The 144,179-nt window shown below is 34.7% G+C and overlaps 1 long non-coding RNA gene across 1 annotated transcript; it reads left to right on the plus strand.

Annotated features, from left to right (window-relative positions):
- The first annotated feature begins 22,939 nt into the window (after nucleotides 1–22,939).
- Nucleotides 22,940–110,104, plus strand: LOC124362690. Its single transcript, XR_006922492.1, has 3 exons — nucleotides 22,940–23,113; nucleotides 81,715–81,757; nucleotides 110,000–110,104. It is a non-coding gene; the product is annotated as an uncharacterized LOC124362690 (long non-coding RNA).
- The last annotated feature ends 34,075 nt before the right edge of the window (nucleotides 110,105–144,179 follow it).

Below are 144,179 nucleotides of genomic sequence, written 5' to 3' on the forward strand. Positions count from 1 at the left end.
GTGATGTTTTTGAAAATAATAAGTCTGGACAATCATAATAATGTGACACAAACTTATTCAATAGCTTTGAAATTTGAACAAAAAGAGCATAAACAATAATAAAAATGATACCAATAACTGTAACGCCGGAAAACATTAAATTTGGGCAATCCTCAGAAAATGGCAGTACATTCATAATTTATAAGTTGGAGAAAAATTACATAAACATACATTTATTCTCTCAGAAATTGAGGTCTTTCAAAATATCAACTTTGGTCCACCCTCTTGTTGATGTAATGCATTCAGCCTTTAGTGTTTATAGTAAAGGAAGAGAGTGGAGCAAGATTAATTACATTAAATTATGCAACTTGGCCATGAATCCTAAACCAACATTGCAGATGTAGACCAAGTAAGCTCAGTGACTTCCTTCTTGAATTACACAACACGTCTGGTGAAAGGACAGGGCAGGACCAACTTGCTTTACATTTTAAGAGTTAAGATCCAGCTGCTGTGGTGGCTATCTTGATTGTAATCCCATAACAACGATGTTAAACCTAAAACACTGTTACACACTTATTGTTAATTGCAGAATTATGGGAGATGTCTCATTTTAAAGATATAATTACCACTATCCAAATATTTTTAACTTTTTGGGTTATTCAGAAACAAAATATCAAACATCATGTTATCGTTTTATTAGGTACTAAAAGAGTATGAACTTTACAAACCATTAAAAGCATTTTTATTTCTATAAATCTTATCTAAATAACATTTCCCCCATAACTGTGCAATCAGAAATAAGAGCGTAAGAGTATTTGAGGTTTAACATTGTTCTTATGGGATAAAACTCAAGGTCGGTTTGCTTTGGCTGATGGTTTAAGTTACTGACCTTTCCCTGCAATGAATTTGAACTTACAGCAAATTTCAAAATAGAACGGTACCCTTTTACAATATATGGGCATAATGATGGTACCTTTTACCTCTAGTGCACTAATATAACAATGTACAAATAGGAAACTCCATAGAAAGGAACTATACTGCAATTGTTTAACATTTTGGTTCTAGTTCCCTCCAGTTCCATAGAAGGCTCTTCCTGCTACATTTTACTTATGGGTATGGTATAGAAGACTTCTCTCATTAATAACATTTAAATTAGATAAGTATTACAGAAATGCAATTCTACCCCGGGTTTAAAAAATCTTAGATTTTAATCCAACACATAGCTCTTAATCTAATATGCTCGTAAGTGACGCAATCACTGTAGTTAGTTAAATATGTCCAATATGATGCATTGCGTATATGATTAAATATTTTATGCCATTTCTAGATGAATGTATAATTCTGGCATATAATTTTAGTGTGTAAAAACTAGGAAATAAATAAAGTGATGTTAGAATTTAATGAGTACCAACCAACCAATATTCTGTCGCCAAACGACTAATTCTTGATGTCAGAAGTGGTGGTCATGTTCTTCCATCAATTATTATTCTGCCCGTTTTTAAGGAACTGACAGTGTCCAAAAAGGAGACCGAAATAAGGCGGAGCGGTAACTAGAACGAGTCAGCTGTTACACAAAAACTGCGATGTTTGATATTCTAGAGGCGTCGCGTCGCGTCGTCGGGGTCGGTCGCCGGAACTGTGGCGGGACCGGTTGTCGGCCTGGACACTGTACTGAACTCCAAGTAAAAAATATAGGATCCGAACCATACAATGAAGATGACAGCCACAGTTTACAGCCTGTGCGTACAGTCGTGACGCCTACTCCAGAGAGATGGCGGGGGCACGTTTGCATCTCGTCGTATACAGTTCGATTGTACGTCATGATCTGATGCTTCAAACTTTGGAGACAGTTGTGGCTATCATCTAAATTTCCGGTTCATAACGCATCTAAATATTGCTTACACAATTAAAATCGGAATACTTCTGCCTCACTGTGAACAAGATCCATCTTCAGTCAGCAATTACTTTTTTGTAGTTTACGTTTTTCGACGAGTTGCGAACCAGAAATGATGATGATAATAATAATAAATATTTTATTGCGTAAACAAGGTACAAAATTGTATTGATATTGTCAGTTTTTTATGTTAACTAAAATTTACCATTCATTCACGACAATTGGACTCATTCATACATACAATAGTTTCCATTCTTAATCCCGTTCATTCGAATTTGTCCACTCTAGCCGCAGGTCCACTCAGCCAAATCAGCGGTCTCCCAATCATGTGTTAAAAACTCGTCTATTTTAAAATGCTGCACGGATTAATGCTGATTCATGATAGTCCTGAAACTGGCCGTGTAAGCCTAAAAGCCTAAGAATTAAGAATGTGTTAGCACGGGCCGTATGTAAGAAGGGCTCCAATGGCTCAAACCCCTCCTTTGAAAGTTTGAAAACCAAACATTCAAATCGCACCCAATTGTTTTGTAAGCTAGAACACTTATGAGGACACAGCTCAACAATTTCCTGGGAGAAGATTCTTGAGCCCCTGTTTTCCGAGGGTATTTTTAGCTCAAAAAGCACCCAGTGTATCAGCCCCCCAAAATAATTGTTTATGTACGACACTGTCTCTTAGACCAACTACTGAGCACAGTTCCAAGTATACTGTATTCACGCCATATATTAAGAGATGATGAAGTCGCTCTACATTTGTTTGTTTCAGAGATAAAGTGTTGATTAATGCGATGCGAAGTAAGTAAGTAAGAGAAAGAGTCTAGAATGCGGCTTCCTGGCATAAATATCGCTGACAATGGCGCAGACCGGGCCGCGTGGTTGTTATCTCTAACAGGCCCTACACGTACACAATGGCACTGCTACCCGCCGAAATAATCACCAGCTTTGTCAGATCTTTCAGGTGGAAACCCTTCACGAATATCGTTTATATTTACTTTCAGCGGTTAAAGGATTCTGAATAAAACATTACGACTCCTTGATTCAGTGCAGACATTCTCGTTAAAATAATAGTTCCTACGAGTATATAATGGCTGTGATATAATATTTGTTAGATACTGCTTCAGTAATGAAATATAGTTATCTATTCTGCTTCGGTTATAAGACTTCTGTTCGACTCTGCTTCAGTAATGTGATAGCTGTCCGATTCGGCTTCATTACTCTAAATTTAAGCGATATAAGGTCGATTCTGCTTCAGTGACACGATACCAATTCGACTCTGCTTCAGTAATACGGTATATAACCGAATTGAACTTCAGCAATACGGTATCTGCTCGATTCCGTTTCAGTGATGCGATATCTATTCGACTCTGCTTCATTACAATAAGCGATATATGGTCGACTTTGTTTTGTTTCTTTCAATTAATGGCCCGTATACTATTAACTTTATAAATAGAGAAAACATTAGTTATAAACTTGTAAAATCTAGAAAACGCTGAACGAACAAGTTAAAAGTCTGCTATGGTTACAACAGACCCAAAATAACATTGATCTACAAACAGATTGAAAGGAAAACAGTATTTCGGACATTTTGCATCGTTATATGTTACAAAAGTTATAGCACTACGTGTTGCTTGTGCATCATTTATTGGCTGCTGTGCATTGCTATCGCTTGGATTCATTCTCTCCAGTCTGGAATACATGCTGTTGGTGTATCAGTCAGGTATCACGTGAACTTTTAGTGACAGTCCATTAAGGCACATTTCAGTTTTTGTGATGTATTAGTGGGTTTACTCATGAAGAAGAGGGGAGATTGTAATCCTCGAAACGTAGTGTTACACAATTTGTAACTATGGCAAATATCCTCTCTTCTCATCATTACATTGTCAATACAATATTTTAAAAAAGGGCTTTGGTTTGATGTAGGTAGTAAATCTGTGGTAGCATATATCCCGGCAAACTATATTCCTCTTCACAAAATTCTTTGAAAAAAAAAAAAAAAAAAAAAAAAAAAAATACTTTGAAGGTGAAAATAAATTTTCAGAGCCGAGCAAGTGGTTTGGGCAGGTAGAAAATACACGGAGGCAGTTCAGACACAAGGCGCGGCATGTGGCAGTATCTCGGCATTAACTTGTCACCTGCTGAGCTGGACATTATAGCGGCTTAGGCAAAATATACTCGCATCCCCTAAGTAAAGATAGGGTTATTGCAGTTTCTTAAATCTATACTACAGACCTTTACAGTCTAAATTTCACAAGCCTAAATATACTTTTATAAAAATCGTGTATGTCGTTTAATCGATATCATTATTGAAAATAAAATTTACGAATAAGTAAATTTGATGTAGTTTGATACATCGTGACTACTAAAAGGGCTTGCGTATCTTGATTTTTAATTTTGCAGGCTGTTCTGAACTGCTTGTTGTTTGTAGTGGTAAGTTAATTAACTCTATCGTAGTATAAAGAGTGTCTCATATTTCGAAATTTTGTTCATGACATAAATATGAAGTGGAACATTTCTGTTCGAAAATAAATGGATTTCAGTTTGTATTTCTGTATGTGTTTTATTGAAATTTGTTTTCATTTTAAATAAGGTTTTACGCTACATGAATTGTGACTCTCCTTGCGTATATAACATTTTGGACAAGAATAATATTATGTTATGCTTAGTTTCTAAATAGTGAGTTTTCTCAATACAAGATTTTATAGAGAACGTGTTACGTTTTTTCTAATGCATTTAAATACAAACAAAGTTAATCACTTAACCAATGATCCCAAACTTCCAAAATCTGAATAGGACTGGCTGCATCATTTCCTATTTTCTAAATTATCGTATTGCTGTATCGGAATACCAGTGGCATGAAATATTTTTCAAATGTTGGTAATGAAATCCAATAGGAGTATTTTGGTATTTGGATCAATAATTAGGATGTGCTTTGGTCTAAGCATAATACTTTGTTCAGTAGTACTTATGTACTCTTGTGTTGTAAAACATTTAGCTTATTCTACTTTACAAAACAGTAATAGGCTACAATAATTTGAATGCAAGTATTATTGGACAAAACATATGTATACACCAAAACGTATCCTAATTCGCCACCCGTTACGGAACACTCTGTACTTTGTACACTCTGTACTTTGTACTCCGTTCTAGTACACTCTGTACTGTACTATAGCTTTAAAGGGGACATAATAATCCAATCCTGAATGTTAAATTCATCCACATTCAAAAATATGTTTAAATTAATATGCATTTTTTCAGTTTTTAATGTAATCATTGTGAAATTGTGATTGAGGTATTTCAAGATACTTACATATTCAAGAAGGTGAGCAGTTTCAGTTTTGAAAAGTGAATATTTCACGAGTGCTGCACACGAACAACAATAACTCGGTTGAATAACATTTGTCACCACCTTTCACGATCGATCGTCACTTGTCAATTTGTTTTCGCCCGAGAACAAAAATTATTTGTTGTCACGTCTCCCCCCTCCCCCTCCCCCCAGATCTAAATGAGTGAGCAGAGCACGCTTCACGCATGCACATTGAAATGTAACGGTATGCCATTACAATTACGGTAACATTGTCGCAGTAGAGGAATGCCCCCTCGGGACAGGGGCCGATTTCATCATCCCCTCTCCCTCCCCCTGCATCCCTTAACCCTCTCTGTGCATCCGCTTCAGTCGGAGGGCCCGGCATGAAGACATCTTCATAGTGACTTTCTATAGTAGCTACGCAGTATAAATATAGGCGCTTGCGTAATCACTCGTTACATCATCCTTTATTTACAACACGAGCTGTCATATCCTGGCTGCCTAGGTCGAACTCATTCTTACGAGTACTCGTATATATTGAAATATTGTAGTGTTTTCATTCAGGATCGAAGATGTCTTGTTTTAGTGTGAGTTTTCACTTTTTAAACCTTTAGTACACTGTACCATGTAAGTACGAGAATAAAGTATAAGTTTTGGGATTTCCCAGTACCGGTGAATTTTAGAAACACCAAGAAGGTTGAAATAATCGGATACAATGGAGTATCAAAGAAGTCGACAGGATATAACAACCAATCCAACAAAGTACTATAGGTTATCCCGTTAGTTGTGTCACACAGTAGCGTAGCCAGAAATTTCGTTCGGGGGGGGGGGTCCGAAAATTTGGGTCCGAAACCGGGGGATCCGGGGGACGTTTTGTGTGTTATTTGCCAATGAGTTCACTAAAAAAAAAATTTTTTTGGTAAAAGGTAAATACCAAAAATATGGAGCTTTAGTAACTACGCCTTATAGAAAGTGGAAAGATGTAATAGGCAAATTCAACTCTCTAGTACCACAAATTTTCTTGTATAACTACAGAAAATGTACGAAGTTCAATTCTGGCCGAATAGAAGGCACCAAAGTGATGTTGGATTCACTGGATAAGAAATAAAAAGAACAAAACAGAGCTTCACTCAAGCGTATAATTGACACAACTATATTCTGTGAAGAAAATGAAATACCCCTTGGGGGACTTGGGCCACTGACGGCCGAAAACCTTTTAGAAAAGGAGGGAAATTTTCGAGCGTTGCTCGGGTACAGATCAAACTAACGGTCGGAAACCTTACCTCAATCAGAAAGGAAAAGAACAAAACAGAGCATCACTCAAGCGTATAATTGACACAACTATATTCTCTGAAGAAAATGAAATACCCCTTCGGGGACATTGGGTCACTGACGGCCTAAAACTCTTTAGAAAAGGAGGGCAATTTTCGAGTGTTGCTGGTACAGATCAAACTAACAGTCGGGAAATGCACCGGAAAAAACTCTACTGATTAGAAGTTCGGCTACTTTGGATTTCACTGATTGAGGTATTTATGAATGAGTTATAATGACGATTTTTTGTATCACTACACTGTAGACGAGTATATAATTATCGGAAAAGAATAAAAAAATCACTTTCGGTCAAAAATAAAATACACCTGAAAAACTCTAATAATTAGAACTTCAACTACTTCGGACTTCAGTTATTGAGGTAAACGTAGTATTTTTGATTGAGTTAGGACGACGATATTTGTTATCATTAAACTGTACTCGACTACCTATATAATTAACGAGAAAAAAATCACTTTCGGTCGGTAAATACCGAAGGAAAGCTCTCTACAGATTCAAGTGTTGACGATTTTGGATTTCACTGGTTGAGTGGTTGAGGTAAAGTGGTACTTATAATTATGTTAGGACATTGATTTTAGGTATTAATTCAACGCCGTCTAATAAATATATAATTATCAAGATAAAAACAAAAATAATCACTTCCAATCGGAATATACTAAGGAAAATGAAATATTACCTCAGTCAGTGAAATCCAAAGTAGTCGAAACTTCTTATCAGTATTTCTCCCGGTTTTTCGGTGTATTATCCGACCGGAAGTGATTTGTTCAATTTTTCTTCGATAATTATACGGAGGGCTGCTATTTATATTTCTGGCCTTGGCAACACTGATTGCTGCTAGGCACCAGCTGATGTTTCCAGTGCAGACCTTCACATTGTTTAAACATAACCTCAACGAAAACATTTTGTCATTTTATTGTTGTTAGTGTTAGTGATAGCACATTGAAAAAGTGATCTTAGGAGAAAAATGGAATTAACTCGTGAACATTTTCGTGCAATAATTTTTCACAACTTTCGACGTGGCCTGACACGACAACAGTGCTTAGATGAACTTTAATTCCTTATATGGTAATGAAGCACCTTCTTACAGCACCATTAAAAAACTTGGTATAACGAATTCAAATCGTGGCCAACAATCAGTCAAGGACGAATCCCGTGAAGGTCTCGTTCCAACAACGGTTGTTGTGCCAGAAAACGTCGATGCTGTGCATGACCTGATAAAACATGATCGTCATGTAACATATCGCGAGATTGAGGTTTCTTTAGGCATTAGTATGACAAGCATCAATAAGATCTTGCATGAACATTTGCATGTGAAAAAGGTTTGTTCACGTTGGATACCGCATAACTGACAAACACACAAAAGGATGCTCGTGTTGATTGGTGCAAGAAAATATTGCAGAAATTCGCTCAAGGTGCATCAAAAGCAGTTTATAATATCTGCACAGGTGACGAATCATGGATATACTTATATGATCCTGAAACAAAACAGCAATCTACCGTATGGGTCTTTCAAGAAGAGCCAAATCCAACCAAAGTTGTTCGTGGAAGAAGAAGTATCAAAGCAAATGGTTGCCTGTTTCTTCGGCATAACCGGTCATGTGGCGACTGTGGCATTAGAGCAACGTAAGACGGTTAATTCGGAATGGTACACCACTATTTGTTTGCCAGAATTCATTGAAAAACTTCGGGAAAAGTCAAAGAAAAGACGCATCATTCTGCATCACGACAATGCGAGCTGCCACCGATCGGCTGAAACAATGGAGTTTTTTGACAAGGCAAAACATTGAATTGATAGGTCATCCGCCGTACAGCCCTGATTTGGCACCTAATGATTTCTTTTTATTTCCGAACATCAAGAAAAAACTACGTGGACAACGGTTTTCTACATCTGAAGAAGCAGTTTCTGTATTCAAAACCCATGTTTTAGAAGTACCTAAATCGGAGTGGAAAAAGTGATTTGAAAATTGGTTCCAACACATGGTAAAGTGTATTGATCTTCATGGGAGAATATTTTGAAAAACAATAAAATAGATTTTGTCTTTAAATGCTTGTGTTTTCATTCTTAGGCCACAAATATAAATAGCAGCCCTTGTACATGTATTAGTCGACGTTGAATTAATACCTAAAATAAAAGTCCTAACATAATTATAAGTACCACTTTTACCTCAACCACTCAACCAGTGAAATCCAAAAATCGTCAAAACTTGAATCTGTAGAGAGCTTTTCTTTGGTATTTACCGACCGGAAGTGATTTATTTCTCGATAATTATATATATACATTGTACAGTTTAATGATAACAAAAAGTTGTCGTCCTAAATCAGTCGATAACACCACATTTACCTCAATCACTGAAGTTCAAATTAGTTGAAAAATCAGTAGAGTTTTTCAAGTATATTTTCCGACCGAAAGTGATTGTTTATAATTTTTTCGATAATCATATACTCGTCTACAGTTTAATGACACCTAAAATCAACGTCGTAACTTAACTCTAAGCAGTCATTTTACGTCCTCAAGATGAATTTGAACGAAATGGTCGCTAATTTAAACTGTTTGCCGTGTTACGGTTCAGGTTACTTTGCGACGTCACGTGACCCGCTCCCTATAGAATTACCGTGATTACACTACACTATCCGAAAGGCCAAGCCCAAAAGTATTGTTTGATACGTTATGATTTTTAAACGAAAGGACAGTCATATTTTTAACAACGGTCACTTTAATTAATTAAATCAATCAATTTAATGTTTGTAGACAAGATTAATGGTAACTATCCTTTTTTCTCCTGCTCCATGCTTTATTTTTTATGTCTTAAAATTTCGGGGGGGGGGTCCGGACCCCCTGGACCCCCCCCCCTTCGCTACGCCACTGGTGTCACATGATGAAATAAAATATGAGTGTACTCAGATTGTTTACAAATTTGTTTATTCTGCATTTTGTTTCTCGTTCGCATCATCCCTAAGACCAATGTAAAAGTCTGGAATCTTATTTTTACCTTTTTACTGCAAAATAAGTAGTTTTCCTTAGACCAAGAGGAACATGTGTAAAACGTTTCAAGTCTGTAGGACCTTTCTATAAAAATTTTTCGCACGGACTGACAGACACGACGCATTTTTAAGAAGTTCCCGTCCGGATACTGGACAAATTACAAGAATGAAAAACAACTCTTCTTTAGTATTAACCTTTTTAAAATATAACAATTTAGTGTAATGATGTAACAGGAGGTATTTGTACAGGTATATTGTATGACGTACTTTTAAGAAGTACCTGTAGGATACTGGACAAATTACAAGAATGAAAAACAACTCTTCTGTAGTATTAACCTTCTTAAAATATAACAATTTTGTGTAATAATGTAACAAGAGGTATTTGTACAGGTATATTGTATGACGTACTTTTAAGAAGTACCTGTCGGATAATGGACAAATTACAAGAATGAAAAAACAACTCTTCTTTAGTATTAACCTTCTTAAAATATAAAAGTATTTGTTTTAATGTATGTAGGTGTATACTTACGTTTTGATCTTCATTGATACAGGTTCTATTTAATCGTTTATTGATGATTTACTATAACGTTCAAAATTTAAATAGGCCAAATTTTAAATATGTACTTAAGAAACTCTTACCGGGTGCCTTAGAAACATGAATTGATGATATATATACATGTTTTATATAACAGCCTACCTGTAATACGATGGTGAATAGTATGTCTTCCCCTAAGCCTGTAGTGGAAGATGGCGTCTTATGGCCTCATTGTTATGCAAGTCTGACAGCAGATTAAGCTAAAGTTTCCCCATTATTTAGAGGTTCAGCGTTATATTATTAAACAAGCACCCTCTTGTGAGCTCCGCCGCACCAGTACTAGAGCCGTAGGGCTTCAGTCCAGCAGATAGTAGATCGAGTATTTTAAACGGTTCAGTTAAAAACTAGTGATCTCGCTTTAGCTGGATATCCGTGCCGTCTTTCCCTGTCGGAATGTACAACTAGAGACGTCAGAGGTGTCACCATACGTGGGTATAGAGGGGGACGTTATCAGTCAGTGCAAAGTACAGTGCCGTATTCAGAAGAGGCCCTCCCCAAACCGCCTCAGAAAAAATATAAAATCTAGTAAGTTAGTATAAAATAAGTTTACACCAATTAGCTTTTAATATTTCAATTTAAAGTAATTGAAATTAAAACAAAAATAAGTTGTTTGGAAATGATACATTTTCTTTAGTTACTAATCAGTGACGTAAATAAGGCTTGACTATTGGGGGGATAGACCACAGACCTGATTGAGGATGACACCACACATGGAGGGGTTAGAGGGTATGGAATACCCGAAAATCGGAGGGCTCGGGTAGTAAATATTGAGAAATTATATTTTAGCGTTTTCAGAGCATCAGAGCAAAATTATTTATTAAAGTTTTCTATCTTTGCCGTAAATATTTGTTGATATTCCTAAAATATAACTGTTATATTTCGTTAATTATACAAATAAACTACGAATAATTACTTAATTTGAATAAATTAGATTGGCCCAATTGAAAGTAAAATATTTGACTTCTGTATTTAATATACAGTAAGTTGGATTGCTGTTATACGAAAATTGGTTTGTTTTTAGATTTCGGGCGGGGGAAATTCTCTCTCCCCCAAAGTTAGGTTAGTAAGTTACTTTTACCTAACTCCGACTGTTTCAAAAGCGCAGGCGTCGTATTGTAACATTTTAAAGGATAGCCATAATCTAAACAATACTTTAATTTAGTATTGAGATAAGAATACAGTCTAAAAAGTGACATATTAAAGTTATACTTAGACTCGAAAATGTAATTATTACGTTACAATTTCCTTTATTTGCATTATCAACATGTTTAAAAATACCATAAAAGTCTAGAAAATAACATTAGAACCGATATTAATCAATTCGCTATTGTTTGCTTGATCAATTTATCTTGCTATCTTATTTTTTAACATTAATTTTTATTTTTGCTAGAACTCGATTTGGAGATATTTTCAGAGAGGACCTCTTAAAAATAAATGTGACAAATAATTTCATATTATAAATTGCAACTTAGTAGATAGATAAAGGGTGTCAATTAAGTCTGAAACCGGCCTCCAAACAATCGAACTATTACAGATAAGAACAGATTAATAAAATTGAGTTTATAAATATTAAATTTTAAAAATCCACATTTTTATGCAACTTTCTGGGTTTTCATCACATCCTTCAGAGGAAGTCTTGAAAATCTTACATGGAAACATAGGTCGAGATGTACATCAAATTAAAGGGCTTTGTTAATAGAATCCGGTAACCAGTGATGAAAAGGTTTATCTTAGCCAAAATGGCGGCAGATAGATAACTCAGTTGTTAATTTAACTCCAATCCTGGGTACTGCAGTGAATCAGACCGATACATAGTGGTTCGGATCCACGTTAAAATTAAGTTCTATAGTCACAGCTATTAGTTATTATTTCTAAGCTTAAAAAGATAACAATAAGACTACATTAGCATAAAGAGAAGTTCTCTTGCACGAACTTGGTATAAATGGTAAAATTATAATATAAACCTGATTTGTATTTTATTTGATAATGATACGAGTTGTGAGAACATCCTTAAGACGAAACACATGTAAATAGAACCTGCTACCGTGTTCTTGTAATGCAACTTGAGCTTCTGCTCATTAGCATCTAGGATCTAATTGTTACAGTTTGATTAGCAAAGCAGCGACATTCCCCTAGGTAATAAGGTGATGGGAACTGCATTATGTTCAACGCAGCGCTGCGGCATTACAGCGCCACAGTAATGTATTCCTTTAGCTTTGGGATACTACAAGATAAAATGGCAATTTCTTCATCTCTATATTTTAAACAATAAAGAATTTTATTTAAGATTGTGAAATCTTATGGTCAATTTTAAAATTATCGTGTACATCATTTCTTAGTTTTATTCTAAGAAAAACGTTATGACAAATGTACGACACAAATAATAAATAAATCTCAATAACAATAATAATTAATTAATAAAAAATTCTGTAATAATAATAAAACAATTTTATAAAATTATAAAGTGTTGTTAAATTAATACTGAACATCATTGCTACTACCTTTTAAAAAGCAGAAACCGAATTGTTTTTAAATGTCTTAAACTTGAGAACTATCATTCCCCGTAGTCGATTGCAAAACCCTTTCCCCTGAATTTAGAGGAGCAAGAGTGGGGAATATGAAAATGAGTTTGAGTGCTATATTTATGTGTATAGATATATGGTGATCAATAAAGTATAGTAGGGGTTAGTTTAAAAAATCGGTACCAATTCGAACCCGATGCGTAAAAGCAATATAACGTCGATCACAAAATCATGTAAATAATTGTACACCGTCAAATTTGGTAAGCCTATAATTTATATTAACTCAAATTACAGTTACTAATTAAATTGTATCCAAACGTTTATACAATGAGTAAATTTTATTTTTACAAATATGGGTTGAGCGCAGCGAAGATAATAAACTGACCTATAGAGTTTAGCATGAAGCTTCATTTCTATATGAAGACGTCGAGGCCACCAAGCTTATGAACTGAACGGAAATCTACCTAAATTCTTGTGACAGCTGAGCCCAAAGTAATGTTTTTGGTCGTCTTGTAATAGCGGTGAGTTGGACAAGTTATAACGATAAAACTCAAAATGAAGTCATTGTCTAATAATAAAGATTATGTACGAGATTATCTGTATTTTTGGGATTTCGCCATTCCGAGGGATTTCGCTGAACGTTAGCAAAGCCTATAACTTAGGGTGATATCTCGAAGATGATTTGACCTTTTAACTTTAAATATATATTTTTTATGTCCATAACTAAGATCTCTGACAAAAATCCTTCTCTATCTGTACGTATCGGCCTATGTGTATGTTCTTCGCTCAAATGACCTGTGGATTTCAAATTTTGTATCACACATCATTTCTACATAGACAATAATGAGTTAAATGAACGTGTATGGGATTTGACTGAGCGTCATTGAAGTCTATCACTCATTTCTGTCTGCCGGAGGGGTATGGGGGGGGGGGGCTGTGACAACTTCTTTTCTGTCTGAATGTGTGTTTGTCCGCAGATATCTTATGAATGAAATGAGTTTGAAATGTTGCATTCAACTTGAGCGAAGTCTGTTACGCGACACGTGCTGTTAAGTACCCATATCTTAAACTAGGTCTAGAGAAAATGTATTGATTGTAAATACATTCGATTTTGAAATCCTATTATATCCATTTGCAAACCTTTGGAATAAACAAGTAATTTTTATGAACATATTTCTAATAAGTATGTACATATTAAAGCTGTCGCAAAACACACAAGACCAAATATAGTTCCAGATATTTTCATTGGCACATGCTCTGCAGGAGACTAGGATATATAAATGTTAAATATATTTTTGTGTGTGTTAAAAACGCATTTTAATAGCTTTATAATAATAGGCAATAATGTACTAATATTACTAGCAGGAAGTTTGTTGGCATACTTTATCTTACTCACTGCATCTACTAAAATCTCCCAAGTTGAAATTGAGCCTCTAGAGAATTTAAATAAAATAAATTATTTTGTGTTATTGTATAAATCTGCATTACGTATGTAAGTTTATTAGGTTCAGGTAGCAATTAATAAAACTGTCAGCATAACTTCGCCGAACATAAACCAGAACCCAAAAGAACCTTCTTTCAAAAGTGTAATACATGTATGTATCTCCAAAACGCCCAAAGAAGTACAAAACATGGTACAAAAATTGATCGTATAAATGTCTCGACTAAGTCTGTTGGCCAATGTGATACGCCATTTCATTTTAATATGACGGACGTTTAAACTTAAATACAATTCACAACTTCTTTGTTTATAGAAGGAAAAAATAAAGGATATTTTAGAATCCTTATAACAATTTCAAAGCTTCATTTTTTTAAACAAGTTTCCAAGGCAATGAACATGTCAAAGTCAAAGCCAAAAATCTTCAACAAATTGTAATTTTGAAATTGACTTATTTTCAAACTACACATTTTTGAACGAAATAACCTATCATTACGGGAGTATCTTGATGAAAGAAGATGTGATTATGAAACTGATGTAAATATCGTAACGTCTGTAAAAGGAGATTTTTTCACAGTCTTGACTTTCCGTGTAGAAACAGTTGACAAAGGTCTACAAGAGACCTAACTTTTTAGACTTTAAAATAGATGAACTAAACAACAGGTTAAGTAACCTGAAAATAACGTTAAAACATTTGCCAAACTCTTTGTGACTGTTAAAGATTAACAATACAAAATCATTTTAAAATTTAGATTTCAATAATAAAATTGTAGTAATATTACAAAAAACATCAATAAAAATCGTCCCAAAACGAGAGCTTTAAATCTATTCTATTATCTGGATATAGCGCTCCAACTGTGTGCACTTTCCTATTATAAACCTAATAAACCATATCTGAACTGCCCGCCACCTTCAAGCACAGGATTATTTGAAAAATGTTTAGGACATAAAACATCGGCATTAAAGACACCAATAATACACAAAAATCTTTTTAAATTTCTGAATATGACATCTTATGAATAATTCAAATTGTGAATAACAACATAACTAGAAATTAAAAATTAATAATGTTAAATATTGGAAGAAATGTAATAAAAAAGCAGTATATACATATAGTGAGTTTAATTCAAGTATAATTATTGCCATTATTAAAATGAAGACGAATTGGACATTTTTACATTGGACATGGAAATAGGGGTGTTGAGTGTCCTGAGAGCGTTCTTGTCTGTTAGCCACTCTTGAGGGACTATTCCCTTGTGGCCCAGGGGTGCATCGTTTTACCGCCTCTACACTTCATTCAAAAGCCTTGTACACGTAGTACTATTATAGGCTTGCAAAACAGATCAAATAATCACTGTCCCATTCACTAAGACAGCCAAAATGGAACGTATTTTAATAACAAAAGGCTATTTCTTTTAATAAAATACCGAAATGGAAATTGCTAACAAAATGTTTTTGTCATCCACTGAGAATTCACTAATGATCATAGTTATACTTGTCACTGTATAACTTATAGTTGGACCCATTTATTGTTTAAATGTATAAAACTGGCCCTGGAAAGAAAATTTAATCTTTGAACACAGGCGGAAAGCGAAATTTCGGACATTTGTCATCATTACGTATTAAAAGGGTTAGAAGAAAAGGACGCAAACACAAGAAACACACATGTTCATGGTTTGTGGTTTTTAAGGCTAGAGCCTAGAAGTAGAGTACGTTTCGAAGAATGGAACCTACCCTCTTCTTAAAGGTGTAGAATGACTAAAAAGATAGGATTAAGCAAGCACAAAATAAAAAATGGTAATGAATCACCAAATTAAAAAAACGCAGCATATTTTTTGTTTTTCACATTTCAGAAATTACGAGACGAACCCCACTGTTTCTTCTTCAATCTGGCGATTATTGCGTCAGTATAATATCACACATTAAGGGACTGTTGATTAATTTAAGTGAAATTGAGACACTACAATTTAAAATTTTGGCAAATTTTACCTGTAAATTTATAAGGTTTGGGTGGAATCACCCTGACAAAACCCAGAAAGTAAATACTGAACGAAGAAGTTCTGGTACGCGGTAGACGATTGAAAGTGTGTCGTTGTTTCGCAGTAAGATAGCTCCTGCCCCGGGTCCACCGACACTTCGCCGTGCCAAGCGGCCGGTCTCCTGATATGGTAGTGGAGATAAGGGCAGTAGGGAGAGAGAGAGAGAGAGCTGATTAAAGTTTGGCAGCTGCAGTGGTCACGAACTTGACCCCGGGAGATGCTGCGCCTGCGCTCTGGTGTCTGTGTCAACTGATGTCAATGGATACTACACTTTAACAAAGCGCAGGTCCCATAGAATAAATTGTCACCTGTTCCCACTTCCCGTGTTTTAGTTCCGCACGTACTCCATAGATGGCGCTGATGACCTACCTTTTCCTTCTTCTCCCTCCTTTCTGTCATTCTCTAACACATCGCTATCTCTTCTATCAATCTACTTGTAAACATCCTCTCGTACAGATGCGCACGTTTTCGGTGCTTTCAACGCATAAAGATAAAAAAGCAATACGAGGAAAATTTGTTACTTGGAGCTTGTGTTTATTACAGTATTGTATTCGTGTGTCATCACGAGTTCCTTGTATCTGCTGAAAAAAATGTAGAGTACTGCGTGTAGTTATTTGTAACTTGGAACTTGTGTTTATTACAGTATTGTATTCAGTGTGTCATCACGAGTTCCTTGTATCTGCTGAAAAAAATGTAGAGTACTGCGTGTAGTTATTTGTAACTTGGAACTTGTGTTTATTACAGTATTGTATTCAGTGTGTCATCACGAGTTCCTTGTATCTGCAGAAAGAAATGTAGAGTACTGCGTGTAGTTATTTGTAACTTGGAACTTGTGTTTATTACAGTATTGTATTCAGTGTGTCATCACGAGTTCCTTGTATCTGCTGAAAAAAATGTAGAGTACTGCGTGTAGTTATTTGTAACTTGGAACTTGTGTTTATTACAGTATTGTATTCAGTGTGTCATCACGAGTTCCTTGTATCTGCTGAAAAAAATGTAGAGTACTGCGTGTAGTTATTTGTAACTTGGAACTTGTGTTTATTACAGTATTGTATTCAGTGTGTCATCACGAGTTCCTTGTATCTGCTGAAAAAAATGTAGAGTACTGCGTGTAGTTATTTGTAACTTGGAACTTGTGTTTATTACAGTATTGTATTCAGTGTGTCATCACGAGTTCCTTGTATCTGCTGAAAAAAATGTAGAGTACTGCGTGTAGTTATTTGTAACTTGGAACTTGTGTTTATTACAGTATTGTATTCAGTGTGTCATCACGAGTTCCTTGTATCTGCTGAAAAAAATGTAGAGTACTGCGTGTAGTTATTTGTAACTTGGAACTTGTGTTTATTACAGTATTGTATTCAGTGTGTCATCACGAGTTCCTTGTATCTGCTGAAAGAAATTTAGAGTACTGCGTGTAGTTATTTGTAACTTGGAACTTGTGTTTATTACAGTATTGTATTCAGTGTGTCATCACGAGTTCCTTGTATCTGCTGAAAAAAATGTAGAGTACTGCGTGTAGTTATTTGTAACTTGGAACTTGTGTTTATTACAGTATTGTATTCAGTGTGTCATCACGAGTTCCTTGTATCTGCTGAAAAAATGTAGAGTACTGCGTGTAGTTATTTGCTGTCTGAATTCAAACAATTGAAGGTGAGGGAGGATGAGTTAAGAGGTAAACTACAACATACTGGGGTGAAATGAAATACTCCATGATATATATAAATTACAATAGCTTAAAAAGAAATAATCAGGCTCTATAGGCTTTTTTTTGTAATTTCATAAAAACGATATTGTTTTTGTCTCCTTTTGAGCGCGGGGTATAGAGGGTGTGACGAGAAAGTTAAACTAGCCCAATGCATTCTTTAGATCAAACCCATGGGTGTGCTTTGCTCTAACAGTTGACTTTAGTTAATTTATTATATACGAGTAGTTATAATAATTTCTTATTTGTTTTTCTAGTTTTTGACTTATAGTGAATAGCAAATTTGCAATTTTCAAACTCTAAAAATATACATAGTAGCCTATTAGGCAGTATCATGAAGAGAGTTTTCCGTTCTTTTTGGTAAGGATCATCACTTAATACTTAATACTTAAAGCTTGATGGAAATACTCGTATTATTAAATATACTCTGCATGTTGAACACATAAAGAATTTATATACTGTAAAGTATATAAAAATCAATCAAAACGAAAAAATTTCAATTACAGTGATTAAATTAATGAATTGGTAAACTTCTAAACCCAGTTTCAAAAATCTTGTAAAAGTAGTCGAATGACTAGAAACATCTAAATATAAGTAAATAATGAAATAGAGACACTTACTGAATATGTACATACGAGTTCAATATAATGACAGTCAGTATTTAATAAGTCGCTTCGCCGACTCTTCCCTTTGTGACACGTAGTACTTTTTTTTTTTATTCTACTGTTATTGTTATGTTCTGAATTAATACTAAATTTAATTTATATAAAAATATCAAACGATAGGTTTATTTATCCATACAACATGAGTGTAGTGCACTGGAAAAATATAGAGAGTTCTACAACATTCCATTTTTAATATTTCCATTCTACACATTTTTGCAGAAAGTACCTTAATTTGAGTTGTAGACCCATCAATGTTCTAAAATGTAAGTTTCAAATGTTAGAAAAACGCATCTTTTAGGTAGTTTTTAAGATATGCAGTACCAAATAGTAAAAGCTTTTATACATAATTGAAATACATTTTTTTAAGTATATGACTTTGCATCACAAATATAGATTTCTATGCTTCTGCCTATTTAAATCATTTAAATTCCCATACAATAGTTTTTTTTATCTATGATCTTTTCTTTAAAGTAATAAAAGTCACTATATTATACAATATAAAACTGTTGTGTCTATGTTTTTCAAAATTAACTTAATTATACATTTTAAATACAAATGAAAATAAATTTTATAGACATCCGTACAACTTTCAATTAAAAAAACTGAAATACATTCATCACCAAAATTTAAATGACAATCAAAGCTTTAATGTTTTATTCTGAAAAACTGAATTCTTGCTATGACAAATTTTACAACTATTTTGTACAACTATTGAAAATAAATTTAGAGCCGTTTCTGTAACTGTAAGAAGCATGTCATATTTTGTTAGCTATGCGAATAACTTTAACCGTTAAAAACTTCTCAGACTCGCAGTAGTTTACGATATTTGATATTCACTTTTCATATAATGCGAAAAAAATGTTCTAATGATATACGAGTAATAAAACCCCTCTCACAAATATTCATGGAATAACAGCATCCTATTGGGCGCAAAACTGTAGGGAAGCGCGAAACGCTTAAATTTATTAACTTTAAATAATAAGGAAAGGACAAACAATAAAATATTAAATTTGAAAAACATGTTTGTATTTGAGACAAACTGAATGAGGAAAAAGTCTCACTAAATGAAACAAGAAAGGGCGTTTCCTCGATTCCGATGATATTCACGGAAATGTAGCCCATATCCGATAATATTCCGATGATATTCACGTGCTAGGCTACCAGTTGCATCCGTGGCTTTCATTCCATTATACGTAAGAGCGATGATGGTGTTGTGGTGGTAAATAACATATTTTTTACATAGAGAAAAAGTCAAAATAATATTGACCTTTAAGGTAACAGCAAGGTTGTGTGGGGCCCTATATGATGTCAATAAGGTTACTGGCACTGATTTGGTATAGTCATAAATTTCACAATTTTTCATTTGGAGTAGGTGATTTTTAATCACTTTGAAAAAAGCTATGCAGTTATGCCGATTTCCGAAAAATATAACACGTCCCACCTGTTATAAGAACTGTATTCAACAATAATAATCACCTCTTTATTTCATTTTTTCTCAATTTAAATTGTATCATATGTATAAATTGTTGGATGTTAGTTAACATTCTCACTCACAGCCAAATTTACAGTGTTACACATTCGCTGGAACACGTGTGCACAGACCGCAGATTACATGTAAACACGGAATTCAAACATGGTTTTGAATTACACAGCCTTTCGGTACATCGCATTTCCTAGCCTCATGAACTCATCTACATTTTACAAGTAAAACACTTTGGACTCCACAAGGCGTTATGACGAGTTTTACATTGGTTTAGGATGTTACAATTTTAATACTTTCAGAGAGCTTGTTGATTAATACGACACCATCTTGTTGCGGTAGACGGTAAGGCATCTGAACTTTTGTAATCTAAACTGTGAATTATAAAGTTGACCCTGCCTCAAGTGTCGTGTTGGTGAACGTCCTCGCCACGTATCCAGGTGCACTCTGAGCTGCAGTACATTATCCGCACGCCTCTTTGTAATCCAGCTTGCCAATTATTTTGGCTGTTTTGTTATGCAATATAAAAAAAATTTGAATCTCTCACTGATCACAAATTGTGATAAACTATTTCTACGCAAAACTGGTAAACCTTATAAAAGTTAAATTACCCATTTGTGCTGTTATATCTGTTACTGAATTTGCGACGTCGGAATCTGTGATAATTTTGTTTCAGAAAATACAGATATACAAAAGTCGATTGGAAATGTGGCCACAATGGGACTTGGACTGTTCAAAGTTAATAGTTGAGTGCAGTATCAGAATATTGGTGCTAAGTTAATACATTGCTTCAGGCAAAACATAACTTAAATGATCTACGGCGTGCCTCAGAGTTCTGTCCTAGGGTCTAATCTTTTTTAAATATGTTTTTAAGAACTTATTGTAATTTGGTATAATACGTTATTTGCTTTTAAAGACAACTGGGTTATGTATACAGTTCAGTTTTCATGGAATTAACTTAATATTCAGTATTGTTTAAAATGAAAAGAATACAAGTCAAGTTAAATTTAATCAAAGTTGTCCTTGAGCAGAAGATGAAGACACAGTGCAAGATATCTTTCTTTAAGAATAAAATATTAAGCTAGGTCTATAGGAGTGCACTTTGATCTAAAGCTGATCTGGAACTATTGACATTTGTACCAGCGTATACGAGTATACGAACTGCGTCGTCTTATGGTGTTCCTCTGAACTGCGTACTTTGGTCTTATTTATCTGGGTTTTGCATATGAAGCACGCTTCTGGAAAGGTGCCAACCTGGGTGGGTGTGAATATGAGGCTGTCAGAATCATTATATGTTGCTTCATTAGTTGAAGGCGAACAGCACACAGCCTGTCTTAATTGTCGAGTGAAGGAGGCGTAAAACTACTTTTTGAAACAACAAGTATATGATTTCGTAAATGAAATTAAAGAAGAGATAATATAAATAGTAAGTTAATGCTAAATGTGTCCTGTTCCAAATTTAAAAGTTGGAATATATGAGTGTTATGGTTGTTCTAGAGCGCAGGAATTTATTCTTAAACCGTTTATTAGGGATTTATTTTCTTCGTAAGTACGGCCCAAAAAAACTAGGCGTCCTTATCATACTGAAGGCGTCCTGATATACATCCTGTCCCGGGTGACAAACACACTAGTTACAGCCCTGCTGGATCAGCTGAGCTGAGCGATGATGTCAGTAGTCCATCATCACTGCGAGGGCCACGATTAGGAGTCTATATAGTTACGGTCAGAGCCTCCTCCGAGAACCGGAGAACCCGGTCATTACACTAGGTGGGCCGTTCTGTTTACAACCTGCTCAACTTTAGTAACAGATAATCGACAATGGTAACTGTATCGCCACACTGGTTACAACTGGTTATTACCGGTTTATTACGAACGGTCTCGGCTCGATACGCTAGTTTTACTGCGGCACTCAAAGCGAAGATGAAGATTGCGATAGGTGTATTCCTGATCAATAGCACTTCTTATGCCACAGTACATTAGAACATTTATTATATCTATCAGACGGGGTAATATGACCTGGAGCGCGATGCAAAATAACATTCGTTCGTTTCTAACAACCACTAAAATACAAATAAAACATAAAAAAATTGAAGAGGAATGAATTAAATCTAACATTTTGTGCAAAAAAGGTGACGATACAGTGTTAGAGGCACTTAGCTAGTGAGAAGAGTTTACACACTGAGTGGCGGTCTATACTCCATAGAAGTAATACGCTGTAACAGGAGAACTAATTAGTCTTCGAAGATAAGAACGTCGTATTATCTTCGCAGACGACGCATTTTTTCATATTTTCTTAGGTATTTATTGAACACATTGACCGCGTTAAACGTCTTGGTGTCGTAATAGATGGCTTAGGAATCAAAATACCTCAGTATAAAGCCGTTGTGAATATATGGTATTATAGCTTGCCAGTTATTGTGAAATATTTTATTTTAGTGCCTTAATGTTACGTGTAATGTTACATGTATAAATTTATACACTTTTTGACGTATTGTATTTCATTAACTTAATATTTTAATCTTTTATACGTTTGATTTGTAATGCAATGTACAGTACTCTTCATCTGTAAATTTACTTGTCGAAAAAATACTTGAGTTCTATTTTGCTTAACTGATCACTTCAAATATATCAAGAGAGATGTGAAATCCACCGAACGCCTGAGAAGCAAAGAGAATTAATACGTCATAGTCTGCCTCCAGGCACTGGAAAACGGAAAATCGGAAATTAACAAACGTATAGTATAGGAGATAAATATGTCAATAACTGAGGGGTTTAAATGGCCGATAAAAGCCGCGCGGAAATAAAAACTCGACAAGTTTAAAAGAAGGAAGGATATTGTGATGTGGCGGCGGCGACGGAGGCGCGGCGCGTGGAGAGCGTTATTACTTTATTTTGATTGCAATGAATAATGCCGGAGCCGAGCGTAGCAGGGCAGGGATGCTGAGGGGATGGCGGGGGGAGGGGTGTCGATCTATCAGCAAGGAGCGGGCTGCCGGCAGTAGTGTGTGCGCATGTGCCGGGAGCGCGTCTGTGGACAGTGCGGGCCGAGCTACAGAGTACAGTGTCAGTAGAACAGTACAGTGGTACAGTGAGACAGTGTCAGTGCTACAGTACATAGTATAGCGTGCTGCAGTACACCACAACACACCAGCCGGGCTGTGCGGCGTGGCGTGGCGCGGTGTGCCAGGTCAGTTACAATGGCTCTTTTACACATTTCAAATTATAAACACATCAAAGATTTGAATGTATTTTGCGTGTAGCTAACATACACTATTTGTTAGATTTTTATTCCATTGGAAAAAGTGATCTTTCGGTATTCCTAACGAATTTGCATTTATAAAATATCATATAGATGTAACTAACTTACACGTTTTATTACAAAATGAAAAGTCTTTCATCTTTGATAGCACAAATTGATTCCTCTGAATTCGTAAATAATTTACATTCATACAGAGTAATTAATCGTGAAAAATATTACATATATTACAGTAAATGATATTCTTTTGATAAATATGTGGCAGATAAATTGAATCAAGCATTAAAATCCCTAACTATGCAAAATTATAAACAGTTTAGTGTGAGGTATAACAAATTAATAATTAGGAAGATATTAAAGAAACAGAGTTGGTTTCCTCCCTGCATTAGGTAGGCGTGTTTATAGATTAAATTCAATAAAGTTAGGACCTTATATTTGGACTTTGCTCTAATTTTGTCAACAAATATGCTATGGAGCTTAACAATGTATTGCTATCTTAATTATCTTCCAGTATAACCTACTTGAATGTAGTCTGCATAAACGAGACTAATGAAATTAGCGATTGAGTGCACATTCCTGTTCTCTTCTATGCGTATCAGACAAACCAGGAAGTAGGCGTATGGATTCCGATGTGAAGAATTTGCTATTTGTAAATAGGCCCTATGCAATTGTAAAAATAGTCATTTAAAAGCGCGGAACTGATCAATATCACCAGTCATTACTCTTAGCCATTAATATTGTTATGTTATTTATAAGAGATAATTTTATAGCGAAGACTACAAAATTGAGTACTATATTGATATAAGCTTGCGCTAAGTTACATAACGAGTGTTAATTTTACGATGTATAAATCGATACAACAGAGTATAGAAGGATCCAAAAGAATGTGAAGTGGTGTTTACAGAACAACTGTAATTAACTGACTGTAAGAGCAATTTTGTTGCCATTTGACCTTTTGACCCCAAACGATTAGTGTTCTTCTTTAAACCAATATGAAGCTATACACCAAATGTCAAGTCTCTAGGCCTTTGTGTCAAGAGTTATAGCTGAGACACACAAACAAGGAAATAATTTTCAAAAGGACTGACGGTTCCTGAATGATGATGTCAGTACATCCGCAATTTATAGCCTCACCGACTGGTTAGTTTACAAGTCATGGGTTAAAGAGCCAACTTGTATTGTATAATAAACTAGTTTTTTATATAAATTTAATAGAGGATCTGTTGCCAGTCAGGTTAGTCATAGAGGAGGGTCGTAATTGGAGAATATTAAAAGGATTAAAAGTACTCAAACACACACACACACACACATATATATATATATATATATATATATATATATATATATATATATATATATATATATATATATATATGTATATAATATATACGAGTAAATATTTGGCTGAAACTTCGTCTTTTTGTCTCTGATATAGATACTCATGTCTGATTGATGGTTGCTGATACTTCTCTAAAGGTAAAAATATCCCTATGGAAAAAACTTATCACTTGGTATTTTTTACCCTCTGGATAACCTCCTCGACCTTCACCTAAACTGACAATTAATCAGTTTCTTAAAATTAATTCCTTTGTCGATATAAAAAAACAAGTTTTGTGTCATACAACGCAGACTTCTAGCTCATGTTCTAAACGAATGAACCGATACCGTGATAATCAAGCGTATTCACGGCAATACGAACGCAATACACAATAAAGTACTGTAGCTACCACTTCCGTAACATTATTTTTTATTTTAATTTTTCTACATGTAATATTCAAAACAAGATATACTATATTAAACACAACGTTAAGTATAATGATTGACCTTCAAACTTAGAATGGAGTTGATGCAATTGTGGCAATCGTGGAAAAATATGGAAGCACCTATACTTTAAATATATCTACAATAAATTGATTGCAGCTCATAAAAAAGTTCGTCCTCAATAATAAATCAGGAGTAAAATTCAGGTATATAATGTAATTTCTTATAGGTTCGCGTCATGGTATTTGCGCAACATCATATTTAATGATGTTTAATTTTACTTGAATATGTAAATGGTATTCGTACTTGTGAAAGCTGTTATGACATTTACGACGAAAATGTTTTTATTTGTGACACATTTAGCAAATAATTTTCAATAATTTGGCTAAAACTAAATTTCGAAATCAATGCGGAACAGGTTTGCCTAATATTTTAATTTGAAACCTAATTTTATAATTGTAATAAGTTAATACTGTATAATGTTTGTATATTTGTATTTGTGAATATTGTTTATACAAATGATAAAAAGTCAGATTGATTTGCCTACTTAATTTTGAGTTTATTGCGAGGGGCGTGTCGGCAGTGGTCCACCTATGACACCAAAACCAGATTGGAAAGTCCTTGGCCATACCGTATACAGTAGTAAATGTGTATGTACCGTTACTGCAAGTTGTTTCACTTGCATAAGGATCATGTTTTACTTTCATGTGAAGTCCAAGTTGCTATCCATCTTCATGATTGTAGACAAGAGCAACATTTGACACCATACTTCAACATTATTGTTTGAATAATATTTTAAACTATTATGTTTAAGAAATGGACAACACGCGTGTTGTAAGTATTACAGTACATCAGAAGAAATTGCCAAAGTGACTTTTTCGCGATAAGAAACGAGCAATCAGATAACAGTTTTGATTCGTGATTGGCGTTGTGTCATGGTACAGTATCATAATCTTAATAGCTGTGGAGCAAATCAATAGACATCGATAGCTGATTGTTGCACGATCGCTGGCAGTAGAACGTATTGTAGCAATAATTATCGTGCGGCTGCCGCGGTTGCCGCATTGTCCGGCCGGGCCTGCTGGTCGAAGCGCTATCACACCGAGGAGGTTGCGTCCGAGTTATCTCGCGCATTAATCTCTCTGCAGTTGTAATATCGAGGGGTGAAATAACTTCGTTCCGAGTGACAGGATTCAATCGGGATGTTGCGTAATGAAGTTTGATTTTTTAATCCAGTTGCTTGATTTTGTCTGGATTTAAATCAAATGTTGCGCGTTTACAATTCATCATAATTCACGTGTAAATTAACAATTTGTTTTCTTTCAAAATATTTTCATTCCGTTGAAGAAGAGTTTTAGTTAAAATTTGGATTTAATATAGTCGTTTTATTGTAGTATCAATATTTGCAATGATCTATAATATATCATATTTTAATAGCATAGCACTTTTGAGTCGATTATATATTCCATTAGTAATATTTTTCTGTTGGTCCAGGACCCTAGAGCCAATGTGCACTGTATAAGCAGACGACCTGGTTTTATTAGAAATCGATAAAAAAATTTATCCTAAGAAAAAAATCGATTAGCCGCACCAGTTTTGTTGGATTTCGAAATATAATTGTATCAAAAGGGTTAAAAATATAAAATAATAGTTCTTTCCAAGATTGTAGTACTTTTCTGAGATTGATGAACATAAAACCAACCATCATACACGTAAATAAATGTTAAATCAGCGTTCACTAATAATATACGGACCTGGAAGTGGCGATCTGCAGTCTCTATTGACGGCGATTATTATTATTTATGTGTCTGATGGTTAGTTTTGCATGTGTCAGGTTAGGAAAAAATATGGTCGTTTCATATTGACTGACGACTGATTTCTTTCTTGGAGCAATCTTCTATCGATTGTGTGCTTATGCAGTGCTCTCGGCTGTCGGTTCTCAACTTCTAGACGTCTAATAACAAGGAAGTAGTAACAAATACTGTTATTCCATAGCCTGTCTCCTTTTTGTAGGCACTATAACGTCGTATAATATTACTTATGGAAACCCTACCAAACTTTCTTTGAGCATTATAGGAAGACAAAAATATTTTACCATTTGTTTTTTAACTCACTATTATATTCAGATATACGAGATATAGCAACGAGGGCAATCGCTACATAGCATGTTTACGAAATAAATGTACATAAATGTACTAATGGAGATTGTGAACGCCTTCAAACAGGATGATACTATTTGCCCATCCTTGAACCTCTGCCTTGGAACACGGTATCTTCGGCGTAGGAACTAGCCTATACTGTATTCTGCAGACAGTGTGATGGTTGGGTGATTGCTAATATTGTTTATTGCCGAATTAATTAGTCTGTACACTTTTTTTATAATACGACTGATTTGTTACACTAATACTACTACTACTAAAAAAGTCTTTACCATATGTCCACTTTTATGGGATTGCCCAAACACGTCAGTACAATAACAGCTTCTAACGAACTTATTGTAGGCTACCCGGCTGGATGTGGGGATAGAGGTGCGTCCTCCATCATCAATTATGATCATGGTTCCATTACACATCACCTGTCAGTGGCGACGACACATTTAATTAATTGATCGTCGACCACTATCAATTTGGTTTTGTGAATTGAATTTGTCACTTGGGGTTAAAAAGTAACCCCACTGATACATGCCGCTGTAACGTAATGTGACATTAACCAGTGGGTGGATTTTTTCCCGAATTGATGATCTGCTACTGTTTTGAATAGTAAAAAGAGTAGTTTTAATTTAATTTGGCTTTTATAATACTGTATGTAACAATGTTTTCAATGTATATGATTTTTTAGTAATCTCACGCTTTTTCCAAAGAACTCTGAATTTATGAAGAATTAATTTACTATAATAAAATTAATTCCTTCCACCTTAGGCCAGTTGCTAGCCTTCTATGCTTATTGTATTTTGAAACCCTGTGTTCCTTTTAGTATCATGTAGTATTACAATTTTCATCAAGTCATCGATGGCTTCATCGACATTCGATAATAATAAATAAAAATAAACATCCAAAACGGGACTGATAAGGATAAGGATAAGGATTTCCACTACTCTCTCCTGATGGGTCTTACTAGTAACCCTCCTCCCCCTACTTCAGCTCAAACACATTATACTTGAAAACACATTTAATTACTTCAACTGTTCCGCACAAATTGACGTCTGACATAATGAAACAAAACACGCACATAAACGTATCAGTGTTGCTGAATCAGCCTAAAATATGCATCTACGCAATACGCAGAGTGTAGGCATCACCCTAATGCTTCCGACGAACCAACACAGTTAAGTCAATATTAATGATAACCCACAGTTCGGTGTCGAAGTGTTATTATTTCATACATAGAATCAAATTATTTACTTCAATAGTGACGTTATTATTTAATTCTATTTAATATTAATAAAATAAATAACGAGTGGAAGGCAGTCAGTGTAAATGACCTCATTAATAATTTTATGGAAATAAGGGATGAATTTTGTGAAAGGAATAAATTTAAAAAGTGTCTCACATTTGCATAAGTGTAATTACTTAATGTTGTTAATAAAACTTTTCAAGCGTCATTATAAACCATACTAGCTAGCTATTGAAACTTTGAGTTAATATTGTATTAAATTTCATTGCTTTGAAAGGGTATTTATGTTGTAAGAACTAGCTCTATTTCCTATTGCAGTGAATCATTTATCATAAGTTCTAATTAATTTTGTGGTCTTGGCTTGAGGCTAAACTACTCTACGTATACGCTATATGAATAGCGTAACCGGTTGAAAAAATAATTAGTTTCAGATACCCTAGGTAAGAACAAACAAATTCACAATTGCTTTTTTATAGAAAAGTTTCATAAACTTTTCATGAGTTTACATTGAATGATAATTGAATCGGAATAATCGCTTGTTAATTAATTATGTTTCATATAACTTCGCCCTATATGGTCATATTTGATAGAAGAAAGCCTTGTCTTTTAATGAAAGTAAATAAACAATAAGTTAAGTTCGGTAATGGATTCTTCACTAACAAAGATCCTAGAACAATGTTGTTAAAAATTATTTTCACTCTAGGACTCTTCCTTAACTCGAAATGAATTTTATATCAATCCTGGGTTAACATACAAGCTATAGAATATCCTTTCAAATTTGGATATAATTGAATTATTCTCCTTCTTAGAGAAAATACGAACACTGGTCACATGGTTCAATGCTTCTACATCAACACTGACGCCTAAGCAGCATATAACTAACTGAAATCGGAACTTGACTTTGAAAATCAAAATTAAACCTCTGTGTCAAGTTTTGTGAAATTAAGAATATTTAAGTGAAAGTTTCAACATATGGCGTTTGTGGTGGTGGGGCTCTGTCTCCTTGGATCCAATCAAGCTGAACACCGAACTGAAGCTTCGTATTTGCAAGAAAACAGATAGTGACAAATTTGGTGAAAATCGGGCACAGTATGCGGCTAGTGTAGTGTTCACAGACTGTCAAGCATTAAAAGCATTCACTGCTTGTCGTGTGTTAGAGTACGAAGACACAGACAGTGATGCGAATGATCAAATATACGTAATAAAATACACAGACCACGTAAGGTTTTGCAACCTAAAGACATATTTATACAAGTACCTTACTTTAATTTAATGGAAGTGTTTCCTCCAAATTCACCAAGAAATTTCATTACAATTGTTATTTATAATACGCAAAAATTATTCAGCGAAGACTAAAGAGGTCTATCGGTACTCTATGGTCTATAGGCTGTTAGTAATTGATAATATAAGTTATTAAGCTACAGTTTGCATTATGACTGCGCTGTTACGATTGTGCTTACAAAGTTGGCTGGTATAATTGTACATGATATAGCGTACACACGTGTTCGTTGTATAAACGGTCTTGCAGTGGTTGTTACCGGTAATAATAATAAACTATTATACAAGAAGGCGCCTGATAGCTAGGTGTCTCGCACTCTACCGCATTGCGTGGTCTGCAATCTGCACGCGTTGTTACGATTGTGCTTACAAAGTTGGCTGGTATAATTGTACATGGTATAGCGTACACACGTGTTCGTTGCATAAACGGTCTTGCAGTGGTTGTTAGCGATAATAATAATAAACTATTATACAAGAAGGCGCCTGATAGCTAGGTGTCTCACACTCTACCGCATTGCGTGGTCTGCAATCTGCAAGCGTTGTTACGATTGTGCTTGCAAAGTTGGCTGGTATAATTGTACATGGTATAGCGTACACACGTGTTCGTTGCATAAACGGTCTTGCAGTGGTTGTTACGATAATAATAATAAACTACTATACAAGAAGGCGCCTGATAGCTAGGTGTATCACACTCTACCGCATTGCGTGGTCTGCAATCTGCAAGCGTTGCGCTCTGAATATTTATCGCTTGAATCTGTTTCAGATATGAGCTTGTACTTTCAGGATTTCATTCAAATAGGATACATTCCGGAAGAGTTTTAATTTTGAAAAAATGGGCATACGTGCGATAGCGATATGCAGTATTCTGACTGCTCTTCGCAGGTAAGATGGTAATAATAATTTTCCGGTTGAATTAGATATAAAACAAACTGTTAGTCATAGAATTGTGGGATAGCTTCCTCGAAGACAGAAAAAGCAACTAAAAATCAATATACAAACCACTAAGTCGCAAAAATAAAAATATTTTTGCTACAACAAATTTGTTCGTAAAAAATAATGCATATATACCTGAGTTAATTTTATATATGTATTTAACTGTTACATAATAGTTTATAGCTTTTGTATGGTGTTTGGATCAACAGGATGTGCCCAATATCTTTTCCCTAGGTTCATATTTACTTAAAAAAGAAAGATTTTTTTTATCAAAAACATAACTAACGATTGGAATATGTAAAGACAGAAAATAATAATGACAACTAGAATAACGACTATTTCTCAAAATCTGTTACTTGCTGACAGTACTGAACATAAAGGAATTTATTAAAAGCCGACAGTATACAGAAAGGACAAGATTGACAGTTGGCAAATAAGAAAAGGACTAGCATGGCAGTAGACAGCATAACAGAAAGGAATAAATTAACAGTTGACAGCATACAGAGACTCACTTACATTTGATGTTGATAAGCCAGAAACGTACAGCGAGTACGCGTCTGTACACAGCAGATCAACACAGCAGGTGACCTCCGTCCTCCCTGTCCTTTCGCCGCGCCCGTAAAGAGTATTAAACATGCAGCTTATGTACCTGTACTGTCCCCGGCCCAGCCACCGACAGGCTTCATTTAGCATCGATCCTGTCTGACTCGACTTGCATCAGTCCCTCGGCCATATTTGGGCGGCAATAAAACTCTATCTTTCCACATTCGTGGGTAATAAACATAAACAATAATTTATAAGTTTACCAGTGACAATTTATGCACTGTGAGCAGTCGTTTCTCTGACATATAGCATCAATAAATTTAGATTGCTTTGGATGGGTGTATCAATTCAAACCTTTTAAGTCATGTTACACTAGCCATTAATATGCAGTCTGTTACTTAACCGATTCAAGACTTCTGCTTTCTTTAAAACGTAATCATATGTAGCTTTCAAAAATTCAGTATGAATCAGTCTATTTACTATTGGAGTTTATCGTTAAGGGTGATTACAGAATATTATCGATCGCAGTTATCGGAGACGTTAAAAACTATTTAAACAAGTATGGGAAAAGATCTTTTATTTTAAAATAATACTTTTCACATCAGATAAAAATCTGTAGCAAATTCAGGAGAGCAAGACAATACAAGATTTTTATGGACAATTTAATGTTATACTTAGGAAATATTCTTATATTTTGGCCAAAACTATATTCAGAGTTATAATTTTGAATATTGAATTAATTAATTGAATATATCCAATTAATTGAATATATCCATATCCACAATTTTGAAGCCTGTACCTTTGAAAGGAGCTATTTATGAACACGTGTTCATAGTCAAAAAGAGCGTTGCTTTGATATTCCGGTTGGAGGTATAATGTTACCGGGGGTTAAGTCACACGTGGTTATTTTTTTGGGGAGTTTTTTGTATGTAACTATACGTAGAATTCACTCTGTCTCCATCTACTGATGACGCTTCGCTAACGCTCAGCCAATACCCGATGTGGACGTTGTATTCACTCACTAACCCAGTAATACAAGTTTAATTCGGATCCGGAATGAATTTCACAAATTGTAGTCGCATCAAAATTACATCACCTAAAATTGCCAATTACAACAAAGTTTTTGGCATTGAGACTAGAACTTGAACTTGTATGTTAGAAGTTGTATCTATATATCAGTCAGTGAGTCAGTTATACATGCGGCTGTGTATTATATGGGATAAACCATCTGTGCGAAGAACAATAATGAGTCCTTCTTGAATTTCTCTATTGTTTTAGAAAAATATTATCTATACGCACCACGTGAATCAAAAATAGAAACACAACTCATTTCTCCTCGACTTAGGCTTGATAAAAAACAACTAGTGTGGCGCGGTTCCTGTACTGTCAGTGGTAGAGTAGCTCAGACTGGGGATAGTGTTACATCGTTAGAATAGACCCGCCATTGTCTGCGGCACTGGCGGTCGAGCGGAAATGTTTGCCATGAATGGTGTCTGATGAGCGATTCCGTTTTACTAACGAGAGTGTGCCGTCAGTTTGACTGTAAAGATTCTTAGTGATTGGAATCTATTGTAGGTGCTTGTTGTTGTCATTTTGAAAATATATTTCTCGTCTATTATGGACTCGACAGGGTCTTCAAATCGTGTTACTGTTTGTCAGTTTATGCGATAACTTTTGATGGTACGGTCCTAGAGACCTGACCATTCCTCTTGGTCTAAGGATGAACTCTATTTGAGATCGAAAGTTCATAGGCGAGTCCTTCCGTATAAATGTCCGTGTGTGCGTTAAATTTCCATAAAAAAGTTATAGAGATTTGAAACTAAAAGGTCCGTTCGTGTATATGAGCGAAATGTCTTGATAGAAATATCTTAGACAATGTAACTTTGGTACATCGGTTCCTCTCGCTCCAAGGAAAAACTTTGGGGTCAAAAGGTCAAGGCAGTCTGTCTGTCAGTCCGTGTGATAACTCTTTCGTTACGTTCCTTCAATATTCTATTGTGTCGGTTGTCATTATTCAGATTTGCTACATGTGTTAAACATATTTAAATTTACTTTCTGATCCTCAATGTTACAGTTGCAATTAGGACAAATGTGCGTAAGATTCGATATCCTTCAAAATAAAATAAATATTTTTATATTCACAAATTTTATTTAAAAAAATGTCTGATTGATATCAGAAAAGTTGCATAGTAAAAAAATATTGTTTTTAAAGCCAGCAAGAGAGGCTTAGCAGAATTCTACTTCGTGCGATACATGAAAACGTTTTAATTGTAATATGCAATCCAAGTATGGTTTAAATATCCTAAACCAAGATCTTAGTGGACTAATATTTTTGGAAATAACTGCCAGAATCTAACTAGAATTATATGAAGTTCTCAAGAAAAATAATCAATTAACTATTGACTTTATGACAATTACTAATTACGAGAATTATTTCCAAATAGTATACAGGTAGCCAGCATAGTATAAGTTTCCTTAGTTATGGTTGATAGCAGGCGATTTCATATAAACATTGGGTACTAATATAACATATAACATTGGGTATATATATATATATATTATATATATATATATATATATATATATATATATATATAATTGTGGATAATAACACATAAATTTATATGTTTATATCAATTTGTGTCTTTTAAGGAAGGTTTTAAGATTAAAAATTTTCTAAATCTTTGAAAGTGTTTTTAATGATTGAAAGTGTTACGATTGTCCCATCAGTCTTTGCTAAATTAACATCTAAATTATTTTTCAGTTTGACAATTTGAGTTAGCGGCCACTTGTTAAATTTACCTTTCATATGACTGAGTAGAAAAAATATTTAAATAAATTCAACAAACTGTATGTTTCTAAAAGAAGTGAATAAAGTGAATAATTCTCGAGTTTGTACAGGTAAAACTGATGCATAATTATTAATATAATCCGAATTAAATCTGAAATCAATACGGTATAATGTGTTTAGTCACAATCTACAATTAGTAGCATAGAGAAAAAATTAGATGGATTGAATATCTTATAATAATAATGTCGATAACAACACAGGGCTTCAATAGTTCAGCAAATTTGGGGTGGGAAACTGAATGAGTCACAACATCCCACCCCCAACCCTTACACCCCCTCACATATGAAACCGGTTCCAGAGTATGTACGAGTAGAAAGGCAGGCTGTTGTACAGTTGTCCCTTCATCCATCACAACCCAGGACCCCTTGCTTCATCCATCACCATACGATACTTTTACTCCAGTCATTTATATCAGGTTGCGTACCCACAATATCGTGCATCTCAATCTGTATCCATTAAAAAATATTTGAAGTGAAATCAATCGCAATATCAGACGTAACTATGGTGAACTTATTCTAAAACAATAAATTACACCACGCTGTGCGATATTTCTCGCATTCTAACAATGGCGTCCCCAATGATATACTGCCTTCTTCGACGTAAACTGAAAGCTTTGAGCCTGCTGAAATATTTGCATTGTTTTGTACATGATATAAACAATGCACATGATCCACTTGTTTCCCGTTTAGTTACGGTGTTTACATATAAAACACCGTAACTACATGTAACACCGTTCTGGCAACAGGCAGAACAAGTTGTGTGTTTTGTGTGTGTGTGTGTGTGTGTGTGTGTGTGTGTGTGTGTGTGTGTGTGTGTGTGTGTGTGTGTGTGTGTGTTTGTAGCCATTGTCTAACTTCTCCCCCACTCCAAATTAAAAAAAATAAATATAAAAGCATCCAAAAAATTTGAAAATAACTTAGTGTTTGAAAAAGTAAAAAAAATAATATTTAAAAATCTATTTACTAAGGCACAATAAAATAAATACAAGTGAGCTTTGTTGAAAACTATATTGTATTATAGATCAGAGACGTTTCTGATTGGTTCTTTATGAATGTGTAATTTAAAAAGTAACAACTTAAATTTGCATGTATAATTTATAATAGAATGTATGTATAAGAACAGGATGGAATAATTGTCTAGTAGTGGTTAATATTAGAATTGTAATTAATGAATTTATAAATACTGTAACATGTACTTATTACTCAAATTTATAGCTTTCTTTAAATCCATTTTATATTGTAAATTCTGATAAAAGATTAAATTATCTGATAAATCTTATATAGGAAGAAGTATTGAAATAAATTTAATAACGAGTACTTTATGCTAGAAGTGGAAACAAGATTATAAGTTTTATTATTTATTATGCACATTATAATATTATCTAGTACGATGATAAATGTATGCAGATGTCTGGGTAGAATGTACTAAGGAACCCGTAACACGAGCAAGCAGAAACATTATATCCTACTTTTAATTGGCTTAGTAACAGGAAACCAATAATTGGATGCCATGATTGCATTTGAAACAAATACAGTGCAACCACTTGGTATAAATTATAATTATTGATTAGACTTGTTTAAACGTCAAAACTTTTTAGTGACTAGTCGGGTTTAGTTTTTGTTTTGAACTAATTCATCCATACCTTCTGAAAAACAGGACATCAATCTCGTATTTTAAAAACACGAGAAATATCAGAGAGCTTCGCTTACAGAAGCGAAATTGTTAGCTTGCGCATGATGTTTAATTTGCTTACGGAAAAGATTTGAAACGAAATTTTAGCTGAGTGCTCGCTCGCTGTTCTGGCTGTAATGTACTAATTTTGACAACGCTCTTCTATCAGTTAAAGTGTAAAGCTCCAGTTCGGGAGCCAAGAGCAAACTTGCATGGGATAGCCTAAATATACATACTAGTTTTATGTGAAATCGACAAAAACTAAATCGAAACCTCATAATAAATAATTTGTTGGCTGGGTTTGAATAGGACGGTATCAAGAAATATAAAAAATCGTACCAAATGATACATTTTTAAAAGTAAAACTTTTTAACATACTTAACACATCAACTGTGAGACACGTAAATACAAGGCAAGTTAGCGTTATTCAACTGGATAAAGATCGACTGTTGACTGGAAAAGGCGATTTCAGTTTCTTTTTCCCCTTGGATTACACTGATAAAACAATTATATAGATATCCGATTATGAGGTTGTTAAGCTAAACATGTGAAAAAATTATTTAATCAACATATATTCCTTGATTAGTTTAATAAAAAAAAATTGGTTATGTGCCGAGTCAAAGAAAATTGCCTCCAGATCTTTGGAAGTTAATTTTAATTTTGAAATCGACATTAAACTACGTAAGACTAAATCTTTAATCGATAAAACATACAGAATAACGTAGCTATGGTGGGAAAGGTTGATTCAATATGCATTATGTTCAGTTCAGCTCTTGACTATTGGAGTCTGGAGTACATGTCTACAAAAATCGGCGACGAAGAAGTTCTATTGGTGGTGTACCGGGAGCCATTCAATGTAATCGAGATGAAGTTCTTGGTACATTGTCTCATCAGGTGCACAATTGAGCATTTCGATGTTTTAAATATGATCCTATTGTACAGCGGAGCAACCAAGTTTTCGACACATGTGCAGAGTTTTCTTTAATATGTGTAGAAAGAAGTCGCATATGCAGGATGTAATAAATCAACTTCTGACAATCTTAACAAGAAATATCTTGTTTAAATAAGTCCTCTTGAAATATTACTACCGCACAAGTAAATTACAGTGCATTGCTGATGTGCATAATGAATAAGAACTTCTTTTTTGTCCTCATTTTGTGTACTGGACAGGCGTACCTAAAATTGCAAAGATGGAATGGTAAAGAGAGAATTTGAATGCGTAATTGCATTTGTTGAAATAATTAATTAGCTTACGTATAGTTAATGTTATGTTATCACCCTGCAAAACTACCTTCTTCTTGCTGACAAATAAAGCTTCAAAAAATCTAGTGTTCTATTTATACCAGCCTAATTAATTCCATTCTTCTTAGCTGGCTTTATAATTAATTGGTTACTAACGAGAGAGCCAGCGCCTGTAGCATGGCAGCGATGTGTGAGGTACGTTCCTACTGTAGCACATTCAGTTCTTGTCAACGCTATCATTTATTGCGTCACCTACCTTATTCTGTATGTACGGATTTGTAGCCTGTTTAATGACAGTGAGGTGGGTGACACCTTTCTACTATAGCACATTCAGTTCTTGTCAACGCTATCATTTATTGCGTCACCCTACCTTATTCTGTCTGTACGGATTTGTAGCCTGTTTAATGGCAGTGAGGTGGGTGACACTTTTTCTACTGTAGCACATTCAGTTCTTGTCAACGCTATCATTTATTGCGTCACCTACCTTATTCTGTATGTACGGATTTGTAGCCTGTTTAATGACAGTGAGGTGGGTGACACCTTTCTACTATAGCACATTCAGTTCTTGTCAACGCTATCATTTATTGCGTCACCTACCTTATTCTGTCTGTACGGATTTGTAGCCTGTTTAATGACAGTGAGGTGGGTGACACTTTTCTACTGTAGCACATTCAGTTCTTGTCAACGCTATCATTTATTGCGTCACCTACCTTATTCTGTCTGTACGGATTTGTAGCATGTGGCATGGCAGTTATGTGAGATATACCTTCCTACTATAGCACATTCAGTTCTTGTCAGCGCTATCAGTTATTGCGTCATCTACCTTATTCTGTCTATACGGATTTGTAGCCTGTTTAATGACAGTGAGGTGGGTGACACCTTTCTACTGTAGCACATTCAGTTCTTGTCAACGCTATCATTTATTGCGTCACCTACCTTATTCTGTCTGTACGGATTTGTAGCATGTGGCATGGCAGTTATGTGAGATATACCTTCCTACTATAGCACATTCAGTTCTTGTCAACGCTATCAGTTATTGCGTCATCTACCTTATTCTGTCTGTACGGATTTGTAGCCTGTTTAATTGCAGTGAGGTGGGTGATACCTTTATACTGTAGCACATTCAGTTCTTGTCAACGCTATCAGTTATTGCGTCACCCACCTTATTCTGTCTGTACGGATTTGTAGCCTGTTTAATTGCAGTGAGGTGGGTGATACCTTTATACTGTAGCACATTCAGTTCTTGTCAACGCTATCATTTATTGCGTCACCCACCTTATTCTGTCTGTACGGATTTGTAGCCTGTTTAATGACAGTGAGGTGGGTGATACCTTTCTACTGTAGCACATTCAGTTCTTGTCAACGCTATCATTTATTGCGTCACCTACCTTATTCTGTCTGTACGGATTTGTAGCATGTGGCATGGCAGTTATGTGAGATATACCCTTCCTACTATAGCACATTCAGTTCTTGTTCAGCGCTATCAGTTATTGCGTCATCTACCTTATTCTGTCTATACGGATTTGGTAGCTGTTTAATGACAGTGAGGTGGGTGACACCTTTCTACTATAGCACATTCAGTTTCTTGTCAACGCTATCATTTATTGCGTCACCTACCTTATTCTGTCTGTACGGATTTGTAGCCTGTTTAATGACAGTGAGGTGGGTGACAACTTTTCTACTGTTAGAACATTCAGTTCTTGTCAACGCTATCATTTATTGCGTCACCTACCTTCATTTCTGTCTGTACGGATTTGTAGCATGTGTGGCATGGCAGTTATGTGAGATATACCTTCCTACTATAGCACATTTCAGTTCTTGTCAGCGCTATCAGTTATTGCGTCATCTACCTTATTCTGTCTATACGGATTTGTAGCCTGTTTAATGACAGTGAGGTGGGTGACACCTTTCTACTGTAGCACATTCAGTTCTTGTCAACGCTATCATTTATTGCGTCACCCCCTACCTTATTCTGTCTGTACGGATTTGTAGCATTGTGGCCATGGCAGTTATGTGAGATATACCTTTCCTTTACACTATAGCACATTCAGTTCTTGTCAACGCTATATCAGTTATTGCGTCATCTACCTTATTCTTGTCTGTACGGATTTGTAGCCTGTGTTTAATTGCAGTGAGGTGGGTGATACCTTTATACTGTAGCACAGCGTTTCCCAAACAGTGGGTCGCGGGCGGATTTAAGGTGGGTCGCGGCGTGACTGTCACTCGTAAGGCCATGAAACACACTGCCGTGGGCGTCGCGTCCGTCCATCCATAGTATGAAACGTCCGCGTATGCCGCGACGGTCCTCGAATCCCGTCAAAACTACCAGACACGCATCCGCGTCCGCGGCCAACGCCACGTAATTTATAAGAGGGTTGAAAGCTCAGTACACAATGAAATGTTGTTACTCACCTTATGATTGTAGTTCACATTGCAGCTATATGTGTCCTGAGTAACTCGTAAAAACTTTGTAGCTGTAGCACAAATAATAGTTTTTGAGTTAGACGGTAATGTAAAACACAGGTTTCGGAAAATCGCTGTCAAAGTTTTTTTAACACTAATATTTTTACATTAATAATTTGTTTAAAATATTTTAATTTAGCATATCTAACCAGCAGCCAAAAGAACACCTTCTCTTTCCTTGTATTTTTGTTCTTTTTCAATTCTTAGCTTCCTTCTTGCTCTTCTTAATTCCAGTGTTCCCAATTTTGCCTTTTTCTCCGAGTATCCCACTCCCAGGATGTCAAAATCTTCAATGAGATTCCTAATGGTTTTTTTCGACAACCATATCTTTGTGAGCGTGCCTTTTCAAAACCTTGGTTCACAAATCAAGAATAAGTATAGAAAACAGACTGGTGGACGTTGAAAGTGATTTACGCCTCAAAATATCTAATTTTAATCCTAACATTGAATTACTTGTTCAGTCAAAACAATGCCAGAAGTCACACTAGTATTATAGAAAAATTATTTGTAATCTTGAATAAACCAATAAACTCTTTCTATGTTTTCAATTCTAAGCTGTGTACATATTTATTTTACATTTTACTTTTTTTCTATACACGTATATAAATATAAATCATGTATATGTTATATTAATGTTATATATACATAATATACATATTGTATATATAAAATCACGGGTGAGGGATGGGTCGCGAATGTGAAAAAAACATTTGGAAGTGGGTCGCCAAACACAAAAGGTTGGGAACCACTGCTGTAGCACATTCAGTTCTTGTCAACGCTATCAGTTATTGCGTCACCCACCTTATTCTGTCTGTACGGATTTTGTAGCCTGTTTTAATTGCAGTGAGGTGGGTGATACCTTTATACTGTAGCACATTCAGTTCTTGTCAACGCTATCATTTTTTGCGTCACCCACCTTATTCTGTCTGTACGGATTTGTAGCCTGTTTAATGACAGTGAGGTGGGTGATACCTTTATACTGTAGCACATTCAGTTTTTTCAACGCTATAATGTATTGGCGTCACCCACCTTATGCTGTCTGTATATATTTATAGCCTATGTAAAATAAGCTGAAAGATTAAATTTAAATATTTTTAGATGTTAAATACCATAAATTATATTTATAGAAAACGTTTAAGAACTATTTAAAACTAATCGAGTAATATATTTTTGAATAAAGGTGATTTTTGTTGTACCTCATTTGAGTTTTCAAATCCTCAATTATTACATATTGTGTAGGCATTTGAAACATTTAAAGTACTCATTTAGTATTCAATGTTGGTTGTAACACCACTTCAAAGAACATCAATAATGGTTACATAGCTATTTTGGGACGTTTTATCCATGTAACGATATTGGGGTGTATTTTAACGTATAAGGTTTGAAACATAGAAGGAATTTGACGAATTTGACCTTTAATTATTTTTAATAATAAATAAATAGTAAATTTTTGAAAACTTATGTTAAAGACAAAAAAAGTTATTTATGTTAAACATAATTTATATTTAAGAATATTTAAATTATAATTTTTTAAAAATCTTAATTATAATTAAGATAATAGAGATTTTAATTATTCGTATTAGCATACATTTGCAGTCTTAGTTATAAATTAGGTGTTACAAAACATAAGCTGTAAGATCAAACTTGCTTTAAATTATTAGTAATATAAAAAAAAAAAAAAAAAAAACAAAAATAACCTGTGTCTATTCATACATGAAGACATAACTGTTTAGCAATCATGAACAGCAATTTGAAACATGTAATATGCAGTAATGTTTAAATGTTCCCATCTCCATGGGATTTTTAATACAGAATAAAACGCTGATCATGTTAAGAGCGAAGAATTACATTAATTACTGCATTCGTCACTCCTTTATAGTTAAATGTTGCGTTTCCTGCTGATGAAATGGTATAGCATATACAATTGTATATATTATAAGGATTTGTCAATTAATTATTATGTCATAATAATGTAGACTTTTTCATTTGAAAAATAAAAACAAAAATATGTACATATACGATGAGATAATATTATATTCTTAAAAGTAACAGGTTTTCATTCACATAATTTACTCGTTTATAACAACTAACCACTAGTTAGGTAAGTCGGGTTGCCCATTTCCCTTCCATTAGGGACGTGTTTTGAATTCATACAAGTCATCGCGTACTCTGACACGCATTTCCATATTCAATATATCGGTAAGTTCTCCCAAGAGGTATTTCGGTGGTGAAAATTCCCTCCTACGTGACTTTATCTACCTGGAGTGTACTCTATACCACGTAACCTCGCTGTAGTTGGATTACGTTGCATATTCTCTTATCGATATTTATTTATTTATTTTTTTCACGTGATCATCAAATATGTAAAAAATGTCTTGAAAATAAAAATATCAGGTAGGTCAGAAGGAAAATGTTGTGGGTCTTCTGATATATGTCTTAATTAAGTTTCCAATTTTTAATAGTAGAACCAAGGAACGAGCGCGCACGGTACAAAAGTCCTAATGTTTCTTATATAAAATGTTAGCCTACGTCAGTGGGAGCATGCCTGAAAAATGTGCTTAATTTACAGTTTGAATAGTTTTATTATTTCATAACATAGGCACTTAATTATATAACTTATGTATTCAAATTTTTACCTCTCAACTTCCGAGTCTACTAGTTGTTAAACATCGCTAAACCAAAAAGTAGAACGCAACTTAACAAAATGTTGGCTGTAATCTAGTAAACTATAAAATATACTCTGTTTTGGATAGCTTTCTTGTACATAAATGTATCTTTTTATAGCTTTAACCCTTTCCTGCCCATAGGCTCCGTATAGATTCAGTTTCTTTCTGATTTTCTAGAGCTAACATCTGAAATCTTACAGATTTTAAACTCTGGGGACAGGTAAATTTGATGTTTGGGTGGGAAAATGATTTTTTTCATGTTGGCAGACCTGTAAATTCTCAAAAGAAATGGTTTTGTTTAGCTGAACTCACAGCTACTACATCAACTGCTGGATTCATAATTTTCAGAGATAAATTAGTATTATTTACTATTGTTATGGAAACTGGGAAAAATTATTATGATGTTGCCTGGGTTTTCACAAATGTATTTACTTACATAAAATTAAGATAAGTGGTATAATCTTTTGTAAAACACCCAAAGTATAATTGAATCCGTATGGATTCAATAGGCATGACAAGTTCATTGTTTTATGGTAGTGAAGTTCTTCCTATGCCTGTAAGTGCCATATGGATTCAGTTATTTTGTTCAAACGTCATGGTTCCTGCTGTACCTGTAGGTGCCATATGGATTCAATTTGATTTACCTGTGACGTGTTTAACTGTGTATATTGCAATTTGTAATAATTTTGACCAGTATTGTAAATAATACATTGTTCAAGAAAATACAAAATGTTATTGTTATTATTCTCCTATGTATCTAAAAGTTTTTTTTTTTGTAAATTAGTGCCATATAACACCTATGGGCAAATAATTGTGTAGTGACAAAGTAATTGATATTGGATACTTGTGTTCCTATAGAATCCATATGGACACAGTTTCCTAAATGTTTAAATTGTAATGGATTTTCAAAATAATTAATGAAAAGTGTTTATTCAAAGTATAAATAAAAGCATTTTTACAGAAAATTATTTTTTTCTTACTTTTTCATAATTTGGGCATGAAAGATGTTTAAGTACCAATAAATAAAGACATGTGTTCAAAGCTCTTGAGACTTTATTATACGGTTAAATACCTATAACCAAACAGCTGTCATGATCATGAAAACACAAACCATAGTTTCCATACGTTTAATAATGATACCCATGTGTATAAAGTGACCGAGGAAATGTATAATTTATTCAACAGTAATAAATATCCCCAAATTCAGAGATTAAAAGAAACTCGTTTTACTTCGCACAAATTTAGTTTTGGGTTGGTTTTAAAATGTTGCTTTTAATACTAGAATGTTTGATGATAGTTGTGTCATTAAGAAATGGTAAAAATAGTAATAAAATATAAAATGTCAAAATATGCAAAATGTGTGTTCTTACTGTATATACCGTAATGATGTTTATGAGACTGTTGACAGAAAACATTGTGTAAAGTGGTCTAATAACTTGAACTTGTGTATTTGCAATGACAATCATTTTAGTAAAGGAAGCAAGTAGAGAGGAATAAGAGAAAAATATGCCATGGAAAGATACAATTTATTTTCAGGCTACAAATTATTTATGAAAACAACATTCATATTCACTAGAATTTATTGTGTTAACTACATTTTCCGTGTGCTACCAAGATTTTGAAAATTTTACATTAAACATACACAAGATATATTGCATCTAGTTTTATAGGTTTGTATTCCACCAAATACACTTTGATTCGCCTAACAAAGTAGGTACCCTCAACCCTCAACCCCAAACCCCTCAACCCCTGAATACAGATCTGTCACGTTACACTCATCACATTACACCCATCATCCACGTAGTTGACTGCCCTCATTTATTACCACTACTGTTATCTCTGTAGTCCAGACAGGTTGAAGTGCATCACTGTAAAAAATACGCATTTTTGATGACATTTGATGACTAAGCATTATTTTTGTCACATTATTCAATACAATTTGCTATATTTAAGTCATCTAAATTTTATCAACTAATTTATTACACATGTATGGAATACTTTGAACTGTAACCGTTTGTTGCCAAAAATTATGTTATTTGAATATATTTGTCGGAATGCGCTAAACAAAAATTTGTTAAATAACGTTAAAAATCCTATTTTAATTGTTCTGTTTTGAGATTTATGCTAATTATAGTTTAATGGTGGTGCACTTCAGTCAATGCAGTACATAAGGGCACCCATTACAGTAGTAGTTTTCTCAAAGCAATTAAAAGTTCCTTTGAGCTTTTCCACTTTCGAGTTGAAACATTAAAACTGTAATGGTTCTACTGTTCTCTGTAATAAATGGTCTTCTCAAGTTGAAAATAACATTTATTTTTAAACAAAACCCCTTTACTTGTGTGCGGGAGTTTCGCGATAAAAGTCTTAGAAAAAGGAGAGAACACAATTAAATTAAATATTGTGAATATTTTCATGTTTTGTAAATCATAAAATTCCAGTAAAGAATAGATTTTAAATTTTAATTATAATTATCATAATGTAACTGTTTACGTCGGCGATTTGTGAAGTATTTTTAAGACAATGTTTTACTAGTACAGTATTTTGCATTATGTTTTTTTGCAAGTCTCCGTTTATTGCTGGCCCCTTATAACGAGTTAGGAAAGAACTTTTTGTGGTCAAATTTGTACTAACGTATTGACGATAATGTTTTGGTAGGCTATATGTATATATATATATATATACATACACCTAATAATAACGATGTCATATGTATAATCCTGTATGGTGATTTAAAAAACTATAAATTTATGGTTATCACACACACAAAATTAAAGTCCACAATTTATTCTACTGCGGTATAGTCGTTTAATCAAGTATTATTTGTAATACACTTTAGTTAAAGAACCAGGAAAATTAGGGAGGGTATATGGTAAATAATTAAGTTTTCATAACAGTTATAGTTTAAAGTCGCGTTTCTGTGAAGATGTTAACTATAAAGAGTGTGGGACTGGCTGTATCGGTTTTTTGAAAATATGTGACTACATTTGGAGTTTAGTAATTTTCTCGAGTTGAGACCGACATACAGATGGAAGATAACTGACGGATTTTAATGGTTTTAAGGCTGATTTTAGTCAAGGTACCAGTTGTACGGTTGCATTACAATTTTTTTTAAGGATGGCAAGTTGAAATTTCTAACTCTCACGAAGGTATACCGGCCGGGCGATCGTCATTTCAATGGGAAAGCTGACCGGCCAAACCGTTGTGTAGACACTGACGGGATATCCTACAGTTGCCGACCCTCGACCTCTCCCTTGAGTTTAGTCTGACGTGTATTATGATGCCGAACAGAGACATGCCGACCGGTCAAATCTTTGTCTGGACACTGACGGGATATCCTACAGTTGCCGACCCTCGACCTCTGCCTTGAGTTTAGTCTGACGTGTATTATGATGCCGAACAGAGACATGCCGACCGGTCAAATCTTTGTCTGGACACTGTAAGGATATCCTACAGTTGGCAACCCTCGACCTCTGCCTTGAGTTTAGTCTGACGTGTATTATGATGCCGAACAGAGACATGCCGACCGGTCAAATCTTTGTCTGGACACTGTAAGGATATCCTACAGTTGGCAACCCTCGACCTCTGCCTTTAGTTTAGTCTGACGTGTATTATGATGCCGAACAGAGGCATGCCGACCGGTCAAATCTTTGTCAGGACACTGTAGGGATATCATACAGTTGCCGACCCTCGACCTCTGCCTTAAGTTTAGTCTGACGTGTATTATGATGCCGAACAGAGGCATGCCGACCGGTCAAATCTTTGTCAGGACACTGTAGGGATATCATACAGTTGCCGACCCTCGACCTCTGCCTTAAGTTTAGTCTGACGTGTATTATGATGCCGAACAGAGGCATACCGACCGGTCAAATCTTTGTCTGGACACTGTAGGGATATCCTACAGTTGCCGACCCTCGACCTCTGCCTTTAGTTTAGTCTGACGTGTATTATGATGCCGAACAGAGGCATCCCTACCGGTCAAATCTTTGTCTGGACACTGACGGGATATCGTAGAGTTGCCGACCCTCGACCTCTGCCTTAAGTTTAGTCTGACGTGTATTATGATGCCGAACAGAGGCATACCGACCGGTCAAATCTTTGTCTGGACACTGACGGGATATCCTAGAGTTGCCGACCCTTGACCTCGGCCTTGAGATTAGTCTGACGTGTATTATGGTGCCGAACAAAGGCATACCGACTGGCCAATTCTTTGTCTGGACACTGACGGGATATCCTAGAGTTGCCGACCCTTGACCTCTGCCTTGAGATTAGTCTGACGTGTATTATGGTGCCGAACAGTGGCATACCGACTGGCCAAATCTTTGTCTGGACACTGACGGGATATCCTAGAGTTGCCGACCCTCGACCTCTACCTTGAGATTAGTCTGACGTGTATTATGATGCCGAACAGAGGCAGGCCGACCGGCTAAATTGTTGTCTGTATACTGATGGTATTTCCTGAAGTTGTGGATCCTGTTTCTTTCCTTTGAGGTTAATCTGACGTGTACGAGGATGCCGACAGCGGCAGGCCAGCCGGAGGGCAGAGGTGATTGCACAGTGGTTTGTTTATTCCGTGTGCTCAATGTGATTTTGGCTGTAATCATTGTGATCCGTAGGAAGGGAGTGGCCTGCTCAGACCCGCGGCTGATCGTAGTTTCTTGTGGTGGACTTTCCCTCAGACACAAACCTCTAAGCCCCGGCCGGCCGATTCATTTTAGGCCGGACCTAAAAGTGATGACATTAGATTGTTAAATATAACTGAAGGTTGGTTCCCGTCCTCGTTGGTGTTGATATTGATTCGAGTTCCCAGAGTCTATCATGTAAACTGAACGCATGAGTATAACAATGACATGGACGTATTACTGAGGGCGTGGTTCCTTTTATGAGCATCAATGTTCATTTTACGTTGTAACTTTATGGGCAGTATTTTAAAGCTATAAATAAGCAAAGTATGACAAAAGCATTTATGCTGTATTAAATTTTACTGCTCACCGTAAGAAATTGCGAAATCCGTAACGAAATCTTCTCCGATGCATACTTAAATTGCCTGGTGTTCCAGCCGCCCACAAGCGACATGTTTTACTAACTGCGTCACAATTAACTGTTGTCCTCTTTTCACATACAAAGATTTCAGACCGTTGTATACATTTTTGTTTACTCAGTAAGTCAAATTGTGTTGTATATTTTCTGTCGTATTTATATCATACACTCATAATAAAGAATTAACAGGTATGAATGAGTCTGCAAGAAATAAAAGGATAGTGAAGTGGCGCACATGTTTTGTGTAGAGTGTCATATTTATTATATCGCGTGATAATTACTCAGTTTATCTCATCGTATCTTTTGCCTCATTTGGCATGGTTACTGCGTATTTTCGGTTATATTTACCATAAAAAACTGGAATATTTTAGAAAGTTTAGATTTTTTGACATGATTTTAAATTAAATTATGCTTCTCATTGACCTCGTATCTAAACAGTTTACAAAGAGCAAAATCCTACAATATTTGACAATTTTCTCACCAAGGGGGTTTTGTCTATTAGTTACAAATAAGAACAATATAAAAAAATGCAGGTAATAGTTTTTGAGGCATCCTCAAATAATAACCAATATTCCAATACAAAAATAGGCTACGAATCTTGAAATTGGTATTGCATTTATCGACATAATTAAATTATAAACTTGAGTCAGGTGTTAGTATTGTAGGTCAGCATATCCGCCTCTCTTCCGCTAACACGTTATGAATTCATATAAGCCATCGCGTAGTCTGGCAAACATTTGCATATTCAATATATCGGCAAGTTCTCCCATCGCGTAGTCTGGCAAACATTTGCATATTCAATATATCGGCAAGTTCTCCCATCGCGTAGTCTGGCAAACATTTGCATATTCAATATATCTGCAAGTTCTCCCATCGCGTAGTCTGGCAAACATTTGCATATTCAATATATCGGCAAGTTCTCCCACGAGATATCTCGTTTGTAAAAAATTCTTTCTACGTGACTTTATCTGCCTGAAATATAGCCTATTTTACGTGTCATGTATTACAGCATTATACCTGTATTCGAGTGACGTTACATATTCTATTATTTTAATCTCACGGGATGTTCTAATATAAAATAAGTATGTCAAAAATATAGTAATTTAATGATATACAATACTAAGCAATATTCTGTTACACGTATCACCCCCCAAAAAGTATGAAAATCGTACATTATTTTATAAAACTCTCGTAAATTTATGTATTTAGCATCAAATTATATAAGAACTTTAAATAGAAACGTTGTTTAGTGTTACTAAAATTGAGTTTTTACGTCATTGTTTCCGTTTCAAAAGGAAATTTTAAATTATAGGTAACTTGAGTTATGCTTGTATTTAATATTGTCAATGATTTCTCAAGGGGCCAAGACTTCCTCAAGCTGAAAACAAAAGTGTTATTTCAATATGACCTAAGTACACCTACAGAATTTAATATTTACCAATTGCATTTTTGAATATGTGTAATATTTAATATACACTCTGTATATATTTTTACGTTCAGTATAATTATTAATCCAGCATATGAATCTATTACATTGATTAAAACCACATCATATTCGTTTGTTCAAGAAAAGGAATTTTGGAAAAATAGAATAGTTTGATAATATATTAGTGAAATTACGTCACCGTCGTTATATATTTGTAGTTAAACGTTTTATTTGTAATTCGACTTAAAGATCAGAAGCGTTGACGAGATTGGGCGGAATCATACAGTCTACTAGTTTTTATATTATTCAAGAAAAGGAATTTTGGAAAAATAGAATAGTTTGATAATATATTAGTGAAATTACGTCACCGTCGTTATATATTTGTAGTTAAACGTTTTATTTGTAATTCGACTTAAAGATCAGAAGCGTTGACGAGATTGGGCGGAATCATACAGTCTACTAGTTTTTATATTATTCAAGAAAAGGAATTTTGGAAAAATAGAATAGTTTGATAATATATTAGTGAAATTACGTCACCGTCGTTATATATTTGTAGTTAAACGTTTTATTTGTAATTCGACTTAAAGATCAGAAGCGTTGACGAGATTGGGCGGAATCATACAGTCTACCAGCTGTTACTCTCAGCTACAACCGCGTTTTCCGCAGTATAACGGACGAATCTTACACAGCACCCATTTCTATGCAAATCATTCCCAACGTATGTGATGATCATTGCAAGGTATTCATACAGTAGGACCAACCTTAAACTATTAAATGTAAGTGTTTACGTGCCTTGCGTGAAAGCGTTGTTTATTTTTGTAACAACGTGTAGTCTGTGAAAGTTCTATGAAATTTGGTTGGATTTATAGAATTTTTTTAGAATTCCGTTTAAGGTAATGGTTAGAGTTGAAGCTCAAAATTCGGAAAATAGTAATTCCTAACGTTAATACTTGAGGACGAATGAATATTTATACAAAACTTCTTGTCATGTCTTCAAATATTGTATTTGGTTTTAGTGGTTTTTAAAATTTACTTTTAACATTAATGCCTTGCATATGGAGATACAAATTACTCTAAACAACCGCTGTAAGGTTACATATACTCGTACTAATGAAAATGTAATAGTACGAGTATTTACTTCTGTAGTTTATACAACGAGAATTTAGAAGTAACTATAGTTGTCACTTTAGCTACTCATTAATGTGCAACCAAGAAACACAAACTTGCGTAGTAGCAAGTTTCGCCACATTTCCAACTTATCTTATGTAGCCTATTAATACATGTTGTATTAACGAGTCATCAATAATTATAGTTTTTCTAAAAATCCACAAATGTTATTTTGAATAGTGTATAGCAATCTAGTAAATGTGTTGGAAATAAAAGTTTACTCGAAATTAAAGCTTTCAGTTTTAATTTTTAATTTTTAAAAGTATTCAAAATGTTAAACCTTATACTGTTTAGTGTTCAGGCTCTTGTATGGACCATAAAATGAAATATAAAAAAAAATATTGAAATATTTAAAAACAGCTTCCCCATCCTTCTCCGATTAATCAAATTTTTCCAGTTAATGAACCCATCCCATATAATTCAGAAAGTAGTATGTACGCAAATTTTGAATATATCGGAACAAAACGTGACCTGTATAGTGTCACACATTTGTATATTTATAAATATTTATGTTGCATAGGTCACATTTCATTCTCTAACTTGATTATATCTGTAACATAATGTGTTTTCGTGCGATTTCGCTCAAAACACTTTTATAATTCAACAAAATTATATTTATCTCTTAATGTTAGACGTAGTTTTATTAATGGTTTGATATGACAACGTAAAATAAATAAATCAATCTCCAATACGCTCGTGCCATTGAATGATATATTACACGCTAATGTGAAATTATAGATAAATGCTCTTTACCACGCACCTGCGAAATCAATCTTAGCTCTAATCTAGCTGTATCTGCTCTGACATCTCCTGAGAACAAAAATCGTAGCCTATATGATTTCCGTCTAATTGTTATTTGAAATTTATATCTGGATAACATAACTGTCCTCGCCATGGTTGTTACGTTTTCCGTAACGATTAAAAACTTCCAAACATCAGCTGCGCCTTTATAAAGTTTACTGTTACCCACAATTTGAATATTTTTAGTTGCAAGTAAATCACTGCAATTTCAGATTCTGTCACATCCAGACTAAAAGGCACGCAATTAGTTGCGTCATATGATTCATTAGTATTGCACGTCTCGAACTGCTCGAGTACAGCATAAACGTTTATAAAACAAGCGGCTATAAATAAGAGGGACGTGATCGTATCAGTCGTGAACAGTGACCGTCACATCCGTCATATTACGTGATAATGTGCTGAGTTCATCTCTTCACTTTTTGTGGAACTGGTCTCTGAATCAATCCTGACAAATAATACCAGTTGAGAGACAGAAAAACTTTCATCTTTTCGCGCTTTTCACAGCATTATATATGATTAAAAATATATTTAACTCGTATAGATTTCCTTGTAAAGCACTTTACTAAAATTTCTATATGAATTTAAAAGACTATTTGGTAATATTTTTTACTCTATAGATGATGTAAGAGTATCACGTTTTCCGACTATTCAAATTGGATGTTATTGAAATTGAAGTTACCGAGTCGGATATAAAACTTGACATTACAATTTTGTCGAGTGTCTTTCATTGAAACAACTTGTGTCATATTCTACTGTACAGAAGCTCCACTCGTGTCCTAAATGTATACAACTCCTTGCTTGTTCTTACCCGTATTTACGTATTCATTGTATCAGTAAGATTTACCAGAAAATATTTCTTACTCTGAATTTCAATCGTACGTGATCCTATTTCTCTTGGAAATGATTTTATTTTGGCATTATGCGTTGCACATACAGTATCAAGTCTTCTATTGCAGATGTTTCAGAACATTGTATCTTTATACATTATTTGGAACTATTTTACGTTCAAATATTGTAACCATTAACAGTATACTCACTCGCATAATTCAAACACCAATAATGGAAAATATGAGTACTTTTGAAAAAGTTTGTGTTATCGAAACCAAAAAAATCTGAAAATAAACTTAACCTGGTTAGGGATAAATAAAAATGGGAACAATTTAATAATTAATTGTCATTTTTATTTGTAATAGTCAATAATTGTAACGTTTTAATATTAGTTTATCTTACAAAGAAGTTAATTTGCTCGTAAGGAAACCCTGCTCCCTTCTTGAAAACTAAAAGTAGACTGAAAAACATATCATAAATAGTATCATAATTAGGGCATAATCAGTAAAGTGGTCAAGTTTTACTTTAAGTTTAGTAATGAAACGTTTAATAAACCGCCTTCTTGTCCAGTAAATGGTTACCGCAACATTTGGGGTTTATAAAAAAATCAATAATTTAGTAAACATTGTAGTATCCTGGATTCAAAATATATACCAAAATTCATTTAACCAACTCCGGAAGAAAAACATTGAAAGTATCTTTTGTACGTGTTTAATACTAAGAAAACAAAAGCATTCTTATAAACATGACGTTGTGTTTTCTTATTGTAGTTTTAATATGGTCGTGGTAGATCGACACGGTTTTAATATCTTATTTAAAACCGTGTCGATTCAACTTCTTAGAACTTCAAAAGAAACATTCCAAAGCAAGGGCAATATTCAATTCAGTTAAGTCAATAAGATACACAATGTACTTTAGAATTAGAATTGAATAAATAATAATACTTTTGTCCAAAAATACGTGTTAAATAAGTTAAAAGGCAATCCAAACCCGATAGGATTGTTAACTCTGAATGGAAGTTTAAAATGCATTTAGCCTACCAGTTTGTTGGAAAGTGCATGGCTGTAAACTCGTACAAACCTGTAAAAGTATAATACTTAAAGATTCATAATTTTCTATTTTATTCAAAAAATACTTATATATATATATATATGTTAAATATATATATATATATATATATATATATATATATATATATATATATATATATATAAAACATTATTACTGATTATTTAGTTTTAAAATGTAGATCACAGCTCAGAAATTCTATAAAGTCTTGGCTTGCTTTAACTATCGTGACAGCTGCAAAAATGTCGGATGAACGCAACACATTATCAGACAATGTGACAAATGGCCTCTCATGCATGACTGATGGACTCGTCTCAACGATCCGCTTGACGGAGAAATGTCGCAAATTTTATTATTGATTTATCGAATACATTTCACGTATCTGGTACTAATATTTATTGCTATATTCTTAACAAGTTTATATTGAAATAAAGTTATATAATGTGATAGTCATTTCCTAATCATGTGAACATTGAATATAATAGTCGTACGGAAGCGGTTTTTGGCCCCGGGGTCACGCCCTATTAATTCAAAGAACGTCTATTAGCCATACTGGGATAACGTTTATAGGCTACCATAGACTGCTCTTGCCAAAATCGAGTAATTGTGTTGGGAATCGTTTTGACCTCAGGGTTCAAGTCAAATCAAAGCGTTTATTTGTAATTAACAATAATAAATTACGTAGCAAAAGCTAAAAAAAAGCTAAAAGTAAAAAGTAAAAAAACTAAATCTCAAATTTTAAGATTCATAGGAGATTCAAACTAACAACCACGTCAAATTCCCCCCACTACTCTCTCACTCCCCCCCCCCAAAAGTGGAATATAATCTACTTTTAGCACTGGAGTCAGTTTTCTTATTGTAGACTTCGTCCTCTTATCTCAAGGGGAGAAGAAACCATTGTGCGTTAATATTTATCACATGGTTTATGCCAATTGTGGGCGAAATCCACCCAATCACAAGGCATCTATAATATTTGTAAAGATAAATATTTGGACCTGGGACTCCGCACTCTTCAATCCTATTGCCCCCCTCCACTTCGAACTTGACCGGAATTAAAAACAAGGGGTTCAGATCTCAAAACACACCGTGTGGAAATAAATCATTGCATTTATGACCGTTACAACACTCTAACCATAAAGTAGTAAAAGAAGGATTAACGACATTACAAGTGAACAGAGTATACCGTTATGTTAATATAACACTTGGGTTCTATACTTGATGTGTTATATCTATATGACTACTACATTTTGTTTTTTTAATTGTACTTGGCCCCTATTACTTAATTACTCATAAGCATTATGGAGTAGGAAAAACACTAGTTAATAACTAGTAAAATAACTAGTTATTTTAATACATACTGTATTCCCGGTGTCCAAACTATCTCCCCTCTGTATTAACTTTTAACATATGTCTACCAATATCCATGGGTAATCATTATAAGACTAAAAATCACGGTTTTTGAAATACATGAGATCTTCTCCAACCCTAAATGGAGTGATTGTAGGGTAAGCTAAAATTACTGAAATCTGATAAGTGACATCTAATTTTAAAGTCACTCGTAAAGGAAGAACATCGCCTCAAACCAGAAGACTATCTCAATCCAATACACAGTGATGGCATATCAACTTTTTAATGAAACATGTTGTGAAAATCAGTATTTTTGTTAGTGAACTATCCGGTTTAATAATTTAATTTAAAATTTATTTTAAATTGAATTAATGTCAAGGAAAACTTTATCGGCAGTTTTGTTCTGTTAAAGTCCGATCGTTATTAGATACGGTTGCCGATGCAAATAACAGTCTTGTTTAATACCATAATTCGTTCCACGATAATCCTGATAATACTCAAGCTTTGTTGCAAACAATCGTACTTTCATAACGTTACTGAAATGAGAATAAATGGTCGTGAAGCCAGACCGAGTATATAGTTGCTACATTTACCGGACAGAGTATAGTGTGTAACAAATGGTTGTGGTAAGAGTAGCGTGGGTGATGAATGTTATGACCCGGTGATAGATCTCCTACAATCGCTCCTGATTGATAGATTGACTATGCACGTACTACATACATACCATTACTCTGAGATGTATCTGCATACTCATACAAGTTATAATAATAATGAATCACGCTATACGTCATGCTGTAAGTATCCCAGTTTAAAGTGAGGTGTCTTTTTCAACTCCGAAAAATGTTTACCAGTGTGGTGTTTCTCACTGATCAATCAAATGTAGGACGACAGAAAGTATACAATATGTTGTTTTCCCCTGACAGTGTGTGTGTGTGTTTTTTTATCAATTTAATTGTGTTTTTTAAAAAGCTTAGGACGGGTGTTCAACATTATATCCAAGGAAAAAGGTATTTAATTAATTTGCTCTTAGAACCCAATATATATTTAACTTTCCTTGGAACTGTTTTAACTGGCTGAGCGTCAGCGAAGCCTACTTCTCGAAGGGCTGTAAGTTCAATTATGTCTGTTTGTCTTTCCGCACGATAGTTCGAAAACGAATTGAGCTAGACTTGAAATTTTGGATGAAGCTTCATTTTTATGCAAGAAACAAGAGTTCGATATGGTGCATGTCATTCCATAGGATTTGGCTCTGCGTAAATGAACATTTTTACATTGGCCTTTTGAGTAACCATGATGGCGATGAGAAAATCGCAGAATAAAGAAACTAAGGACAATCTACTTCACACATGCTGCCTCAGCTAGCCTGTTACGCGAATCTTGTGTTATATAATCCTACCTTCTACATGTTCCTGTGTGTAGCCTTAACGTTCTACGTTTGTTTTACAGTTGATAATGATTTTTTTTAATTTGTATTAATCTTAAGGCATAGTCTGGAATGATGCAACAAACATTACTCAGACTAGGCTCAGACGTTTTATTTCTCAGCGTACGAAATGTTTGTGTTTATAGTACGTGCCCCCTTACATTCCAGTTGGGCAACGTAGCAGATTCGCTATCTCATCCCGCCTGTTACACACACGCATTCGGCTTGAAGATGACTCACATATACGCTGTTTATAAAACTATATTTTTCTTCAAAACTGAATTAGAATTTAGTTAACAACACGAATATTAAAGAGGATTTTGTTATATCAAAACATAATTTTACTCAGACTAGTAATGGTACTGAAAAGTGACAATAGTTACAGTTAATTGTTTATTTTATTTTTTAACTAACACTATTACTAAACAGAAAAAATATTTCAAACATCCGATGCGAATTTTTTTTTGTATTTATCATACTTAAGCAAGCACAACAATTCATGATAGTAAACATTAAAGTAAGAAAAAATAATTTTAATTTGCGATTTTACCATATCTTTAGTACGTGCACCTGTGACCTCGCGGTAAAACAGATAGGTTTTCGCCATTATGCTTTTCCTTCTTAAGGGAAATTTCTCTCTCGATTAATAAATCGGGTTATCTGCCGATAAGACTCACACTCACAAGTATAAATCTCACAAAGTATAAGGGCAGCAAGAGCGCATGTACTAGGGCTCGATTCAAATCCTGGGATTATAAGTGAGCTAGTCACCTACCAAAAACGGTTAGTTTGTTAAGCGGTTCTTATTTTTGAAGTTTGGATTTGATTGCCAAATTTATCCTCACGACAATAACAAATGGCAAGCTGTGCGCACAGTTCCATGACGAATCCGCCGGACGCTGTTGCCAAGTGAATACTTTTACAACCGAGTGCGATCAATGTTTACAACCAAACACAAAGCGAGTGCTGACTAGCTTCAGCTGGTGTTTACTAACATCCGTCGTGCCTCTTCAGCATCAGCTGATTCTGACTCGATAGCTACTCTCGTGATTTGTGGTATTTACATGGCGGCGCAGCAAATATTCTCAACATATCTACTGGAGGTTGCATATTCCAACTCTTTAACTCTTCGGTTTATAGAACATATGATACGTGTACGAAAAGTATATGCAATGCTATTTTATCGTGACATCTCTTGGTAACCAAAATAGTAGTATCGAGCGGAGTTACTGGTAACAGTTTACAGTCTGCGTGCCGTTAGCAAATTTGCACTTTATAAGTGACTTTATCGTCAGCTACGCTCGTTTTGACGGAGTTCGGAATACGAGGATATTGAAAGGATTAATATACATGTTAAATTTATGAAACGGTATTTTTTTCTAGCTAAATAGACTTCAAACCGACTGTTAGAAACATTAGTATATCCTCGTCAGACAACTGAAAGTCGATGCTAAAATCTTGACGCCGATTAAAACTTTATTTACGTGTTTTATGGTTGGTTTCAAATGTAAAAATGCTAGAAAAAAGCCATTTCACATTTTTAACCCTTTTGACACCCTGATATATTTAGACCTCCACAAAAAACTTAAGCTTTCGGCTTCTTGATCACTAGCGCGATCTATGCACATGGAGACGAACCACTACGCTAACGCCAGTAAACCGCATGTCCTACAAGAAGTATACCTTAGCTCTTATTTTTTCCAATTAATGATGATCATTGTTTTCTTTCGACTGCATTTCCTGCTTCTTCTTCTTCTTGTAAGATATAACCTTCATGGTATACTGTATCCTCTTTGGTTACACAATGCTGCCAACAGTCGAGTTCCCTGCACACACCACTGCTCTCCGCCTGTGGGGAAGTTACCGGACACCATCGGTCACGCCAGGGACAGCCTTGCCGCCTTGTGACCACTGCACCTCTCCTCGTCTCTGGTCTCCTGGATCCTATATTCGCTAACTATTAATGCTGTTGTTAGATTCTTAGTAGATAAGTAAAACATTAGTGTCATGTTCAAATTCAAGACAACATGGTTATTCCTATTGACTATATTCAATTTAATTTGTACAATTGGTGCTCTCTGTTTTAGTATCATTCTAGAAATGAAGACTTCACACACACAAAGAAAACTATATATATATATATATATATATATATATATATAAGTACGTGTATATATATATATATATACATATTATATTATATATATATAAGTACGTGTATATATATATATACATATTATATAATATATATATATATATATATATATATGTGTGTGTGTGTGTGTGTGTGTGTGTGTGTGTGTGTGTGTGTGTGTGTGTGTGTGTGTGTGTGTGTGTGTGTGTGTGTGTGTGTGTGTGTGTGTGTGTGTGTGTGTGTGTGTGTGTGTGTGTGTGTGTGTGTGTGTGTGTGTGTGTGTGTGTGTGTGTGTGTGTGTGTGGTGTGTGTGTGGTGTGTGTGTGTGTGTGTGTGTGTGTGTGTGTGTGGTGTGTGTGTGTGTGTGTGTGTGTGTGTGTGTGTGTGTGTGTGTGTGTGTGTGTGTGTGTGGTGTGTGTGTGTGTGTGTGTGTGTGTGTGTGTGTGTGTGTGTGTGTGTGTGTGTGTGTGTGTGTGTGTGTGTGTGTGTGTGTGTGTGTGTGTGTGTGTGTGTGTGTGTGGTGTGTGTGTGTGTGTGTGTGTGTGTGTGTGTGTGTGTGTGTGTGTGTGTGTGTGTGTGTGTGTGTGTGTGTGTGTGTGTGTGTGTGTGTGTGTGTGTGTGTGTGTGTGTGTGTGTGTGTGTGTGTGTGTGTGTGTGTGTGTGTGTGTGTGTGTGTGTGTGTGTGTGTGTGTGTGTGTGTGTGTGTGTGTGTGTGTGTGTGTGTGTGTGTGTGTGTGTGTGTGTGTGTGTGTGTGTGTGTGTGTGTGTGTGTGTGTGTGTGTGTGTGTGTGTGTGTGTGTGTGTGTGTGTGTGTGTGTGTGTGTGTGTGTGTGTGTGTGTGTGTGTGTGTGTGTGTGTGTGTGTGTGTGTGTGTGTGTGTGTGTGTGTGTGTGTGTGTGTGTGTGTGTGTGTGTGTGTGTGTGTGTGTGTGTGTGTGTGTGTGTGTGTGTGTGTGTGTGTGTGTGTGTGTGTGTGTGTGTGTGTGTGTGTGTGTGTGTGTGTGTGTGTGTGTGTGTGTGTGTGTGTGTGTGTGTGTGTGTGTGTGTGTGTGTGTGTGTGTGTGTGTGTGTGTGTGTGTGTGTGTGTGTGTGTGTGTGTGTGTGTGTGTGTGTGTGTGTGTGTATTATGCGGTGAATGAAACGATAAGTAATGAATAAATTCGTGTATTACGAAAAGCGATGTTTTCATTGAATGAATTTATACTGAATCTTAAGAAAATATACTATCTTATCATAATTGAATTAATGTAAATATTGAGAATATTTTATTCACTTTTGTTATTATTCACTTAAAGCTTACTAAATTATAAATGAAGTGAAAAACATAATGAATAAATTCTTCAAATTGTTTGACAAGAAATTAATTTATACTACTGTACTATCTGTAAAATATTTCTCAATAAACGTATACTAGGTAAGTAGCAATCTCACATAAACAAAACGTACTTCTCACATTTTGAAGTTGGTTTACCTTGTGACTCAGAACGCTTCCTTGTTTTGAAATGTGGTATTGGAATCCTGTCTATAAAATAGCCTTATACCTCGAGCCCCAAATCTATTGCACATATACTAGAGCTTTTTGTGTATTGAGAGTCTGCACAACTTGACTTAAATGCATTACAACCTTAAAGAAAAGTTCTTTACGGTGCTTATTGCTGTCACTGTGGCAATAGAGTCATATTTTTGTCTGAAAAATATTGCTTTAACAAATTTTCACAGTTTTACTCATATTTTTTATAGTTTAAGTAAAATTTAAAACACAAGAGATTCAGAAATCTGTTCTCTTCTTTATGTGCTAAACTTTAATATTAAACAGGCTAACGGCGAGAGTTTGAACATATCAATATGGTTGTGTTACAGCATCAGTGACTCTATCTGCAGTTGACACCTAGCGTGCAAATGGAATGGCTTTGTTTAGGTCTCTTTTTAATATTTTTCCCGGGGTTTAGGTTTATGTGAAAAATAATGGTTATTCTTGGCGTGTTCGACGCTTCTCTATTGTTCAATTTCATTGTTAAACCCTTATGGTTTGGGCTTGAGACCTGAAGAAGAGAGTAGATTCTCGTTCTGAAACGTCGTTCTTTATATTTAAAACATAAATATGGCTACTATCTGTAATCCTTTTTCATTTCTAATCACCCATAGCCAAATAGAGAGCCCTAAACAATTTCTTTATACACATTGGCGAGTACCCAAAGGATAACAACTTGTGGAAGTACCGAGTGTACGGCTGATAAGTTCCGCCGATTGACGACGTACACATTCAGCGCAGTGTCACTAGTGGCGCCATATCGATCCCCGCCACATCCATTAGCTGGAGCAGCCCCTTTGGCCTGTTGACTCGAACTGTGCTCAGAATTAATTCCAGATAAAATATACAAAGACACGACGCGGCGCGGCGCGGCAAGCTCGGCACGTGGCGTCACAGCGTGTTATAGTCGACTTTCATGAGTAGTAAGATCTGTGTGGCTAGCACCAGTTAGTAGATCAGAAATTACAATTCCATTCATTAGCAAAGTGAACGATCCCTTTATTCATTTCTGTTCCTTGTGAAATGAATCATTGACTCGGACCGTTCTTCTTAAAATCGTCTTGGATTTGTGATAAATCTTGGGAGAGTATGCCTAAGGACGTGAAATTAGGTACATAGGGTTTTCTTTGGTCCAAAGGAAGAACAATATTGATTTTAGAGTCAAAAAACCAAAGGGTTGCGTCTGTCTGTTCGTCTGAGCGATAAATCCCAAGAGACGAACAAGTCCTAGGGACTTGAAACTATGTCCATAAGGTCCTCTTTGGTACAAGAAGATCCGCGTTGATTTTGAGGGCAACATGTCAAAAGACTTCGTCTGTCTGTGCGATGACTTTTGCAATAAATAACGGTCCTAGGGACTTCAAGATAGATTCCCCTTACGTAAGGCCCTCTTTTCTCCAAGAATGGCATATTAATTTTGGGTTAAAAGATCGAAGAAAACAGTTGCAAAAGTCTGGAAACAAGTTCAATAAAGACTTTCATTACGTTCTGCAGAGTTTTTAGATACGCCATTTTATCTGTTTATCAGTAAAAAAAAAAAACTAAGCGCAGTTACTTTTTATTTTATCATAAGAAATAGATCTACAAAAAACTTACATGAGACAACGGTTTAGCGTCGTAAAAAATATTTGTGGCTCGAAGAAGCAACGCTGAGTCAACTTGTTCCATTATTGATAGTTTTGCACACAACCGAGTAATAAAATGTAGCACAAGTTATGTAAGTAATGTTGTCTTGTCGTGTTCGCACAGTACACCTGACAGTTTCCACTTATCCCGCTGTAGCGTCGGGTGCTGTATTGTCTCGGTCACATATAGTAGTGTAGTCTGTTTATGGGTCTGATATTGCCTGTTTATAGGCTGCCGTATATTAGACGACAACCGAGCTAAAACATTGTTGCTGCGCTAGTCGAGATCCTCGTTCCGCCTAGTCATCATTGTCCTTATACAGTCCTTGCCTTTACAGTTTGACGCAGACATGTTAGTCTGTAATTTAATACTGTTCTGGTAATATTCAACTATTGTGATACACAAAAGAATTCAGAAATAAATTGTTTGATACTATTAAGATCAGGATTTAAATAACAGGTAGTAACTTATTTATGAACCTATTTTATATGATTTTCGATTAAAACCCAGATTTTCGTAACTTAAAAACTGTCGTTACGATTAATTTATCTTCAATTTGATTTTTGAATATTAAACCCATCATTTTCATAACAAAGATATGTCGATAGTAAACTGATAGGTTTTACAGCGCAATTAAACCTAAAAGGTTGAAAAAGTGCCTTGAAATGGTGTAAAATAATTCTTTTTTTACTATACGTGTTCCTCGCTTTTGTACAGAATAGATAGAGACTAAAGTGGTTTCCGAAAGCTAATGTTTTTATAACTGATGAATTTTTCAGGAATATATAAGATATATTTATGATTAAAAAAAAATGTTTACGGCCTTATCTTCTGTAAGCTGAATTTAAACATTAAAAATCTATAACATATTAAAAAAAATTCATTCCATCTCATTTCTATCTACGAATTGCAGCCGTTTAAGTAAAAGAAGTATATGTTCCTGAGAAGAAGGAACATATAATAACATTAGGGTAAATAGGGCATAGTGGTTCCATTTAAAAAAGAAATGTTTAAAGATCTCCTTGATTAACGTAGGTAGATATATTTCAATCTATTTTATTCGTGGGGAAGAACTCTCTCGGACACTGAAATCGTGTATTTTTGTAACTCTTTTGTGTGTTTTGCCCATCCAAGTAGTCTTGAAACTTTGCTACATGTTTTGCAACCACAAGGAAATCAATATTCAATGTTGCAGTATTTTAATATAAAATAAAGTTTAAAGTAGTAGCTTTTACAGACGACTATGCTAAACATAACAGTTATAGAACCTGTATATGGATGAAATGTGTAATACTTGTAGATTCTAGAACAGTTTGATATCACAAAACCCTCAGGGAAATACGAATCGCAGTTATTGGAAGTCACCTGAAATCTCCAAGGGTTTTAGTCATACATTCTCAAAGTAGGTAAAACCAAAGTTGTCTTCGTCGTCTAATGGTATGTAGCGATATCAAATATACGAGTTTGTTATATTTTCCCAACTATAACTACAGTATGCATAAACTTTACCACACATTTGTGTGCAATCCTTATACAATGTCAATGTTAAAGCAAAGCTTTACAAATTTCTGTTAAAATCTTCTACATAAAGATATTTTCTGGGGATCTTTCTCTTTTAGTATCATAGCAATATCGCGATCCTCCCTTAAGCCACAGATAAAAGGATACACCCATCTTTATCTGTGCTTAAATGCATGCTCGCCGGCCTGAAGGCTGCTTGGATATATAACAGATTTTCCAGCAATCCCTTCAGCTTTTTGGTTACAAAACTCCCTTTATGGAAATTATGTACCGGATAGTTCATGTATGAAATCTAAACCTCTTCTTTAATGACATCTTCATGCCTCACAATATTTAAATATTCAAATAAATCCGCTCAGATCATGTGTTTGTTCTATGACGGTTTCAATAACATATTTAACTCAGAGAGAACTTTAAGTGTTCTATAAGTTTAATCCTAATCGTAAAAAGGAACATTTTTATTACAAAATATAACACAGTTATTTAATGTATAAATGTAAAAATAAAATGTTTTGAACGGAAAAAAGTTTTAACATTAACTTAATAAAATTTCGGAGTAATGTAATGATTTTAAATAAAGTAAATTATTTAAAATTTCAAATATTATTCAACTTATCACACTATATTTTTATTTTAAAATAATTATAACCAGACAAACTTTATAAACTGATGTTTATATCTCTTAAAAATTTTTTTGAAATTGTTAAAACACTACTCACTGTCCTCTTGCACAACCTAATTCATATTATTATACAGTATATGGCCTACTTATCAAAGGAACAAAAATGAATCAGTAGTACAACAATAGTATAGTAGAAATATGAACTATAAACACCATGTGCATCTGAAGAGAACATTAAATTTATTACTTGTAATTAACATAAGAAAGTTGTACTTAATACCAACCGGAGTAGATATCTGCGTAGTTAAACTACCTACGCGACTGACGCAGTGCGGGAGATGTGTGAGGAATGTTGCCGGACTGGTTACCTTGCCTCTGTTACACAAAATTACAGCTAACACACTTTTTTGTGTCGTAGTCATGTCACATTGCAGCTATTTCAGTTATGATTTCCACATGGGCATTGTGTTTTGGAAAAAAAAACAGTGCGGAGTATGTGTGCGCCTACTTCGCCTTTATATCACTAACGTACACTAACGACTTCTTTGTGTCGTGGTCATGTCACATTGCAGTTATTATGGTTATATCTGTCACATGGCCATTGTGCTTTGTAAAACCCCAACAGTGAACACAGTGTGGGAGATGTATGCGGAATGTTGCCGGACTGGTTAGGCCTACCTCGCCTTTCTATCACTAACCTACTACAACTCCTCTGTGTCGTAGTCATGTCAAATTGCAGTTATTATAGTTATATTTGTCACATGGCCATTGTGCTTCGTAAAACCTAAACAGTGAGCACAGTGTGGGAGATGTATGCGGAATGTGGCCGGACTGGTTAGGCCTACCTCGCCTTTCTATCACTAACCTACTACAACAACTCCTCTGTGTCGTAGTCATGTCAAATTGCAGTTATTATAGTTATATTTGTCACATGGCCATTGTGCTTCGTAAAACCTAAACAGTGAACACAGTGTGGGAGATGTATGCGGAATGTGGCCGGACTGGTTAGGCTTACCTCGCCTTTCTATCACTAACCTACTACAACAACTCCTCTGTGTCGTAGTCATGTCAAATTGCAGTTATTATAGTTATATTTGTCACATGGCCATTGTGCTTCGTAAAACCTAAACAGTGAACACAGTGTGGGAGATGTATGCGGAATGTGGCCGGACTGGTTAGGCTTACCTCGCCTTTCTATCACTAACCTACTACAACAACTCCTCTGTGTCGTAGTCATGTCACATTGCAGTTATTATAGTTATATTTGTCACATGGCCATTGTGCTTCGTAAAACCTAAACAGTGAACACAGTGTGGGAGATGTATGCGGAATGTGGCCGGACCGGACTGGTTAGGCTTACCTCGCCTTTCTATCACTAACCTACTACAACAACTCCTCTGTGTCGTAGTCATGTCACATTGCAGTTATTATAGTTATATTTGTCACATGGCCATTGTGCTTCGTAAAACCTAAACAGTGAACACAGTGTGGGAGATGTATGCGGAATGTTGCCGGACTGGTTAGGCCTACCTCGCCTTTCTATCACTAACCTACTACAACAACTCCTCTGTGTCTTAGTCATGTCACATTGCAGTTATTATAGTTATATTTGTCACATGGCCATTGTGCTTCGTAAAACCTAAACAGTGAGCACAGTGTGGGAGATGTATGCGGAATGTGGCCGGACTGGTTACCAGCAAATCAATAAATTACAGGTAACGGAGTTGTCAGCCCTAAAACCAATAAACGTTCATTATTTTACACTTAAAATATCTTTCGTATTTGCATGGTAGAAGTGTCGATAGTATCGATCTGGTGAAGGAGAACACATCCGGAACAGTTTGTTGTGACGGCTCCTGGATCGTTATCGATTGTCAGTTAACTTCTAACAAGGGGAGGGGAATGAATAGGGGAGACCTTGTCACAAAGCCGCTGTACCCGCGCGCTTGTTTACGCTGATGCTGCTAGTTTCCGGGCTGCTGTGCGGCCGTTAAATCAAATAAATAATAGTTTTATAAAAAAGCAATTCATTTACTAGCTGTGTAGTATTAATTGGTACGTTTTTGGTTGATTTTGTGTATAAAATGTGTCTATATGGAACCACTTACGGAATATTTCGACATAGCATCGCGAAACATGGCATCCACAGCCAAAACCACTCTCATTATCCAATAGTATATGCTGTATAAAGCGCATTATGGAAAAGTTAACTGTCCTACAAAAAGCTCAAACAAGTAAAAACTTCCAAATTAATAAAAAATAGGTCCTATAGATTTTTCGCGGGTAATATCGTTGGTACACCATTCGCTTCAATATGGAGGCTGGTAAATTTGCTTTAAATCCACAAATCCATTATTTATCTATCTGGAGCAAAATTTCTTAAAAAAGCAGTTGGAATAGTATATTTCAAAATAAACAATAATTTGGCTATCAAAATATCTACCTACTTCTTCCTACTGAGCCGGAAGGAGCTTTCGTTAGCTGCATTGCAAAATTGTTACATGCGCTACATCGGGCGTACATACACATATTTGCGTGTGCAAATAGTGGCAAAATTCTGAACTACATAGTCGAACATTTTTATAAATGAAGAAACGTTCAGCTATGATACGCAATCAAAATTAACAAGAGATGGGAATATATATTAAAATGCATGAAGGGACAATTTGCTATATAGATACAGCTTATAAAGGAAGCCTTTGCCAATAAGCCCTAAGCCATTCCGCTTAAGGGCGCTATTTGGCTTGCATTGCGCCAGTCCTTCCGGCGTTGTCGTTTGCGACGCGTTAAAGTACGTCTACAACATCCCATTTTACACCACTGCCCCAATAAAGGACGATTTGCAGAAGTGGCAATTAGTTTAAATCTATTCGTAGTAAACAGTTTGACGATAGTGCCTATTACTAACTTAAAATGTCGACATAGCAAATACGTATTTAATACAATGAGAATATAGTAGGTCAGGACCATCTTAAATTACTGAGATTGACTCAAATGTGGATTTTCAATTAATTGGCAAGAAAATGGCAATCTGGGAATTTCTGCAGTAATGATTCTCTCCAAACCACAGAGGATTAGTTATCGGAATATAGAATCCTGAAATTTAAGAAATAATCATTCAACTTTCTGTTCTATAGTAATTTTAACAGTTTTTGGTTCACGTTGGTACATTTTAAGGGTAGATTTTGGCGAACTGCTAAAGCCCAGTGTTGTATTTATGTGAGAACACTTTCGACTGGTGTTCAAAGGGTACGCCATCCTCCATGATGGTGGGGGAGGGAATTGGCAGCCCTTGAAGTGAGGGTGATGAGATTACACGATCGAGTAGACAGAAGTAGGAGTATCGGCGTGTCCGTGTCTGTGCGAGGGTCGGAGGAGGCGCTCCCACAATCACAGGATACCTGGTGTCGGATAACAGCAGTCTACATATTGGCTGATATATATGTAGTTTTATCATAGCTATCATTGCCATTGTAAATTTTTTGTTACCATCATGGTGTACTATCACAATTTAAAATTTCATCCACTATTTTCCACCATGGAGATCAAGTTGAGTTTTTAAGGAATCGAAACTATTTAATTTTATTGAAAATAAACATAATATTATTTTTAGATCTTACTGTAATGGCTGATAGAGGATCATTGATTGCATTTACCAGCGTTTGTTCTACTATACCTTTATAGTTTAGAAATATATGCTATAACAACGCGTTTGCTATGGTACGTGTTTCTATTTATATTGTAGCAAATATTAAATATACACATATATATCTATAAAATATAAATACAGCTTCTTCACCTTGAACTCAAGACCATTCTGTTATGTTTTATTACTTTACACTTTTTTATAGGAAAATAGCCTCTTCGTTTTTAAATCAATAACCGTAATGTATAAAAAACATTTATAAAACTGAATTCTAGAATGGAACAAAAATGTACTGTGTTGGAATATAGAATTATTTTTAAATCCTACATACAAAAAGTAGAAATAATCACCCCCTATTTCATAGAGAAAAAAAGTGTTATGGTAATTGAGTTATTAAAAGTATTTTAACTGTTTTTAATATAGTTCAGGAGCCGAGAGCTAAATTTCACTGTGCTATTTTCTTGTTGGCATAATAGTTACCCATAAGAACAACGTACAAATATTCGCCAACGCTTAGCCAAATCCCATGTAGTGGTTGGCACCATCATCAAAATGATGTTCCTTGCATAGAAATGAAGCTTCATGTAAATTTCCAAGTCTGTAAGTTAGTTAGTTTTCGAAATGTCTTGAGGACAGTCAGACATAATAATTGGAGTTTTAGTAATAGACTTCGTTCAAGCCCAACCAAAAAAGTTACGATTTTCTTTATAGAAAATTATCTTTTGATTTGAAGAAAAACCAAGTTGTGTAAATTGCAAAACTATGCAAATTGGCTGACGGCCTAATGGTTCGCAATACGCTGTTGGAGAGGCCAGTTTTACGGGACAGTATGTCCGGGCTGGGCTTATCTCCATGATTGGAAATTTTGCATGCATAGATTACGCGCATGGTACAGACTGTAAATTGTAGGTAAAATGCGCAGTGTGGTGCTCTTGATAGGTTTCCAAGCTATAAAACCGCGATGTCAGCGACGTTGATTGCAACTTTATGCAATTTTGCGTAACCACGTGTTCCAGCTGAGTGAATGTCCTTCACGTTCTAAAATAATAATAATTCTACTTCATCTTGTTTTTCAAAGTTTAACAACATTAGAACTAAATATTATACTCAAACCACAAAGTGATATCAATACCTACCTATTCGGCGAATGACAAAGTAAACAGCACAAATTTATATCGCTGTGAGGGAAGTAAATAAATCTTTTTAACAATAAAATTGTGAATACAATTAGAATAGTAGTTGGGGGGTGGGGGGGTGGGAGTGGGGGGTCAATTTTATTTGTACACTGTCATACCTGTAACGAGTATCGTTGTGTTGACTTGTTCAACTCAAAAATTATGTTTCATTGTAATCAATGGTAAAGTTCTAACATTTCAATCACACTTGCAAAAATACCAACAGCCTTAAATAATAATACCAGTTTGAATAATGAGTTTAGCTCCGGTTCGTCTTCCTCTAGTGCAGCGTCTGAAATATGAGCTGTCACAAACTTAACTCCTGAAATCTGGAGTCATGTTCCCTAGTTCTCTTTAGACACGATTTCTAAGCACGATGGAGCATCCGAGTTTTCTACACATAACGAAGCTGTGGTGGGAAAAAACGCTACGTTTTATCAAGGGTTGAATCAGTGGGAATGTTAAGTTTAGCTCCAGTTCATTTTCCTCTTAGTGCAGGGTATGTAACTGGATGCTCTCACAGACTTGACTTCTGTGATCTGGAGCCATGTTCATCTGAAGAGATCCGAAAAAGGTTGTCGACGAAGAGGAGCTAAAAATGAATTCTTTGACAAGCTACAGCATATAGTGTCAGGAAAAGTGAACTGAACTTTTCAACCAATTTTCAAACCGGAAAGTGAACTGAAGCTAAACTCAAAATTCACATTGATTCAACCCTTCCCACCGTATCTTTGTTATGCGTAGTATTTCAATAGTTAAGTGTAATGATAAAATAAAACATTACAGCGTGATATAATATGTATACTCTCTCCATGCCGGACTGAAGATTCAGAATATTTATTTTATCATGTTGAATACGTCATAGAATGGGTTCCGTCGTGTAAATATTTTCATACAGTAATCACGAGTAACACCCAACCATTACGTGAACTCGTGAACGAGCTTGGAACGTGCTTGAGAGCGTTGCTTGGACTATTGATCCGGCAATTCAATAAGGAAAGTGGTTAATACATTGTGAAATCAGAAAATCGTTTATCCAAGTTTGTGAAATCGAACGTTTTAAACTTGAACGGGACGTTTTTATAGAAGAAGATGTACAATCTTACTACAAATGTTTACAGTGCATGAAAAGCACAAAATCTAAAGCTATTATGTCGTCTAAATTTATACCTTTCTTAGGTATACCTACGTAAAACGCTGGAACGGTTTTAATCGCGAATTTAATAATATGAATTTTGTTTATGTGCAATTATTAAACGGGTCATCTAACATGAAAACAATTACAACTTGATTCATTCGTCTATTTTAAATAGTTCTCAGAAAGAATTGAGTTGTCTCATGTTGGAAGACTTGAAGGATCAGTTGATCGGGATGTACATAATGGATTGTATTAGAATTAGAACAAATGCTCCTGCTTCACAGTGAAGGAAAAAATGGAGTCCAGTTTGTATTATACCTTGTTGGCATGTATGTTTGAATTTCGCTCCAATTACGACATTTGAATTGTGGAAACTTATTTTCCAATTTGATAACAACCGTTGTCACAAACGTTGTGTGCGTAACTTTGTACGTATTCATTGAATAATACTAACATCATATATTTTTCCTATCCTCAGGGAAAACCTGCAATTAATTACCAATTCTAAAAATCACCCAAGCGACCAAAAACCGCACCACGCAAACAGAGAAACTAATTAAAGAGGATCTTCAATGGAAATATATTTTGTTCATTACAATATTTTAAATTAGTATGATGTTAAATTAATTATAAATTATACTAATTTTATGTTTAGTTATAAATGTAAATATGTTAGTTTATTTTTTATGAGGTTAAGTGGTAGAGAGGATTTTACAGTCCTAACTTCGCTTCTAATAAAGACATCCTTCACTTCATATTATTCAAGCACGGGTTATTTTTTTATGCTCAAGTATGGATTTCACTTTAAGTACAAATAAACGAACTTTTTGGTGTAGAGGAGGAGTAAGGGCGGCATTGGTTGAGTTCAAGTTTAAGTTTATTTATATCCAGGTTTAGGGGATCTTGTTACAACTACACTGGTGTCCTTTTTACGTCATCGGTGTGAATGACCGTTTTGTACAGTATGTGATATTCTCTAGCCCTTCTCCATCCCAGACACAGTTTATCCTGGCGAGTAGCATGCGTCATTTCCTTATGAGCCCATGATGGAAATGATTCATGCAGAGGAGCCAGTGGAAGCCGATTAGTCCACGACACTCCCACAGATGTTGGCTCGTGCGGCTGTCGCTGACAGTACCGGCATCCGCCCCACTGGCCCACTCCTTCAGAGCCTACCGACCTTGTGTATTATTCCTTGGAATATTTCCTGTTTAGTACTGATTATTGTCGCCATAGAGTAACTGAATGTGTTCAATTTTGTAAGGTGTTTTCAATATGAACATATATTTATTATGACTGCAAAAAGCAAAATACATAAAATCTTTGAATTTACTAGATCGGTACTGTGATAACAATGATAAAACATTATTGTAACAGTTTGAATTCCAATTATTCAAAGATGGGTTTACTCAATTAATGGCAAGCAAGTTCAGATAATTTCAACGCAACGTTTCCATCATTATATATTCTATACTCAGCCTAAGTTATGTTTACGGAGTATTGAATATCCCTAATATTACGTACTGTGCGAGTGCATAATATATCAGTAAGACAGTGTAACGTAGCTATTCTTGATTAAAAGTTGTATTGTACATTTGGTGATGAGCAGTGGTGGTTTGCTAACCAAGTATGTACTCAATCTCTTGAGATCATTAAACATGTAGACATCCAAATCATGGTTTGTTGTACTAGCAAAACTAAAGCATACTTTTCAGATGTGCTGTATTAATATTAAACAACTATAGGCTCAATAAACAAAATTCTGAAAATAAAAATATATCACAAGCCAAATCGGAGTGTCTCAATTATATAAGATACTCTTATAACATTTGTTTCAAATACAGCCACTCGTAGGTTAAAGGCATAAGCAAACCAAGAGTTATTTAGTATTTGAGTTTCTGTTAAAGTTATAACCCACTTAGGTTTTTTGGATTTTTGCAATTTGTGTTGTTTATTTTAATGTGTAGTATCAATCGAACTTAATATTTATCTGCAACGCAGCAGTTTCCATGTTTTATAACTTGATGTGTAATTAGTATCTTATTTCAATAATTTATCAAGGACACGGCAGAGCCTTATTGAAATCGTGTCGCTGTCCATCCGTTTATACGCCTGTCCGTCCGTCTGCGTGATAACTCTTGATAGAAGGGTCTTAGAAATTCTTTAGTTTGTACATAGGTTCCTCGTGATTTAAGGAAGAGTCCTATTGATTTTGTGATAAACAGAGCAGTATGTCTGCTCGTCTATACGATAAATCTAGGAATGTTTTAAAGACAGAACATATGTTCCTTATTAAATATCATAATAATCTCATACCATATTTTGTATAATGTGGTATTTAAACTACTCTAGGGTTTATTCGTCTTGGAAGAAAATGATTACCTCTCGATGAGTTAATATACGTTAATGTAAATATAAACAAGTAATACAATCACAAATATCAACAAAATGAACAGAATTTAATTTCAGTAAGCATACAATATTGATAGGTTTTTTTAAAATCTTCAATAACTTTCCAAACAACTCTTGAAATTGTGTAACGAGTGCTTACCAAGCTTTTTGTCAGATTCTTCTAACCCCTAATGGAAGACTAGATGGACTTCTATCCTGGACCTATCCAAAGTAAAAATCCTAAAACTGACCCCGAGGGTCTGATTGGAATTTGTGCTGCCTATAATATCATAGAATCCTAAACACGTCTTGGTCCCTATTTTGTGGTGGAAGAACTGCAGTTGGAAACTGAACATTATCAACGTACACAACTCAAATGTTAATGTACCGGATTCTATCAAGAAATGCAGGATATCCTTGTCAGCCTTGTTTACTTCGGTATTTGCAAGACCTAAGAAAAAGCAGACAGGCGTCCTTTTCGTAATAAATACTTTCTGCTAATGTCCGCTCGTTCTCTCATATATGGTATTGGAGTTACGCAAGCCTCGAGACTGCAGGCGCCTCCGAGAAGGCGTCTCCTGGTCCCGGTCGACCTTGTGTCTATTATACGTCTCCTATCTGCCACTGCGGGTACAATGTTCCGTTGATACTGGCTTTGTTAATTGGTTAATTGTGCTGTTTCATATTTTTTGTAATGGGCTCTTTCTTGTAAGGCATATCCTTTAATGTATACAATGGAAGAACCACCTCAGGAACAGAATGACGTAACCTCTCTCAGCTACATTAATATCGCGATATGGAGAGACCACAAGCCACGAACCCTTGCAAGAACAGCAGTGTGTGTGGTGAAGATGGAGGTGACACCGACCGAGCCAGGCAAACCTTACCGGATTAATTACATTACCTCCCGCCCGGATAATAGATTGAGCCCTGAGTCACACTTAACCATCCGGTGAAGGCTGTTCCTTACCCATTGTCAGCACACCGGTCTTAATGGGATTTAACAATCTAAGTTCGTTGGGTTCATAAGAAAATGTGGTTCTTATGATACAAATAGGCGAAATCAGGATCGAGTAGCGTATACGCCGCCAGCAGAAGTCAACACTGATTCAGAATTGCAAATGTCGGAGGGGTTTTACAATTTGTTTTATTCATTTTCAGGAGGTAAGTCTTTTCCAATAGTCCCAGCGTTTAAAATTATTCTCAATATATTCCTCAAACTCCATTCATTCTCTGATCGATTTTCCGTGGTTTTGGGGGTATCCAGTAACTAAGTCTTTTTCATAATATAGCCTTCCATCAAAATAAAACAATTATTCTGGGACGTATGATCTGACCTGAACAAAGAAAATGCCTTATTTATTCTTAAAGAAATGGTAGACAGGCCTGGTGGTGACCGTACCATGATTTCTATATTCTTGGCCTCTTTGTGTTACCTTTGATTTTGTAACAGTGTATAAGAAGATATTTCATCTAATGCTAAAATCTGCTACCACTTGAAAAGTTGTGATTGCCTGTTGTCTAGCGACAAAAGGAAGAAGCGGTAATTATAAATATTACAGAAAAGTATATAAATGTTATATTGAATAAACTACGACAGTAATAAAATACACAGCAATTAAAACTTGATTCATAAATTAAGTCATTACTACAACATTTCTGGGACACAATCCTCATATGATAAGGTCTACAACAAAGTCAAAGTCAAGATATTTTGAACTTGATTGGCTGGATATGAGTCATTATAAAGAAATTAATACAGTTAATCATTTTTTATTTTGTATACAGTTATAGTTATTGAGCTACTGTTTGCGTAATTTATTGACACGTATTTATAGTCAGAGTTTCATAAACGACGTGTTTATATAAATGAATTGTTTGTCGCAGTCATCATTTGTAGGCTTTATATAGCTTTACAATGACGAAATTGCAATCGAAGATAAGTATGTGTTGTCAACTTCATCAGAACAATATTAGTTTTTGGTAGAACGGAGTTTGAAATTGGCGCCAATTATGATTCTATGAAACTAACACTGTCCGTTTTCGGTGGTTTTTGAAAAATACAACAATGAGGGAGGTCGTGATAATAAAATTTAAAAAGCGAATTGTGATTTGAAATAAAATTTTCATCCTACTTACGAGTGTTTAGTCTAAAATATTGTAAAAAAGTATTTGAAGTAGCTAACTTCAGGAGACAAAATTGTAGATTTTATATAAACTTAGGTTAAAATAAAAAAAAGTAAGGAGAACTTTAAACAACTAACGTCTAATGCATGCTTCTGGATGGACTAATAACAATCGGAGTTAATTAACTCTGTTGTGGACCGAAGTTTGATTTTGGAATTAACTTTCGGTCGTCGCGTCATGTCGTTCGATTGGATGTACCGCCATTGCCGCTGCCACTGCCACTGCCTCTGTGAGTGCTTGTGCAAAGTTGTCACGGAGAGTTATCAGGAAGGCTGTGTAATTGCAATCAGCTGTTACTAGCCAGCTGCGGGTTGCTCGCCACAGCAGCTGACTCCTGAACGCAAAATTATTATCCTGACCACTTGTCCTGTTTCAATTAACCAATCCATGATATATTAAACGCATTAATTTATTCCTCCTACCGATAAATTCCATCGTGTTGTCCCACTTGGAACTCGCACAAGGACTTTTTGTAAAAGTGGCGATAATTACAGAACATGTATGAACGAATTGATGTCCTGTAATGCGCGGGGAAAACATGGAAAACATAAACTGTCATTTTATTGGCAAACTAGGCTCGGAATCTATCCGTGGAATGTATTTTGCAACACACAATGTGCACAGTTGAACTTATTGGATTAAGAACGTAAAAAGCAAAATTTCTAAGGTTAGGGTTCCCTTCACATTATGTAGGATATCACAAAGTGGATATGTACCTTAATTACTATACATCCTTAAAAGTATGAAATTATTGGTAATGATTAAATAATAATTATCTCGCGCAGTCATTTTATTATGTAAGGCAAAATTATTTATGTATAGCAAATGTAACGAAGCTGATAGCTTGACAAAGTGTCTCATTATCAGGAAACTCTAGTTTGTTTCCTTGTTCTAACCATCAGTATTGTCGTGTTCTTACCTATTTATGTTGTTTGCACTTTACGGAATCGCTAATGTTGCAAATTTGTATCAATACACACATTATTTTTTATCTGGAACAAAGTTTCAATGCGGTTCTTGCAAGTTTATTAAAGTTTTATTCGTAAACTTATATCATATAATGACAAATTTTCTTGTTTACTCAAGTTGGGACGAAGAAGAACAAAGGCATAAATATGTTCGAATCATTTTTAATTTATAAAGTAAAAACATTTTAGAACCATTCATTATTTTTTAAAGCTCCGTGTTTGTCGATATAGTATGAAATATGAAAAATAGAATTTTCATGTATAACGAATTAGAATATATGCCCCATCGTGGAGGTATATATAGCCTTTTTCTACAATGAAAATATTTTGACATTGCACTTAGGTATAATTTTAAAATTTTGACATGCCAAATTATTTTAAGGTTATTTTTTTAACAACTAAAATGTATTAGTAAACCAGAAGTAAATTCAGACTAAGAAAGGTAGGATTCATTGGAAGTTCTCATTTAATTTATCTCTCTACTCGCGTAAGTTGTGTCAATTTATGCAGTTCTTTTTATCGCTATTACGAGGTGAGAGTTGTAATACTATTACTTTTTGTAATATATGAATGCAGCTTTCTGCGAAATTCTGTTCATTACTATTTATTACCAGTTGCTGAGAACCAATTATACACTTCGTTACTGAACAATATTGCCTCTTCGTGTGGTTATTTGAATAATAGGCGTTGTTTACATACAGCTGATTATATCGTTTCCTCGAATCCCCCTCATTCTTATCTCTCTCGAGTCCTTATTCAGCAAGTTGCCAGGTACTATCGTTATCGGATATCATATTCAAAGATAAAATACTTGTGATCTAAAAATTTAGGCAGTTCCTCGTGTTATTTTATATTTCGGAATATATTCTCGGATAATTGTAACATAAGAAACTAGGGGAAAATTTTGATCTTTGTTGAACCGATGTGATAAAAAAGACTACCAGGTTCCACACTACAGCTCTGTATCTTTGGCTATCTGTAATTCTTATAGGATGTAATCGTGCAGCACATGCAGCTCTGGTGGTAACTTATAGTTGTTTCTAACTCTAGTTGTTATTGTGGCTATAAAGAGATTTTGTGATTTGTCCACGTAATTTCAGCTTTGAGAAAAATTACAAAACGCGGCAAGTGGGCATAGACGATATTTTTGCCTACTTTAGTATCGAATTTCCTCTTGCTCTTATTTGTAAAATCTACAATTATTAATTAATCTTTTAAGTATATATTCTTAAATAGATTGTTTATTATATTTACATCGTTAAGCTGACACCAAGTTTCTATTTCGCCTCACAATAGACAATATCCAGTCCCGGAGAGCGACTCCTGAGGGGCCGATATTTACTAAGTTAAATATATCGGTAGTATAAGTGGAGTTTCAAACAAAATTTCAGCTCTCAAAGTTAATTAATTATAAAGGTATCGTGTATAGAGACGGACACATAAAAAGACAGAAATGTGGTTTCCTCATTAACTTTGGGACAGACTGCGCAAATATTAAATATACGATTGATAGATTGAACAGATTTTATGGGCACAGATTTTACAATAAATAAATTCACGGTAACATATCCTTGTAAATCTCCTGTAAACAAACCAATGTAAAAAAAAGTCACTTTTTGACCCACAGAAGTCAAGACCGTTGGTTACCATTTTAAATTGCAATGTATAACTTTTAGATACATAGTTTGATACCTCATTTTAACTCTCCAGGTCCATGTCGTTTGGATTTCGTTCATCAGAAACTGGCGGGAGAGGCGTCGTCGAATGTTCAGCCAATAATAGCTTCTTGACGGTGCTGCTTCACTAAATCAGTAGTTTTCCATATCAACTGGTAGTTCCTATACACAATAAGTTAATTCAGTCACGAGGCAACAGTATTGTCGTCACTGAATTACAGAGGTTGCCGCTTACCAACTCTTCATTGCAATACAACTACATTCATAATTCTAAGACTGTAGACTATGCATAGCTCATACTACAAAATGTGCCAGTCTTCACGGCATCCTCAAACTATTAACCGTATAAACCATATCAGCTTAACGTTCATATATGACGAATATATTAAAGCTCTGCTGAAAGTTTAGTATAATTCCATGAATTTTGAAACTATACTGACTTCTAACAAGTATACGATATTATGATTATACGCGCGGACTCTTCTTTAGTCAGAACGCGGATCCAAGGATTACAATCAGGCCTTGATCCTAGCCGTTCACCCAAGGAACGCTGATACAATAAAGAGCTACCCAGTTCCCGATATGGTATCTGCAAGGTCTAGTTCCCATCAGACTTCGGCTGGGATCGGGTGTCTATCTACAGTTCGAATCAGCAGTTAATGGTTGGCCACATAGTCTACCGATGAGGAAAAGATATGCCACATTTCTCTTTCTCCATGCGTATTGCATAATCACTGTCATCTTTAGTAGAACACATCGCAGAGACGATATAACTTCCAGGTCATGGAGTGATGAAGTATCAAGTCTAATTATTCCTACCGAACTCCTTGAATTGTCGACAATCATACATTACACATAAGAGAGTTGGCTCTTCTTTCCCAAGCTAAGTGTGGCGTTATGATATTAGAGCCTATTCTTGTCTGTTGTTAAAAATGCATGACAACACTAATGTCCTTCTGCACAAAAAATATGCCTCTGTCTCTGTATCTGAAGAACCCTTATCAGTAGCTTTGAAACTTCGTAACTTGTAAATTTCGGCATCCATTGTCCGCTAGTGTGCAGGATTGTGTCATCATTCTATAAAACCTAGTTGGGTTTCTGACTTTATCTTCCAATAACTTAAGTCTGTTTTAACACTTGTAGTATTAAATGATAAAGGCATATAATACATAAAGCATATGATGTATCAGATCAAAGTTAATGAATGGATTCACACCCATAATCCTCTTCTTAAATTAAACTTAAAAATTTAGCCTATACAATATAATAGTTTTTCCTTAGTCTAAAAGTAATCTATCTACCACATTTTAAATCTATAGAACCTTTCTATCATGAGCAATCACGCATACGGACAGACAAACAACGAGACGGTTTTATGATCTTATCGGGTCCTTAAATTTTCACCTTTTAGTAACGATTCATCCTGTATGGTAAGATCATAGATTACAATAAGACCAATAGATAGGACATCGGGTGCTAGCAGGTGAAGCCACTGCGGAGCGGCTAATACTCAACAGTATGGCGGCGCGGGCGTGAGTCACCCTACTGAGGAGCGTCGCCTTGCACCCCCGCTCTTCACTTCGCCCTTATCGAGCTTACTGTTAGTAGGGACCTGCTATACACTCCGCTTACTAGCCATTTTGTACTTCTTATAAAGGCAATAGCTAAGAAATATTTTAAGTTGAGACTACACCATTTTTCAAAGAAATTCAATGAATCAACACACAAAACCAAACTTAGAAATTATCTCTTGAAAACAGTAACGTTCATGGGGCAATAGTTGGTTCATATAATTTTAAACTGTTTTTCAATTGTATTGTATTTTTTGTCTTTTGTTTTGTTTGTCATCATGATTGGAAATGGTCACCTAAAAACAAATCTATTTCTATATTTTCTTTCTTTTTAGTGCAATTTTAATTGAAAAAGGTCAATAAACTAACATTTATAATATATTACTTAAAACTTCCTCCTCTTCTCAACTGAGTATTACAGATTAGTTACAATTACTTGTAAACGTACAAAATTTAAGTAATTTTCCATACTTTATTATAATTAATCTATAAATCTTACTTATTGCCTTACTAATTGTATAATAAATGTTTACAGTCTTAACAAAATATTTTATTAAACCTTTATACACTTTGTTATAATATATAAACATAAACTTTAGATATTGTGTTTTGGGATATTTTGAGCTGAAGGATTATAAGGTTTAAAGTCATGTTTCCCTCATCTAATAATTTACCCGCATATACAAACTTTGCTCATATTATAGTATATATGCAAACAATAAATAGCAAATAAACTCTTAGTTGTAGGCCTACTTGTTTAGAGTATTGACTCAGATTGAATTCCTTCATTAATTACATAACTTATGTGATATTATTTGAAGTAATTACTGTAAACAAGTACAAATAAAGCGTGTTCTACCCACTTTTTATAATATGCTATAATGTACGATACGAGGAAACAGATGGCCCGGCACGGACCGCACGGAGCGTTGAGCTCCAAGCGGTCGCGGCACTCGTAAACTAACGTCTCACAAACAATAACTTTCTGGCCAAACCATAAGAGCTAATTAAAAAAGAAAATATGTTCTGAAAACTTCAACTATTCAACAACATTTTTCACCGTTTATAAACTTGCCTGACCAAAAAAACGGCAAAAGAAGCAGCCGACTAACTTTTTTCATGTCAAGTTTTAAAATGTAAACATAATTCTCGACTTTATTTAATTATTTAAATTTCAAAACTAAATTTTTTAAACATTTGAATGATACCAAAGGCATCCATAGCTTATTGACTTCACTCATACAAAGTTTCAAAGTATTTTCTTTATTCTAAGTAGGGTAGATCACGAGTTGATTGAAACGGGAGAACTGAATTTTTACACTAATCGGAGCGTAGTTTTGAGTTTATATCCCACGAAAACATGGCGGACCTGGCTTCACCTGCTCCAATGTTGGCAAGATAGGCATAGCCCATCTATTTGGTCTTATTGTAATCTATGGGTAAGATGCTCGTATAAACGTATTCAACAGTAGAAATTGACAGGTAATGCTAGGCTATATACCTTGAATGCTACAGTTAGCTAGCAGAGTGGGTGAGTCCCTCATTATACCAGGCAGCTACCTTGCCTTCCAGGTTATTGCCTCTTAGGGCCCACGCGCTAATGTCTTCATGAGGCAGTCACTGCCAGTGCGATCAAGGTCATACGTAAGAGCTTCCGCGGTCGTCACACCCAAGCGACCAGCTTAACATTCCATATGTATTGATGTATAAGTAGATTTAAATCATTACCCTCACAGAATAAGAATATTATTAAAATTATACATTAGATATTTGTGCATCATTAGTACACTAAAAACCCCATCACTATACATTATTTTCCATAGGTCAAGAGTTAGTTTATCATATGTTTGAAGAGAATAGTTTGTTTGTACTCAAAAAGATTTAGCATCACAAACTCCAAACCTTATTTTAAATTTATCCTGAGACCCATATTAAGAATTTATATATGAAATCATCATCATTTTAAAAATCAACAGCTGAATTAAATTTGAAAATGCATGGTGGCCAGAGCGTGACACAAGAGGAAACGTCACACGTCCAGCACTTCAGACATCAGTGCTCGGAGACCTAAGTGGGTGCTCACTAACACCATCAAATAACCGGATGGGGGAGACTTTTATTTAGATATTTTTACTTCTATTCAGATACAATCGATTGCAAAGTCAAACGCTGTAAGCATCGATCTCGACAATAACTTTCAATCAATCGTACTTTCCAGAATTCAAACAACACTGGTAGAATCAGACGTGAAAATTGATGAAACCGAAGAGGAAAGGAGTAATGAGAAAGGCGGTGGTACCTAAAATACAGATCCAACTGATGCAACGCTCTTGCAGCTATGGTGATAATTTTCTTTCAATAACTTTCAATCAATCGTACTTTCCAGAATTCAAACAACACTGGTAGAATCAGACGTGAAAATTGATGAACCTGAAGAGGAAAGGAGTAATGAGAAAGGCGGTGGTACCTAAAATACAGATCCAACTGATGCAACGCTCTTGCAGCTATGGTGATAATTTTCTTGTTCTTAATAAAACTTGTATTGCTGTCTGTGCACTCTGGTTGAGATTCTTGTTGCGTTGTCCTTTTTATTCAGCTTATTTTTTTTAACAATAACTAACATGCAGACCCTCCTCATTAGTTGATGTGGTAAGTGACTCGCTGCCTTCATCCGTAAACGTCTACTGGCCACAGCGACGGGTTTTTTTAGAGGTCCGCGTTGACTGTAAGTGCCCCACGGTCGTGTTTTGTTTTTACGAAGATAAGATAAAGTAATTCTGATATTTACATAAGGTTTTTTAACTGTGTACAGTTTAAATATCGATCTGTATAAATCGTGTAACTTTTGGGTTACCACTCGAAGTTGACTGGTGTAATTCCTGGATCTCAGTACCACTTACCTGACAAAAACATGATATGATAGAAAACTATTACTGTTACCGTTTTTGTTCATTTTTCAAAATTACCAGGTTTAAAAAGCTAAAACTATTTTGACAGTCTTAGATGCGTAAATAACAATTAGTACTTTATAAATTGTATTCTACTGTATCAATATAAAAGGGAATGTACAGGTAAAGTAAAGCAACAACATGCTCGGTGCAGACTACCTAATGCACACCAACTCGCCGTACCGGGATTAGACGTAGTCGCGTCTAAACTCATCATCGTATGTGTTGTTTCTTGCTAAGTTTATTCACAAAGAAGGAGTGCTACATTTTCAATACGCATAGTGTCTGCTTCTTGAAGTGTACACTATTTTACCTTACTGTTTCCTATGCTTTCTGAGGGGTTTTAATATTAAAAGAATATCAAACGTGATTATGAACAATGTAAACTTTAACTTTGGATTTCACATGGCTAATTATTGACTGCTTGCTTTATTTAAGATATTTAGTCATTATTACTTATGTAATAAAACAAAATATTTTTTCATTTTCTAATTAAATTCATATTCCAATAACAACCTGCTAACAATTCTTTGTTTGAAGGTTTTTTTTTGCTAACAATAGTAAAAGCGTCGGATTGGAGGCAGAAGAACCACCCAATCACAGGCCATTAAATCATACCGTTGCTTCATCTTCCACGTGAAAAGAGATGAAATCGTGGACGGTTTTCCTATTTTTGTGTAGTAATTTAATATTATGTTTAAATTGCTGTGTAATGTTGACCTGTGCATCAATATCTTTGGTCCAAAATCCTTCGATAAAGTCTAGTTGAAAATTAAAAGCAAACAAAATTATTCTGCCCAGTTTTGCAAATATACTGACACTAATCTTAAACGTAGGAAAATAAAAAGCAAACAATAAATAACACTGTTCTCAAAGAGAGCATCGGCTTGAATAAGCGGGAAACAAAAGGGTAGACTGCCATTGTGGCAGCACTCCCCTAGCAGCCCGACAGCCCAGCAGCTACCCTCCGTGGTCGGCGGCCGCTAACTGTCAATCGATACCGACACATCGACTGTGGGGACGCTGACCCGTCACTCTCATCCGGTAGCAAAACATATACAAAGTTTTACGATAACATGAAAATGGAAAAAACTTATAACATCTTCATTTGTTGTTGCTGACAATATTGTTGTTAGTGAGATCGTTGTAAAATTTATTTCTAAACAATGAAACCATCTGAATGTTGAGCTTCTTTTATAAGATTGCGATATTTAGCGAACCTCTGGAATGTTTTTAATCGTGCAAAAGGATATAGTTTACAACGGTGACGTCTTAACCCTTTAACTAGGGTGTATTCGTTTAAGTCCATCATCCGTATCGGTTACTACTACTGGTATTGTCACGCTCACTGTATACTCCCAAGAAAAGAGTTAAAATATTCAATTCAAGTATGTTTACTGTCATTGTAATGCTTCGTTTTAGAATTTTTGCATAATATTCATAATGTAATTTGGATTTTAGCAGAATTGTTTTAGTAATGGATTTGTGCTTTATTTTTCAGGTGTGGATCAATTCTTGTACTTCCTCTTCTCCGCAGATAATTGGTAAGCAATATATAGTATATTAAACCTTGTTGTCTTGAACAATTTGTTATGCATAAATAAATAAACAATGTTATTAAACTACAGTTAATTGGTTGAACAAGAGTGTATAGGTAAAGGGTAATTTAATGATTTTGTAAAATTATTTTTTGTTTCAAATTATTCCATGCAGAGCCAGAGTGAAGTATCAAAGTTGGCCCATAAGCGGAATGTCAGCCCCTCATTATTTGTTAGGCTTTTCTCAATTTTCAATAAAGTGATGGCAAATCTTTTCATCCCCTTCCCACCCCTTTTCCACCCTCCAGAATTACGAGAGATTTAATTAACTTCCTCTTAACACCAATTGAACTTTGTGTAAAACTTTTTTCTTAATATTCAGCCATAAGCCTTGACCAAAATTTTGGTGCAATAATTCTATATAGTACAATTTCCACTAAGCTGAAGAAGACCTTAAAACAAAATGTAACTATGTTCACAGTAAAACTAAGCCAGTGAACATAACATTGTCTAATATGAACATTGAGAAGATTTAATGTGATATAGTAAGATATTACTGGTTTAATTTTAGTAAATAAACTGCTCAACACTTTTGGTGAATATATTTTTTGGGTATAATCAAAATCAGCAAAAATAATACAGACATAGTTTAAAGTTTATTCGCACTAATTATTTACCACCCGTTGCTTTGGAAACGATAAATGATCATGGCTGACGTATGTTTTATAGTAAGGAATATTCTTATTGTACACATAGTGCAGAAAACCAGTGTAATCCACATCACAACTTGTATAGAAATACCAACAGGGTGGCATTCGTCAGTTACGTGGTCGTCACTCGTGAATAAGTAATATGAGATTCATGAGTTTTTTTTATATGTGTGGCCTCTGCCAGGTACATCCTTCAGTTCAATGTTTAAAGACATAAACTAATTAGCGAATCTACTGTTTTAGAAGACCGAAAAACATGTGTCTGTGCGTTAGTCCACAGGATACTTTAGAATATTAAGAGAATCAAACGTGCTCATGTCATTACCAAAAGAAGAAACATTGATGTAAAAAATGCAATTTGGTAGATATTACCTAAAACGACAAATTTTTAATGTTTATGTTTATGCCCATTTAGGTGGTGTAATCGATCTTCGGTAAGGCTATTTTTAAATAAAAAATAGTCATTGTATTAAAAAAAACCCTTTCTTGAGGACAGAAAAAAATATTCTAGTTATTGTTCCAGGAGGAATAGTAAACATTTAAATGAGTACTGTTTAATAGGTTCCATAGAAAAAGTGGAGAATTAGTATCTTAAACGGTGTGTGTAGAAATGATAACTTGAAGTATGGCATTCTTTTTCTAAAAGTATAAAAGTGTTTCCGACTCTTTAACTGACGATTGACTAGTTTTTATTTTGGAAATTCTAGGCTTCCTACAAGTAACTCCACAATTATGGAAGAAGCGCTAAGACCTAACTTTCCAGGTTTGTCAGGTTGGCATGTGCTCTTATAAAATTAACACAGTAGGAGATGCTTTAACCAGATTATAGTTGAGTGAAAAATCATCATCAAAATTATCAATCAACTAAGGATGTATATTTAATGGTTCATTTACAAAAAGCATTGATCTTAGTGTATCCCAGATGTAACATTACGCACAGGTGGTAAATGTGTGTTCTACCTAATGTAACCAAAGTGTAACTTCATTAAATTAAGTGTCGACCATTACCGCACAGCTGGTGTTTTTATTTCATGATGCAATTCACGAGTTACTATTAACAAATGGCATTTTATTAGTAATGTATAACATAACTCAGAAGTAACGTGATTAAAATCATTAATTATAATAAAAACATTTGTACAATTTATATTTTTATTATTGTTGTGATCAAATTAATAATTTAATCAATTACATATATTTAATGAGCATAAAACTAAATAATAAGGGAGTATTTCACCTAAAAATCTGCCATTTATTAAAATATCCATTTATATTGTAAAAATCACATCTTTACTCTGGACTTGGTTTATACTTGCCCAAGATTACTATGACTTTAATTCCTATTGATAGAAATGTTCATTCTATTTTTCTTAACTTCAGGAATTTTATTATCAGTGCTGTGACTACGAATCAAATTCCTTACCAAAAACTGGTTAACAACCTTAAGTAAAAACCCATTATTTATTTACAAATTCTAAGTTAGTTATTGAGTTACTTTATTTATAAAAACGTTAATCACCTTGCAAGAAAAACAGCTGGTATGAGCTATATAGCAATATTGTCACTAGTCTACAATGTTAACACAGCTGAGTAAGTAATAGAAATCAGGTCAGGTAGTCTTTTATCAACTAGTCTACAACACCCGTTCAAACTTGTTACGCTCGAGAAGCTGATGGAAGCTGCGTATAATTTAGGACGTATTAATGGGACAAAAGTAACTAATTTGGACGATTACTTAATGTGGTTGGATTTTGAATGCTGAAAACCCCAAAAAGCCTCCATGCGAAGGCTGTAAGCTCGTTAGCTACGAAGACATTGTCATTCTGTTAGGTGTATATCAAAGTTCTGCCAAAAATCATCACGAGTTAATACAAAGTTTGAGCAATCAAAAGTTTCTGGACAAAACCTCAGTCTCTCGTCCATCCTACGGTGCTCAACCATCTTGAATTTAATAATACAGGCAACAGATAAGTAATCAAGGCATTCAGCGTGCTAACAGATGACTGTTTTGTCTTTAGTAATATTATTTATTTTATTTGATATCTAACGAGTTGAGTATATCAGTCAGTTCCATCTCGAGATATCTTAAGGATGGACAGACAGAAATGATATTTGAATTTTATATATACCGGTATATATATATAATATATATATATATATATATATATATATATATATATATATATATAAAATTATTAGTTCATTTCCACCCATTATACGAGATTTATTAATATGTTTGTCTAAATTGCATTCAGCGTTTTGATTAGGTTGCGGGCATAAAGCTAAATGTACATGGGAACCTGTAATGCAAGTAGCCAACGAATAAATAGCCTGAAGCATCACAGTCTTTTATGACATCCTGTTTTATGTATCAGGGTTTCAGTGTTTATTGGTTTTACCGTAGTGCTGGAGTCCGATCTATCCATATCCAAGTGAAGTACATACAACTGCAAGAACAAACCCCAATACGCTTAGTCTCGTCTACATAATTTACTTACAGGGTTAACAGTTTACTTATATCCGAAGTCAGAATATCTTAATTTAAACCGATAATCTTCAGTTCTCGTTTTGACATGCCATAGGAGAACGGCCTTAAGGAGCTATAAAAAGACTTAGCTGAAGATTCCCTAGATTGTTAACAGGGATTTAACAAGATGAATTGAGTGGGCGAAGTGTTATAATGGCCAATTATCACACCTTCTGCGTAAAGCCTGCCGCTGTAGGCGACAACGTCCTCCATAATCACCGCAATTATGTATACTTAAATATTATGTAGATTCCATTAATTCGTGTGATCCCACAACACCAGGGTATATTATATTAATTAGTTGAAACCAAATTGTTGTTATAAGATGTTCAGCTTTCCTCGTGTTAGAAAGTGGCTCCACATTCTGTAGTTTTTACGGTTGTGATTGATCAAAATTTAAAAATAAAATCTGATATTGCATTACGTTACTCTTAAAAATAAACCTACCCAAGTTCAGTTCATTTTAAAACGACTTTTCTGAAAATGAAATACAATGTAAACCTACTTGTATTTGGTGGTACCACAACATATTGCCAGGAATGTTTAAACCGTTTTATGAAAACCTAATACAATAAAAAAAAAGGTTTTGAACCTTAGATTCGGGAAATCTTTTTAGTTGACGTTTCTTTGGAGAAATTTAGTTTTCGTATATATCCCAATCAAAAGTCAGAACTACTACTCATTATTGCATTTAAACCAAAGCTTGAAAAGTAGAGAAATTCCAAACGTCTAATGTATAGCTACAAAACTGATTTTCCAGTGACTTGGAAATTGGTGTTACTTCAATACTAAACATTAGTCACATTAGCCCCCAATTTTGAGTTTTCAGCTGTTTATTTATGACATAAACAGTCCATGCTATGGTTGTTTAGCGCATACGTGTGTTATTTATTATAAGGCCTTTAACGGGTACGGTCTAAGACAGAACGTAAGGATGCATTACAAGTCTTTACCGCATTTCTTTACGGAAGTACTTGCAACATTGCTGTAATTTACTTTTTCATTCCTTTTACCTCGAGGAATGAAAAAGTCCTCTTGGTACAAGGACGTTACATTTGGTGCAGAGGTGCACCAAATGTAACGTCGCTACGAAGAACTAACTGGACAGACGGACAGAAAGGCAGACAGCGACAATATTTAACAAGGACTTGTCAGTATTTAATTCGAGCGTTATTATAAACTATAGATAGCTTATCCGCTACAACGTGTTTCGTTACAAATGCATCCGATTGTCGTATAGTATGTGCAAACAAGAATGGCGTCATTTACTTTGTAACCGTTGTTTACAAAGAGGTTTGTTTGTTTGCCAACGGACAAATATTGATTTTCGCGAATGTTTTCAATGAATGTAATTATTTCCTTCTAATTACATTACATAAAATATTATAATGTTATTCATTTTATACCGCGATAAACGTTTTGTCTTGACTGTAAATTTGTTACTTGTGTATTACAATTTTCCCTATTGTTAATCTACATGTTATTAGGGGATCGTGTGTGTCTACGAATACACAATTATACTAACATAAGCGTAAAGTGTTTGCTGGATATCTGGAATGATATATGGATGTTTGTACTGTCATCATGAAAAACTAATGAAATTGAGTTGAGTCTTGTATCAACTTAGTTTATATGAAAAGACTCGCCTTCGGCTCGCTGGGGGCTACGCCCCCAGGCCCCCATGATGTACCCTTACAAATTCGGGGATAATAGGGATTTGGTAATTGATAAAATTCGGACATGAGGTCATGGCAGGAAATTCCCTGGGGGGTTAATGTTACCGGGGGGTTAACACTTCAGGGGGTTAATGTACTCAGGAGGTTATCTGGTCATACCAGGAAATCCCGGGGGGGAGTTAATGTTACCGGGGGTTAATGACACACCCCAGGCCCCCTTTTGGGGCGTTGGCCAAATTCGGGGATAAGCGGAATTCGGAATAGTATTAGACCTATTTTGTTGAGTTTTCCAGTTTTAATCAAAGTTTTGACTCTAAGGCCATTTTGTGGCTTAACCGTTAGAGATACGACAAAAAGTGACCGGTCCTTTCTTGTCGGAAATTTAATTTTATTTCGATTCCGTCGTCAGATTTTAGCTGCAAGCTTTGGTTTAGCCAGGAATGAGATCGGAAGAAAAGTCTGCACTGGTCAGCTATCTTGAATTGTTTAGTATAAACATAATAAAAACCGACCTAAAGGCAGTATTTTAAGTTGAACAGTTGGTTTAATATCATCAGGAGATTATCTAGTCAAACCAGGAAATTCCCTGGGGGGGGGGTTAAGTTACCGGGGGGTCAACACATCAGGGGGTTTAATTTACTCAGGAGGTTATCTGGTCATACCAGGAAATTCCAGGGGGGTTTAATGTTACCTTCTCTAACGCTCAGCCAATTCACGATGTGGGGTTGTAGTCACTCGTCAAATTAGTAACACAAGTTAAATCCAGAACAAGAACGGATTGCACAAATTACAGGCGCATCATATTTACAACTCCTGAAAAATCATATTTACAACGACCAAGATGTTGCCATTAAGAGAGATTTTAGGGCTTACGTAAGGATATACGACAAAAAGCTACCTAACCTTTTTTTTAGATCTCTAGATTGTCTAGTTATTGAACATTTAGGATTTAAGTTATAACCAATAGCTCGGCTGCTACCGCCTCCAGAAACAATATTTTCACCTAAAAATTATAAAATATTTCCATTTAAACAGGTTTTTCGGCCAGTCCATTTAGAATAAGGCAAAAAGTTACTGGCCTTTTTTTGTAGAACACGTCGTTTACTAAAACTTATTAAATTACGTGTTTTGAGCTACGACCAACCGTTTAGCCACTATCAAGCCCGGAATGTAAATTGTTAGGCGAAAATTTCGAATATTTTTACTTAATCGCGTTTTGCGGTCAAACTAATGGAGATATAGTAAAAAGTCACTAAACCTTTTTTGTAGATCATATTATTTCCTAAATCTAACCTTTGTTTTATTTTGACCTCCGACCAATTGTTTCGCCGCTATCGACCCCAAAAACAAAGTTTTCACGTAAAATTTACAAAAAAATTGCACATCATCACGTTTTTCGGCCAAACAAATGGAGATAGGGCAAAACGTCACTGGACCTTTTCTGTAGATCGCGCAATTTGCTAATTTGGTGGGCAATCAGATTTGAGTTACGTCCAACGGTTCGGCCGCTATCGGGCTCTAAACATTATTTTAAGCGAACAAATCTCTGGAATGTCAAATATTCGAGCGTTTTGTCGCTTAACCATGGAAGATAGAGCAAAAAGTCACTGGACCTTTTTTGTAGTTCACTTCATTCCTGACTTTGAATTTTCCGTCAGATCCGAGCTAGCTCCAACGGTTCGCTCGCTATCAGGCTTACAAAAAAGGCCTGCAAGGGTAAAAAAATGTACGAATTTTCTAGGATTTTCTCGAATTCTTTTGAGGGGTTTAAAAGTAAAAATGTCCGGTTTTCAGACTTTTACTCTGGGTCATATTGCAAAAGGTACCTGCATGCCAAATTTCAAGTTTCCAGAACTTCTAGAACTATGTTAGAATTTGTATCTATATATCAGTGAGTCAGTCAGTCAGTCAGTTTCACATGCGGCTGTATAAGTATTTAAATATAGGCCTGTTTATGTTTAGAAATTAATATATGGCCCCGTCTCACTGAAACGTAAATGATCAATTTAGATATTTATAAAATGACGCTAGAGGGTAACACATTTTTTACTAGCTAAAGGTCAAGGAAATTGGAGAATACAGTAGATAGAGATTTAAAAGCAAGGCTATACAGTACATCCAATATTGCATCCGTTTTACTAAGGGTTAATATATAGTGGAAAAAAAAAGAAAAAATGGGATATAAACTAGCAAAGCAAGCCGGGATGCCCTCATCAAGCAGAGAGGAGAGTTCTTGTAGTAAGTTATCCCAATCATATTGCACATGCGAAAGTTTAGTTTTTTTGTTTCTATCACACAATAACTACTATGCGCAATTTTGTGGTAAAATTTTTCATTTAAGTTACTAAATATCTAAATAATATTTTGGTGAAGTGTACTTATTTACGTTTCAAAATAATCGTAGATTTCGATCATATGCTTCTACAGGTGCTCAACTAAGAGCTGTGTACCTCGACTTCATGGATAAAATAAATAGATAAATTTCTCCTCCCTTACTTATAAACCTCTCTGGTGTTAAATAAATTAATATGTAGCAATTAATAAAATTTCAAAATCTATTAAAATAAATACCGTTAAATATAGTCACCCAAATTCACTTTCTTGCCTATAAAAACAGTTTCGCCGTCCTATTTCAGGGCTCTATGCTGTATAGTCTATGACGCAAACTGAAACTGTAACTAGAAGATCGGAATATCTTCCAGCGACCATCACTTATCTATATTTTGCGTACCAATTAAAAAGAATAAACCTCCTGGTACTATGGTTGTTAATTTTGTGCAGGACCACGGGCAACAGGTAGTACAAGCAAATTAACAAAGATTGATACATTAAAATATACTACGTTAATGCGATGTTACGAAACAACAAAATATATCTCCAACTACGTTCCTTCTACCGTGCATCTCTTCCTTCTGTCTTCATCAAATCCTGACGACCTACAACTCTATGTCCTCTCACTCTAACAGCTGATCGCCACGCCCGCCCTCCGCTCCGCAGCTAAGTTATCACTCTGGCACGTGTAGTCACTCAACATCGATTAAACCAATACCAGTTATCTTAATTTCACGGTTTAATTTATTCCACCCGCAATAAGTCCTCAATGTTCCACTTTCAACTGGCACAAGGTCTTGCTGTTCCTCGTTCACTTTCTTCCACTCTGCAAACGCTCTCGTTATCTTGCCGTGAGAACGTTGGTGATGCAACGTGTTTAGTGTATCACCTACTGTACTGCCAGTTTTATTTTGTACGCCATAAATAAAATCTATACATTTCAGTCTTATTAATATGTTCACATGTATCAACAGCAATATTTCAATTATTGTTGATTAGAAAATGTTGGGGTTTTTTAATAAAGGACCACAAGCTAGAGGAAATGACATTTCTGGCGTAAACAGCAGAGCCAACTCTTTTCAGCATTTCATGATCTTCTTTGACATGACGTGTCTGTCCTTACTAATGTTTTAAGACACCGTTTTCGTTTTCAAACACCGTCCTGCTCTTAGCACAGACCTTTCTGGTGCACAATCCACCATTGTCCATATTTATTCTTGCTGTAGAAGGATTGTGATGAGGTTCAGGTGCGTAGTATGCGTATAAAAACCTAAATAAATAAAAATGAAATGTTGTTTGTTGACTAGCGCATCGCTTGAACGACTGCATCGATTTAGACATTTCTTATACTGCAATTTTCGTAACAATTTAAATAAACTGTAAGCATTCAACACTGTATAGTCTCAACTGTATTAATAGTGTTAACATTAGCATCATATATCTTCCAATATAAATGAATGACGCCAGTGGCGAATTTAAACAGTTTAGTCTACTTTGGATATTGAAATAAAAGTGTTATAAAATCCAATGTAATGACCAAAGTAGTGATATTGTCTTCCTAAATTACACTTAATTGGCTTCTTTTAGAGTAAACCACAGTATATTTGCAGTATATCAAGAAATAAAAATCGAAGGACATTCATAAGCCATTCACTCTCTCCTCTCTGACTACAACAGCAGAAAACGAACGCAGATTGGCCTTGACCTTGGATAAACTGAACAAATTTTAATCCTACAATGAAAGCAGGTGGATTCTGGGACGAAATATACCTTCACTCGCTGCACAATGTTGAAGTACGTACATGTATATGTCAACACCTTCATTGAAACAATATTTGATACAATATATGTATATATATATATATATATATATATATATATATATATATTTTATGGATAAGTAACGTTTCTACAGTGAGTGGTAACGAATTTACGTTTCAAAAATAGCTATGTTCCTCGACGAGTTATCTTTACGCAGTAGTGGTAAAACGAGCAATTTGTTACTAGCGATGTCAAAATAAAAACACTTAAAGTTGAAAGATCTAAGGAAATCAAACCCGAAAGTATGATTCTCGTAGAATAATCAGGATATTAAAATGTGAACGCCAATAATTCGAAATTCAATAAAAAACGACTTCACATAACAAAGCATCTCGATAGAGAGATTTTGTTATAAGTTCTTCAATACTTTATTCAGCTTAACTGTTTCAATCTAGAATGTTTTAGATCGAGTTATTTATAATTTGGTTCATCAAACCATCGGGTAATCTCTGTACAAGCAGTTGTTGCTGTAGCAGAGTAACATCTTAGTTTAGTAGTTACACGGTGTGCGAGCGTAACATGAACCTGCAGAAGCTTAATTACATTAACCGGCCGTCTGGAAAATGTCGTGTCGCTAATACTTACTGTTATCCTTTCCTATAACGCTTGCAGACGTGCCGGGTCACTGGAACGTTACTACTTGTTAACCTGTTATTACAGTTGTTATTTCCTGCACGTCATGTGAGAAGTGCTGATAAATCTACCACAAACTGCGCGTTTCGTCATTGTTTTACTTTATATCAGAAATTGATTCTGGCAATCAGACATAATAACGTATTATAAAATAATTGGTATGTAGACGAAACCTTATGGAATGTGTATTAAAAATAACTTACTGTAAACGCGAGGTTTAATTAAAATTTATTTATTTATAAATTTCTTACTCGACTAGAAACAAGTGTAAAAAATAAGAGTTATTAGAGTTAATTGTGTGTATAAATTTAAGAATGACACAATAAAATTGAAAACTTTTTCTGGAGGAGTTCGTTAGATAAGATCTAAAAAGCAAATATTATAAAACATGTGATTAAATCAAATGCCCTCGAGGTTTAATCTAAGAAAAGAATAGCGTTATATGAGTAAATTTTGACAACTTTTGTAAGGTACAGATATTTAACATGTAAATTGTGAAAACATATTCAAAACCGTTAGAGCGTTTCTTTAAATGTTTACTTTCTGGCCCTGTTTCTATTCAAAATTATCCTGTATAAAGCTTTATTTAGTCAAAACAATTCTTTTCATTGCCAATGCTTAAACATATAAGCAATGCAAAACACACGCTCAAACATAAAGATAGACAAATATTTTTCAGAAGACGAATTTTCACTCACGATTTGGGTGTCTTATAGTTCCAAAATTACATTTCCCTTTAATCCAACATTTGATACTTGTATTAGCATAATACTTTGTTCTCTGCTATGCTTGAAGGTGAAGTTAATAGTGTGATATATTAACAAATTAAAATCTGAAATGTAGTTAATTCATTTTTGTTAGTAAATTGCACGGGCACTCTCTTAAATTTCCAAACATAATTGTAATCTAAATTGTAGATAAGAAAATAGTTCTTATTTATAGTTTAGACTTTAATTTTAAATGTTCCAATAGCTACCTAACTACATGATACATAATAATCTAATCCACTGTGAAAGATGGAGGGAATTAATGTTAGTCTAAATAATTTCATACTGATAGAAGTGTTTAACGTTACGTAGGAAATGCCGTTTCGCAACAAAGCGCAGAGGATAAATTTACATTTTTTAAATAGTTCTCTATCAAATACAAAATTAAAAGTAAAGAAAAACTAATAAATAGTAAATTAATACTGGCTTATTATATATTTTATTTTGTGGCAACAGTATTAGAAAGTAAAACCCAACTCCGTAAAGCTTGTAGAATAGACTTGATATATCTAGAGATTTTAAGTGACTCATGGGTAAGAAAATACATAGGTAGCCAAAACACAATGGATAGAGGTAATTTACATTTATCTGGATCTAATTCGTGTTTATATTGTCCGTAGTGTTAATATTGTATGGAATAAGAAGTGTTGTATTTCCTAAAATAGACTATTTTATAAAATAATTTTAACTTATTGAGCAGTAATTTTACACTTGTAATTTAAAATTTCCCGAAATTACTTTGATACTTTTTTTACTTACCACTTTTTAGTCGTTCATTTTAAACTGTGATCTATGGTAAGTTACACCGGTGTATTTTTACAACACCTTTAAGTAAAAGGAGTTTTACATTCTTACTAGGATGGAATATGTTTTTCCCAAAGTAGGAACATTTTAATCATTGAAAAATTAAAAAACGCTTAGTTTTCTGTCAAAGTATCCATGTTTTAAACTATTGTATATAACTTAGTTGACACCATTCCTAAGCCCTATCCTTTCCTCCGCATTAACTCTGGGGTATCTACTCTTTTTATGAATAAATTAACAATTGTGTATTTTTAATAATGTGATATTAAAGTAGTTAAATATCAACTGTATCTCCTACAAAAAATGTTATTAATATGTTTCTACCCAGTTACGACTTACCATGCTTAAAAAAAACTTATTTGACATGCCTACGACGTATCATAAGGTGCAGAAAAAGAAATCAGAAAAGTCTGAATCAGGCAAAATGCATGTTTGATTCAATGGCATTCTTTTATTCAAGTCATCACAAATTCAAACCAACAATGAAAGTAGAAAAATATGTAACAAATCAAGACTTTACAATATCTATGGAATCTAATGTAGAGTCGAGTGTTCACAACGGTGTGTAAGTGCGAACACTGACGATACCGTCAACCTCTACCGTTACCTTCACCTCGTCCGCGGAGAACTCCCGGGTGACAGTGGTGACCTTGTCGCCCTTCTGGATGTGGATCAGCTTGTTCTTGTCCTGGGTGACGGTGGACACGACCACTCGGTCGTCGGGTGTCTCCTCTTCGAACAACTCCCCCAGCCTGAACGTGGTGTACGTATTCTTGAAAAGCGACTCCGAGGAGAGAGTGTACAAGCCGTCGTGTTCGGTCAGCTCGATGACGGGTTTGGCCAAGTGTGCGAGTTTCCTCTTGAGGAAGCTGACTCCCAGGGCCTTCATGACATCCTCGAACTTGTCGTCGCTCGTAGCCAACTTGTACTTCTTGTTCAGATACGGGGCCAGGTAGTCCCTGTCGGTCGTGGGTGCGGCCTCAATCCGTGCCATCTCAAACACGAATAGCACAATCGCGAGTTTTATCAAATACATTATAGAATCTCTTAACTAGATTAGGTGTAAGAAACAGTTGAAATAGCTAAGTAACAGTGTCTTGTTTCGTGAGTGTGTTGATTGCAGTACTGACTGAGCTGCAACAATGTAGTTACATCTGTTGCTTATTTTAAATCACGGGACAATCAGAGTTTCACATCAAACATATGTTTACTGTGGATCTATTCAGTTTTATCGTGTATTATAAAAAATGCACTTCATTCGTGTCATCACCATTTAGGCAGTGACAAATCTCTTCCATAGGACCGTAATACATATTCCGTGGCAGGATACGGGATAAAATAGTCGGACGATTCTTTGGGATAAATGAAACGACCTGTTGGCCAGAGAAAAGTTTACAGCACGTTTTGTTTATTGGATTGGAAACAGCCGGATAACGTTGGCCAACTGTTTATTAGCTTTGTTTTCGGCCGTTCGGAGAGAAATGGTTCGATGCAATGCAAATATAAACAATGTTGCTAATTTTATATTTAACCAACTGCCGTACACAGACTAGTTAAACATTTTTTAAGGCAAGAATGCAAAAAATTGTAAATTTTGCTTTTTATTTTAGAAATGCTGTGTTTTGACAATCTCATTTCAATATTTTTCATTTAATTATGAAATTAATAACACAACTTTTTCCATATACTATATTATAAGAAGTATTCTTTCTAAGTTTTCTATCCTGTTCTGAGCATGTTTGTGATGAACCTTTAAAGAATCAAAAGGTTCAAAAATTAGTATGAGCTACAAAATTGTACTGTAGTAAGTATACCTGCAGATATTAATAACAATCTCATATTGTCATTACAGAGTTGGTCAGGATAGTGATTTACTGCCCGTGGTCGTCAACGAACCAATGCTATGTGTCAGCAACCGTAGGGCTTTTATGGTTACCTTCATTATTATATTTTTAATTGTTACAGATTTGATGGAATAATCAAACCATGAACAATAGATACAATTTTTTAACGTATGAAGTTAAGTGTACATATTCTTGAATCGTGACGAAAACTTGCCTCGTTTTTGCAGGCAATCAATCATTTTATTTATTCGAAATTAACTTAGCATGAATTTTCTGAAATTAGTATATGTTACATAGTTATTGGATGAGCATTAGCATCTATTGGCCACAGAACTGTCAAATTTCTCTTCAGTTTATCTGCCTATCTGAAACGAGTTGTAGGGTTCATTTCTATATATGTAAGAGCAAGTTCAACTATGGTGTATGTCCCTCCCATTACATTTTGGTGAGCGCCAACGAAGGTCATCACTCAGGAGGACATAAATCGTGAAAAAATTGAGTTATGTACTTGAACTTATGCATGGATATTCATTATTTACATAAGCAAGATCAAGTTCGATTATGGTGCCGTGAGACTTTCCTCGTTCTATTCTTAGCGAAGCCGTATGCAGCGCAACATCAGCATCTTTGTTCATCCATTAATTAGTAATGTGAAGTTACACACAACGTGACCTGGCGTTCTGCTACCTTAACTGTATTAATCACACAAAAATACACACATTTTGAAAGACAGTGTCCAACATAATATAAACTGACTTCTGCCTCACTAGTAGCCACACTAACTGCCAGATATATTGCACATTACTAATGGATCGCCGAAGATGCTGATGTCGCGCTGTATAGGGCTTCGCCCAGCCGCAGTCACCACAACAGAGAAGCCGTACCTGCTCACCCTCCTCACCCTCAGCAATCTGAAACCTCCGAACGGATTTGCATCAGTCAATCTCAATATCAAACTGAAGGTTTAATCTGTGTAGTAAAGGCCAATGCGTCCGAGGTGACTGGTACTTGATTAATTGCTACAGTAAAATACTAATGAGTATGGAATATGAATAGCTGTTGGGTAAGTTTTGTCAGAACTTCAGGCGAAATTATTCAATTGTACAGATTTGTCTGTTTCTGACATTACTCAAAGAGCCATTGTCTGTTTAAACTTGCTTCAGAAAATAAATGTCGCTCCAGTTAATACAAGTTCTGAACCCAATTTGGATATAATTAAAACAAGTTAAACCTAATTATGTTTAAGAAATTAAGAAGCAACTTTTAAACATTTATTTGGCTCGGCAGACAAACGACAGATACTGTACACTTGGAGAAACTCCTCATCAGAATCTCTGGTGACATTTGGTGTTGTTGGCCTTAACTAAAAAAAGTTAAAATTACTTAGTGACATTCTACTATGTAAGCTGTAATTCGATTTTGTTTGGAAATGTATTGTACTAGTGCATTTTTATGAACGTTTATAAATTGTAAACTTACTGTAACAACGTTTGAATTTCACCTAAACTTCCACCGCTGTCGGGGAAGTTACCATTTCCCCTTATCTCTTCTCTATATCGAGCCTGACCTCCTGTCAGATCTCCAGATAGCTGACCACGACTCCCGAGCCTGTTTGTTTTCCATTAGTACGAGGTCCCGTTATTTGCTTTAAGATGGATATCATTCAGAAAGGGGAGAATTGAAAGGAGGGTCACAATCTGTTTCTCTGCCTTAAGAAAATACGCAGTTTAGGAGAATTTTATGCCTTACAGGAGACATTCGAACTTTACCTCTGACAAAAATTAGACGTGTATTATTTTATTGGGGAAATTCAGAAAATATGCAATCAAAATTGAATGCTTGATTGAATAATTAGCATGTTAATGGCACATTTACATTTTGAGCTGGAGGGTAAAGTTTTAATTAGTCGCATTCTTGCCTTCTATAAATAAACCCAACATTAAAATTGACTTAGGTTTGATTGTTTCAACAAAAGGTCAGGTGAATACCATTAGAATTGTAACCCCTGTGGTCCATTCATAGTATAATTTATGTTATGGGCAAGCACTCAGAGGTAACACCTTCTTACTGAGGTTTCTTTGTAGTATTAATTAAGTAAGGCAAAGACACTTTTGCTGGTGGTCGAAATCGTGAATGAAAACGTGCATAAAATCGTGGATCACTCAGTTGATAAACCTGTTTTATCATGAGAAACTGATGGTGTAGCCGGGTTATTTTTGTTGTGACTAACATTATTTATGAAATTTGCAAATTACATAATCCCGTATGTGTTATATACAGGTAGTATAACATCTATAGTCTTTAATGTATAATATAATTTTTATCTTGAGATGTGAAGGGCCTTTCTAAAAAAAAAATTAATTAAAAATTATTATGGTGCTTTACGAAACATTGAGAGTCAACAGTAAACTTGTATATATTTAAATCAAGTTAGATCAATATTTAGAACAATATTCTGATAACATTATTAAACATACTAGATAAAATGTATAGATCGGCTGAATAAATAATTAGAATCATTAATTAAACATAATGTATCTGTGGTAGGAATGGTTGATTCAATGTTAATGTTGAGTTCAGCCCTTGATTATGATCTGAGGAGAAGGATCCATAATCAGGGATTCAGCTCAGTTTCATCTCCCGATTAGTGCAGCGGCTGCAATCTGACACTGTCGCAGACTTGACTCATGGAAATTTGGAGTTCACATCGGTCTCAAGATAATAAAAAAAATTATTTTTTTTTTACTCGGATCACAGTACCCTAGTCTACAAAGGATGTCTGTATGTTTTACTCGGCAGTCATACAGTGTAATCTAGGTGAAAAGGTGTTCATTGTCTCAACAGGTGCACAATTGAGAGCATTACAATATTTTAGACACGGTTACAAAACGCGGTGGAGCAACCGTGTTTTACTGCAATTAACGTTTATTGCAAAGGATTGATTCAATGCGAAAATTTTGCCTTTATACCTTTATTTAATAAAGTTAGCTTAAATTGTATTTTTTCGTCTTAAATTTATATTTGATTTAGTACATAGCCATATAAAAACAATCTAATTAATTCTCCTTAATATAAAGTTATTCTTACAAATATATGAACTATTTCATATAAAACACGATTTCTTAAAACCCTTATTAATTTTCAACACGAATCCTAATTATTGAGAAATGTGCATGTTTATCTTTTTAAGTAAATACCGACATTGTAAAATAGTGGCCATTTTTCGAAGTTTTGGCTGTTCTAAAAATTGGGTTTACTATCATAAAACATGATTTTTGTTTGATGTATCAAAATTTAAATTTGAGAAAACAATAAAAAAAAACTCTATGTATGCAAATACTTGAGTGGGTTCTATATGAAGCGTCTACCTCGTTTGTATTTGTGGCCACTTAGGTTTCATCAATAATTACGTATTTAAGGAATATAAATACATTCTGATTTAGTTAGTTAGTAACAAAAATTCCATATTTAAAAACATAGGCTAATTGAAACCAAAATTCAATTTTTAATATTATTACTTTTACGCAGGTTGACCCCTAATCCAATAACTGTTTTAAATTATCCTTAAATTGTCCATACATAGAATTCATGTATTTTATAGGATTATTTACAATATATAAATTTAGTAACAGAATAAAAGGATAGGTACTTAACAAAAGATCATGAAAGTGAGGTCTAAGTGCAGTGACCTCGAGACTATATAGGTGTGGGTGTAAGTGATCAGTACCAGCCATCGTGGAGAGAGACAGACCAGACCTGTCGGCAGTTTATAGTGTTGTGACTGCCCCCCCCCCCCACTACTACCACAGGGGGACATTTACTGTACTGTACGTTTCATGTACAGTAGGTACTGATGGGTCAACACATCTCGTGCCACACCCGCTACCGTTCTCTTTACAGAACTAGAACGGTTATACTATAATGAAATAATTCACTAATTTACAGAGAATGTTATTTAAACTTAGCAAAATCAAGGCAATACGCCATGCAAGTATAACGCTCTAACAGGTAATTATAGTTACAATTAGTTGTCGGCTGGTTGTCATGGTTTGTTACGAATACCCGATATAAAAAGATACATAAAACGCGCATTACATACTTTTCTCTTCATTCAAAGTGATTTGGCTTTCAAGCTAGTATGGCAGAATTTCGGATTTAAGAATCCTTCTCCAGAGTGTCCTGTAAAATCTTATTAGTACTATGATTAAATGTGGCTACTCTCTGTAGTCTAGTCACTACGTTTTGGTTTGTCATTTACCGTAATCATGAACTACATTGATATAAGATTTAGTTTTAACTTTTGCATTGGATACACAAACCCGATTGTTCATGGGAGTTGAAATACCCGTGAAAATTATAGGCATAGTACTGACAACACTGACAAAGAGTAGACACCCAGCTCCCACGCATGTAATTGGTAGTTGTGAATTTCCTGGGCCTGACAGCCTCTACAACTCTGATAGTGATCTTTGTCCACCTAATTAAGCTTATATAACTGCTAGTGAACTCTAGTGCCGATTTCGATAAACAACAAACACATCTGGTCCAACCTTATTAGAGACGAAATTTGCGCTATGAGGTGACCAACTTCTGCAAGTAATCATGCACAAGGAAAAGTTATTGTTTTGAGCGTTAGAGAAGCCTATAACTCGAGGAGCTGGAAAATTTTAATTTTTGTCTGTCCGGGCGACAAAACGAATGAATCACAAGAACGAACTGAACTATGAAATTGAAATTGTTCATGAAGCTCCATTGTTGTAACATTCTGTTTGCATTTTACTCTATGGAATTTGGATGAGCGTTAGAGAACATCTTTACTGGGTTTTATGTGTAACCATTATGACAACAAGAAAGAATAAATAAATTTATAAACAAACCGTATGACATTTTAACATATGAGATATAGCCTAACTATTCCAATATATATAACATCATGAATTGGTGATTAATTGAGTAGACCTTTTTTAATACTGCTATGAAATCCAATTATATATATATATATATATATATATATATAGTGTTGTGACTGCCCCCCTCTTCTTATATATATCTCAAGTAAGAATCCATTTGTAAACTTTATATTTGGCCTAAAACATAATTTTTGTATAGACAAAAATGAGATCTATATCTGCTTAATTACTTGTTTCCTTGCGGGGCGGATGTAAAATATTCTTTTCTGTATGATTGTGTGTTCCTCAAGAATGATCCTGTCTGATTTTACCACGAGACTGGGACTAGTGCGTCTGAAGTCCAATGGCTAGGAAAGTAGACTGCCGAATCAATCATTCTTCCAAGGAGAAACCACATTCTATGATTCTTGAGTCAGTTATCTTGCAGGTTACCTTTACCCCATAGTATACACTACCGCTTTGTTGGAAAAGGTGTTGTTAGATTTTACCCTGTACTTTTGAGACAGCGACAGCATCAATGCACGGTTTTTTCTCTATTTGCCACTTTTTTATGTGCACACGTGCTGTACCTTACAGGAAGTCCTGAGATACAGGTTGTCACTGTGGCATACGAATACAATGCATCAACAATCTGTGTCGTACAATATCTTCTGCCAAAGCCTAACCAACTTCGGATGAATCAAGTGGATACGAGTATAATGGTGCTCTGTGGGCAGACCTGGGATTCCATCGGGTCTGAATCCTTGCCGATGAACCATTGATACAGGATTCCGCCTTATATCAGAACAGGCTGTCGAACTGTGAAGTATTCTGGTTCGCCACTTCTGCCGCAGATACTATTAGTAAACGGTTGTTCCCCACCGTTCCACGTAAGAGCATTTCGAATTGAAGCAATTCGCTTCTCTTCTTTCTCAAACGGTTAACTGCTACCACGACCGGAGACGATGACTTACACACGTGTTTTCACCATCCGAATTATGGATGGAGAAAGTCAGAGAGGAGACGCCTAGTCCACTGTCGCACGCGGTACGCTGGAGAAATCAAGTAAGCACATATTTGGATAGTTTCAGCCTCCACTTGGGCAAGTACGATGCTGTGAAGTTTTATGTTCCAACATTACTTCACCGAACATACCATTTTGGTAGAACCATGCTCTCAAAAACGATTCATACATTATTTATTAGCTCTGCTGGCATTGTATACATTTTGTAGCATTGCTCATAAATAATATATATTCGGGAATTCCCAATTATAATTAGTTAATATTAATAAAAAAAAGAAATTCGTGTAATTTACGCTGTAACTAACAAAGCATTCAAAATTTAACAGCATATGCGACATGTTGTGTAGTATAATTAGTAAACTAACAATACGCCCCATCACTATATTATGATGGTTTCAGAACATATTAAGCCGTTTTTGATATTATTTACTTTGAGTTTGTTTGCAGGAAATATTCATGAAGAGATTGTTAAAAAAATATGTTCTTTAGCAAGGCCTACAGGTTGAGGTAGATTTATATTTGTTACTGACTTGTTTTTTTTTTTATAGAGCTATCTCTTTTATACTATACATTTATATGTCTGTATTATAAATGCAATACGAGTGACCAATTTGTTTTCTCAAGAGACAGTTTTCCTCACTCAGCCAAAAATGCACCCTGATAGTCCAGTGCCATGTCTATGCAGATCATTCTACCAATGGCAAAAATCACCAAAAACAGGTGATTATAGTTATGTTCACATTCCATGAAGAAATATTCACGCGTAAAAGTCACCAACCCGATCATTACGGATCACACCATAGATATGTAAGGATAAATATTCTCTCCCCTTTCTTGGTTTGGTTTACGGCAAATCCACTTTAGGCATCTAAAAGTAAGTAGTCCTTAAATTCGACCATGGATACTCTAACCAAACTTTTCGTTAAAGTTCTTCTATTAAAAAGCGCCAATTACAATCCCTTGGTCCCAATATCGTCTTAAGCTTTTCTACCATTATAATCTACTATCTTTAATTTCTCGAATATGCCTTCTACTACCTTAATGGTAGTAGGCATTTTGGCTTTGAGATTCATCAGCGCATTATTTACTGACTGGGCCAATTTACGTCTAGCTGCGATTCCGAACAGTTGTGTTAACCCTTTCGCTGAGAAACTACCGTGCATGGGATCCGACCACTCACTTTTAAATGAATAAAAGTCACCCGTTTCAATAATGTTATTGTTGAGATGGTTTGATCTATACAAAAATACTATGCGGAGAAAATAAAAATGTTCTTACAAACTTCTATCAACACTTCACGTGCTATGGTACTCGCATTTAAATTCATCCTCCCCTCCACACTTTTACTTCCAACATCCCTGATTGTTGGCTTTATTGAAGACTAAAGTACTATGTAGTTTCAAACAGAAAGCAACGGAATTAATATGTTGATTTTATGCTCTAAACTCCAGCATAGGTGCAATCCTTTTTATGCAAAATAACACATTTTAATTAACAATACATATTTCAATTAGCATATAAGTGATTATTTGTTACCAGGCTCTCCTAATATTCAAAACCCATCAAAAGTTAACCACTAAGGTTCGAATTCGTACCTTTATTGTGGCGAAACTACATCGACAATAATGTATTCATTCAAGTGAGTTTTTCTAACATTGCTCATAATTGTAAACATTAATAATTTTTTAATTTTGGCTATCTTAATTTATATTACTGTTTCAAATGTTTAATGCACATTTGCATAACTTTTAAAGTTTTCCTGCAAGAAAAGTTTGATGACTGTTTGAATCCGTCTCGTAATAACCGATGCTGAAATTGGTACTTTCAAAATGCAACAACGATATGAAAAATATGACAGTAGTACGTTACAGATTGGTATCGGACGTAAACCTATATCCTCTCCCAATACAAATATGAAACGTGAGACCCCCTTCCCCTATAAACACCCTCGGAGAGCGAGAGGGAGGGGAGAGGAGATTTACCCCACATTACAGACAAGCTTTATCCTCAATGCGCCATTGTTCTATTCCTTATCTCAGACATATTGTTCATCTCAACAGATGCACATTCGCCGCCTCTTGGGTCTTTGTTTTGGTTTCATTGTCTTACTTTTTCAAGGCACTGTCCAAGCTGAAGTTTTATATACATACAGAAAACTTTAAACTTTAACATTGTACACTAATGCGATATAAAAATAAAATAGGCATAACGAGGTTTATAAAAATGCCCATATTTGATTATTCAGGTAAGGTAGTAGTCAAGAATATAACGTACTATGGAGCTAACTTGTAGGAATAACAAAATTATTCTTTTTATAAGGAATAACTAAACCGATCCCAATAACCCAACAAAGGAAAGACACAATGATGTCTCACTGGAACAGCTGACCACAGTGCGATTCATTGGCCAAACCTAGTATTACAATATTGACAAGACCTAGCTCTGCATTGACAGCTTTTCCTTATTATTTACTCCTCTCAGAGGGGCGTCTAGAACTGAAGTGTCTTGGATACTTTTTCATAAAACTAATCCACTGTGATGTTGCTTCTGATGACCTTGTATCAAAATGTTTCTCTGTACTACAGTATCAGACTGGTCTCTAGCTGACCAGAAACGGTTTAATTAATATTCAGACTGTGACCTACACACAATGACACGCAGCTGCTCTAGACCAGGAGCGGCTAGCCGCGGCGGCGGTGACCACCTGCCAGTCGTCCAAGGCATTAATCTCCTCGGCCAATAATTGGCAGTTAAACGCACTGGTGACAGCTATCCATTATTTTTCCTGAGTGTAAATACCTGAAAACTAGCCGCTGTCCATAATGTTAGTCATTAGTGATACAGCAGAACAACTTATATAAGCACAGATTCTTTTCAAATGAGGTGGAAGGAAACGAAAACACACATAATACTAGTTAAGATTTGACTTTTGTCATCCTTACTTTACAAAAAGCCATCCTTACTTCACACCTTGCTAGCTACAGCCAGGGAAATAAATTATAATTATTAGGTTTAAAATCTCTTTTAATATGAGATAATTATAAAAATGTATGAGAACTATATAACATCTCCGGCTTAAAAAAATAAATAAATAAATAAATAAAAAATCCACAGGTCTCCTAGTACGAAAGGGAGGGTTGACAAATAGACCAAATAAAACATGCTTTACACCATTTGGTAGTTATTTTGGTCTCTCAATCGACATAACGTTAATGCTAAAATACAAATTGTTTGAAATGCTCAGCATATCATTGCGGTGGCTGGCAAAACCTCTCTTTTGTCTGTCTGTGCATGAGTTGTCTCGAGCACAAATTGAGCTATAGAAATGTAATATGGATGAAACTTTATTTCTAAAAATGCAAAATTGAGGTCGATGAAGTTCTACTATGGGGTTTAGCCTAGCATTAACGGAGCCTATTATCAATGGGTTAACTAGAAAACGAATTGAGCTAATATACTCCGAATTTGGAAGAAAACCATTTCTACATAAGCAGATCGAGTTTAATGATTACGTATATTTTCCATAAATTTTAATTAGCGTTAGAGAAGCCTATAAGAAATTGAGCAATATTGTAGAATTGTGTATGAAACTTTATTTCTACATTGGTTAGATCGAATTCTGTAAGGAGCGTACCACGTTTTCTATGGGGTGTTCATATTTTATTCGTAGCGAAAATGACTGTAACGTGACACGAGATCAGGTGTACTTCTGCCCTGATGTGTAATTTTCGAAATAATGAGGATGCAATATATTTTAGGTTTGCAGCTTAAAAGGGGAATATACTTCAGGACAATTTATTTATAAAAACCTCTATGGTTATGCACATATTCCACAATTTTTGAAAACACTCTTTACGGTGTAATAGTTGTTGTTTTCTTTTTTAAGAGAACTATGCGACATTTAGTGTTGTATAATTTATTGAACTGGTTTTAAAAGGTTTGGTTTATTCTTTTAAGAAATTCTCCGTCGCCTTCTTAACAAGCTATTTGCTCAAGTACAACACTAGCACAATGATAATGACTTTCTGCAGAGATCGTGACTATAGGCGGGCGCTGTGGCATTTCCCCGGGATACAAATCAAACCAGGGATGTAACAATAAAAGAAAATCGACCAGTGAACTTTACCAAATAAAGAGTTGTTGACTTTCCGCTCCACACCTCCACTGCAGCGCTTGTTGAATAAACAGTTACGCCTGAATCGTGAATGTCATCCATTTACTGCTTACTTGTAGTACGCTGTATCTTCTTGAGCACGTGTGAAATGCATAACTAATTGCTCTTTACAACCATTTCGTCAAACAATATGTTAAAATTCTTCTGTGGAAAAAATAATATTTAGCTTTTAGGATGCACTATGTAAGTACCACATTATCTCTTTTATTTCATATATCATAGATTGCTTGACGTGTCGAACCGCTACTTCATGAATAATAATCAACAATTAATTAGAGTAAGATGATGAGTTTCCATTGTACATGATATCCCTGGTTGAGTGGACAAAACTTACAGATATCTATGACATCTAGGTTTACGAGATGCCACCAATTTAACTTCGAATAAAGCGAGGATTGAAAATAAACTTTGCCAATATAATTACAATCAGATAAATACGTTTTAGTTAAGGTTAAACTGTAAACCGTAGTTTCCCAGCTGACTAGTTATTGACAACCAATCCTTACTGAGGATCAGCCGACAGGATTACACATCGTATGCTCATTAATTCTACACATATTCCATACACATTATCCATCCCATATTCATCCATGACTAGACGATTGGAGTTCTCAGACCTAAATAGATGTAGAGAATGAACACACGACGTAACTCACTCGTCATCGTGACCATATGATGGCAGCAGTCGAACACAACGTAACTTAGATTCAGATTTGGGTAGCTAGCGACTGTGCTCAGACAGACTGTGCTGTGGGTGACCCAGATGAGTACGCACCCGCTTGTCATAACAATGCGGCGGTAGTGTACACATCTGGGAACGCGCACTCGTCATCGTGACCATATGATGGCAGCAGTCGAACGCGACGTAACTTAGATTCAGGTGCGGGTAGCTAGCGACTGTGCTCAGACAGACTGTGCTGTGGGTGACCCAGATGTGTACGCACCCGCCTGTCATAACAATGCGGCGGTAGTGTAAACATCTGGGAATGCGCACTCGTCATCGTGACCATATGATGGCAGCAGTCGAACGCGACGTAACTTAGATTCAGGTGCGGGTAGCTAGCGACTGTGCTCAGACAGACTGTGCTGTGGGTGACCCAGATGTGTACGCACCCGCCTGTCATAACAATGCGATGGTAGTGTAAACATCTGGGAATGCGCACTCGTCATCGTGACCACATGATGGCAGCAGTCGAACGCGACGTAACTTAGATTCAGGTGCGGGTAGCTAGCGACTGTGCTCAGACAGACTGTGCTGTGGGTGACCCAGATGTGTACGCACCCGCCTGTCATAACAATGCGGCGGTAGTGTAAACATCTGGGAATGCGTGCTCGTCATCGTGACCACATGATGGCAGCAGTCGAACGCGACGTAACTTAGATTCAGGTGCGGGTAGCTAGCGACTGTGCTCAGACAGACTGTGCTGTGGGTGACCCAGATGTGTACGCACCCGCCTGTCATAACAATGCGGCGGCAGTGTAAACATCTGGGAATGCGCACTCGTCATCGTGACCACATGATGGCAGCAGTCGAACACACTTCAAGTTCTAAATCAAGCCGACGCGACGTAAAGTAGATGTTTCTTTTTAATACAGTATATTTTTAAAGTAAATTTACGAAGTTATTTAATTTGAAAACGTGATACATCTTCATAGTAAAATGTCAATTGTTTATATTACATACAATATTCAGTATGTAATTGTTTTAATAGAACTCTTCGAACTTCTTAATGAGTGAATATTGTTGAAAATTATCTTAGATGTCATGCAGTCGTTATTTTATGCAATCTTTTTAAGTCGTATTGTCGAGGGGCTTGAAAAATGTAATTTTTGTACGTTTTTCTCTCCGTATATATCTGAGAACGAATTGACCTATGGACTCAAAAGGTTGCATGAACCTTCATTTTTTCTATATAAACACATCATGACCAATGATACAGTCACTCCACGTGATTAAACTGAACGTTAGCGAAAACCTTTACACTGTAGTTTGTTATAGTGGCAACGAAAAATCGCAGAATAAATCTGTTTTAAATGAACTGAGTAAAATCATTTAAAAATTTAATACACGTAGTAACACTTATAGCTTAACGAATTTAGCTAGATTTCAAAATTTACATACAACTTCAACGAAGCGTATTGCAACACGTGGTGTGACAGACTAATACCTTTTAAACAGGTAATCAGGATAAATCTTAATCCACTTCTAACTTCTGATAAGTTATAAAAGAAGGAGGAGTACCTTACACTTATCAGAGATTGCATGCCAAATCTCAGTTCCATAGTTCATTTCATTGAGAGGTTCTGAGACAGACAGACAGATAGACTGTCACCCTGAAAGAATTGTATACCCCCCGGTAGACAAAGGGAAAGTTATGCCAACCTGCCGAGTGGTAGGGTTCAATAACGCTTTGAAAAATCCATATATAGACACAGGTCATCTTCATGTACGGTCATAGAAGAAATTATTCCTGCCTATCCAGAAATGAAGTTGTATAAAAACGTTAAGCCTCCAGATGATTTCTTTCTTGCGATGATTAGACGACATGTTACGTGTTAAAATATCATATAATAGTACTCAGTTTGTTTACAAATTTATGTATCGTGCGATGTTTTCGTTGCTATCATGATAAGTCTATAGATCAGTTCTTTCGCGAGATATCGTGCACAGACAAAAATGACATTTTCTCGGTCCATAGAGTAATAGCCTAACGCTCAGCCAATAACAAATACACAGACAATACAAAATGTACTTATGATAAACTAGTTTATCTTGTTAAAAGCCAAATCTGAAAATTTTAAACTTATCTTTCCCACCCTGCACAAACATCACTGTGACAGTGATGGTGAAGGACAAGAACCCCGCTAACGTAGCAGTAAGAAGTGAAGGAATGTCATTAGCGCAGCTTTTCCGACAGCAAGCAATGTATTAAATCTGACCTGGCTGTCGTTTAATGAAATTCCCAGCTAATTTTTTCGTTCCAGACGGTTTACTTGTAATTAGAAAATAATAACAAATAAAACTAAGTGAGATATTATACGCCTAGGGCGAACCAAATAACTTGCTTACATTTTATTTTTTAAGCTGCCTGTGCATGATTTGTGCGCGTCGACGTTTACGCTACATTGGATCAGATTAGACGAACTGGGTCCGACCTGAATCTAATCAAAATCACTTATAGATGTTTCATTCAATTAGCCATTAAACCTGTGTGTTGGCTTCAATTCAACACTAGAGGCACAACAATGGAGGATACGATACGTATTTAGGGCTTTAGGTGTGAGAGGAGGAATTTCGAAAGGAAAAGTTTTTGGCCATAGGCTCAAATTAGTTTTTTGTATGCAGCTGTGAATGAAACTCAACAAATGTTTGTCAGTTGCATTTTAGAGCTATTATTGAGTCGAACAGAATTCACCATTGCTCATGGAATGTAAGTAAAGTATAAGAAATATACCAACAGACATATAGGAATGCTCTATGAAATTGAAATTGTTTTATGGTGTGGTTTCGAACTGTGATGTTTCAAAGGAAGTTTTCATAGATATTTCAAATTGAAATTGGACTTTGGTAGTATTTAAGAAAAAAAATTATATTACAGAATATTAGGTTCTTAAAAGTATACCAAGACGGTTTAATTTTCCATTATTTGTTAATATATATATAACAAACAAATATATATCGGAATACCGTTTTTTTATATTAAGTTTTTATTCCAATGTGTTCTTTCAGTAACAAGTAGTACAAACAGGAAACGTTTCTCTTCGTACGTTAGAGTAATTTGACACGAAGTGTTTGAGATAAGTTATACTATGTTATTTCTGTTTACATAATGCACAGTCCTCAAGATTACAGTGTACTGTAGACTGTGAAGCACATTATTCTGAGTACGACCTCGCGTCTATTAGGGGGGTTGGGCCCGGGGTGACTTGCGAATGAAGAACTATAATTCGTGGGAACCCTTCGTCTGCACCCCGTCTAAAACATTAGGGTAAAGCTTGGGGTGGGCACCAGGGGAGGGAAGTGTCAGTTTAAGTCTTTGATACTCATCGTGTATCACGAGTCCAGCGATTTAAATTTCAAGTCATACAAAAAACAGATCATACACAAATCATTAGTAAAACCAAGTTAAGCAGTCAATAATGAAAGTTTTGTAATAAATTATTGACGCATAAATAACTTGGTTGGCCAGACAGCGATATTAAATGTCGGTATTGGGCGAGTCCCTATGTGTCCATTAAACAAACATCATCACCAGGATTTGTAGCGGACTGTCAATTTAATATCGCAGTGCACTGCGCTGTGGGTTCAATACAATATTGATAAATCCAAATACTTTTCACGAATATTTGGTTTGAAAGGGTGGGATCAAACCATCACAACCACTGTAAAGTAGGAGATTATAATAATATTCACAGATACTTTTATTTTTTAATAAATTCAATAATTGGCTTCCAATTATAACTAAATACCAGGGACAGGAAAGTTCAGTGCTTTATATACTTTAAAAAAAAATAGAGACGTTTTAAATTTTATATAAACTTCCCCTCCTGTTTAACAAAGGCTATTTAAGAAAAATAATTCTAAATAGTAATTGAGTAAGCTTCCCTTATAAGTTGTAGTATTATTTATATATTGTATGAAATACATTACGTAGATTGTATAACTTTGTTATTGACTTTGTCTAATACCAATAAAAGGTTTCCTTTTTCATATTACAAAATTGAAAGGAAAATTTTGTTAATAGTTTTTATTGTATTAGATTGTTTTTACATGATGCTTTTCAAACTGTGAACTTCGGTTAATGTTTATATTTGTTGTGTAGAAGTCTGAAAAGAATAGCAATGTTGATATAACCAATAATGGTAAATGAACAAATTTTAAAACATTTCATGAAGTTATCCTTTCTGAGACAACTCAACCAACTGATAAAAGACTACTTATTATGTACTTATTAGTTGGCAATAATAAGTATATAATTTAACTGCATTTCTTATCATTTATTTTTGAAATTTTATTGTTGGTATAACTAATTTGTTTCATTTTTCAGAGATCGAAACATCGATTCAGAGTTTCTTGTGAGTAGATAATTTAATAAATTGATTGACCAGTTAAGGAGATGGCATCGTATTGGTAGACATATCAACAATCAATGTATGCATCTCTTTGTGTAGATATACTACTCGTAGTAATAAGTAGAAATTAACCTAAATATTGAATATTTTATACGTAATAGTGTTATATCAGTCAAAGTACCGAGACAAACGTTTACAATCACGTGTAACAATGTTAATAATAAGTTAAATGTGTTTTACTTTGATAAAACACTATAATTTACTTACAAAAGTATTCACTCTTTTATAAATAGAACTTGATTATTTTTTCGATCAATTTTAATTATTATATATTAGTTTTAAAATGATTTCTCGTTAATGTATAAAGGGAAAATTGAGATTGATAATAGATTAATGGCTTTCATTTGACATGCGACTGCGTCTCTCTGTTTGGCATACCCACAGCTGCTAACAACCTTCATCCATCGACAGAAGAACTCAGTGCTCTGGGACACGGTTTTAATGCCAGATGGTAGGTTTGGATCCGGGATGGAATAATTAATCGTTCCTTACTAGAAGACAGTTTACCAGTTTTTCCCAGAGAAGGTACACGTTTTTGTATGATAAGTTAAGACCAATATACCACAATTAAACAGGTTGGGTGTGTAATGACGCAATTTAATTGTAGTTTTCGTCATTAGAAGAAAAAGTGGTTTAAGGTTCGCAATAGTTTTTTACAACGAGGCGAAGCCGAGGTCGGTAATACGATTTAGCGCTTAAAGACAGTTCAGCTCCGTGTGTTGAACAGCGGGGTTTATCATGTGGAAAACACAATTAAAATTTACACGTTTTAATAATTAATTATTTTAACAAAATAACTCAACATAGTAGTACTGACCAGTTTAAGTATCATAAACAGTTGTGGTTTTTACATTAATTTTTACTGAAACAATAACAAAGTTTGAGGTTAACGCAATGAAAAAAAACTTGAATTGTGCCCCAACAGATTTAAAAATATTTTTGTTATAAGGTAACAAAAAACAATAATTTCTTGGACTAACTTAAGTATCAAAAACAGTTTTGAATTTGCACTATAATACATTGTATTCTTTTGATGTAAATGGTTTTCATATTTTATAGGAATGATATATTGCCATAGTCTATTGACAAATTCATTTGAAGCAACCTATGACACCTGTTTGTATGGTGGACTTTTTGTATCTTTTATGAAATTCAATAATAGAGCCAATGTACGAGTAATCTATGGTGAAATATTTAAAGATTTTGTTCGACGTAGTATGAACTAGGAAATCTAGGTAATAGAATAGTTAATGTAAGAAAATGAATACTACCGTTCAGGTATGTCATGCCCAATTAATATTAGACTATAATTTTGAAGAAAGCGTTTAACTAAACAGTAAGTCAATGTGGTTCCATACAGATAACTTGCAATAACAATTTCTAAAAAAACTCCAAGTCTGTCAGGAATGTAACAGCGGTGCTGCATTATTATTTCAGCCTAAACAGTACAGCACAGTACCGCCACTGTAGTAGCCCCAGGGCCCGTGCTGGGGCGCGGCGTGTCAGGAGGGTTGCTACCCCAACATTAAAGCCGAGCTTTATGCTCCATCCCTCAATACGCCATTGTTTTATCCTTTACCTCACAGAAGATGCATTGTTCATTTCTGGAAAGTAGTTATTTATCCATACTACGTAAACTTTCTCTCATTCATCATTGCAAATTGTTTGGTTTTATTTCAAGGCATAATATTCAAAACTTACTTACTCATCACCCATTCATGTGTTTATTATACTATATTTAGTCTGCACTGTAATTTAATAAGATTAATTTTATATCTAACCAATAGTGAAAGCCTCTCAATTCTACCAAAATGTTTAACAGCAAATCCGCGAATACAGGTAATACAGACCAACCGAATAATGTACAACTAACAGACAAATATAATAACTTGCAAAAGCAATCCGAAAAAGTTTGAGAAAAAGCTGTTTTTATATGTATTCATAATATGATGATATGTAATAGTTTATGAAAAACTACAGCATATAACGACATTTTTAAAATGGTAATTTTAATGTCGGTTTTAATGGTGATGTCGATTTTAATGGTGATTTTAATGTAAGGATCATAATTTTAATTATAAAACTGTGAGATTTTATTGGGGTAGGGCACACAGCGCCCATTATCTTCGGTCCCCGTTGCAATGTAGAGGTTACGGCCCTGAGTACGGCCCGTTATTGGCACACAGATGTGCAGAATATTCTGATTGAATGGCGCCGAGAGGGGGGCAATATTGGCCCACAGAAACCATTAATCCAGTCATATTGTTGAAATGTTCTTATATGAGTGCACCGCAATGTTCTTGTACGTTCTATATCAATGCAGCAGTTTGCTTCAATCCAAATACTCAGTTATTATACAGCACTGCTATTCTGATTATACCAATATAAAGCGATGGAATATATCAACTTAACAACTTGATTGTGAACTAGAATAGCTCTACGACAGTACTTTCGCATGGAAGTTGCGAACTTTGCACAGGAATTTGCAATATATTCATTTTAAGATCCTCTAGCGTCTACACGGATAGACGACACAATTTTAAGAATTTATTAAGAATTTTCTCTATCGGATCCTTAATAAATTATCGGTGAATTATATGCATCTAACTGGAGTCAATGCACACAGATATCCTACACATTTTTGTTAGCTTATGGCTACAAATATTGTCTTTACCATATTATATGTCTAGACCATTCATTAGACCGGTCAGTAGCATAGAGCAAATAATAAAAAAACTTTCAAAAATGGGCGTTATCTTTAGAACTTAAAAACTACAATAAAAACGTTTCTTAAACATTTTACGATATTCTCCATTTTAAATAATTTCTGAAGTCATGTGAAGCTACACAGTATTTACTTAACTGGGGTTAATTTGGCCTTGGGACCAAAGGCAATGTCTAAGTGTACGTTCAATCTCACTATAAACACTCGACACAGTCTCATTGTAAGGGTTAATTGAGTCCCACCAGACACACAACCGCTATTACTGTCCAGTAAGATTTTATTTCATCCTGAGGCATGTTATTCGTTTGAAAATCTAAACCACGAATCAATTTCCATTTGTATACGATAGGAGTTAGTATGTGTGTGGACTTCTTACAATTTACCATTGAAAAGGCAGATTAATAATCTAAGTATTGCCTTATATGGGTCCTGGAACCTTATAAAAGGGTGTTTTGGGCCCTGAAGAGCAGAGGCAGGTATTCTGCGTCAATTGTTGGATTTTAGCAACTTTTAGTTCAAATTGAGACAAAATATGCGTACATTTATTGTAATAGGTTAATAATTATTATGTTTAGTGATTTTAATACTGATATATATTTTTCAACGAGCAGTTTGTCAGATTTTAGCCATAACAAACTTTAATCAACCTGTACTCTGTAAGATACCAAAGTATAACCTTTTGGAAACATAGTATTTCCAAAAATTAACGTACAGAAAACAAGAAAAATATTTATTCTATAAATATATGTGTAGACTAATATAGGATCTTGAACGCTAATTTCATTTACTGTTGTAAAATACACTAATGTGGTAAAATCTTCAATCAGCCAATGGGCAGGTGTGGTTAGTTGTAAGGTTTTTTGTCTTATACATGTCCTAAACAAGTAGTTGGAAACCAAAAATAATTCATAATACAAAATACGTGACAGAGCGATGACGTTGTTCGCATAATTAAACATGTCAATACCTGAATGTCGATACATTGACAAACGTGAGGACGAACCCTAGGAGAGATGCCAACCACGTAACGGAGCGATGACGTTGTTCGTACATAAATACTTTAATACCTGAATGTCGATACATTAACAAAAGTGAGGATGAACCCTAGGAGAGATGCCAACCACGTAACGGAGCGATGACGTTGTTCGTACATAAATACTTTAATACCTGAATGTCGATGCATTGACAAAAGTGAGGATGAACCCTAGGAGAGATGCCAACCACGTAACGGAGCGATGACGTTGTTCGTACATAAATACTTTAATACCTGAATGTCGATACATTGACAAAAGTGAGGACGAACCCTAGGAGAGATGCCAACCACGTAACGGAGCGATGACGTTGTTCGTACATAAATACTTTAATACCTGAATGTCGATGCATTAACAAAAGTGAGGATGAACCCTAGGAGAGATGCCAACCACGTAACGGAGCGATGACGTTGTTCGTACATAAATACTTTAATACCTGAATGTCGATACATTGACAAAAGTTAGGACGAAACCCTAGGAGAGATGCCAACCACATAACAGAGCGATGACGTTGTTCGCACACATAAATACGTCAATACCTGAATGTCGATACATTGACAGAAGTGCCGCACCAACTGTACACATCTGTCACTCGCTCACGCACACACTTCAGCTGTACGTTTAGAGAATAATAATTGTGGTATTGTAATACAGTTTTGTTTATAAAGAGCTGGTTAAATTTATTACGGTATGGAATAAAAATATGTTGTAAAAAAGGAAAATGCTTATTTATAGTAGGCTACTATATGTCTAGAACGTAATTGGTTGAGATGTGCGTAAAAAAGTATTTTCGAGTGAAACAAAGGCTAATTTCGAAGTTCGTTGAATTTGTCAATGGTCTGTATTTTTAACTTATTTAAATAAAAAGGGACAATAACTTCTATATTTCGTTTAAGTCTATACATTTTTAAAATGTATATTTATAAAAATAAATATTTCAGATGTAATATAATTAGTGGAAAATTTGAAAGTACTCAAATGCTACGTTTAATCCAGTTGGGTATTTAATTTAAGAGCCAACTGTTAAGAATCTTAACTTTTCGTACATAAGAACAATGTTAAGAACTCATGCAGTTTTGCGCCCTTATGTTTTATCGTAGCGTTATGGAAAATATCTTATTTGAAAGATATAATGATTAAACACCCAAATGCTTGTTTTTATGAAGTGTATACTTTTTCAATATTTAAACGATGAAGTACAACGAAGTTGAACATTTTATGAATAATACAAAGAAACATCGTAAAAGCTTAAAAAGCGTCCAGAATTAACAGATGGATTTGTTTAATTGTTTTAACATTTTAATATATTTAAATGTTTTTTTTTTTTTTTGCATAGGGCGAAATAAACCTAATCAGTATCACTGGATAAATAATGGAACGTTCCGTTCATAAACGACGTCATTTCTTTTATTTAATACTTCAAACATAAGAGTTGGAATTCACAAATGTAAATACGCGTTCACTTCCCTGGGACACAATTAAATCAAGTAACACCAAAATGGGAACAGACAGAAGGGCTTTTGTGGAGAATATAAATTAGCCATACCTCATCACCAACAGATGCAGACGGTGGGGTAGGCCTACTCGACAACCTTGTGTGTGTGTGTGTGTGTGTGTGTGTGTGTGTGTGCGCGCGTGCGTGTGTGCGTGTGTGTATGTGTGTGTGTGTGTGTGCGTGTGTGTGTTGCGGTGGGTCGACTCAGTTTGATGTGCCTAATGCTCTCTTTGGCATTACAAACATGGTGGTTCGTTACTGTGTGTACACATCCCCCCTTCTTCTTCTTGCCTCCTGGTTATGCATGTTTCATGAAAACGTTTTACAGGCTTTTTATTGCCGAAGTGAAAAGCTCCTCTTTGCGCACCCTTTAGGCTCTTTATTTGTACATTGTATTTGTGGTAGTCTTGTTGTGACATATACATCTCATCCCCTAATAATAATTGTCATTTGTCTTCGTAGTTGTGTCAGGGCGTGGTTCACGTGTAGTACTTCCATTATGGCCAATTCCCCCACACGTGGAAGTGTGGGGGCTGGGGTGATGGACATCTTAGCTGATTGAACGAGAAAAGAAAATATAAGACAAGAATCATATTAAAGAACAGTTATTTGTTACTTTTAGAATTGTTCTTGAAGCTCTTGAGGGCCTGTGGAACCAGAATGAAGGGTACAGGATCTAATGAACCCAACAAAATCTATTAGCCTATTAAAGGGGTTTCAGAAAGTAGCGTAACATTAGTAACCAAATATTAAACCCACGAGTTTTATATACGTTTTCAACATACAAAATAGACGGGAACCTTCGATAGAAAAATTAATGATCTATTATGATCAATCAATCAATCGATCAATCATATTTGTATTGCTTTCAAACAATGTAACATTGCATTTGCAATCGTCAATAAATAAAGCTAAAAATCCTACAGTTTGCTATTCTAAGATTAATTCATTGCACGGACACATACATTAAATTACATTCTCCCTCTCATTCATAAAGGGCTTCAGTATCGGTACTAAGTTACGAAATATTCGTGGTCCCAGCGGCGTAACATGAACTCATCTCAAAACACTTCAGACACTAAAAGGTCCTTTAATCGAGCTTTAAACATGGTTGGTTTGTTGAAATCTTTTATACTCTCAGGGAAATTATTAATTAATCTGACACCAGCTTGTGAAGGAAGTGTTGTTCAGATGCCAGCGTTCTATGATGTTGCATCCTGTAGCTGTCCCCACCTCTAGTATCATACCTGTGGACGCCTCTGCCTCGCACTAACTCACATCGGAATCGGCATACAGAGCTACTACATCCAAGATGTAGACGCAGGGTAAAGTCAGAAAACCATGCTCCCTGAAAGCATCGCGGCACGACTCTCTTGGATTCAAAATGACTCTAATGAATTTTTTTCTGAAGCCTAACAACTCTGTTAAATCTGATCCTGGCACATCCACCCCAAAGGCGTATACCGTAGGTCAAATGGGGATATAAAAGGCCAAAATAGGCCATCCTTAGAACGTTAAAAGAGCAAACCTGTGCCAAATTCCTCAGGCTAAAAACACCTGAAGCAACCCTTGCACATACATGCTCAACATGATCCGTCCAAGTTAATCCTCTATCGAGATATATTTCTAAAAGTCGAGTGGATTAAACTTCCTCTAAAAGGGTGTCCTTTACCATGGCAATGGGTCGAATTTCGTTGACGAAGACAAAAACTTATATAATTCGTTTTTGCATTATTTGTTTTAAGATTTCAGTCCAAGAAATACTGAATACAAGAATTCAAAGATTGGAAGAGATGAGTGGGATACGAGTGAGAATAGTGTGCGCTGTACTACTGTGTTTCGATGTAGTAAGTTTGTTAAAGTTAAAAAAAAAAATGTATTTTGGGGATTGATATACATTTTGTGGCAGTAAAATATTTGATTTGATTTGAATCATTTGAGCCTCACTGTAGCTGTCTTGTAGCTGGGAGGTAAGCGTCTCAGCTTATCAGCTCAAGGACTCAGATTCGAATACCTATTTGGGCATGGCATTTTGGCACGCTAACAAATAATCCTCAGGGCTTGGCCTAAATTAATCTTATAAACTGTTCTGGACTAGAGTTTCAGACCATTAAAAATATATCTTGACTTTCAATCTATTTGCCACAAATTTATACAACAGCCTAAATATACACTTTCTTTTAGCTTTTATAAATTTAATAATTTTATCAGAACATCTAAAAGTTCGGGGTAAAATGCGTTATTTTCCCAAAATGTCGTAAATTATAATCAATATTTTCTTTCTATCACATATCTTTTATACATTAATGTATGTATATAGACGTAAATGAAGACAACATTTTAGTTGTTCTTTAAAAAAATGTCTCTGAAGATAAGAAAAACAGAATGAGTTTAATTGTAATATGAAGAATCTTAAGTATATAAATAGAAATCTTGAACGTTATTTCGATTCACGAAATAACAATTGACAATAAGCATATGAAGATTTTTACACCACCTATGTGAAAAACAACTAAATTTAATTACACGTGTCCGTCTATAAAGTCTATAAGTAATATTTCAATAAATACGTGTGTTTTCTAATTATATTTAATTAAAACTATCATTTCCTAAAGTCATAAATCATCAAAATTCATGTCATTACGTGAATTCCTTCCTGTTTTTGTATAAAAAATCACATCCCTATCTTCAAATTGTTTCCTTGGACCAGGTTAGTTGCTCAACATTCTTACTTAACATGCCTACAATTCCTCGTGGAGTAATAAAAACATTTTTTTACTATATCCCTTGTTTTTATGTAAGTTCTATTCTAAACAATCACAAATAATGAACAAATTCGATTACACTACCTTAAATACACTTTAAGACACTTAGCACATAAAAACCACTGATATTTAATATACTCACTACCCAAGAATGCAAAGTTATATTTTATTAAATAAATATATTTTTGGAATTAAAACTATCTAAGATGATAAAACTAAAATCTCATAAAAAAGTAATAAACACTATTTTTACTTTCTAATTAATTCATAGTAAATTTGTAAAATATAATGTTTACATTATTTTTATTTTGTTTGTTTCCAAATAGTATTTATTATGTAACCACCACTTGAAAATGACCAAAAATAAAGCAGAAAGTAGCTGTGGAACAAGAGTTTGTTTAAAAGATTAAAGAGTTGTTGTTTTTAATCACCTTTACGAAATCGCATCAACAAGTTTCCGAAACCGAATTTACGTAAACAGGTACTTACTTAGGTCTTACTTAAACTTAGAAATGTAATAAATGAATCAAGGGGTAATTATGACACAAATGAACACTCCACCTTTTCATATAAAGTCCCGGAAGTAAGCAAGCAAAGTTCTGGAATGTTATTACTGCCGTCTTAAGATGCCAAGGGATGCAGCATATTAAAGCTGGTCCTGGCTAAGGGATTAACCTTTAATCTTCACTTAAACCCTACTAACGTTGTACTTTTTCGTCCTAAGTGTCACAAGTTGTTTTCTCTTCTTATATCTGACTGCGGTAATCTTTAGCAGAATTCCATCGTGAACGTGACAGTAAAATTAACAGCAAAACACCCATTGTTTTGAAGTTTAAACTTATGTTTCTTCAGTTTGATGAATAAAAAAAATTTAGAACACAATAGTTTTGCTACCACGGTGTTCAGAGGGTTTACATGAACATGCAGTGTAATAGTTCTCGACTTTGAATTTCGTAGGAACTACTAATACATTCAGCAAGCTGAATATCGCAGTCGAATGCGTCTACCGTGTATAAAACAATAGTGTAGCAGTACACTACAACGCATTTCACGTAATAGGCTTACCTGAATTGGTATGCAAAATTCCAAGTTTATACCTTATTTCAATAGGCTACATGTGTTACTCTGTCATATGTTCAAATGTCTGACATCGTATGAGTGTTCTCAGATTATACATATATTTAATTTGAGATTTTGTCGTTGCCACAATAGTTATCAATAGGATCATTGTAGAAATGTTTACTAATGCTCAATCAGATCTCATGGAGTGTTCGTTGCATCATCATTGAACAGTTATCTTGCGATAAACGTTTGTACCCGCTACACTACGCCATTGGCTAGTGTTTAGTATTAATTGAGTATAGTGATGATGCTTTTTCATCTGGTTTTTTATAGGGTTATCACAGTTTTATTACTAGCGTACAATATTTAAATTATTATTTTAGTCAAGACCTGCTTCATTCGTACAATGCAAGACCTGCTTTATTCGTGCAATCCAAACAACTTGTACGTTACCCATATCAAGTACTTGAAGTCACCGACTGGCATAGATAGAGGTTGTTTTAATAGAACTTCACCACGAACAATTCAAATATATTTTTGTAGAATTTTAGAAAAATACTTTAATAATTTGTGAATATTACATTTGATTTTTTGAGAATTTCCATCTAAGCTTTATATAAAATGTTTATAATTTTGAACATTTACAATTTTGGGCCCCGTACACTGGTAAATGATCGACTAAGACTCGGATGATGTATTTTTGACCTATTTGGTAGTCTCATCCTCGAATCATTGGAATGTAAACAAATCATATCAAGTTCGCTACCAATAGTTATATGAGCATTCTGTGGTATGTCTGTGGCAACATTAGACACTGTGTCGCTCGTTAGCCAAAGTGTTATTATTGTATACTATAGTTAAATTAGTGTCCTCATTTAATTAACTAGATTTTATTTAATAGATGGTAGATGTATTATTATTTCGAAAAACCTAAACTTTAAGCATTTGCGCAATCCTACAGTTTACCATATATTTTCAAACACGTTTTATTTAGTTCATTATAAAAATACCTTCATATGAAACTAACATGGAGTGACTTTAATAAGGTTGAATTTTTAAACACGGTTCATAAAATACGGTCATCCATTACCCCGGGTTCGATTATGCATGCTTTATTGGCAAGTTGTAATTGGGAAATTAGTCGAGTTAATCGTATTCCGTACACAATATCAAATACATCATTGCTTCATTAAGGTACAACTCTGACCGTAACGAGTCCTCTGTTCCATTAGTTCCATGTCAAACTCATAATTAACTTATTTTACTGATGTTGTCATTAATTTTTAGCCATTCGTTATGGAAAATGTACCACAAACTTTGCTGTAATTTACATAATTTCAAATAATTTTTCAATAAGCTCTTGTTTTTGAAATGTAATTTTTTAATCTACAATTAGTATTGCTGGTTGTTATAGTCTGCGACCTGAGAGCCAATTTGGACTGTACAAGCACACAATCTGATTTCTATTGAAATTTATTTAAGAAGCAGTTTTTAAATTGAACATCAGCCACGCTGATTTTGGCGGAGGTCAAAATGGAAGGGTATCAAAAGGGTTAAAACTATATCTTTTCTCAAATTGTACTTTTTATAGCTTGTTACTCTTAATACCGACCATCGGGCACAAATAAATTATAGTTATACCACAGTTATGCAACTAGATAAAGCGACTGGAAGCTGCAATTTAAGGGTATCTACATTACAGTAGAATTTGCCACATCATAACCATCAAATAGTTTCTGGCGTTTATAAATTTAAAATTTATTTACGTGTCTGATGGTTATTTTAAAGTTTGTCTAGCTAAAACATATTATCCGAAAAAAATTATTATATCATATTTAACCCTTTTGATACCCTCTCACTTTGACCCCTACCAAAACTAGATGATGATCTATTTATTTCTTAGGATACATTTCTCTATACATGTCAAGAAAAGCCAGGTGTATGCTTCTACAATGCAATGCTCCTAGCTCCGGACTATTGTTATTAACAGATGATTATTGTATGATGCTAATTTGTTTTCTGGCACTGAACATAACTCTTGGAACCATTAAACACTAGAATCGACGCGACAAGGCGGGTCCCAATATGGAAGCGACGCGACGGTTTCTCCACGTTATGGACAGGGCAGTGAGGCGCGGCGTGGCACGGTGCTTGCGACGGATTGCATAAAACAGCTGTTCACGTCCCTTGGCTAATGCCACTTACAAGTTACACGTAGGTCATATGGTAACCGTGTACCAGCTGGGGTTTGAGTTATAGCCACCACTTCTTATTTACTAGGCGAAATTAATTGCTATTTAAATGCACCAACAACACTTCGTTTACTATGTCGTTTCGAAGTGAACGCTATTATTCACTCGCAACCGTACTGTAATTAACATATTACTGCAAGCAACAACTGGTTTGTAGCACCAAGCACTATAGAAGTTGTCAAACATATGAAATATTACAGTGAAACAAGTGCTTGTTTATTAAACCGTAACAAAATTTATGTTTTATTTGGCGCATTTGAATTTCAAGACAGTACGATAACCATAACTAATATTAACTGTGGTTCCGTAGCCATAGTTACGGATGTACGAGAAATTGAGACTATGAGATTGGGACTCACGATAACGGTGCTTTTACAGATGGTCCATTACTTGTGTCGTCAAGATTAATTTGGACGCATCTAGAGAAGTGTTGAATGACTTTAAATTCATGGAACCAATTTTGAGACATTTTCTATGAGATTAAAGTTTTATATTTCAATAATTGGCTGAGCGTCAGTGAAGTCTATCACTCAAAATTTCCTTCTGTCTGTTTGGGGGCAGTAAAGATTTTTTACTGTATGCCTGTACGCAGTACGCATGACATATCAAGAATAAAATAAGATATAACACTTAAAACTTTGCATGCAATTTCAGCGAAGTCTACTACGCGACGTGTTCAACCTTGCATTTCTCTAATTTCTTTCGATTAGTGAGCTTTATAACTGTTCATGTAATATACTAAGGTCATGTGGACATCGCACCCGCATCCTCACTTCTAGGGCAGAGAGGCAAACGATAATGAGACTAAAACGATGAACTAACATTAGATCATTTTGAATTATTCATGCAAGCTGCTACAATACGACCATATGAAAGAAATACATCTTGAACAGTTTTACTGAATTATAATTATTAAACTTCATAATTTTACTGCATTGAAAAAAAAAATCCTGATGTAAAATCCTGATGCGTCAGCGTTTCATAATGTAAAATTCAAACGTTGTCTGCCGTGTCCCGATGTGGGAAAATATTTATTCTCAGTCCAGAGATCGTTGGTCCTGCAGGATTACGGGTCCACACAGACTCGTGCACTCTCACACGCGCATTCACGACCCTAATCATCGGGCTGACCGGTTACCCTGTCTAATATCGACTGTGTTTTCAATGTACATCGATCAGTTTTATTGATTGTTGTTAGATTCATTGATTTGATCACATATGCAATCTCCCTAAAACAAACAAATGTCCATAGGCTATGCACATATGAAATAGTAAAGATAAATTAAATGTAAAGAGTTATATTAAAATGATCAGGTCCGCTTAACTCACATATGGTTACCGGGGCCAGACTCATGTTTTCTTTTTCAGTTATGGGCGCTAGTTGGGTACCATACCGTAAAGAGCGCGAGTGAGTTACCTCGTTCCTAATTGGCAGAGGCTGCATAATACAGTACCAAAATATCAGCTATCAAAATAAATAAATTATGTTCTTAATTGTTTTAAGTTCTTTACAGTAATTGTTGTTGGGTTACAAATGTTTGAATTATTTATCCACACTGCTACAGGCATTAATGTTTCATTGGTTTTATAGAAAACTGTTTGTGATATTCGAGAATTAATTTTATTAGTTCTTTTAACTAATTAGCACTTTTCATGTTGTATGACAATTAATGTTTAATGTTTATAATGTTCTAGCAGTCACTCTTGGTTTTATATGCAATTTCATACTGAAAACCGGGGACATGATGGTCACATTCCATTTAAACAACATTTCAAACACTCATGTGATAAGTGATAGTCACTGAAAGATATTTCAATATCCTGATCTATTTTAAATTTAAGTTTAAAGAGCAGTGTTTTGTGGTCCTGAAGTGGGAGAGTGAAGCCGTTTTTATAAGCATCTCGAATTTATCTCTAATATTTCTTTTTTTCATTGTGTGGTTCCAAATGTTGCATACTTCAGTAACAACTGAACTATTTTAGACCTATGTGGAGTAATCTTGAAGTTGAGTCCTTACCTTTTGCACTTATGATGTAATTGGTGGAGCTCTATGTTATTTTAAAACGTAAATAAGTATATTATGTACATATTATTAAATTTTCATGGTTAACACCTGTAGATGGTAAGTGAAGTTGCAAATGATTTTTATTTTAGACTTTGCCCGTGCTAGTAACTTCGTTTGTTTTGGCCACTAGTCACTTCTGGTTCGTATGAATTATATTGCTTATGCCTCGTTTGACTTTGCCTTGTTGTCCTAATCAAAAAATAAACGTATATATGCGTACGTCTGAAAAGCTTACATCGGCAAAAAAAATCTAAGGTAGTTCCAGTGTCATAGGTGTTTTGTGCTCTGATCAAGAAAATGTATACATACGCAGTTATGAGAAGCTTACTTCTGTCCAAAAACAACCCAGGTGGTTTTATAAGTCACTAAATCTGTAGCAAAAGTAAGATAGAAATTTTGTCTCTGATATGATGACAACACTACTGACTAAACACTCAATGCCTAATATTTCCTAAAATTTACGGTTAAGAGTATATTTTTTGCTAAAACTTCCAATTTTACTAATTTATCTTCAACACTGATTACAGTAAAGGTTGAAAAAGTGTTATTCCTTTTAAGATTACTCTATTTTTCAAGACTGTAATGTAAATAAATTAAAAATGGTACTTAAATTAATTAAAAATATGGGTGCATCGTAATTTTATAATATTTACATACAGCAGTTGATAACATTTAACAGGGCCTTTCTACTAATAATTAATATAGTAATATCTGTTCACATCAATACATTTTTTATGAAACTTTTCATCGACGTTAATGGGTGCACCCCTGAGTTCTGATATAAATGTAGCCTGCATTAAGTGTTTAGTAAAAGTATTAATTATGATTTTATGGAGACTCTTGAAATGTTTGCAGGTTTGTAATATTGAATATTTGTTTTAGTGTTTCGGTGAACATAAACGTATTTTAGTGTTTAGGTAGACTAGAATGTACTCGTACGTACGTGCTTGAAGCTTTGATAGTTCTAGCAGTTGGAGGATGACTCAACTTATGCGAGTAGATGTCAGGCAAGTTTACAAACAAACATGGCAATCAAACTGTGAAGGATTGATAAATGATTAAGAGAATCAACTTCTACGAATGAGGCCCCTTAGAGAATTGATGAGTCAACCTATATTGGCTGTTTACCATTGTAATGGTTTTATTCCACACAATAATCGCGCGTGGTGTGTGTGTGTGTGTGTGTGTGTGTGTGTGTGTGTGTGTGTGTGTGTGTGTGTGTGTGTGTGTGTGTGTGTGTGTGTGTGTGTGTGTGTGTGTGTGTGTGTGTGTGTGTGTGAGTGTGCAGACAGTAGTAAATGGGCAACAATCCTTCAGAGGTCACCGCTTTCTTGACAGAGTATATGTCTGGACGAATATACGAGTTGAGATCCGTTTTTTATTAAATCAAACATATACTTTTGAGGTTAAAAGCCCTTGTCTATTCATTCGGTATTCAATTATTTACCCTTAGCTTCCGTGATGCTCACTTAGTTGTTTTACTTTTTTCCTGTACGTATTGTTCAGCATTAGATACAAACAAGAAGACTACATAAGAAATACAAATTAGTTCCACAAATAATGTAATAATAAATAGGGTTTGAAATTCTGAAGCGTAGTTTTCAGAGCGAAAATAAAGAATTCATACAATTCAATATGTATCGCCACGCCTACGCCTGTCTAGTTCTTAAGCTGTCACTTTATAATAAGTGACAGATGGAGAAAAACAGGCCGTAGTGCCTTGAGTCCACTCAGGTTGGACTAACAGTCTATTACCGTGTGGCAAACAGCCAGTGTCTGAGTGTTTGCGTGTTTATAGAATCTCCAATAGATAGACAACAAGTTATCAATAATCCATTTACCATTTGTGGTCGTATGTGTCAGCCAGCAGCTTGACAAACTTGTTGGTGATTGTGACGATTCGAGTATTACTGCCCGATAACCTAGAAACCCTTTAGGACTTTACTACATGGTAGAAAAACGCTTGAGAATTATAACAGGTCTCATTTGACATCGTGGTTGGGTAACAATATGGTTGCTTCACTCTCAGTCCTATCTCACTGTATTATACCTGGAAGCTGGAGACTTCAAATGGGATATTATCACTTAAATGGGCGGTATGTTTCCAACCACTCCTGACGTTACAGAGAAGGGCCACATCTCTGCAATTCATCCCTATACTCCCTAGTTTGTGAAGCTCGCTTCACCTAAGTCTAGATTTAGATGATACTTACTCTGATTATTATAGGCCATAGAGATTTATTTCTGTCCATTACCTAAATCGTTCTCGCTGCTCAAGATCGTGAAGCTCGAGACTTTCAAGCCCTAAATTCTCTTGCCTCCTAGAATCCTTGTGTTAGTACTGTTTTAAAATTATTTTTAGACCCGAATTTATTTAACTTGCTGATATTTGGTAGTCAGTGCTCTGCGTTGTTTCTATTTCTACAAGCACCTATCGATATGAAATCGATAAACAGAATAGGATAATTATAGAAAAGTAATTATTACAAGTAATTTTAAGTGAAGGAAGAAGAGAAATGTTACAAATCAAATACCTGTAGGTCGAACCATGTAACGTAATATAACCTGTTGATGTTCTGTTTCGAAGATCTACTATAGATTTGCTTTTTTTGTTCAATTCTGAGTAAAATATACATTTTTGTGGAAAATGTTACTGTTTGTTTTAGCTCAGCGTTTGCGTAAACAACTGGAGCTAATTTCAGTATGTCAGTCCGTCCGTATCGCGATACCCAGAAGGAAATTACCTATTAGATTAGAAATTTTGCATGAAACCTCATTTATATATCGGTAAAATTGAGTTTGATGATGGTGCGTGTCACTTTATGTTATTTAACTGAGCGTTAGCAGAAAAAATGTAAGCCAACGAAATATGATGATATGACATTTTGATATGTGTAGCTATATCCTCATTCGTTCATTTCTTGTATATATTTTCATTTCCTTTTTCAAGCTAAAACAATTGGAGATACTGTTGAGACGAACACTTACTTATTATCTCATATCCATTTACTAGTGCCAGGGCCCACGTGGGAGTGACACACGAGATACACGTGTATGTCCGCACACAGTAGGGCGTGGCGTGCCGCGAACTGCGTGTCCTCCTCGGCTCACCCTCCCTGGTCGCGTGTCGCTGGTCTCTCAATTATGTCGATGTACTCGCACCCATTCACTGGTACTCAACAGTTATGGCTCATTTGTCCATTAACTGATACAAATAATATAACAGTTAAAAAATACTTCATATTATTCATCTCGGATGATGCATAACTTTGCTTTGCCGATTTCTAAGTACGAATGTATGTCCTGAAACGAATTGCTATATAATGTGTGTATTTGATTTCTAAGTGTTAATTCATTAAAATTCATATAAAAAAATCGTGGTCAGAAGTTACAGTATAGGCAATAGTCATTAAAGTAGGAAAAATGCTTATACAACTTCAAAAATTCGTAGAAATTAAAAAAATATATTTTTTTAGTTTTTAGACAGTTTTTTTACCGATAGGACTGTTTCACATAAATTTCATCTAAACGGTTTATTTTATTTCTCAGGGTTAGGCGCTCTTTGAGAGACGTGGGACATTTTAGTCCTGTAACGTCTTCCAATTAATTTTAGATTCATAAACATTTTTATTTTAGCCATAAAAAACTTTATACTTACACATTATTGTTAAAACATTGCTTAAGTTTTATAATTATTGGAAATATCTCGTATTGTATAGATATGTTAATATACATACAGACGGTGTTTTAGTAGTTTTATGTGTTTACTTGTTATTCCTAAAAATCTAAAATTTTATAGTGCTCATCGTTTAAATTTTTAAAATGCAGAAAGTAAGAAAAAATAAAATGGTTTTTGATACGTATTAGTCATATATTTAATAGTTTCCATAATTCTACAACCAATAAGGCGTTAAAAAGTAACATTGTTCTTATGGAGTAAAACTGAAGACATTTCTCTACAGTTAACTTTTAAATGGAAGGAATAATATGTTTAATAAATCCAACCATTTCTTTCTTATTCTATTGTTATGTAAATGTATGTTTTCGTACTTAATCCGAAATATCGGCCACACCACGAGCGAGTATACCAGACAAGGGTAGGTATAGTCGCTGCGCCGCACAGCGCCACTACCAAGAATGTAATTATCCCAGTAAAGTTATTTGTCTTCTCCGCTTTGCTGCAGGCTTTCCTTTCTTATGATCCGCAAAACACTTAGAGTGAAAAATTGCACAAAATCCTATAATGGACATTCCCAAAGTTAGAATTGGGCGAAATGAAACTGGGAAGTTAAAAATCCTTTCTGCCACTTAAACTCTAAACACAAATGTAGGAACTAAAATATAATTATTTCTGCTACAAAATTGGTCTGGTATATAGAAATAAGGTTACATCGAATTATAAATTACAGAAAGGACCTGACTTCAACCCCTAAGCGGGCTAATGCGGTAAATTTTAATAAACGTTTCATTACGATGAACACAGGCTATCTTAAACTTAATTTGCGGGGTTTGTAATGTAAAATTAAAGTAATGTTGACCTTTAGTTCTGTTTCAAAGCTGACTTATTGGGTGAGAAAATATTTAATTTTGTTATTTTATTTTAAATTATTTTCAGGCTGTGGTTTTTAATTAGCTATTGGTAGACCAAAACTTTAAATTGAGCAGTTATTTTAAGTAGATTATTCATGGGATGTACCAGTGAATAAACAATGCTATTTGAAAATCTTGAAAATATTAATTTTCTTAATAATTTAATAAGTATAATAGTTACATGGTACAATCACTATACATACGGCACTGGTGGTCTGACTTACCCAATACGTCTGTGGAATTTCACACATATTTCATTCCACAAAAATACAATTTCATGATTTAGAAAGTACATAAATAAAACGAAACGTTTACACGAGTTGATTACGAAATGCGAGACAACACGGAGAAATAAAGTGACATATTGACTTGATTGGATTCATCGGATTTGTTCAAGTTTTAAAGCGGCGGTTTGTCCCTGCACAATAAAACATTCGAGCTGATGTTTTACATGTTAACAAATCATTTATTTAATCTTTATCCAGCTAAAATGGTTGTTTTAGCTTGTTAATATTGGACAAAATCAATAACACATATTTACTTTGTTATGGAATAAACTCAGTTATTGTAACAACAAACGATACAATAATCGATCGTTTTAGTAGTTAAGTAAAACTCGTATTATTGAATATTAATAAGAAATATATTTTATTTAGAATTATTGAAAATTTTGCTAATTGCAGAATTTTAATGCGGAGAATTTACAGTGTCGGCATTTCTCTTTGTATGTAATAATCTTATGTTTAATCCTCATTAGAATAAAATTCTTATCGTAAACGAATCTATTTTTATATTATTTCTACTATTATTCTCCTACGTCATAAGTTTCTGCAAACTGTTGAACAGATTGCATACTTATTCGGAATAGATGTTAATGCGTTTAAGCGTTTGACGCCAAATAAATGTTTTTAGGTACACAGTACACATCCTCTTCATAGATGTTATCTAGATCTACCGAGTAGTTTTTGGGATGTCGTTTATTTAGCTATTAAGGCTAGAATGAGTATTATCTTTTGTAATAAAGATTACTACGGAATGAATCTATTTGCAAATTGAAGACTTGAAGATGGGGTAAGTTCAAATACTTGGTTAAATTTCACATTGAAAATTTTTTTAAATTTTCAATTTGTTTTATTAAAATTATTCAATTATTACGAAATAAATCAACTTGTTCGTAGTTGAATAGCTTACGGCTCCTGATTTGTCTCCTGATAGTCATCAACATGGTTTCTCCTTCCATAATATTTCTAGTAGCTCACTTATTTAATCTACTGTAATGTTTAAGACATGTCTCTACTACATGTCTATGTTGTTATCTTCTATGGCACTCTTTCAAATTTGTATCCCCTGGTTTTTTTATAAATATTTCTCATGCCCTATTTTCAGCACCTTTTTCCTTCTGGTACTCCCGAAATATCTGTTCTATTACAGCTTTCAAAGATACTTCTCTTCCGGCGCTCTTCAGAATAATTACTCAAATGTATTTTCTAAATATGGTTTCCATTATATTTCGAGATATGTCTCGACTCGTGGATTCCTAGATGTTCCTATTCCCGCACTGGTTCCTTCATTGGTTCTTCGAATACGTCCATATTTTTACGTGTCTTACATTCGGGTAGCAACAACAATAATTTTATTTGCTCTATAATTAAAAAAGTACGACTAATATTCATTAAGTCTATCAACCAAGGAAATTTAATAATAGACTTTATAAAAATAAACGTTGTGACATGTTTTTTTTTATTGCCTCTCGAAATGGTTTATCAATGTCGATTTAGATAATAATCAATTATTGTATTGTTCAACGATTTTTAAAAGACACTTGAAACATAGAATGAGGGCTTATGGTGACGTTAAAAGCTTTAAAGTAGGAAACAATACGAATGGAAAGGCTTGGGACGGCAATTCAGTCAATACGTTAACAGCTTAGTAGCGCCCAACCGTTCAACCGGACATTTGCTTTTTAATATACCTCTCCTATATTGATATTCACCTAAATATACGGGGAGGCTCCCTTGTGAATTCCCTGCAGTAGAGGGTTGAAAGTGATAGCTTCGCTTTGTGTTCAGCAAATATAAGTTGTAACACATTGAAATGAATAGTATATTAATAAGTTAAATTAAAGTGAATGCACATACAGAACTCTACAACAATTGACTTTTTATCAATAGTTTCTTCTTGTCTTATAAAGAAGCACCCCTTGCTTCCTTGTGTACAAGTTTGTGCACGTATATAGCTGTTTAACGAGGATTATAGTGATGTAGACTGATGAAAGTAGGTTATGAATTAGTTTTTAAAGTACCAATCTGATTTACAGTCTTAAGCAAGCGTTCATAGTAAATATTACAAACGAGTGTGTACATAAGCATAGTGAGTCAGTTAATGCATCCTAAACATATATTAGGAGAACGATTAGAGCTGACAAAGAAATAGAATGCTACCCCATAAATCATATGCTATTATTTAAAAATTCATATACTTACTCCATTTAAAATATTTTTATCAATTTTAAGGAACCAGTTATGCCAAACAGGAGGTCTCGAGTACGAATCTTGCAATTTCTAAATGTAAATCTAAGACGTAACTATGGCACATTGTCTCAAAGCTCCAGTCGATGGAGACATTATAACGAACATGGTTCTCAAAAATATTTTACCGTTTAAGAATCGCGGAACAAAAACATAACAGAATCGAGGTTTTAATATCAAACATGGAATTTGTATTTTATACAAATTTAAAAAAGAAATAGTGAAACTAGCATTTTTAATCTGCAACAAATTCCATTTAAAGTAATGTTTGTATTAAAGTTTGCCCTCCTCATAAAAAATTATTTTTTAAAAGTTAATAAGAGCGTAGCTTGAAGATTTTAAATATATGGATACGTCATGGTATGCTTCATCTTGAATTCCCTCTATAAAGATGTGGAGAGATGTAAACTACTGTAGGTTATAAATTAGTGGTGGGAGTGAATCTTAGTTATTGTTTTAATTAAGAGCCCTTAGCAACTGTAAACATACCAGTGTGTATATATGACTCTTGGTGGAGCATTATACCATATGTTACTGTGTAAGTTATTCAGTATTTTACAATAAATTCCAGAATATAACTTGCTTTTTTGTTCCAATCTTTTTTGTAATCAACATTGAGCACAAAATTTATCCAGATTAAACAAATTAAAGTTTGAGTTAAAATATAGTTTTAGGTGAAAACTTTAGAAAACATTAAGTGCATAGTGCTTGATTAATTACTAGTGTACTGCAGATAGCAAAGACAAAGTTATTTTCTAAGTTTTGTGACAGATTGCGTTAGTAATGGATTTAAACCATTTAATGCATTAGAAATAATATCACTGTTATAAAATCCAACTATGGACAAAGATATGAGTGTTGCACATAAGGTACTCAAAATTGTGATATAGCATTTTTACAGTAGTGCCTTGAGGAAGCAAGAGAGAAATGGACGCTAACAAGCCTCAACGAGCCATTATTACCAAGACTACGATACGAGAAACAAAAAGACATATCATGCAATACCTGTTTAAACGGTTGTGTGTATATACGATACCTGTGCCTACGTATGTGTACATAAATTGCCTTAATCGGAGAAACAAGGAAAACATGGAACATGAAACTTATTGGAACGGAGTAAATTACAATAGCCATAAATATCTCACAGTGCCCATTAGTTATCTCAGCAGTTTGGTATGCCATTTAAAAAGGATATGCTCATGGATTCCTGTTTTTCAGCAGGAAACTGCGTGCGAAGAAGCGATAACTGCTAGTTGTAAATAAAATATTAGTCCGGTTTAAGCATATGTAAAAAAGTTCCGTGTGAAATCTCCCTCGGCTGACCGTTGGCTTTGTTTACCCAATAAGCGTTCAGCTCACTAAACCACACCTCGGTGGCGGGACAGGTGACACTCACTGTGTACGCACGCATTGATTCACTGTCAGGAAACATTTGTGTGCGAGAATTTTGTAATAACGTGTCAATCTTTATTCGGAATTGCTTCCATTTTTGCACCAAACTTCGTCATAGACATAAATGTTACTTTCACTTTAGAAACTATTAATTAAATTTTAGTTTTTAATCAAGTAGTTTAATACGTTGAGAAAACCAGCGGAATACCAATAAACAACCAAGATAATTCCGTTGTCCCACTTGCGCACGCGCGCAACAGTTTATACACCTCATTATAGAAAAATATCTCTTTACCAACTGTTTGATATTTAACACTATTCTTAATTAGCAAAATTCAAGGTTCCTTCACTACACCGAGTCGTAAAGCTACATTTCAACATAAATACAATTTTATTGAATTTATATGATTTTTATGGAACGCTGTCTTAAAGATAAAAACCAAATATATAAAATACAGGCTATCGGTTTAAAACATTCAGTTGTAAAACATTAACGGAAGTAAAACTTTAATTCGATAACAAGATGATGTGTAAATTGTAGAATAGTAACATTAACATTATGAGACAAAAGAAAATCAACCCTGCCCTATAAAACATAGATAATGGAGGTCATTAAAACAGGGGTACATTGAAGAATGCTTTCATCAAGCTCAACAAATTGCCAAGGTACATAATAACGTTAAACTCTATGTTCAGGTTGAAAAGAGTCTAATAGGTCTGTTTCTTTGCATTGTTACGAGCAGCTCGGGTCACTAGAGTAATGTACTCGTAGATCAAGGATGTTCGTTTGCATTGTTACGAGCAGCTCGGGTCACTAGAGTAATGTGCTCGTAGATCAAGGATGTTCGTTTGCATTGTTACGAGCAGCTCGGGTCACTAGAGTAATGTACTTGTAGATCAAGCCTGTTCGTTTAGCGAGAGCAGTTTTTTCGCTGAAATCAAAGGCGTTTTTCCATTTCTCTAAGTAATCACGAGCACGATGTTTCCCTTTAATTATGAAATGGATTCTTGACAAAATTATGTTTGTTTTTAAATGTAGACTCAGTTTGCATTGACATGTACAATATGTACAGTAAAGCTAAATTAACTATTATCAAACGACTATTTTATTCACGTACAAAAAAGTGTTTTCCATGGTTGCACATCGATATGTTCGCTTGTGCTTGGAGATATAGATAGCGGCTGTGATAATAAGCTAAAGGACTACTTATTGACTTTGATTCTATGGCATACATAGAGCAAGGTTTTCTTTCTGTCCATGCATTAAAATTCATTATTGCTTTTTCTGTAGTTGAATATTAATACAATACGACCTTCCTTCATCATACACTGGATTTTTTACCACTTCCTGCTATAATATCTGTTGTTTGGTTTTTCTTACTTGGATACTCATAAACAGGTGTCATGCACGAGGTTTATGCAATGGCATTGGACTTAAGTTTGAAGCTAGAACCATTTATGTGTAGGTAATGGTACTAAGTTTGTGGTTGTCGAGACGAATATCTTGCAAATTTGTGCAGAGTAAAGTACCACCGCAGCGGTGCCACAGCTACCACCACAAGACAAGATGGATCGTCCCCCAACGTCTACTCTTCACATAAACCCTACACCAGCAACATGTTCCTTGTTGACTCCTACCTCTCAAACAAACTTCTTTAGAGTTATCTAAGTAGTGATTATAACTAACGTTATTACTTCTATATACAATTGATTTAATACATTTTGTTAAGGTCTTCTTAAACTAGACACCCAATTTGGGGTACAGGGCAACGATCTATTGTACACCGCGATAAAGATAGGAAGGAAAAACTATGTTTTTCGCTTTACCCTTTTAAAGTTTCTTAGCCATCCATTCCTATTTACTTATTTATGGTTTCAGGACATACCGTAAAATGACGTAAAAGAGTTGCAATAAAAAACAACAGCATGTGTGTGTGTATATATATATATATTATTGTGTGTATAAATTTAAAACACACACACACACACACACACACACACACACACACACACACACACACACACACACACACACACACACACACACATATATATATAATATATATAAAACATTTGTGTAAGTGGAAATAGCCTAATTTAATTTTAATTTTAATTTTAATGCATTGTGTTTTGTGTATATACATATATGTATAAGTTGATTGAATAAACTCGTTTCGCAATATATAGTAATGTAACCATTGTGCACGAAAACCACATCGTATAAAATAGTGTGTAACACATTGAAAGAACGAACACATGTTTAGAATTCAAATTTTAAACCTGCATCATATTGATCATCATTGTTTGTAGCTCTTGGAGTATATTTGAAAGCTTTTGGGAGCGGTTCAGCCAATAAGATAAAAAGCTCCTAGTGGTTATCCAACCGGCCATTTTCATTTTAATATCGCCTCTCCCATAGTGATATTGATGTTCACCAAAATATACGAGGTTACCCTCCACCAGATTTCCTCTGTAAATATAAAGGAGATATCAGTTCTGTTAACTCTCTTTATATTAATAATAAAATGTAACACCACTGCCACTATTAACTACATTTACGAGTACACCATTGCTGTTGTAGTCAAATGAGTCCAAATTTACTACTATAATTTACCTTCAAACGGATATTTCTCGGAATAATGCCCTATTTGGAGAACAATAATGCAATTTAGTTTCAATTATAGGATTCAATCAAGGACAACAATACAAACCACGCTTTACTATTTATTCTCGCAATACTTTTAGAGGCCTTCGTGATCAGAGTTAATTACCGTACATAACTTAATTACTTTATTACTAAGGACCTGACGGAGCCTTCTTAAAATCTTGTTATTATCCTTCCGTTTTTCCGTATGTGCGATAACTCTTGATAGAAAGAGCCCAGATACTTTAAACTAAGTACATAAGATCCTCTTGTTCCAAAGATGAGATAAGTTGATTTTAGGGTTAAAAGATTAATGGCTAGTCCACACTGCTTTCTCTCCGTCTGTGTGAATACTCTTGGTACAGAGGTTTTTCTCGGTCCATCGAAGGATTGCATTGATTTTGTGGTAAAAATTTATAATTACAGTCCATCCGTATGTCGTGTGTCCAATAACTCATGATAGAAAGGTCCTAGATACTTTGTGAAGCACATAAGATACTTTAAAATTGTTACATAGGCTCGTTTTGGTCCAAGAAAGAGCTATGTTGATTTTAGTGTTACAAGATTAAAGAAGAGTCCGTCCTTCTGCATTTCCGTCTGTGCAATAACTTTTTCGTTATGTTCTAGCCAGTCCTTCAATACTCCATTTTATCGATTTGTATATAAAACGTGATATGCGAATATGTATATGTATGTTATTTGCACATATAGGAGAAATAAAGACATCACTGTAATTCAGAGATTCTATTATGGTGAGACAAAGAATCGTACATTTTCGTCATATATGTCCGCCTTAATCCACCACATATTATTAGAAAAATCATTGGAGCTCTTTTTGTTGGAGAGTCCTATCATCATAACTGGTTTAACCGATGCTGCACAGGAGCTTAATGTTAGCTAGTCATAGTTTTATGTGGTGGGACGTCAAATGAAACATATAAATTATCTAATTATGAACATCTGCATCTGTACGAACATAACTTATCTGTGCAGATAAAACAAATTACTGAAAATAAAAAAAATAAACAAAAAATCGATTTTGAAATTAATAATTATAACCAACATTGCAGTTAGGTTCAGTTTTATATTTAGCACATGTATGTTATGCTATGTGAACATATGAAATATCTAAGTGCTGGCCTGTATCTCCGATAAGCGATCAACTCTGTATACCGCACCGCGGCTAGCCAGGTGGGCATTCATTGTTGACGTATTATTGATTTACTGTCACGAGGCACATTTGTTCGGAAGGGTTTTGTTGTAATACGTCAATGTCTATTATGAATAGTCTATGAAACAATCTTGAGCCCATTCCTATTTATCGGTCATGTATACGGGGACAAGGACGACATTACGGTCAGATGTTCATTTAACATACGTTACACTGTTTTAATATAAATCACGCTTAAACATTATGTAATAATTTTAATAGAAGTAAATAATTTATGTGTTTATAAATAAACCGTTGAATATCAAAGAATAAATAGGATGAAGTAGAATAGTTTTTATTTACTCAAAATAAAATAAAATTATCCATATTCAATCCGTATTTCTGTTGTTTAACTTAGTTTTTTTCTTCTATTTTCACAGCTTATATCTTTTTTATATATTTTTATTGTGTTAGTAAATGTGCACAGCGAAATAGTAAAAACCTATTTTAAATTCATTTCAGTAATTAACTTTAGCAAGAAAATATATCCATTGATTTAGGCATAATTTATATGGGCTATAAAGTGTAAATCACTATGAATATAGTAATAAGAAGTACGAGTATGTATGAAACCAATCGGAAAAACGGAATGGATTATGAAACGGTAACCCCTACGTATCGAGTTCTGCGTTCAATGATTAACATTTCTAATTAAGGTTTATTCCGCAGTAAGCTAGTTGTGGCGACCAATGCACAGTTGACCGGGACATAATTCTGCCTATCTATGTCTAATCCGGACATAATGCTGTCTATTCATGCCTAACCCGGACATAATGCTGCCTACCCTTGTCTAACTCGGACATAATGCTGCCTATCCATGCCTAACCCGGACATAATGCTGCCTATCCATGCCTAACCTGGACATAATGCTGCCTATCCATGCCTAACCCGGACATAGTGCTGCCTATCGTTGTCTAACCCGGACATAATGCTGTCTATCCATGTCTAATCCGGACATAATGCTGCCTATCCATGTCTAATCCGGACATAGTGCTGCCTATCCTTGTCTAACCCGGACATAATGCTGCCTATCCATGTCTACTCCGGACATAGTGCTGTCTATCCATGTCTAATACGGACATAATGCTGCCTATCCATGTCTAATCCGGACATAATGCTGTCTATCCATGCCTAACCCGGACATAATGCTGCCTATCCTTGCCTAACCTGGACATAATGCTGCCTATCCATGCCTAACCCGAACATAATGCTGTCCATCCATGCCTAACCCGGAAATAATACTGCTTATCCTTGCATAACCCGGACATAATGCTGCCTATCCATGCCTAACCCGGACATAATGCTGCCTATCCATGCCTAACCCCGACATAATGCTGCCTATCCATGTATAACCCTAGCTTTGAAAAAATACTACTTAAACACACTTTAAAAAAATATATTTCGTTTTGGTAATAGTTATATTTACACATCTCCTTCAATTTACGTACAATGTACTTAGACTAAACGTAGTCCACGTATTATACACACAGTATTTAATTAAAATTTTAAATAGTATTTTCTTAATAGAAACCTGGGGTTCATCGCCTAATATAAGTAATTACTTACTTATGTAATATGTTGAATAGATTATAAGTACTTATGTAATAAATAGAAATTTTTCTATAAGTAATATCCAAACAGACACGTTTTAAAAATTATATATATATATATAACTTATATATATATATATATATATATATATTACTTATATACTTATATATATTACTTATATATAAATTACTTATATATATATTTTTTTTTCCAGTAAAAGAATGAACTTTAGAAACTTAATGGTTATCGAGGAGTTGCAAAATTTAAAGGACAAAGGATTTTAAACTTGCTTATCGTTATATTTTATTGTTTAAATTTTAAGTTTCAGGAATTTATTTTCTTCCCTAACTGGCAAAGCCAGCTGGGTCTGCACTAAAAATCAACAATGGGGAACAACAGTCATACGGTTGACAATAACAACATTGCCCTCAAACTTCAAACATGTATCTGAAACTCGGCACGAAATCATATTAAACAGAAAAGAAATACAAGGATGAGTTACAAGGATGGCAAATGTCCAAAACCCTGTTATTCTTTTAAGTGTGATGAAGTAGAAATTAACGCTCGTTTTTAGTCGAACATCTTAAAAATAAACTAAAGTAGATGCGAGGATCACAACACGAACGCTTGTTGACCTGTGCAGTCGCGGAGAGCCGATAAACAACCGAGATGACACCATTTTCCCGCCCACGCGCGTAATACTTCGATCCTCCTCCTTATTAAATGAACCCTTCTAACAGTTTACATAGTCACAACAACGATTTAATTTACTTAACTTGCTCTTCCTTATTTATTAAGGTTTAAAACACGTTTTATACTTTAAGCTGATTTCATTTTGCTATCTACTACGTTTATTTTATGTAAAGTAAATGTTTCATGAAATATAAGCGTTGGAATAAAAGCGACAAATTCAAATCAATGTTTTGCAGCATTTGGATTTGCATAACGATGAAAATGGAAGTTATTTGTTAATCTGTAGAGGAAAAATAACACGTTTTCACGTTATATTATGAATCCACAAGATATACCTCATCCTTTATTTTTTTTATAAATCTGAACCTTCATCAAGTGTTGTATACCATAGTTCTTAGCCACAGTGAACAAGGCTCTGATCCAACTTTAGGCTTACTTAATGGGCGATGCAGGGCGACCAAAATACTGTCGTACACAGAAAAAGTAGATTACATTGACTTCGTTGACGTGTCGAAAACTTCACAAGTATGTTGTGGTCTTAGAGGAAAATTTCCCGTCTACAAAGTGTAGTTAAAATTCTGTATTACTAAATTAAACCGTACTGATATCTCAGTTGTCACAAAACCTACACATTTCTTCCGATTGAGCCGGAAGGACTATTTACTTTTATAGTAAGCAGACGTTTTGACCATCTGTAATTACAAGTATTTTAATTTTACCACTCATTTTATATTATACGTATTGTAGTAAAATAATTATGAAGCAAGGTCCAAAAGCGATCCATTACGGATAGAAATTTTACCAGTTCCAGGGTTTTAAACACGATATAAGACTGCTGTGGCTACGTCCATTGCAAATAGAGAGGTATTGAACATATATTATAACTATATTTTATAATGTCCTCATGACACCACCATCAATCATGCTACAGGACATATGTATTCTTATATACTAAATAATCAAAATGTACTACCGTAGATCACTTAAGTTTGTAAGTAAAACGGTTTTGTACAAAAGCGGCATAACAGATTTTTTAACCACAGATAGCCTGAATTTCATTATTCATTATCATTTCGTTAGTCATACTATCATATATAAAAATCTCCAAGTAATATTCTTTATTTTGTGTTGAAAAACTGAAGTCTTTGGACCTCAGTTCAGCCAATACGCAAACCACCAGTCAGCGGTCATTCAAGCGGGCTTTTGCTTTTATAGCCGCCCGCGTATTGGTATTGATATTCACCACAATATGCGAGGGTGAGAATATCTCTCCATGAATATACCTCTCTGTAGTAGATACAAACCGGTACTTTTGCAATCTTGTAAAAAAACAAATACGAGAACAAACATTTCAAGATGGACAATAACCGGAACTGACTTAATCAGTTTTTTAACGTAGCCTATTCTTTCTTGGAGTAACATTCTTGATAGTCTAAATTGTCATTACAATTTACAAGGCATTGTTTATAACGTAAAGCAACGGCCTATATGTTCGGTTGTTTTGGTGGTACGTATATACACTTTGGAACTTAACTAAAGTTTGTGGTATTTTTCGTTTCGCTTAGACCTAACCCGTAAAATACCAGTTGTTAGTACTTGTGTGTCTGAAAAGTATAATCTTCTTAAGAATTTTAATGCCGAGAGTTATCAAAGTCTGGAAGCTGCCAGATACCAGAATCTCCTGAATGCTGAGAGTTTTCAGGGTTGGTGATTTCCAAAGACCGGGAAATGCCAGATTCCTGTAGCTCCCAAAGAGTTGATTAGATATGAAGCTCAGCTTCAAGATATAGATAGCAAGATTACTCACGTTTATAAAGTGTTTTTAACATTACATAGGCAGCCCTGGATATTTGTAGTGTACAAATTTTGCCATACTTGGGTAGTCTTAAACAGAATAGGGCTTTCAGATGTAAAGGAATATCTCAGACAGTGCTGTCTACGTTCTAGTGGTTGGAAAGGTGGGTGCTCTTTAATATTAAATTTCAAATTCTTATGAACTGATACGGAATCTACTTGAATGTTGTGGTCGGTGAACAGAAGATCTTGTTAAGATTTTTCTTCAGGTTAACATTGGAATTGTTAAATAAAATATGAAGCACTGCACTACTATGTGTCATTATCAGAGCTTTACTTGGAATCTCAGCATTAGCAAATTTTATTGCAGTAAATTTAATTGCAACCTAAAATGAAAAAAATAATACTAACCCAGAAAATATACACTGTTTCACCATAGAACTACTATTTTATTTTAGGAGGTTTGACAGGGGAATTATATTATACTGAAATTTGAAACACCTCGTCGTGCATTTTTGTTAAAATCTTTGTAACATACGTATTACATGGAACAAAAAGTTTGCCAGAATGAATTTAATAAATATTCTGCACTCTTTTTCTAGTAGAATTATGCGCAATACCCTGGTGCCACAGCTTTTAATTAGTAATGTGTCCATTTAGGTGCATCGCCCTAAGATTAAGATGTGCAAGGATCAATCTTACGACATATTATCTCTGCTGTTAAGTAAATAGTTACATTTATTAGGATATCCAACACTATCAAGGCTCTCTGCTGCCTCGATTCTCTTTTCTATCAAATGTGATAGAAACTCCTACTGAGGGGCTACACTTAAGCGTTTAATCGTATTCAACTCTAGATAAAAAATATTTGGACAAGTCAGTTTTTGAGTTTACCCAGTAAGTACTCAGCTCAATACATTTCTACAGAATAGTTTAAGATCCACTTTTGATATAATAGCGTGTATATATGTGCGTTATGATTTTGTTGTTGCATTATCAAATTATCTCCATTATCAATGAAACGTATTTACTTAATCGTACAAAACTTGGTATCATTTTAAAACAATTCACCACTCTGCTCCCAATAAAGGATGAGAGGAGCACGTCACATAACGCTTGTTAAGCTCCTGCTCGCCCGCGGAGGACCAATAAACCACCGAGATGGCACCGTTTTCCCGCCCACGCGCGAAACACTACATACAAACCTCCTCATTAATTGAAACTCTATTCTAATTACAATTCCCTTATTGGTATGCTCAGAAGGTTTTAATTATGTAACTTGATTTACCTTACGTGTTCACAGCTAATGGAGGTCTTTAGAGGTTTGGAATATTGACATAACACCAGGCATATTTTAAAAATATTCGTACAAAAATTAAGTTTTTCTTACATTTATCACATGAAAATAAGGTAAGCTGATAATATTTAAGTGAAATATTCTGTTATTATGATGATTTTATGTAAGCATAATGTTACGGCTCAATATTATTGTCAAGATAATATTTATTAAACAAATCATCACGACAGTGTTGCTATCCCTTAATTTATTACCAGCTGTTACATAAAATCAGCTGTTGTGCTATACCTTATGCACCAGGTAATATAGTGTTTTTTCCTGTATAAATAGTAGTATATAAAATTGACTGTGGTATTGTTATAAAATAAAATCAGCTGTTGTGCTATGCATTATGCACAAGATAATATAGTGTTTTTCCTGTATAAATAGTAGTATATAAAATTGACTGTGGTATTGTTATAAAATAAAATCAGCTGTTGTGCTATGCATTATGCACCAGATAATATAGTGTTTTTCCTGTATAAATAGTAGTATATAAAAGTAACTGTGGTATTGTTATATGTTGCTATTACATTATCTAACCCATAAAATTGATAGCACTGTAAATTAAAAGCTAGAAATATTTTACATGAAATAGAAATTTAAACTATCATTTTTCTCCGATGAAAACTTTCTGAGTAGTATTTTTCAGAAACAATGCTTGTGTAGTACTTTTATATCCGTACTAAAATTATATTTGCGTGTAAGTTTGTTTGTTACGCTTTCACGTGAAAACTGCTTAACCGATCATCATGAATCTTCGTACACATTTTCTTGGAGGTATTAGAGGTAACATAGGATACTTTTCATTAATAAAAGAAATTTATTTTTTACGAATAATAAAAAACATTTTTGTCAAACAATCTCAAAATATAGCTACTTAAACGCTATCAGCATACATATTTACAGGTTTATTTTATGTACCTTGAATACGACGATGCCACTATTTTCTTGAGTTGTTCCATGTGTAATAACGGGGAACCTGAGACTAGCGATAAAATATAGTTATCATATTAATTCACTAGCTGTTTCCCGCGGCTTCGCACGCGTCTCTTAAGCTTTGCCCGTATATTTCTTTGCCTTCAAATAGTGTTTGGATATTTTAATATACGTAACTACTGTGTTGTAATTGCAGTTTATAATGTGCAGGCGCTTTGATAACTTTTATATCTTGCAGTACAGCCTGGTGGTTAGTTACATCAATGGGCATTGCGTATAAACCTTCTACATAGAAAAATACAAATTTTCATAGTGATCGGTCCAATAGTTTCTGAGTCTATAAAGGACAAACACACAAACATTCATTTTTATATATTATGATTGCAGAAACAGTTTAAACAAAATTTGTCGTTTCTCTTAAGCTTACTCTATGCTTTAAAACTATAAGTGTAAAGAAATTTATATATAAATATATTTTTTGTCGCATTATATATGTTTACAAAGAACAGCTGATTAAAAATTTGAAAAGACTCTTTCACTTAATAACATATGTTTGCTGCAATGCATTTCTTACGGGTATTTCTGTAACCAGTGGGGCGGAATCCTGAATCGGGAAAGGGATAAAAAGTATCCTATAACCTTCTACAGATCAAGACGAACAAATTAAAAAAAAAATAGGCGAATCCGTCCAGCCGTTTGTGAGTGATGCTGTTACACACGAACAGTTTCATTTTTATATATATAGATTTATATAGTAATTATCTCCGATGCTTATTTAATAGCTTAAATGCGAGCGAAGCCGTGGGTAAAAGTTAGTTATTTTATATTTTGTGTAATACACTTACATTTATTTTACACTTACATTTATTTAACACAAATTCACAACGTGATATATGTATATGATGACGCTTTAGGGCATGTAATAGTGCTATTTTGACAACAGTCGTGTAAGTTTTTTTTGGTATGGTTAACTTGATAAATAAACGAGCACAACAACGTATAAATGCTATCTAATTATTGGTACGCACGTGTAGCTAGACGTACGATATAGCTTATAAACATTTGTGGTATACATTATTTGTATGAAGTAGTTGGTTTATATTTTCTTATACAAACTATCCATAATTATTTCTATTTATTTTCAACAAGGAACAATCTAATGCAATGCTTCATAAAACCTGAACCTATTCTACCCTTTGGCATCTAATCCTTTGTAACCGGACCGCCTTATGTTGTATAGAATGCAATTTCACCAGGTTTTTGTCAGCCAAAGCACAAAAGCATTTTCAACAACGCTTTGATCTTGCTTAACTTATTAACTCGTTGCAGGCCGGGCGATACTATCTGATGTTCTCAGTTTAAAGATAATGTAATATAAAAATTTTGCCTTAAACATGGTACTTTGACTTAAGTTTGTAATTTAAGTTAATTTCTAAACAAACTCATTAAGTCGTTTCCTTTGTAACGCTTTCAAATAAGAAGAATGGTACGAGAAACTGGTAAATTGTAATTAGGGTTTAATAAAACACAGAGGTTAAAAGATTCTCGCATAAATGGTAAAATGAGAGAAAAAGGAATTGAAATTAATTAAGAATAGAAAATTAGACATTTTCTAAAGACGATCGGTTGTGCAATTACGTTTTAAAGCATTGTAAGCTGTTTGCATTGGGGAATTTGTAAATAGTTCTGTATATTTAAAAATGTATTACCGTATTTTTATAGTAAACCGAATGATAACTATATAGTTTCACGAATATGAAGGACAGTAGCGATGATAACTATATAGTTTCACGAATATGAAGGACAGTAGCGATGATAACTATATAGTTTCACGAATATGAAGGACAGTAGCGATGATAACTATATAGTTTCACGAATATGAAGGACAGTAGCGATGATAACTATATAGTTTCACGAATATGAAGGACAGTAGCGATGATAACTATATAGTTTCACGAATATGAAGGACAGTAGCGATGATAACTATATAGTTTCACGAATATGAAGGACAGTAGCGATGAT

This window comes from Homalodisca vitripennis, chromosome 5 (assembly GCF_021130785.1).
Source record: "Homalodisca vitripennis isolate AUS2020 chromosome 5, UT_GWSS_2.1, whole genome shotgun sequence".
NCBI lineage: Eukaryota > Metazoa > Arthropoda > Insecta > Hemiptera > Cicadellidae > Homalodisca > Homalodisca vitripennis.